Source organism: Chelonia mydas, chromosome 6 (assembly GCF_015237465.2).
Source record: "Chelonia mydas isolate rCheMyd1 chromosome 6, rCheMyd1.pri.v2, whole genome shotgun sequence".
Classification (NCBI taxonomy): Eukaryota; Metazoa; Chordata; order Testudines; family Cheloniidae; genus Chelonia; species Chelonia mydas.
In genome coordinates, this window is record NC_051246.2 from 90,760,131 (window position 1) to 90,903,700 (window position 143,570).

The 143,570-nt window shown below is 44.7% G+C and overlaps 3 protein-coding genes across 8 annotated transcripts; 2 read left to right on the forward strand and 1 right to left on the reverse strand.

The window, feature by feature from the left end:
• Positions 1-2,510: 2,510 nt before the first annotated feature.
• YLPM1 (YLP motif containing 1) lies at positions 2,511-62,308 on the forward strand. 3 transcript variants are annotated; one of them, XM_037900694.2, is made up of 21 exons: positions 2,519-3,672; positions 9,893-10,141; positions 11,751-11,945; positions 16,175-16,932; positions 21,174-23,825; positions 29,635-29,755; positions 36,894-37,335; positions 42,242-42,334; positions 42,565-42,748; positions 42,927-43,072; positions 44,259-44,413; positions 45,211-45,273; positions 45,699-45,818; positions 46,141-46,317; positions 46,572-46,655; positions 46,928-47,011; positions 48,581-48,667; positions 52,100-52,151; positions 57,909-58,039; positions 61,336-61,516; positions 61,905-62,308. In XM_037900694.2, exons 1-20 carry the CDS (start codon positions 2,659-2,661, stop codon positions 61,480-61,482), a joined length of 6,954 nt encoding a protein of 2,317 aa, XP_037756622.1. In that variant the 5' UTR covers positions 2,519-2,658; the 3' UTR covers positions 61,483-61,516; positions 61,905-62,308. The 3 variants fall into 3 exon arrangements, 2 of the variants coding, with proteins under 2 accessions (XP_043404086.1, XP_037756622.1); XR_006291428.1 differs by lacking the exon at positions 52,100-52,151 and having other exon boundaries at positions 2,512-3,672; XM_043548151.1 differs by lacking the exons at positions 61,336-61,516; positions 61,905-62,308 and having other exon boundaries at positions 2,511-3,672; positions 56,044-58,038.
• Positions 62,309-101,057: 38,749 nt separating this feature from the next.
• PROX2 (prospero homeobox 2) lies at positions 101,058-115,813 on the reverse strand. Of its 4 annotated transcripts, none has more exons than XM_027827567.3 (6): positions 115,681-115,813; positions 109,323-109,506; positions 107,505-109,138; positions 104,574-104,681; positions 102,775-102,969; positions 101,058-101,455 (listed from the first exon to the last, which is right to left on the reverse strand). In XM_027827567.3, exons 3-6 carry the CDS (start codon positions 108,996-108,998, stop codon positions 101,270-101,272), a joined length of 1,983 nt encoding a protein of 660 aa, XP_027683368.2. In that variant the 5' UTR covers positions 108,999-109,138; positions 109,323-109,506; positions 115,681-115,813; the 3' UTR covers positions 101,058-101,269. The 4 variants fall into 4 exon arrangements, with proteins under 4 accessions (XP_027683368.2, XP_043404092.1, XP_043404091.1 ...); XM_043548157.1 differs by having other exon boundaries at positions 109,323-109,474; positions 115,681-115,789; XM_043548156.1 differs by having other exon boundaries at positions 109,323-109,668; positions 115,681-115,772.
• Positions 115,814-121,219: 5,406 nt separating this feature from the next.
• Positions 121,220-141,399, forward strand: DLST (dihydrolipoamide S-succinyltransferase). Its single transcript, XM_037900697.2, has 15 exons — positions 121,220-121,618; positions 126,726-126,759; positions 128,249-128,297; positions 129,450-129,505; positions 129,947-130,021; positions 131,060-131,115; positions 131,899-132,010; positions 132,809-132,964; positions 133,286-133,371; positions 134,214-134,311; positions 136,287-136,417; positions 137,076-137,149; positions 137,894-137,977; positions 139,017-139,184; positions 139,833-141,399. The coding sequence occupies exons 1-15, from the start codon at positions 121,550-121,552 to the stop codon at positions 139,965-139,967; spliced, it is 1,383 nt and encodes a 460-aa protein (XP_037756625.1). The 5' UTR covers positions 121,220-121,549; the 3' UTR covers positions 139,968-141,399.
• Positions 141,400-143,570: the final 2,171 nt, after the last annotated feature.

Consider the following 143,570-nt stretch of genomic DNA (forward strand, 5'->3'; position numbering starts at 1 on the left):
GCAGAGAGGTCAGGAAGGATGAAGAAAAAAAGAGAATGAGGGTCAGCTGAGAGGTGATTGCTTAACCCCCCCAGGGAAGGCAGGTTCTGCCCCAGGCTGGGTTGTAGAATAATGCCTGCTGTGCAATTTTACATTTTAACTGAAAACCATTTTATTTTGTCATTTTTTGTTCTGAGTTTGAAAAAAGGAAGGAATGAGAAAGTGTTGTACGAGTATCAAATGTGTTTCTCCCTCAAATTCTTAGGGCATGGCTACACTGGAAATTTCAAAGCGCTCACGCGGCAGCACGTTGAAGTGCGAGCGTGGTTGCGCGTGAGTGCTGGGAGAGAGCTCTCCCAGTGCTCCTGGTAATCCACCTACACTAGCGCTTTAAAGCGCTCAGACTTGCTGCGCTCAGGGGGGTGAGCCAGCAAGTTAGAGCGCCATAAAATGTAAGTGTAGCCAAGCCCTTAGGGTTTTAGCTGTACCCAAGCCAATTCCAGAACAAAGAACAAAACTGAATCTACAGAGTCCATAAAGTAAACAATTATTGTCATGATTTGTATTATTCACTGGGCACCACTGTATGCTCAGAACTGTTCAGAATATGCCAGAAAATGTAGTCTCTGAGCCAATTCATATAAAATGAGTAGCCTTGGAAAAGATGGCTCAGATGTTTAAGTATGAAGTGTATAGTTATTGAGCACATTAGTATCTATGAGTGGAGGTGCTGATGGCAATAGAAGTTTTACATGATTAAGGACTAGAAAATCTGACCCTACAACTTTCTTTCAAGAGGAAGAGCTGCCCAGAGCACCTGTGCCTATTTATTTTCCTTTCCTGCCTGCAGTGGTACCGATATACCTCGCAAGTCTCAACGTTTTTCTCAACTTTAAAATGTGGAATTTTCTTGGGGTTTGGTTTTAAATATTCTCCTGTCAGAACTGCAACTACATCACTGCAGCGCTGTGTTTAAGAGCTTTCTGGAAAGTAACTCACCTTTAATAGAAGTGAAAGCACCGTTGCCAATTCCCATTATTTTGTTATGAGTCTCATGATAATTATTTCCCTTAAAGCCCCAGCTCCTGGAGTCAAGTGGGGCGATTTTAGGCATCATTCTTAAAGAAAAATGAAGTTTCTAACCCTTGTGGCTGTGGAGAAAGCTTCAAAATGTGACCCAGGTGCACCCAAAAGGCTCAAAAAGCAGAAGGCAAATAAAAAGAACACCAAATCTATTATTTTTACATAATCTCATGATTTTTGGTCAGTCTGAGTCATGATTTGTGAACATTTGTGGTTGGCAATATTGTGAAAGGACTTGAAAGTGTCAGTTTCACTCCTGTCTAAGGTCAGTTTCAAGTTTATTATTTGTAGTGGGGTAACACCACTACTACTGCTAGAGCCCAGGCAGGTATAAACTCACAGGGCCTTGCCCTAGTAGGATGTTTTAAAAAATTAAATGATCTTTTCCAAGCGTGATGAACTGCAAAAGAGTGATAGAAAGTAACCTGGATTTTTCTATAATTGTTTCAGTTGTTGTATTCAAGAGTTAGTAACGAAGTAAGAATATACATTAAAATTTTAAACCTAACCAGTGTCCCTTAAGTGACTTGACACAAGATGTCAGAACATATTAGTATTAGAGTTGAGTAGGTCTAATATTTATTTTTCTTTCTTTCTATAGGAATTAGATACAATGCTCCTGCCAGATAATAATTTGTAACTTATTATCTGCAAAAAACTAGTTTTCATATGCCCAAGTAGCCCCGGGAATCATGGGTAAAGTTGCCTCCTCCCACCAAAAAATCTGAAATGGTGCCCCTGCAACACTTGAGCTATAATTCAGGTTAATTTTCAGTGAAGCCAAGCCCGCAGGCAGTGGAGTTGTGATTGCTAAACAGTTGTGAAACTCAAGCTAACAGTTCGTGGCTGCTAAGAAACCACAAGCACTGTAATCTGAATGCTGTCCCCATAGTGATGGAATTAAGGGTTCAAGGCTTTGTCTATGGTTCTCAGCTCGCCTCCCAGGCTGACCTCCCGGACACTGAGCTTCACCAGACTGGAGACCCGTCTCCCAGGGAAGGTGTAGTTAGGGCGCCCCGAGGGCAGCGATAAACGCAGAGACGGCCGGGCACGTTGCGGGGAAGCAACCCCCGCATGGGAGAGAGCAGCTGAGAGGAAGGGTGGAAACCTTGCCCGCGACAGGACCCAGAAGGCGCCAAGGCGGTGGCTTCCAGGCTGTTGTTCCTCCCCCGCCCGCTCGCCTGCCCCCCCCGCCCAACAAGATGGAGGCCGATAGCCTTCCTCTGAGCGGTGCTCTAGCTCCTCTTTGCCCCTCTCTTTTGTCCAAGCAGACATGAGGGAAGAAGAGATCAGGGTTTCAGCGACGCTCTAGTCCCAGTTAGTTCACCTTTCTATTGTCCGTGTTGTTCCGCCGGTGCCCGGCCATCTTATAGCCCAGGCTGATCGGTGGGTGGCGCTCTAACTTCAGCGAGCCCCTCTCTATGGTCTAGGCTGGGGGCACTCTAACTTCCTGCACGGCACTCTTCTGTCCCGGAGGTCCAACGAGCCTCGCTACGCAGGCACTGTGCGTCGCACGCGCTGCTGCTGTCGCCACTCGCCGCGGCCTGTGGAAGCTCCGATCTCCGCTTCGGCCGCCGCCTCAGACCCGGCCCCGCCATGTATCCGGCCTGGGGCCTGTACGGGGCGGCGGGGCACTACCCGCCGCCCCCCACCTCGATACCGCCCCCGCCGCTGCCCGTCCCCCCGCCCGTGATGCCCCCCTCCGTCCCGCCGCCGAACTACCCGCCCCCGGGCCCCGGTGTGGCCCCCGCGCCCGGGGCCTCGGGCTTCCTGAGCCTGCAGGAGCAGCACCTGGCCCAGCTGCAACAGCTGCAGCAAATGCACCAGAAGCAGATGCAGTCGGTGCTTCTGGGGGGTCCCCCGCCCGGGCCGCCGCCCCCGGGCCTGCCCCCTCCGCCTCTCCCCGGCTCCTTCACCGACTGGCCGCCGCCGCCAGTGCCTCCCCCCGTCCGCAGCTACCAGAAGCAGTTCAAGCACCGCGAGCCGCCCCCGCCGCCCCCACCCCGGGACCCCCAGGTCTGCAAGCCCCCGGCTCCCCCCCTGCCCCGAGAGCATGAGACCCTCCAGCCGTCTCAGCCCCACAGCGACTGGGAGCACCTGCCTTCTTCCCCAGTGCCCATGGACATGGAGCTGTCCTCTCCGCCACAGTCGCCCCTGCCGCCTGAGCAGGCCTATCCACCCCCTTCGCAGGCCTATATCCCCCCAGCCCAGTCTGAACCCTATATTCCCCCAGCCCAGCCACCCCCTTCCCAGTCCCCTCCGCCCCAGTCTTATTTGTCCCATTCTCAGCTCTCCCAGCCACCACCACCGTCCTATTTAGAGCCCCCTCCACCAACTGCCCCTCAATCCTATTTACCCTCCTCCCAATCCTATCAGACACATTCTCAGTCTTACTTGTCCCCTTCCCAACCATCCCTTTCCCAACCAGCACAGTCTAGTTTGACACCATCCCTTTCTCAGTCTAAATCTCACTTTACTGCATCCCAGTCATCCTTGCCCCCTTCCACTCCTGCTCAGCAAGAGGCAGTGCAGAGTGCTGCTAAGGACACCAGTGACAGTTCTGACCAGCACAGCACCCCACAGCCAGACCCTTCCACTATGACCCCCCAGGTAAGAACAAACTGTCCAGCCTGTGCTTTGGTGCCAAGCGTGGCTCCAGTTTGGAAAAGGTAGTGATGGGAACTGATCATTTACAGATGTAGTGTGGGTTGTAAAGATGCTCAACTAAAGACAGATAAAATAGAGAAACAATAAACGAATTTGTTTAAATAAAACAAAATTTTTGGCTTCAGCTCACAAAAGCCAGGAATGGTACAGATGAGACTAAAATTCCATAAACTCCAGTTGAATGTACATTTTGTATCCTCAAAAAGAAAAGGAGTACTTGTGGCACCTTAGAGACTAAAAGTACTCCTTTTCTTTTTGTGAATACGGACTAACAGGGCTGCTACTCTGAAACCTGTCATTTTGTATCCTGTAGTAGTTGGTTTTCAAGAGCCAGCAGTTCCCAAGCACAATGGGATGTTTCAGCCTTGACTGAACTTTATCCCCTTACTGGATTTTTCAGACTTTTAGGGCCCCGATCGTGCAAAGTACATTGTGCAGATGAACTGCACGGATCCCTATTGACTTCATTGGGCCCTCCATACCAATGCAGCAGTCCACTGGTATTTTGTAGGATTGCCACCTGGTTTTGTTTTGTATAGTTTCTTGTTTTGATTTTTCTCTTACAGTAATATTTTTTCAGTTGTTTATGAACACAAATGCTATAACAGTGCAAATTGGCCATACCTTCAATAGTTAAGGTTACAAAAGTATTTCCATTATAGACCGTAGATGCCTGTTTGTTCAGTTTTCAGAAATAGTCAGACTTTGGCCTAAATGTGTTCATGCTTGATCTCTTCCTAAAGGTGAACTTTTATGAAGCACTTGAGGAAAGTCTTTTCAAAAGTTTTTGAATTTGGTGGGAGTGAAAAATATACTTTTTACTGTTAAAAACACTTATGTCGTAGGTGGGCACTTCTATAACGTTATTGATAGGCACTAGCTGGTTTTTTACTTCTATAGAAATGGGGACTCCTCTTGTATTAATTTTTTCTTTAATCTCCCTCCCCTCAAAACAAAATAGTAAATTAGATGTAGATTCAGTATTCTCGTTCAATAACTGAGCACTCAAAGTGCTGGATTTTAGGAGGTTGAATATTAAATGTTAACATGCTCCCCCTCGCTTTGTTGCTATCCATTATGATAGTGTCTGTAATTTCATTAAGCTATACTATTTTTAAAATAATACAATACAATAATTATTTTGACAACCATACATACATCTGAAAGAACATAGTCATAATTAATGAATTATTGCAATGCATACTTAGGGGAGCAGAGTTGTGACTGAATAAACACTGCTACCTTTTGCATTTTCTGATTTTTTGCCCTAACTTTGCATTGTAGTTTACTGAATTTGATACAATACAAAATTAAATGTTAATTTAAAAAGAAAGTGGTACCTAAAGGGTCGTAAAGATTGAACATTGAAATAGTATAACTTCTATTGATCTGCGGAAGAAGAGTTATGGAATCTTTCTCTTTTTTAATTAATGACAATCTAGTCTAGGCAGAAGATAATTTTCTGATTATCTCCTGTAGTAACAGTGTCCATAGCCAAACAGAATGCTGCTTTCCCCCCTCCCCCCACATATTCAGTAGATTATGCAAGAAATTGCAATTTGTCATTTGTAATTCTTTGTTATATTATTTGTCTTCCACTGTGTAACATTGACAGATCTCTGTGTGTGATTTTGGTTTAGAGTCCCATGCCATGTGACACATTTTGCAGCACAGTCTAACACAATGAAAATAAGGTTCCTGTGTCTCCTTATGGCAAGGTATATCTTTTCAGAAACACTTAAGCCAGTGGTTCTCAAACTTTTGTACTGGTGATCCCTTTCACATAACAAGCCTCTGAGTGTGACCCCCCATCCCTCTTATAAATTAAAAAAACTTTTTTATATATTTAAAACCATTATAAATGCTGGAGGCAAAGCAGGATTTGGGGTGGAGGCTGACAGCTCGCAACCCCTCCCCCCCTTGTAATAACCTCGTGACCCCCTGAGGGGTCCCAACTGCCAATTTGACAACCCCTGACTTAGGCAATGTCTACACTACCATTTATGTTAGTATAATTTATGTCTTTCAGGGATGTGAAAGAACCACTCCCCTGAGTGACATAAGTTACACTCACATAAGTCGCCGGGAGAGCTTCTGCCACTGACATAGCTACCGCTGCTCATTGGGGGTGGTTTCATAATGACGACAGGCAAGCTCTCTCCTATCAGCATAGAGAGGCTACACGAGAGAGCTTACAGCGGCGCAACTGCATCGGTACAGCTGTGCCACTGTAAGCTCTCTAGTGTAGACATAGCTTTAATAAGTGAAGTATCTACCAAAATTTATTTATAGCATGCCGTTCACTTTGGTATCTGGGTGCATATTCTGTTGAAAATTAAACAAAGATTATGTACATTTTCCCATGAAGAATACCTAAGCTTCACAGCCCTGTGTTCTGGGCTGCTGTATTGTTTTCCTTATCCTTGCTTATCATCTCTGTTATTTTCTTCCATGAGCATCACCAGGCTTTTTTTTTTTTTTTTTTTTTATTACCATCCTGGGGAAGAACTTGCTGCATAAATAGATGGGTCTTGCATTATGCAGTAAAGGCTCTCAGATTCATCCTGATATTTTGTAGTGACCAAGACCCCCAAGTTTTTCACCCTGGACTCTGGCAGTCACACTGCTTGCATAGAGTCTTGCTGTCCTGGTGGGCCATTAAAGGACAGAAAACTGAGGACTAGGTCCTTGAAATGGATACAGAACTAAATGGAGAGTCAGTGGAACAAATGGTATGTTGACATGATGCACTTCTTTAGTTTTCTTTGTTTGAGTTAGGCTGAGGCTGCTGTATGTTATACCAGGTGGAGCTTCTGTGTGACCTTCACAATTGGGCATTTGGTAGAAGTTGTGTTGTGGTAATTTAATCTAACCAGAAGGTGATGATATCTATTTCACTGTGGTGAGATCCTCCCTGAGAGGAACAGGTATAAACCAATGATACTCAGACTGCAGCTCTCTAATGTGTCTCCTGGGACTCTTTGCAGCATGTGATATTAAAACACTGTGTGAGTTGTTAATTAACCAATCAGGGATACTTTTACTATGTTATTAACCAAATTAAGTTATCAACTTGCACTGTGAACTCCGCTGTGAAAATAATATATATTTATGTATAATTTAATATTTTCTTTGTCATACTCTTTAAATATGAATAGCACTATAGTAAATGAAACAATTAATTCACACTACTGTAGCTCTTTTGGGTACTGTTGGTAGCTAATTTGGCTCCTGAACGACTTGAGGTCTCAGTATCACTGGTATAAACCATTGGTTAGTGAAGGATGGAAGAAGAAGCTCCTTGTTATTGTTGCATTCCTTGTGTATAGGAGTAACAGTGATTGCAGTAGGACTCCGAGAATAGTTAACACCTTGACACTGGGAGAGTAGAAGCCCTCAGTCAAAGATGAGGACTTAAGTTCCCACCATCTCTTTGAAATGTATCCTTCACCAGTATTTCCTCTGTTTTGCTCAGTCTGAGCTTTAGACATCTGTTTTTCACCCATTCACTTTTTTCAGGGCTTGTCTATGCTACCCGCCGGATTGGCGGGCAGTAATCGATCCAGCAGGGGTCAATTTATTGCATCTAGTATAGACACAATAAATCGACCGCTGAGCGCTCTCCCATCGACTCCGGTATTCCACCAGAACAGAAGTGCAAGCGGAGTCGATGGGAGAGTGTCAGCTGTCGACTTACTGCAGTAAGTAGATCTAAGTATGTAGCTGAAGTTGTATATCTTACATCGACCCCACGCGGTAGTGTAGACAAGCCCTCAGTCAGATGCTGGGACATAAAGTGGTTCTCGCTTCATGTGCTGTGAAGGAGATTTACAGCTGAGTGTCATCATATTGGTGGTATTGGAGCCTATGTGGTATGACCTCTCCTAGAGATTAATCTATATATTGAGAAGGAGAGGAGATAGGATGAGTTCACAAGTGACTAGGTTTTCAGGGCAGAAGAGCAGTTGTCTATCATGACTGTCATCTTTTATTTATCTATGTCACAGCCATCACTATTTTATAAAATCATGTTATGTGACATCTCTTTGAAAGGAATGTTTAAATCCAGCTTAGTGCTGTTCTGCATGCCTCTGCTAAGTCTTGAATGCAAAAGCAACTCCTAATGCAACATGGAGTTGAAGGCTGCTGAGAGATCCCATGCTGTAAGTATGGATGTTTGTCCTCCACCCATAGCCATGAGAGCTTCTCTATGTCGTATCCTGATCTGAATCCTGATTTTCAGGATATTGGCAGAGGTCAATGGCTGGATCTAGAATGATACCATCTCCTATCATAGACATATAGTCCCCAAAATGTCATTTTAGAGAAGTGATTTTCTGCATAGATCTGCTCTTTAAATTCGTCCATTTCACAGCTCACTGCTAGAAATAGGCTCTTCTAATTCAGGCATAAGATATATGGGTGGAGGAAGTTTGCACTGCACATGCTTATTTTATACCTATTTTGAAGATGAATTGGAAACTTTAGTCTTAAGGAATCTCATCGGGCACCATTCACCAATGCTGAATTCATACCTGCATTTAAAAATAAACTCTTGTTCCTGGTAGCTTCTCTGCTGTTCCCATGCTGGATTTTCAGAAGTGGCTCTTCTTGCCAGTGTGTGGGTAGCAAAGATGAACAGGAAGAGTATGAAAGATGTGGCACAGTCACAGATTCTCAAAAGAGGGGAAATTGCTAATTGAGCTTGTGTTTTCATAGGCCGCACCATTCCATGAGCTTTAGGATAAGCTTTTCCATATCCTCACTTTATGGCTATAAAATACCAATCTCTGTCCCCTGTATTTTGCTAGTGTTCTTATAAAAGCTATATAAATTCTCTTGATGAATGGGATTTCGGTATACATTTTTAGTAAACATTCAGTATTCTGAATTTATAAAGTTAGAATTTAGTTCCTTTTGTATCTTATTTTAAATCTGAGCTCATGGCATTTCATTGAGTTTTTAGTGTGTGCGCAGATTATAGAACCATAATCACTAGGAAGTTTCTTCCAACTTTATCCTTGATATTTGGGCTCGGCAATGAAAATCCTGATGAAGTATAATTTATTGAGCTACCTACTATTTTGAAAATGTATAAAAACATTTGAGAGCTGAGCTATTCCTTGTCATTATTTCAACCTGGAGGAGATGAATGCTACTTGGTTACAAAACCTAGAAAAGGGGATTTATAATGGATAATATATATCCATTTGTCTATGTGTGACACACATGGAGAAAGTGAAGATCTTGGGAAACTCTCCAGCAGAGGAAATTCTTCAGAGAAAGTCTAAATGTCAGAATATGCCATCAGACCTTGTGGAACCATGTTCCAAAGAACAGGCCTTTCAGCTATAAAGCACCTGTACTTTGAACATATTTAAAGATGAGGACTTAATGCTAGGAGTTTGACTATCTCCGTAGCTGGTCTTGTCTTATTTCTGGCGTCCCCATCTGGTTACCTTGCAGCTCCCAGATGCCCGTGAGGTTAGAAGACAGCTTTTTATAATCTGAACTCAAGATATTGTTTTCTGTCTGATTGGTTGTTTGTCCCAGTCTCCTTCCACATCTCTCCCTCACAGTTTCTCTGCTGCCATCCTCACTCTTCCTGCTCTCCATAGTCGTCTCCATTTATCCCTTCCCTTTCTTTCCTCTGTGCATTTCTTCCTTCAGTGTCCTTCTGCCCCCTTTCCTTTTCCCTGTTCCATGGCTCCTACCAATTCTCCTCATCCAACTTTTCCATTATCCTACCCCATCTGAGCTCCATAATAAATACATATACCAAGTTGTTAATAAAATAATGAAATGGAATTAACAAGTCCATTCACTCCAATCCCTTAGCTCATATGTTGAACACCTTCCTCTCCTTTCTGTTTTTTGCCTTCTTCGGTTTTAAGTTCTTTGGGATAGGAACTGCATCTTCCTTCATGTCTGTATAGCACCTAGGACAGTCGTGCCTGAAACCTGATAAGGGGTTTTGACCTATTGCTTCTCTGTAATGATGGTAGAGAAGTGAGTTATCACTATGAAACAGGCATAAACACTTCTCTGGAGACTGTTTTCTCTGCCAGATTTCAGTGATTATCTTGGTGGGTTATCTTTATCTGTTTTTGTCTATTAAACCTGGTTGCTACTGTAATTCTCACAAACTTTTTGTATATTATAGGAACAGCAACAGTACTGGTACCAGCAACACTTGCTAAGTCTGCAGCAGAGGGCAAAAGCACATGCACAGGGACAGCAGCAACCGAAGGGTCCAGGAATAATAGTGAAGGATGCACCTGAGCAGAGAATACAGCAAGAAGAAGGGAAAGTGATTGCTCCTAATCAGCAGTCTGACCCGCCTTCACTTAACGAGCCCCTCATACCAGCTTCCAAGAAAGAGGAGCCTCCTGTCTCATCTACTGAACCTAAGGTATGCTATGCAAAGATGCTACTCCTTATGGGACATTCATTCATTCAAAAAAAAAAAAAGTTTTCCTCCTGCCTGGGTCTGAATAATAATACCTAGACTTTAGATAGTGCTTTTCATCAGTAGATCTCAAAGCATTTTGCAAAGAAGGTCAGTATCATTATCCCCATTTTACATGTGGGGAAACTGAAGTACAGAAGGCAAGTAAGGTAAGTGGGATCATCCAGCAGGCCAGACACACATCTCTTGAGTCCAATAGACCCCAAACCTCTTGAGTCCAAGTCTAGTGATCTATTCACTAGGCCATATTGCCTCCCAATTAATAGACTTTACAGTTGGGAAAGACAGGTCTGGGTACACATCTCCCTGGTCTGGCAGGTTTGGAACTAGTAAAATCTTTTTCAGGGACAAGCTGCTTCCTCAGTTTTGTTAGGTGATGAGTAGGGTCTCTTTGCATTTACAGAGTCCTTCTCCTACAGATTTGAAAGACTTCTGCATTTGGGACCCATGCTCCCTGCCATGGTGAAGTGAATAGTGTTCAGAGATTATGAACCATATTTGTCTCTAATGCCAGTAGGTCAGATGACATATCTCAGAAAAAGTGAATTATTTTAAAGAAAAGAGGATAAGGGAAATGAATGAATTACTGTAGTCCCAATTGGCTAATCTCGTGCTCCCTAGTTCCTTAACCTGAAATCCCTGAATGACTTTTCCTTGTTAGCGTTCAAGATTTTTACCTCTGTCCCTCTGTATGATTTGCTCATCCTACTTGCTGAATTGGAAGGTATTAGTACCTTTCCCCTTTGCAGCTGCATGTATACATCTTGCAGTCAGGATTAGAGATGTGCCTGAGCTAGTACCCCACATTCAATCTAATGCCTCTATCACCAAGACATGCATCTGAACTTAATAGCTCAGGCCTGAACCAGAATACTAAATCCAAACACACCAGAATTTTGGCATAGTTTGGATTTTGATTTAATTAATCATTCCAATTTTTAGCTGAGATGCATATTACTTTCCTGTTAAGTGCTGGAAAGGAGAGTGGTGATTTTGCCTTCCACTCCAGACCTTGAAAGATAATGATTCCTTTGTTAAAGAGTGGGGTCATAGTCTGTGCCAAATAGCCAAGAAGTTTTGCCCAAAAACGTTTCTGCCCATTTGCATAGTGATGGTTTTTACTTAGAATATGCAGGCAAATTCTCTCAAATCTGATTTTTGGCTTGAACTATTCCCCTTATTGAAGAAGATAAACAAAATCATCTATTCTGATAGTGTCACAGAAAGTCAGAACACCAAAATTCAGGATCACAGAATTATTAACTGCCATGAAACTTCTGTGAATTTGGTTATGCTTAAGAACATAAGAGTGGCCATACTGGGTCAGACAAAGGTCCATCCAGCCCAATATCCTGTCTATCAACAGTGGCCAATGCCAGGTGCCCCAGAGGGAGTGAACCTAACAGGTAATGACCTAGTCTCTCCTGCCATCCATCTCCACCCTCTGACAAACAGAGGCTAGGGACACCATTCCTTACCCAAAAGTAAGCTTGTTTAGGTGTTGTGCTTGAATGAGCTTTCCCTTAGTTATAATAATTTTATTTATCTTTAGCTGAATATTGAACCTCCTGAGGACTCTGAGGAAGATTTGAGGTTGCAGCAGTTGCAGGTGGCAGCAGCTCAGTGGCAGCAGCATCCACACCATCGAGTTGGCTTTCAGTATCAGAGAATAATGCAGAAGCATGCCCAACTGCAACAGATCCTACAGAAGTACCAGCAGATTATACAACAGCCACCACCCCCACAGGTTAGTCATTGAGAAACTGGCATTTGGTATACCTCTTGGATGATGTAACACTCATGGTCTGATAAGAAGTATGTAGTACAATAATTTCTTCTGGCTGACTTGTTTGCCTTGCTCTCTCATTAATCGTTGTTCATGGGCAAAGACTTAGCTTCCCCCTTCCCTGAGAAGTTACTTTCCAGTCTCAGTTGAAGAGTAACAAGAATATTTAGAGATGTTGATGGGAGCAGTTTCATATGAGGCATAATTAAAAAGACTATTTATTGACATGGGATACAATTCTCAAAATCGTCTAAGGAGCACTGTAGGCTCCTAAGAGCCTGTTACTTTTGAAAATGGGACCTAGGTGTCTTTGAAAATTTTACAGTAGGACAGCTTAGTTTAGAAAAGAAAAGGTTACTTAAAATGGCAGGAACAGAAAGAGCTGGTTGGGTGCCCTTATTTACTGTGTCCTCCAATACAAGAAAAAGAGGATATTCAAAAAGACAATGTAAAAGCCAAAATAAATGAAATATTTAGGTAAAGTATAACTAATAATGGAACTCACTGCCAAAGGATATTATTGATATTAATAGATTAGTAAGATTAAAAATAGATTAGACATCTATCAGAATAGCCAATTCAGATAAAACTAATTGTTGTAAATCTTCATGCTTCAGAGTATAAGAGTATTGCTAGCTGGGGTCACTAGGATGGTGTTGGGTAATTAAGTAGATCATGGGATTGTTGGGAGTTAGGGGAGAGCCTGTGCCTTCCCAGTTTCTTTGCAAGAGGGGCAGTATTCGCCCTTAAAAAACTCCAAATTATTATAGTAGCACTTAGAGACTCCAACTAAGATTGAACCCCCATTGTGCTAGGAGTGTTATGTACACCTGGTGAGAGATACTCTTTGCTTGAAAGAATTTACATTCTAAATAGACAAGACAGACCAGACAAAGAGTAAGAAGTGAAACAGGCACTGAGAGGGAAAGTAACTCACTCAAGGTCACATAGCAGGTTTGTGAGAGAGCTGGGAACAGAATCCTGATCTCCTAATTCCCAGTCCAGTGCACTGTCCAGTGAACCACACTGTTTCTTTGTGTGAGTGAGTGAGATTTTTTGTTTGTTTTTTACAGCAGCTACAATCATGGAGTCCCAATCCTGATTGGATTCTCTGGTCATTACCACAATGCTGCTAATACGTCATTGCTCATTCTCAGAGACAAAATACAGGGCTAGAGTGGCAACTGGTTTGACCCAAACTGATTCAGACCTGGCTACATTGAACTGGATGGACCACTGATATAGCATTCCTATACTCCTTGACTGGTTATGACAATATTGAAAGGGGAGAGAGAAAAGATGATAATTAGGCCGTCACATTTTTTCTGGCACAGCTCTTAGTGAACCCTTATTGATTCATATTTTATACAAAATATACTGTTTTAATACTTTTTCATTTTATGTTGCAACAGTGTGACTCTCAATGAATAATATGTATTGTGTGGGTATTTGCCACTCCTAGCACTCAAGGATCTGAAAGTCATTAGATAAAGGAAAAGTATATTGGAGACAGTAGTCCCAAGGAAATCTTGGTGAAGGAGACAGGTAAAATAATCTGCACATGGTTCCTAGTGTAGTACATTTTCATGATTTTACAAGGCAGGGTAAAGGAGACTTGCAGTTTGGCCACAGCAATTCAGATACAGATGTGGGTACAGATAAAATATATTGAATAATTAGTGACTGTTGTAGATTTATTCATAGATTCATAGATAGTAAGGTCAGAAGGGACCATTATGATCATCTAGTCTGGCCTCCTGCACAATGCAGGCCACAGAATTTCACCCACCCACTCCTGCGAAAAACCTCTCACCTATGTCTGAGCTATTGAAGTCCTCAAATCATGTTGTAAAGACTTCAAGGAGCAGAGAATCCTCCAGCAAGTGACCCGTGTCCCATGCTACAGAGGAAGGCAAAAAGCCTTCAGGGCCTCTTCCAATCTGCCCTGGAGGAAAATTCCTTCCCGACCCCAAATATGGCGATCAGCTAAACCCTGAGCATATGGGCAAGATTCACCAGCCAGATACTACAGAAAATTCTTTCCTGGGTAACTCAGATCCCACCCCATCTAACATCCCATCACAGGCCATTAGGCCTATTTACGATGAATATTTAATTACCAAAACCATGTTATCCCATCATACCATCTCCTCCATAAACTTATCGAGTTTAATCTTAAAGCCAGATAGATCTTTTGCCCCCACTGCTTCCCTTGGAATGCTATTCCAAAACTTCACTCCTCTGATGGTTAGAAACCTTTGTCTAATTTCAAGTCTAAACTTCCTGGTGGCCAGTTTATATCCATTTGTTCTTGTGTCCACATTGGTACTGAGCTTAAATAATTCCTCTCCCTCTCCGGTATTTATCCCTCTGATATATTTATAAAGAGCAATCATATCTCCCCTCAACCTTCTTTTAGTTAGGCTAAACAAGCCAAGCTCCTTGAGTCTCCTTTCATAAGACAAGTTTTCCATTCATTGGATCATCCTAGTAGCCCTTCTCTGTACCTGTTCCAGTTTGAATTCATCCTTCTTAAACATGGGAGACCAGAATTGCACACAGTATTCCAGGTGAGGTCTCACCAGTGCCTTGTATAACGGTACTAAAACCTCCTTATCCCTACTGGAAATACTTCTCCTGATGCATCCCAAGACCTCATTAGCTTTTTTCACGGCCACATCACATGGGCAGCTCATAGTCATCCTATGATCAACCAATACTCCAAGGTCCTTCTCCGTTACTTCTAATTGATGCATCCCCAGCTTATAACTAAAATTCTTGTTATTAATCCCTAAATGCATGACCTTACACTTCTCACTATTAAATTTCATCCTATTACTATTACTCCGTTTACAAGGTCATCCGGATCCTCCTGTATGATATCCCGGTCCTTCTCTAAATTGGCAATACCTCCCAGCTTTGTATCATCCGCAAACTTTATTAGCACACTCCCACTTTTTGTGCCAAGGTCAGTAATAAAAAGATTAAATAAGATTGGTCCCAAAACCGATCCTTGAGGAACTCCACTGGTAACCTCCCTCCAGCCTGACAGTTCACCTTTCAGTAGGACCCGTTGTAGTCTCCCCTGTAACCAATTCCTTATCCACCTTTCAATTTTCATATTGATCCCCATCTTTTCCAATTTAACTAATAATTCCCCATGTGGCACCGTATCAAGCGCCGTATTGAAATCTAGGTAAATTAGATCCACTGCATTTCCTTTGTCTAAAAAATCTGTTACCTTCTCAAAGAAGGAGATCAGGTTGGTTTGGCACGATCTACGTTTTGTAAAACCATGTTGTATTTTGTCCCATTTACCATTGACCTCAATGTCCTTAACTACCTTCTCCTTCAAAATTTTTTCCAAGACCTTGCATACTACAGATGTCAAACTAACAGGCCTATAGTTACTCGGATCACTTTTTTTCACTTTCTTAAAAATAGCAATTCTCCAATCATACGGTACAACCCCTGAGTTTACAGATTCATTAAAAATTCTTGCTAATGGGCTTGCAATTTCGGGTGCCAATTCCTTTAATGTTCTTGGATGAAGATTATTTGGGCCCCCCAATTTAGTCCCATTAAGCTGTAGGTTAACTAGCTGTAGGTTATTACAAGCGTAATGAGAGATTGTTCTCTTTGTTTGTTTTGTTAGATAAACAAGTTTGATAAGTCCAAACTTGGAGGACTACTACAGTTTACTCAGCGTATACCTGGTTTAGTGTTCCAGGTGGTGCTCTCGAATGTGAAGGAAAGTGCATTTAAATTGAATTGCTTTGTGCTTGGAGAAACAAATTGAAGAGCTTGGGAAACAAGGCTGCTTGCTACATATATTAGAATATTTGTGGATTGATTTGTGATTCAGTAGGGATGGAGGATATTCTAGTAATAGCCCCAAATAGTTTGGTTGTATGCAGAAGTAATCTGTTGCTAATTATACTCTCCCCACTCCCGGTCCTCCCACCTAGAGTGATGTGGGCTTTTTGTATGGAAGTTTTTGCCCTTATCTATCACTAAAATGTATAGGTTGGAGATATACCAGACAGGATATGTTTGCTTCTGTTTCTGTGTAACTCTTCTCTCAAGCTTCTGTTTAACCTGAAGATTGGGCAGAGGGTGATATTCAAGCATGTGGCTTCAGAAGGAACTAAAAATGTATTCTGCAGCATTTGTATCTCTCTTTCTTGCAGACAATGTCAGTGGATATGCAGCTGCAGCATTATGAGACGCAGCAGAAACAGTTTCAACAACTTCACAAAGAGTGGGAGCGTGAATTCCAAGGATGGCAGGATCAACTTCAGACCTATCCTCACAAAGATCAGCTTCAGGAGTATGAGAAACAGTGGAAAACATGGCAGGGACAGATGAAAGCTACTCAGTCCCATCTGCAGGAGAAAGTGAACTCACTTCGAAACATGAAGAATCAATACACTGGGAATGTTGCATTGCCACCTCCTTTTGTTCCATGCTCTCAAACCTCTCAAGGAGGCATGCCTGTTATGCCTCCATCTTTGCCTTCAGCCACCCCTCCGCAGGTTCCCCCACCTCTGTCTTCTGATCCTCAGTTGTCTAACTCATCTGAACCCCCAACGTCCAGTCTTCAGGTTTTCCAGTCCGCTAAGACAACCAGGCCAGCTCTTCTTCCTATTCCTGATTCTTTTGTATTTAAACTACTTGGCTCATCTGCAACTTTACCTTGTCATTCTGAAATAACTACATCTGCTGACTCTTCAGACCAAGGAAACTGTCAAGTTCATCTGGGTAAGCAAGCTGTACCATTTGTTTCTGTCTCATCTGAACCAGCATCTGGAGAACTGAAAACCTCTACTCCAGTATCTTCAACCTATGTACCCCCCACCTCCAACGTTCAAGATAAACCAGTGAGATCAGGTGGATTGCTTCCAGACCCACCCAGAGGCACATACTTCGAAGGACCAAGAGGTCCTAGGTAGGTCTTTTTCCTTTAGTTTACACACATCCTCATCTATACAGATTCTTTTACTGCTGTCATCACCAAAGTACTTATAGTGCCAGTTGTGCATTAAACAGTGTGAGGAAAATCTGTCACATGTGCTTCATTCTTTGTCTTCTCTCCCCAGGGGAAATTGTGGGTGCAGCATAGTGGGTTTTGTTTTGTGGGTTTTTGAAAATAAATTATGTGCACTGTTCACTGTGTTTATCTTATGCCTGGATGGTCTACACTTAAAATTTAGATTGACACTGAGGGGTGTGAAAAATTCAACCCCCCTGATCACTGTAGTTAAGTGGACCTAGCCCCCAGTGTAGATGTGGCTATGCTGATATAAATTTTTTTCTGTAGACCTAGCTACTGCTTACTGGGGAAGTGGATTATCTATGTGGATGAGAAAACCCCTTCTATTGGTATAGCAAGTGTCTATGTGGTGACTGTGCTGCTATAGTGCCCATAGTGTAGGGCATACCCTTAGTGAAAGCAAAGTCAGAGATGTGCTTTGCACTTGCGCATTATCTAGCCCAATTATCTAGGGTCACATCTTTCTAGCGAGATTGTCCTGTGTACCCTTGGGCATTATCTAGCCCATTATCTAGGGTCACATCTTTCTAGCGAGATTGTCCTGTGTACCCACACATCTCCATTCTGAAGCACATAGCGTCCCTTTTACAACTACAACAATTGCTCATATGGAAAAGAGGCAGAAAAATATTTCCTGTATTTTTAGTTTCTTTTAATGCAAGTTATCTGGAAACCTAGAGAAAAGCCAGTGCGATATGACAAGCTATCTCACCATAACCCCCTAGCAAGTGCTACGCTGATCCTCTGTCTTGGAGGACAGTTTGGAAACATCTATTTCAAAAATGTTTAAAGTTATCTGTAGGCGCAATCACAATACGTGCTCTTTTCCCTAGGTAGTACTTTAACTTAGGCATTGTGAAAGGAATTCAGGCAAGTATCCAACTATTATAGACTTGGAGCATCTAATACCTAACTACCAACAAATTAGATGCTGTTGTAAAATCAAGAAATAAAGTAGCTTGAATCCTAAACCCCAGCTACATTTTCTGATGAAGGGTGTGCCAAAGAGATGCCAGGGAAACTCAGAGCTGCTACTTTGCCTCACTATATTGGTAGGAAAAGGCTCTTTCATTCTTTGCTCTTTTCACCTCAGGGTTCCAGCACACTTACTGACTTTAGGTTTCGTAAGGCTAGTCTGCAACAAGAATCGCTACAGTGATGCAGCTATACCAATGTAGCTGCACCTATATAGCACTGCTAGTGCAGATGCTCTATGCTGACGGGGGAGAGCTCTCCCTCCAACACAATTACTCCACCTCCCCCAAGCGGCCGTAGTTATGTTGGAGGAGAGAAGTGCCTGTCTGCACTGGCGCTTAGGTCGGTGTAACTAATGTCACTTAGAGGTGTGGCTTTTTCACACCCATGGGTGACTTAAGTTATACCAAAGTGAGCGCTAGTGTGTACAAGCCCTTAAAAGAGTGGTGCTAGCTTTTCAGCTTGGAAAAGAGACGACCAAGGGGCGGTATGATAGTGGTCTATAAAATCATGACTGGTGTGGAGAAAGTAAATAAGGAAATGTTATTTACTCCTCATAACACAAGAACTAGTGGTCACCAAATGAAATTAATAGGCAGTAGGTTTAAAACGAGTAAAAGGAAGTATTTCTTTACACAGCGCATGATTAACCTGTGGAACTCTTTGACCAAGACTATAACAGCGTTCAAAAAAGAACTAGGTAAATTAATGGAGGATAGGTCCATCAATGGCTGTTGGCCAGGATGGACAGGGATGGTGTCCCAAGCCTCTGTGGCAGAGGCTAGGAATGGACAACAGGATGGATCACTTGATGATTATCTGTTCTGTTCATTCCCTCTGGGGCACATGGCATTGGCCACTGTTGGAAGACAGGATACGTGGCTAGATCGGGGCGGGCAAACTTTTTGGGCCGAGGGCCACATCTGGGTGGGGAAATTGTATGCAGGGCTGGGGCAGGGGGTTGGGGTGCGGGAGGGAGCGTGGGTGGGGGTGCGGTGTGCAGGAATGGGCTCAGGGCAAGGGATTGGGGTAGAGGAGGGGTGCGGAGTGCATGAGGGGGCTCAGGGAAGGAGGTTGGGGTGCAGGGGAGGTGCAGAATGCAGGAGGGAGCTCAGGGCAGGGGATTGGAGTACAGGGTGTGACGGGGCTCAGGGCAGGGAGTTGGGGTGCACGGTGCAGTAGGGGGCTCAGGGCAGGGAGTTGGGGTGTAGGAGGGGTGTGAGGTGCAGGCAGGGGGCTTAGGACAGGGATCCGGCCCACGGGCCATAGTTTGCCCACCCCTGGGCTAGATGGACCTTTGGTCTGACCCAGTATGGCCGTTCTTATGTTTGGTGTTACTTAGCTCCAATGGTTTAAAAAGGATGTGAGAGCACTGAGTGTTGGCCTTAGCTTTGAATTTCTTGATTATTGTTGGTTTGTATTATACCACAATGTTCATACATTTATATTTTGTTTCCTGTGTCTTTTGGGAAGGGAAAAAATTAATTTTTCAGGGTTTTTTTTTTGGACAGATGACCTCTTGAGTCAATGAACAATTAGACTTGTTTAAAAAATAAGATTTATTTTTAAAGGTACATTATGTAGCTGATCTGTGTAGTTTGGCCTAAGAGCTCATTTTAGGAATGGCTTATTCACACTTTAAGAGGTATCAAATCTGCAGCAATTGAAATCTGTTCTTTCTGATCGGTGGTCATGAATCTATATTTGGAAGGTTTACAATTCTGAAAATGTTGTTGCTTCTTCCACCAAACCATTTCTAGTCCTTGCAGGATATGTAGACTTCACAGTAATATCATTCTGTGTGCAATCATTTCCCATCACCTCCCATTTCACATCCAAAGTGATTGTTAGCAGCTGATATTTCAAACTTCTAGAGTTATAGATCAATCATTCATAATACTGAAAAGTTGCATTTCCCACAGTGTGTGTTTCCTCAATGCTAACAAGTAATTGTTTCCAACCCTGGTATTTTTTGAGAAACAAGATCCAGTAATTGATTGTTCTTGTAGTCTTCAACTGCCTTGTTTCTTTTTGCTTTTTTGCACTGGTTCAAGATTCAACATTGTAAGTTACAAACATCTGAGTAATGTGACTTTCATTTCCTTTTAAGGTTTCCTATGTAAAATGCTTTGATTTTATCTGCTCTGTTATGTGAATCAGTATTTGGGCATTTAATTAAAAAGTGGATTTTTGACCAGATATGCCTCTTTAGCTCCTATTGCATGAATCCTTTCACTTCATGCAGTATTTGTTATCCAGTTCCCCACATTTTGGGCCATGGTAGTTGTAGGTGAACTAAATGTGAATAAAATACAGTTGTACAAATAGAAAATACATAAAGCTGTCCAGACCAGGGCAACATCATAAGCTTGCTCCTCTTGCTGTTTAATAATATTTTAAATTCTATATCTAGATTTTATTTATCTATTTATATTTTATTTATAGGCTTTTCTGTGTAGTACGCAACACCATAGTATCTGATCATTACACATACATTATTTATCTTTGCTCACACCCTTGTGTGGTAGGGAAATACCACTATTTTGCTGTTGGAGTAGCAAGAGACAGAGAAATTGTGACTTTCCCAAGGTCACACAGTGACTCTGGACAGAGCTGGAAACAGAATCTAGATCTTCTGAGCACCAGTCTGGAGCTTTAAACACCAGACATGTTAAAATAACATACTTGATTTCCAGTTAAGATTTTAAGTCAATGTTTCTCCCGGAACTAGTCTTCATGGCTGAAATTTACACTTTCAGCCACTACTATCTGTATAGAGTGGTTCAAATGCTGCTGCTGCTCTCACATTAGCAGGACGTTTTTTTCCATTATGTGTCTGTGAATGATGCCCTAGATGTGAGCCAGCACAGAGACATAATGTCACATATTGATGCAACAGTGGGGCATGACACTGATTATTTTGTGGCTCATCTGACATTATTTCCTAGAGGTTGCTGAGTTTGCAAGTGGCTTATGTCACTCTCAGTTGTGCAGTGTGAAATTGAAGTGCATTTTTCCATGTCTCTGTACTGATTTAATGGGGTTTGCATATGAGGCACACAGAGATGTTTGCATGAAAGTGGTTTTATAAAGTGAAAATATCTTCTAGAGAATTCTCACTTAATTTGTTCATTTGAATATGTCTCTTGTTTTACATGTAGGTTTGATGGACTTCGGGGAAGAGGCTTTGACAGATTTGAAGGGCCAAGACAGAGAGGACCTCGTTTTGAAGGCCAGCACTTGGAAGGGCCGAGGCCAAGATTTGAAGGTCAGAATTCAGATGGACAGTCTTCAAGCAAATGGGGGACTGTCCCCCGGGGGCCAGCAGCACAGTTTTATACTTCCCCAAGTACATCACAGATGCACAGTTCCCGACCAAGCGGGTCACAGTGGAGGGGGCCCAAACCTCAACAGCAATCTCAAGCAGAGTCCCGAACAGAAAACAGAGACGCTTTTGCTGATGTGGCTGTCAACCAGGAGTTGGCAAATAGAACTCAGTCTACGCCAATTGCCTTTGATACAGATGCAAAGAATTCTGGTCCAGTTCAGCCAGCTGAGGACCTGACAAAAGCTCAACAGGAGCCACCCAAAGCTAAAGTCAAAAAAATTATTCCTCGGCCTAAAAAGTGGACTTGGAGTTCTCAGGATCCTGCGCAGCAATTAGAAGAGACAAAACCAACTACTCAACCTCCATCCATTCAGAATCAAAAACCAACACCACTTCCCAGTACACCTGTAACTGTGCAGTCTACTATTCCTCCGAGAACAGGAGGAACAGCAGCCTTACCTCCATCCCCTGTAACAGGAAATAAAGACTTGAAATCTACAGATAGTAAATTGCCCCTTTCAGAAAATAGCCAGGGTAAAGTACTACCTGGATCAGAAAATAACCAGGGTATAGGTCTGGTTCAGCCAGAAGATAATAGAGGCAATGGACTAGTAAGCAGAGGCAGGGGTCAGGGCAGGCTGGACGACGGCCGAGGCAGGGGTCAGGGCAGGCTGGACGACAGCCGAGGCAGGGGTCAGGGCAGGCTGGACGACGGCCGAGGCAGGGGTCAGGGCAGGCTGGACGACGGCCGAGGCAGGGGTCAGGGCCGGCTGGACGACGGCCGAGGCAGGGGTCAGGGCCGGCTGGACGACGGCCGAGGCAGGGGTCAGGGCCGGCTGGACGACGGCCGAGGCAGGGGTCAGGGCCGGCTGGACGACGGCCGAGGCAGGGGTCAGGGCCGGCTGGACGACGGCCGAGGCAGGGGTCAGGGCCGGCTGGACGACGGCCGAGGCAGAGGGCAGGGCCGGCTGGACGACGGCCGAGGCAGGGGTCAGGGCCGGCTGGACGACGGCCGAGGCAGGGGTCAGGGCCGGCTGGACGACGGCCGAGGCAGGGGGCAGGGCAGGCTGGACGACGGCCGAGGCAGGGGGCAGGGCAGGCTGGACGACGGCCTCGACAGGGGGCAGGGCAGGCTGGATGACTGCCGAGGCAGGGGGCTAACAAACAGAGGCAGAGGATTGCCCAGACAGGCAGCCACCCGAGGCCGGGGGATGATCCAGAGAGTGAGCAACCGGGAGGAGCAGCTGGATAGGCGGTCAGGTAGCAGGGAGAAGTTGCCAGATGGGCAGTCAGGCAGCTGGGAGATGGGGCCAGTTGGGCGGTCAGGCAGCCGGGAGAGGGTGTTGTCTGGCCGAGACAAGGAACCAGCTGGCCGGGCAGACAGCAGGGATAGGGGGCAGTCAGGAAGCTGGGAGAGGGGCCCTATCATGCGGGCTGGAAGCCGGGAGAGGGGTCCTGTCATACGGGCTGAAAGCTGGGAGAGGGGTCCTGGCAGGCGGGCAGGAAGTCGGGAGAGGGGTTCTGTCAGGCGATCAGGTAGCCGGGAGAGGGAAATGGGCAGGCCTGAAACAGGCAGTATTGATAAACCAATCCGCCTAGGAGACAACTCTGAGAAATTATCTCTGTATCATCGAGAGGAACAAACCAGGGCTCCCTGGAGTCACGAAGAGGAGAGAATGCAAGAGGAACCTTCGTTAGATAGACGAGATTCCCATCCTTTAGAGCGCGAACAATTGGATGATTGGGAAAGAGATCGATATTGGAGAGAGCATGACACAGATATTCAGGATGATCATGTGGATCCATATGATAGAGATGACAGGTTACCACTCCGTCTTTCATTGCCTCCACTATCACCTCTTCCTCCTCTCCCTCCTTTGTCTTCTGATCTTGACAGACGAGACACTTGGTGGGATGATTGGGAAAGGCCAAGGGAGAGGGAGCTGGATAGAGATCTGGACAGGATTGGAAGACGCTTGGATGTTTATGATCGAGAATTAGATAGAGAATGGGACAGAGATTACTTGAGACCTCTGGATGACAGAGATACACCGAGTCATGACCTGGACATTCCTCCTCTTCCACCTTTGCCACCACTTCCACCTCTGGACAGGTACCATGAGGACCGGTGGAGGGAGGAAAGAGACAGGGATCTCTATGACAGAGACCTCCGAGACAGGGGAGAGTTGAGGATCCGAGAGTATCCAGAGAGGCATGATGCATCAAGGGAGAAGCGAGATTACCTTCCTGAAAGGACTGACTGGGAGAGGGAACGGTTGTCAGATAGATGGTATCCTGATGAAGCAGACAGACTACGACCTTTGGGGGATCAGCTTGATCCACCCCTTCCACCACCACGTTCATCTGACATGCTGGGAGCAGAGCCAAACCTGGACCCTGAACAGTCACTTGGAGGGGTAATGGTCCTTAGTCAAAGGCAGCATGAAATAATCCTGAAGGCTGCCCAGGAGCTGAAAATGCTTCGGTGAGTTGGCTAGTTTTGTAATTTCTTTTGGGAAAAAAGTTGCTAATTTATCTGAAGTAATCCATGGAATTGTATTAAATACTGTCAGGTAGGGTCACAGGTTTTGCTTTATCAGTTAGACAATTATTGCATCTGTTCTGTCATTATGCCTCTTGCAGTTGCCAATACATGATGCTTCAAGGGGCTGCCCCGGGCCAGCTGATCTTTTAAACTCATTCAATTGTACAGTACTGTGTGGAGGGCAATAATTTCCTTCCTCACCCCCAGATGTGATGAATGTTTGGCTTGAAGCATTTGGATTTCTTATTCTGTGCAAATCCCAAGATATTACTATCTTAATTTTCCTTTAGTCCATTTCAATCATCACTGTATTTTAACTGAACCCATATGAGAGGATGAGAACATTGCAAATACCTAGGGTGTAGGCAGAAGCAGGGTTGTGAGGATCTGTAAAGATGAGGACAAAAAATTTTGACTTGATATAAAAGTTAAGAGGAAGCCAATGAGTGCCTGAAGATGACTTTAGCTGTTGCATTCTGAATACGCTGGAGGTAAGTGATACGGAAATTAGCAAGGGCAGAGAGGAGGAGGTTAGAGTAGTCAAAATGAAAAAGAACCAGTGCATGTATAAGGACTGTTCATAAGAACAGAGGAAAGATCATATTATTTTAGATAACATACAGGAAATTGCAGCAGAAATTTACCAATATGTGAGGAGGGAAGATGCGTGGAAAATCACACAACTAATAAGGCTGAGTGACTGGGAAGCTATGGTTTTTACAACATCAGTGGAAAAGGAAGAGGAAGGTGTTTGGGGAAAGATGAGGAACTTCTTTTGCCATATTCAGTTTGTGTTGAGGAGCAAGCATACTGGATAATATTAAGTAATCAGATCTGCAAGAATGTACAGGTGACCCCCAAAATTAAATCTGTCAAATGGGTCATTTAATCTGAGAGTGAGCAAGGCAATACTACTGGTTTGTAGACTGCCTCACGACCTTGGCTTCTTATTGCACCTAACAGGTTTATTAACCAGCCTTGTAGCGGAGTCTCCATGACTCTTTGACTGAGGAGATTTAAGTATCCATGTGAATAATATCTCCAGCACCTAGGACCAAGATTTTGTATTCAGTTTATTATGAGTTTCTGTCCCCACACACACACTAGACCTGATCTTTAGTCTAGGTTGTAGTGTAGACATAGGTAACATAATCCTGGTCAGCAACTTCCTGGTCAGATAATCTCCTTCTCCAGAGAGGAGTTGCGGTTCTGTCTCTCACCAGGCAGACAAATTGACTGTGCTGGTCTGCCCTTGGAGATTCATGACCTCAGCAAGCTTCCAAAACATTCTATTGGAGAATTTTATCCAACCATGGAATCAGAGTGCTGATGATCTCTGTAACCACCTGTTGTCCAGTAGCTTTAACGTGACTGCTGAGCAAGGAATTCCTGTAGTCCTATGCTGCAGACAGAGAAACCAATAAATCCTTCTACACAATAGCAGATGCAAAATTTTATCCAAAGGAACTGTTCTGCATAATGACCTGAATAGATTTTGTCTAGTCATAGCTGTGTAATGCAGAGCATAGAACTTCATCCAGTAATTCCTGCAGTTGAGGGAATTTTTCACTACTGTCAAGACCAATAACTTGTTGAGTTAGATCCTATTAGAAAGACATCCATGTTGAGATTTTCAAAAGTGCCTGAGTGAGTTAGGCACCTAAGTCCCTTTAACTTTCAGCCAGTCTTGATTTAAAGACTCCAGATAATGATGAACTAACCATTTTCCTTGATAATCTGTTCTAGTGTTTCACTATTTAAAAGTTGTCTTGTTTCCAGTTTGAAGTTATCTAACTTCAACTTCCAATTATTGCATCTTGTTATGTCAGTGCTAGGTTAAAGAGTTCCATAAAGTCTAATGTTTCCTTCCAGTGTAGGTACTTAAAGACTTTGATCTAGTAGCTCTTAAGTTTCTCTTTGATCACCAAAATAGATTGTGCTCGTAAGTCTCTCAATGTAAAGTATGTTTTCCAGACCTAAAATTAATTTTTTGTAGTACTTCTCTGAACCCTCTCCAATTTTTCACAATCATTTTTAAAGTTTAGACATCAGAATTAGACACAGTTTTCCAGTAGTGATCTCACCTGTGCTGTATGTGAAGTTGATATCACCTCTCTATGTATTTAACATTTCCCTGTTTATGCATCCAAGGATTGGGTTAGCCTTTTTTGCCACTGCTTCACAGTGGAAGCTCATGTTCAGTGGATTATCTAGTGACCCTTAAGTCCTTTTCAGAGTTACTGCTTTCCTGAGGTTCCCACCTCTCACTACCACGCACACATGTCCAGTAAATATGGCTGCCCACATTCTATGTTCCTAAATGTAGTTCTGTTCTCCTGGTTATTTGCCACCCCACCAATATTTGTCATCTGCAAATTGTATCAGCTGTGATTTTATATTTTCTTCCAATTTATTGGTAAAAATACTGAACGGAGTTGAGCTGACAACTGATCCCTGTGGGACTCTTGTAGAGTCGTCCTAATTATTGATGATTCCCTGTTAACAATTATGTTTTGAGATCTATCAGTTAGCCAGATCTTAATCCATTTAATATGGATTATTTTGGTTTTGTACAGTGCTTATTTTTTTTATCATGGTTCCTGACTGCCTTCCCTCATTTGAAATCTAGCGTCACCCAGTGTGAAAAACTTTGTAAAGTATACTGAGAAAAGATTGACTGGATCAAAGATGGCATCTCCAGTTCTTAGAAATCCTGTATGTACCCCTCTTGGTTGGTGGCAGCCAGTCAGGAGCAGTTGAGTCTACTGTTGACATAGAACATTAACACCTTCAGAGATAGCAGCCTATCAACCTTCCTGAAACATGCAGTCGTCCAGCGTGTGTTCAGGAAACCATCACTCAATGTCAATGACTTTGCTGATAACCTTCCCTTCCCAGGCAAAGTGATTGACGCATTGGTGAAAAGCCATCTCCAGCAGCACTTGACCTCTGCTAATATCTTAGAATCTTCCCTGACAGATTTTAGACCAGCGTATGTAACAGAAACAGCACTGGTCACGCTGATGGAATATCTCCTCTTTTTCAAAGACAGTTGGCACACATACATGCTGATGTTAGATCTGTCTGCACCCTTGACCAGCACCCTTTAATTATGAAGTGTTGATGACTCATCTGAGTGACCTGGTGAGATGAGCAGAATTGCATTAAGTTGGCTTCCCTCATTCCTGTCATGTCATGTGGGCTATTGCACTTCCTAGAGAGATTTCACATGAGGAGTCTCTCAGGGTTTAATGTTGTTTATCCTTCTATTCAACTTTACCATCCTTTATTAAATTGTTACAATTGTAGGGAAGATTTGAGATACTACGGACCCAATGCCGACAACATGCAGATGTCAGTTAGCTGCAAATCTTCTGTAGATGATGCTATCATCCAGATATCTCAGTACCTGAGAGAGCACTGCTACTGAATGAAAAACAGTTGACTAAAACAAAACCTGGGAAAGGCAGAGGTGATACTGGTGGGAAGAAGAAAATGCTTTGAAGAACTTGCCAAAGTGAAGCATGGTCCTCAAGTTTTTAAGATGCTTGTGAGAGAAAGCATCTTTTTTTCTGTTTCTTGTACAGTGTTCAGTACATCACTGGCGCTTAGTAAATAACTGAAGATGTCTACTTTTTCAGTTACAGTGATATGCTGTCTTGGGATGCTACTAGACTCCTCAGTGTCCGTAGATTACTGGATGATGACAGTAGCAAAATATGCTTTTTATTACATCCTTGGCTAGTCAGGAGCATGGCTTCTTAGGTGTGGATCTGTCCATGGTGATCCAACTAGCTATCACTGCAAAACTCAATTATTCTAATGTGCTGTACCTGGGGTTGAATGTGTGAAGGCAAACCCCCCCCCCCCCCCCCACCTGCTGGTTCAAAATGTCATGGTCCACTCGTTAGGCAACAGAGCCTGACGAGAGTTTGCCACTTCAGTTCTCTGCTTGCTGCAGTGGCTCTCTGTCCACGTCCAAATCCAAATGTAATAAACCAGGGCCCAGCCAACTGATGATCTCAGAGATTGCCCCTTTCCAGGCATCCCATAGCAAAAGCTATGTTCATCATGTAGTCAACCCACAGCTCCAAAATTAGGTTGATGCAGGATTTTACTATCTGCATAATGAAATGTAAAACAATTTCTGCTGCATCATTATCACAAGAATCCTGAAGAGTGGGCGAGCAATAATAAACAGCAAAATATTCCTCCAAACCGTTTTCCAAAATCCCTTACCACTGGAAACATTCAGAGGTACCATATAATATATAATATAAAGATATAAATATAATATAAAGAGAGAGAAAGCTTGGATGGTGCACTGATATCCTGGGTGTGGGTGCGTCATGCACATTTGTAGGAAGGAACATCAAAAAAGGAAGAGGTGAACTTATGAATTGGAATGTAAATGAATGAGGTCTTTCAGGGAAGAGTGTAGAAAGAAGAGGAATAGACCTAAGAACAGAGCGTCATGGTTCATCCTCCAGAGGGAACAGGAAGATCAATGAGGGAGCAATATTTGGTAAAGACAAAGTCAAGGGGGTGGGGTGCCCCCGCTTTCCTGCATCTGCCATTGCACCCCTTAGGGTGATAATCGCACAAGCTGGATTTTATGCTAAAATGATGAACAGTTAAACAGTTACTGTTGACATTTGTCGTCCTTAGGTTTCAGTTAAAAACACATTGACATGAATGGGGGCATTTTCTCCCTCTCTCAAAGCTGTTTTGTTTTCACACTCATAAAGATGATATACCTTTTATTCCCACATGGAAGGTTTTAGTTGCAACCAGAAGTGCTGGAAATGTAATTTTCAAAAAGTGAATGGAAGTTATGATTCTGAAGAATTTAATCTGTCATGGGAACTGGTTTAATACACCAGGTTGGCAGGGACTTTGTCTTTTGTGCTTTAGAGAATGGTGTTTAAGGCCTAATAAATTGATACACTGAAACAAGAAGGCTTCATATGTGAAAGCAGGTTCTCTCTACAGCGCCAAAGAAAGGGTTCAATTAAAGAAGATTCTGTTGACTGTTTTCCTCAGTTTTCAAGTTAATGCTGGGGAAGTCACCCTTTTGTATCAAACCATATTGAGAGTTGTGTTTTCTACGTTATGCTGACTCTTCTCATTGCGTACTTAAGAAAGAGCAGATCCTAAGCAGAACAATGCAGTGTAAGTGGCTTGAAATTGATAAGACTCCTTCTGATGATGCTTTGAGACAGAAGCAGTAGTAGAAATGTAGAGAATAGCTTCTCTCAACTTCAGGTGTCTTCAACTAGATCTGTTCTCTGTGCATCTGACAAGTCTGGTATCAGTTGTGTGTTGATCTGGATTTGCCAACCAATGCATTTTTCCAAAGCCAGGTGTTAGGAATATTGGATGTTAGGGGAGCTCTGAGTTGTTGCAGCTGTTATTATTTATTGTTTGTATTGAGGTGGCACTTAGGAGTCCCAGTCGTGGACCAGGACCCCATTGTGCTAGGCACCCTACAATCACACAACAAAAGGATGGTCCCTACATCAAAGAGCTTACAATCTAAGTCAAGTCTCTCCCAGTATGCTGGCTTTTGGGGTGCTACCAGCTGCTTGTGTCCTAGCTTATCCCAGTCGTAAACTCTGTAGTGGCTGTTGATTCTTACTACTACTACAATATATTTTGTTGATGTAAGTATCTGTTCCCCCCCGCCTTTTTTTTTTAACTGTGCATTTATGCCACAGAATGGTAACACACTTTTGTGATTGATGTGCAGGGAACAAAAAGAACAGCTGCAGAAGTTGAAAGAGTTTGTGCCTGATCCCCACATGCCCCAACTGTCATCACAGGAAACTTCTAGATCACAAACCACAACTACAAGGCCACGTGCCTTTCAGGTAAATGAAATCTGTGCTAAAGGAATGAAATGCTGTTGATAATTCACCTGGGTATGAACATTAGTTCAAATCTAGAATGTAGCTAAAATAGATATTTCCTGGCTTCTGATGGTGAGGCGAAGCAAACTGAGGTAGGTAACTCATAAAATAATACTTTACACTTAGTCAAATCTCGCAAAACTGTACTTTGGTAACCTACAAACCCAAATGGAAAAAGAACTTTTGAGCTTGTAGTTGATTGAAACGCAAGCCAGTGAGATTCTGCTGCTGTGTTGGGGGCAAGAGTAATGTGTCTAATGACATGCTTCTCATAGACCGGGGGGAACATGACATGCTTTTTCCAGTGTGGGAGCAACATATCAATTCTTAGCATGCCCCAGGCATTCAGGTAATCCCCTGAAGAAGGAGTAGGACATTTATAATTGTCTGATGGTGCTGGTGTTCTTCCCCAGCACTCATTGGACTACAAACTTCACTTACCTGCGCTGGGCTCTCCCTTCCAGTAGTTCAGATTAGTGAAGTTCTACTGTACATTTGTTTGATACAATATTCTTGTATATTTGTATGTGTGTGTTTCACATACTTGTTAATCTGAAGTATTGATATGGATCAAAGTAGTTCAGTTATTTGTAGGGAGGATAGGAGAAGATATCTTAATTTTATACTTTTAAAAAGTTAAATTAAGAAGTTTTGCCCCGTCACCCAGATCACTCTGCTTGAACACTGTATACCTTTCCCCTGTCCTTCGTCTCTTTATCTTTTTAGATCAGAGGTTCTCAAACTCTGGTCCGTGGACCACCAGTGGTCTGCGAGCTCCGTTAAGGTGGTCTGCAGATAGTTCCCTCTAAGGTGCACGCCTGGGTGGCCGCACATGAAAGAATGAAGGGCCACCCACCTAATTAGTGGAGTGGCTCAGGCATGGCTCCACTAATTAGGTACCTAGACCCTAGAGAAGGCAGACATGTAAGGTGAGGTGGTGGCACTGGGGGGAATAGGGGTAGATGGGAGCGGACAGTGGGGTGAGAAGAGGGGGTAGGGGAATTTGGGACATGCAGGGCTGCGGAAGCCAGAGAAACAGGCGACTTTCCCCAGCTCCAGGGCTGCGGCTGCCGGAGAGAGATGGCCCTCCTTCCCAGCCTCAGCTGGGGAGCTGCCGTGGTAGACCCTCCTTCTTCCCAGCCCTAGCTCAGGGGCTGCTGTGGTGGGGGAGAGAGGGAGAGACCCCCCTCCCCTTCCCAGCCCCATCTTGGTGGCTGCTGGGGCAGTGGAGAGAGGACACATCCATCACATTAGAAAGGTGAGACTACTGATATTAAAATATGAGTTGTGTGCTTTTATTTGTAGAACAAAAAAACGTTAATTATTATAAGTTTTTTTTATGTAGCACTTTTGTCCAAAGCACTTTACAATAGTTAGTTAACGGTACAAACAACATTTGGAAAGATCATTAAGTGGTCCGTCGAGACCCTCAGCAATTTTCAAGTTGTCCGCGGGGAAAAAAGGGTTTGAGAACCACTGTTTTAGACTATAAACTCTTTGGAACAGGGACTGTCCCCTCCTTTGTGTTTGGAAAGCACCCACTGAATAATGGGTATAATAATATACTACTTAAATCACCATACTGCTTATACTGTTTAAATCATTTTACAAACATGACCGAATCCTATCAACACATCCATGAAGTAGGTAAATAAATATTAGACACTGATTGGCAGAAGAGCATGAAATCTGCTCACCCATTTTCTTCTAGATTGTCTGTTTTCCAGATGTTGAAGCAACTCAACTTCTGTGTTTCTCAGTAACCTGTGGCACAGGCTCTGTGTAGGAAGCTAGAAGAGTAATTTTTTCTTCATTGTACACAAACTGTGCTTTCCATGTGTAGGCCTGACTTGACATGAGTAATTGGACATGGGTGAGGCCTCATTTCGTGGGAAACAGGATTAGGGAGGTAAATAGATCAACAGGCTGGAAACAGAATGTCTGTACTAGCTAAGGTAAGGGGGAACTATTTACAATGGAAAAAATAATGGAATAAGATAAGTTGGGAGCAAAGACTAGGTAAAGAGTAAGTCATATATGAACAGTGCATGGACAGAGCATGCTGTACAGAGATTGCTTCCTACAGAGTAACCAAGCCAATCCCAAAACGTGTAATGCAATGTATTGTGTAAATGTACATAAAGGAAGAGGCTTGCTGCCTAACTTTGGATGTGTGGTATGCTTTATACCAGGGATGACCAACCTGAGTCGGAGAAGGAGCCAGAATTTACCAATGTACATTGCCAAAGAGCCACAATAATATGTCAGCAGCCCCCCATCAGTTCCCCGCTCCCAGTGCCTCCCGCCCACCAGCAGCCCAGCCGATCAGTGCCTCCCCCTCCCTCTTTGCACCTCCCAATCAGCTGTTTTGTGGCGTGCAGGAGGCTCTGGGGGTAGGGGGGAGGAGTGAGGGCACGGCAGGCTCAGGGGAGGGTGCGGGAAGGGGTGGAGTAGGGGCAGGGCCTGTGGCAGAGCCAGGGGTTGAGCAGTGAGCACCACCCAGCACATTGGAAAGTTGGTGCCTGTAGCTCCAGCCCCGCAGTTGGTGCCTATACAAGGAGCCGCATATTAACATCTGAAGAGCCGCATGTGGCTCCGGAGCCACAGGTCGAGCGCCCTTGCCTTATACCCATCTCCTACAATTGAGTCCAATCAACTCAGCAGAGCTTTACCATTCATTTGTATTTATCATAGAATCATAGGACTGGAAGGGACCTCAAGAGGTCATCTAGTTCAGTCCCCTGCACTCATGGCAGGACTAAGTATTATCTAGACCATTCCTGACAGGCATTTGTCTAACCTGCTCTTAAAAATCTCCAGTGATGGAGATTCCGTGACCTCCCTCAGCAATTTATTTCAGTGTTTAACCACCCTGACAGTTAAGAAGTTTTTTCCTAATGTTCAACCTCCCTTGCTGCAATTTAAGCCCATTGCTACTTGTCCTATCCTCAGAGGTTAAGAAAAACAATTTTTCTCTCTCCTTGTAACAACCTTTTATGTACTTGAAAACCGTTATCATGTCCCCCCTCAGTCTTCTCTTTTCCAGACTAAACAAACCCAATTTTTTCAATCTTTCCTCATAGGTCATGTTTTCTAGACGTTTAATCATTTTTGTCACTCTTCTCTGGACTCTCTGCAGTTTGTCCTCATCCTTCCTAAAATGTGGTACCAAGAACTGGACACAATACTCCAGTTGAGGCCTAATCAGCACAGAGTAGAGTGGAAGAATTATTTCTCGTGTCTTGCTTACAACACTCCTGCTAATACATCCCAGAATGATATTTGCTTTTTTTTGCAACAGCGTTACACTGTTGACTCATATTTAGCTTTTGGTCCTTTCTGCAGTACTCCTTCCTATGCAGCCATTTCCCATTTTGTATGTGTGCAACTGATTGTTCCTTCCTAAATGGAGTACTTTGCATTTGTCCTTATTGAATTTCATCCTGTTTACTTCAGACCATTTGTCCAGATCATTTTGAATTTTAATCCTATCCTCCAGAGCACTTGCAACCCTTCCCAGCTTGGTATCGTCTGCAAACTTTATAAGTGTACTCTCTATGCCATTATCTAAATCATTGATGAAGATATTGAACAGAACCCGGAACAAGAACTGATCCCTGCGGGACCCCACTCGTTATGCCCTTCCAGCATGACTGTGAACCACTGATAACTATTCTGTGGGAACTGTTTTCCAACCAGTTTTGCACCCACCTTATATCTAGGTTGCATTTCCCTAGTTTGTTTATGAGAAGGTCATGTGAAACCGTATCAAAAGCTTTAGTAAAGTCAAGATATACCACATCTACCTCTTCCCCCTATCTACAAGGCTTGTTACCCTATCAAAGAAAGCTGTCAGGTTGGTTTGACACGATTTGTTCTTGACAGACCCATGCTGACTGTTACTTATCACCTTATTATCATCTAGATGTTTGAAAATTGATTGCTTAATTATTTGCTCCATTATCTTTCCAAGTACAGAAGTTAAGATGACTGGTCTGTAATTCCATAGGTTGTCCTTATTTCCCTTTTTATAGATTGGCACTATATTTGCCCTTTTCCAGTGTTCTGGAATCTATCCCATCTTCCATGACTTTTCAAAGATAGGTTTCAGAGTGGTAGCCATGTTAGTCTGTATCAGCAAAAACAATGAGGAGTCTTTGCGGTACCTTAGAGACTAACAAATTTATTTGGGCATAAGCTTTCGTGGGCTAGAACCTACTTCATCAGATGCATGGAGTGGAAAATACAGGAGCAGGTATAAATAAATGAAAAGATGTGAGTTGCCTTACCAAGTGTGAGGTCAGTCTAACGAGACAATTCAACTGACAGCAGGCTACCAAGGGAGGGAAAAATAAGAGACTGGGAGTGGTTGGATCATTACAAAACCTAAACCTAATTTCCCCAATACTAATTTCCCCCAACTGTTACTCACTCCTTCTTGTCAACTTTCTGAAATGGGCCACTCTCATTACCACACCAAAAGTTATTTTTCCTTCCTTGGTATCCTGCTGTCAATTGAATTGTCTCGTTAGACTGACCTCACACTTGGTAAGTCAACTCACATCTTTTCATGTAGTTTTATACCTGCTCCTGTATTTTCCACTCCATGCATCTGACGAAGTGGGTTCTAGCCCACGAAAGCTTATGCCCAGATAAATTTGTTAGTCTCTAAGGTGCCACAAGGACTCCTTGTTGTTTTTTAAAAGATAATCACTAATGGCTCAGATATCTCCTCAGTCAGCTCCTTGAGTATTCTAAGATGCATTTCATCAGGCCCTGGTGACTTGAAGACATCTCACTTGTCTAAGTAATTTTTTACTTGTTCTTTCCCTATTTTAGCCTTTTCTGATCCTACCTCATTTTCACTGGTATTCATTATGTTAGACATCCAATCACCACCAACCTTCCCGATGAAAACCAAAATAAAGAAGTCATTAAGCACCTCTGCCATTTCCACATTTTCTGTGTTATCCTCCCCCCCCCCACTCCATTGAGTAACGGGCCTACGTTGTTCTTCCTCTTGCTTCAAATGTATTTGTAGAATGTTTTCTTGTTACCCTTTATGTCCCTAGCTAGTTTGATCTTGTTTTGTGCCTTGACCTTTCTAATTTTGTCCCTACATACTTGTGTTATTTGTTTATATTCATCCTTTGTAATTTGACCTAGTTTCCACTTTTTGTAGGACTCACTTTTGATTTTTAGATCATTGAAGATTTCTTGGTTAAGCCATTGTGGTCTCTTGCCATACTTCCTATCTTTCCTACACAGTGGAATAGTTTGCTCTTGTGCCCTTAATAATGCCTCGTTGAAAAACTGCCAACTGTCTTCAGTTGTTTTTCCCCTTAGACTTGCTTCCCATGGGATCTTACCTACCAACTCGCTGAGTTTGCTAAAGTCTGCCTTCTTGAAATCCATTGTCTTTATTTTGCTGTTCTCCCTCCTACCATTCCTTAGAATCATGAATTCTATCATTTCATGATTACTTTCACCCAAGCTGCCTTCCACTTTCAAATACTCAACCAGTTCCTCCCTATTTGTCAAAATCAAATCTAGAACAGCCTGTCCCCTAGTAGCTTTCTCCACCTTTGTTACAAAGTTTTAAATAAAGTTACAGTGCTTCTTTTAATTTGTCATGTTTAGTATTGTATCTGTTATGGGAGCGGGGTGGTCAGACTATGGACCTTGTGGTGAATAAAGGAGCACATTTTCCATGTAACCTAGGAGAGCCAGGAGGTTGATGTTAGCTGAACAGAAAGCAAGTTTTCTCTAGGATGAGCCAAGGAGCTGGCATTAACTCTGGAGAGGGTGGATTTTTGCTGGGAGTTGTCAAGAAGCTGGCATTAGCTGTAGATAGGGTGTACGTACACAAGAGCAAGAGAGGTAACTGTAGTGTCGGAAGCTCTGTTTATACTAGGAAGTTTACTAATTGTGGGCAGTGGGTGTTGCTGAAAACAGTTTAACTGCAAGATTAGAATGGCCAAACCATGATCACAGCTTTTTCTGAGCAGTCCTCTATTAGGGTTTGTGAAATAGTGCAGAATATGGTTTACTCTTGTGTACAGTTGCACTTAAATCATTTTCAGCACTGGTTCAGCTGCACCTGGTGTCCGCAATGGATACATTTTTAGTATAGATGCCATCTTAGACCTGCTGCTGTTTAGAGGCAATTCTTCTTCACATATCTATAAAGTGAAATTTAGCTGAGAGAAACAGCCTGGAAGGTGCTTTGGCTAAAGAGAGAGCTTAATTTGGTAAGGTCATTTTGGATGAGAGAACAGTTACATTAAGACTTTATTCATATTTGACTTAATGGATTTAGAGGTTTCAAGTAGTGAGCACACACCAACCAATCCAGAATGGCTGTTCTTCTTGGGATATCAGTGTGTAGTTGTGCCCTCCTATGAGGGAACCTGAAAATGCTAATGGTTAGGAATGTGTGAATTACAGACTGTTATGAAAGCACCCTTCTCAGCTGGGACTAGAGGTCTGCTCAGGCCCAATTTTAAAGACCAACTTGGGCCCGAATCTGACCCTGGCACAGCCGACCTGAACCTGACCTGAGAGTGTCAAGTCCTTTTCTGGCCCACCCGGACCTGACACTTTCCCCTGAAACTGTATTGCCACCACCACTGCTTTGTCTTGGGGGTTGTCCTGTGGGGGGACTTCCTACTCCCCATGCCTGGTGAACGTGATCAATCACCGGCCACCTTCTGCTCATGGGGGCTGGTGTGGCAGCAGCTGTGTACTCCACTCCTGCCAGCTACCACTGCTTTGCTGCACTGTGTGTGCTGTGGAGTGAGAGGCACTGTGACTTGTAAGAGTGATAACTCCCTGGCAGACACAGTGCAGCCAAGTGGCAGGGCCCGGCAGGAGCAGGGCATGCATCCGTCTCCATGGTGCCAATCCCACAGGTAGGAGGAGGTGATCAGAGCCGACCTGACCCGAACCCTACACTTGTAGCTGGGTCCTGTTGTGTTTGGGTCAGGTTGCAAGGCTCTAGCTGGGACACAAGTTGGTCAGAGGGCTTTGTTTACTGTTTTCACATAGGGTGAGGGAAGCTGTTTACAGAGCCTTATTAAAAAATGTTTCCCATGTTTAGGCATCTTCTCAACTGCCACCTGAGACACCAATAGAATCTCAGCCTATCAAACCTTCTCCTGCTGTTATTATAAAGCCACCAGTGTTGTTCAGGCAGCCCACCCTGGTGACGAGGCCAGGTGCCCCGGTGACAAGGCCAGGTGCTCCGATTCCGGCTTCAGCTACAACCTCAAGTCAGGCTCCTGCAATAAAGCCAACATCTGGTGCTGTGAAACAGGAACGTTGGGATGAGGATTCTTTTCATGGACTCTGGGATACCAGTGAAGATAAAGGAGCAAATTTGGAGTATGCATTATGTAAACCAGAATCAGTGCTGCCACACACAGTATCATCTTCTGGGAAAATACCTCCTCCAGGTCATACTCCCATTCCATCATCTGTACCATCATCAATTCCTAAACCACCTCTAATTCAACAGACTGTGGACTATGGCCATGGGCGGGGTGAGTAATGGAAAAAATAATTCTGCCTCTAGTACAGGACCACTTAAACAAAACTTTTTGTTTCTAAAGGGACATGTTCTCAGTGTTATTTACCACACATAGTATGCCCAGAATCTTAACACAATCCCTGTGTAAGTTCTGTACATCATTATGTAGTGCCAAATACCTCAGCTGCAGTGAGGTTGAAAGTTGTTGCTATATGATTGATCTCCTCACTTAAATAATTGGACTGCACTCATGAGTAGGGCCCTACCAAATTCACGGTCCCATTTTGGTAAATTTCACAGTCATAGGATTTTTAAAACCTTAAATTTCACAATTTCAGATATTTAAATCAGAAATTTCACAGTGTTGTAACCAGGTGTGTGTGTGGGTGGAGGTCCCGATCCAAAACAGGGTAGTGGGGGGATCGCAAGGCTATTGTAGGGAGCGTCACGGTATTGCCATCCTTACTTCTGTGCTGCTGCTGGTGGTGGTGCTGCCTTCAGAACTGGGCAGCCAAAGAGGAGTGGCTGCTGGCTGGGCGCCCAGCAGTGCAGAGGTAAGGGTAGCATGGTATGGTATTGCCACCCTTACTTCTGTGCTGCTGCTGGTAGCAACACTGCCTTCAGAGCTGGGTGGCCGGAGAGTGGCGGCTGCTGGTTGGCAGCCCAGCTCTGAAGGCAGTGCCGTTGCCAGCAGCAGCACAGAAGTAAGGGTGGCAATACCATATCATGCCATCCTCACTTCTGTGCTGCTGCTGGAGACAGTGCAGCCTTCAGAACTGGGCTGCCAGCCAGCAGTAGCAGAGCTTCCTGCAGCTGGGGGAGGTTCCCAGAGGTGAGTCTGACCTGACCGTGGGATCAGCCTGTTCAGGGGAAGTGGAAGTCCCATCCCTCCCCAGCCTGGCCAGAACTAGCAGCTGGACCCTAGTGCACCATAGGAGCCCCCAGCTTGGGCACCCCAGCCTTTCCCCTCCTCAGCTCCAGGCCCAGCACTTGGGAGCTAAAGGGACCTTGGGCTGACTGTGTGTGGGGGCAGGGTGTGTAACCATAGCACCCTGAGCTTTCGCCCGCCCATAAGGCCAATCCTTCCGCCCCATTCCTCTCCCACCCCCCACCCCCCCCCCCAAAAAAACGTGATGGTTCTCTCCCCTCTGCTTATGAGTTTACTTTTTCCTTCCATGGTGTGATGTTGAGGTGCTTCACATGAATTAAATTGATTATTGCCACCTCTGGTTCTAATCAATACTATCCCATGTGATAGAATCACAAAACAGTATATCATAACCAATACAATATTGATACTCTACATTAAAACAGGTCTTTTTATCTGTTAGATCACCTGTAATAAAATGGACCACTTTTTGAAAGCCTACAAGTAGAACATCTAATGCTATTGTTCTTTTATTATTTGTCTGTGTATTGCCCAAAGTAGATGAGGAGCTCTGCAGGCAAGAATGAAGATAAATGCCTTCCCCTCAAGAGTTTACAACTTATATAATGAAGAATGATGGATGGGATTCAGATTTAATACTGAATTTCCCACAGCTAAAATTTAATATGAAGCTTTTAGTTGAGAGTTAATTTCCCATGGTTTTACACTACTTTAAAAAGAGAGAGATTCTGCTCGAATGCAGTTACTTTTAAAATGAGTGTTGTGGTATAGCTAGCTTTATTGTCTCTGCAACTTGCCAGTAGTTATTTGGAGCAGAAATGATCCCATGATTTGAATATTTTATTAAAAATTGTTAGAAAACTGACAGGAATCTAAACTAGCTACTTCAGTTACTGTTGTCTACATACTGGTATCTCTCTGACAACTATAGGGTATGGCTACACTGCAGTTAAAAACCTGCAGCTGGCCAGGCTAAGGCGCTGTTTAATTGCAGTGTAGATGTTCAGGCTCGGGCTGGCGCATGGGATCTAAGACCCTGCAAGGTGGGAGGATCCCACAGCTAAACTCCTTAAGGAAGGAAATATATTGCCTTGGGAAAATGACCCACCAGTTCAGTTTTAAAACTGAGCTGCTTTTCAGCTACTTTTTTTAAAGTTTGTACTTTTATGGGGCTTTTTGTTAGGCTATAAAACAACCAGAAACAGACTGTTAGCTACTACAGTAGATAAAACTGGGCTATTTTTAAAAAAAAAAAACAACAACCCATAAGCTCCCCTTATTGTCTGTGCCCTGACCAACTACTTCCTGCGGTCCAGTTCTGTGCCTTCCTGCTTGTGTTTTAGGCTTTTCCGCAGCTGTAACCTTCCAGTTTGTGCTGCTGTCCCTAGTCTCTTCAGCCACAGACCGTTTCTGGGAAAGGAAGAGAGGGTGTATGTGTGGCATTAATCCCCCAGCAGCTGTCCTGTTTGAATCACTCCCTCCTTTCTTTCCATTGGCTTGTAGGGTGTACAACACATTTTAACTTTCGACAGTTAAACTCCCCTTTCCTTTAATTTCAACAGTAGTAAAAGATGTTTCAATTATTTTCAGTAGAATATTTGGTTATTTACTTCTATTACGCAAATGCTATAAAAGCTCCTCCTATTTAAATGTTTTACATCCATGAAATTTCAACAGGGAAAGTCAAAATATTTTTAATTAAAAATTTGAAAATATACAGTTCTGAGATGATTTTGTGTTGAATTTGAGCCATGAACATTTTAACTCTCCTAGGAACCCAGGGTTTTGTTGCACTGTATTTTTCTGTGGAAGAGTCAAATTCCATTCCAGTAATACAATAATAAAAGGACTTCACTGCAGTACTGTTTGTTTCACCACTGGCCTTCAGTGGTATACACCAGAAACAAAAATGTAGACATTGGCTTAACTGTAGCATTGCTAGGGCGTTCCTTTCTGTTGGAACCACTCTCCTGGGAAGTTTAGCTAGCTCTTTTCTATATCTTTAATGGAATTAAGGAAAAAAGTATATATATGGGGAAAAATACATTGGAACATAAGAACGGCCATACTGGGTCAGAACAAAGGTCCATCTAGCCCAGTATCCTGTCTTCCAACAGTGGCCAGTGCCAGGTGCCCCAAAGGGAATGGACAGAACAGGTAATCATTAAGTGATCCATCCTCTGTCACCCATTTCCAGCTTCTGGCAAACAGAGGGTAGGGACACCATCCCTGCCCATCCTGGCTAATAGCCATTTATGGACCTATCCTTCATGGATTTATCTAGTTTTTTTTTTTAATCTTGTTATAGTCTTGGCCTTCACAACATCCTCTGGCAAAGAGTTCCACAGGTTGACTGTGTGTTGTGTGAAGATATACTTCCTTTTGTTTGTTTTAAACCTGCCTATTAATTTCATTGAGTGACCCCTAGTTCTTGTCTTATGAGAAGGAGTAAATAACACTTCCTTATTTACTTTCTCCACACCAGTCATGATTTTATAGACCTCTATCATATCCCCCCTTAGTCATCTCTTTTCCAAGCTGAAAAGTCTCAATCTTATTAATCTCTCCTCATACAGAAGTTGTTCCATACCCCTAATCATTTTTGTTGCCCTTTTCTGAACCTTTTCCAATTCCAGTGTATCTTTTTTGAGATGCGGCAACCACAACTGCATGCAGTATTCAAGATGTGGGCCTACCATCAATTTATATAACAGTAATGTGATATTTTCTGTCTTATTATCTATCCCTTTCCTAATGATTCCCAACATTCTGTTAGCCTTTTTGACTGTCGCTGCACATTGAGTGGATGTTTTCAGAGAACTATCCACAATGTTGCCAAGATCTCTTTCTTAAGTGGTAACAGCTAATTTAGACCCCATCATTTTATATGTATAGTTGGGATTATGTTTTCCATTGTGCATTATTTTGCATTTATCAACATTGAATTTCATCTGCCATTTTGTTGCCCAGTCACCCCGTTTTGTGAGATCTCTTTGTGACTCTTCACAGTCTGCTTTAGACTTAACTACCTTGAGTAGTTTTGTATCATCTTTAAATTTTGCCACCTCATTGTTTACCCTTTTTTCCAGATCATTTATGAATATGTTTAATAGTACTGGTCCCAGTACAGAACCCTAGGGGACACGACTATTTACTTCTCTCTATTCTGAAAACTGACCATTTATTCCTACCCTTTGTTTCCTATCTTTTAACCAGTTACTGGTCCATGAGAGGACCTTCTCTCTTATCCCATGACAGCTTACTTAAGAGCCTTTGGTGAGGGACCTTGTGAAAGGCTTTCTGAAAATCTAAGTACACTATATCCACTGGACCACCCTTGTCCATATGTCTGTTGACCCCCTCAAAGAATTCTAGTAGATTGGTGAGGCATGATTTCCCTTTACAAAAATCATGTTGACTATTCCACAACAGATTATCTTAATCTATGTGTCTGACAATTCTGTTCTTTACTATAGTTTCAACCAGTTTGCTGGTACTGAAGTGAGGCTTACTGGCCTGTGTAATTGCTGGGATCACCTCTGGAATGCTTTTTAAAAATTGGCATCACATTATTTATCCTCCAGTCATTTGGTACAGAAGCTGATTTAAATGATAGGTTACAAACCATAGTTAGTAATTCTACAATTTTTCATTTGAATTCCTTCAAAGCTCTTGGGTGAATACCATCTGGTCCTGGTGACTTATTACTGTTTAATTTATCAATCTGTTCCAAAACCCCCTCTAATGACACCTCGGTCTGGGACAGTTCCTCAGATTTGTCACCTAAAAATTAAATTAAATTAGTTTTTTCTTATGTGAGTTGTTTGTTGCTCTAAGTGGTATTCAGTTAACATTAATGTAGCACAAACGTTCTTTATACAGCAGGTCACTAATATATACTTAGGCCTAGTTACCCTCTGATCACTTTGAATGCCACTATGTCATTGCTTTTAGAGAGGGGAGGAGATAGATGAGGGATGCAATTTGGGACAATATCCTTACTTATTTTCTTGTCAAATTTCTTTACCAGATATAACTACCAGTAAAGTTGAACAAATTCCCTATGGGGAGAGAATAACTCTGCGTCCAGAACCTTTGCCTGAGAGACAACCATTTCCAAAAGGTAGGCTCTGCTTGGCTAATTCTGATATCCTTTGAGAAAGGTAGGCAAGCATCATGTGGACAGCTGAGAACACTAAACTTTTGTTCCATGCTAGAGATTGTGTGCGGCTTTCTTCTTTTAGAAGCCCATAACTATAACATTATTCCTATGCTTTTCCTGTTCCCTTGGAGTTTTTTTAAGGATTGGCTTATATTTTTACAGTTCAAATTTTGGGGGTTTCTTTTTTTCAGAACATCCAGGCCAGCGGGATCGTTACAACAGAGAGAGGGATCGTGAGTCTTACTTTGAGCGTCAAGGCAATGCAAACACAGATTACCGAGATTTTAAAAGGGAGCGGGAACTGCACAGAGACCGAGGCTCAGGAGACTATGATCGAGAGAGGTTTGAGAAAGAACGCCATCTTCGAGAGGACAGGTATGCAGCACAGGACAAGCTGGATCATGGTTGTATCCACATGATTGATGCTGTATTAGGTGCTGTCAGACTGTCAGTTTCTTTTGAAGGACATATGTTTGTATACTGATTGGGAATTCAGAGCTGCGCTCTGTAGTCGAAATCTTAGAGCTATACAAAATGCTTTCTCTTCTGGCAGGGCACCTCCAACTGGACCGTCAAGGACTCAGTCTTACCGTGACAAGAAAGACCATCCTTCCTCAAGGCGAGGGGGCTTTGAAAGACCATCATACGAACGAAAGCCTGATCGCCCGACCTATGATCATGGACCTTCCATATTTGGAGGTATAGTTCCTTAGCCCCAAAGTAATACTACAGTGTTGGGAAAATGAAACCAGGAAGGCAGGATCACAAGAAGATGTATTGTATTACTTCATTATGAATATAAATGTTAGTGGCATTTATCAGGGCAGTGTCTGTCTTGTTCTTGTGATCTTCTGTCTCTCACTGGTTATGACATCTAGAAAGTAGCAGTGAGATATTTTGCCCACCAGTTATACAAATGTCTGTGATCAGAACTGCTTAGGACTGCAGTTGTGGCTCACTTGGTATTGACATCTATAAAGTGACATCTGACACTAAAAGTGCAACACTATTTCAAGACCCTGTGTGATCATATGCAGTAATCGTGACTCCATGGGCTGAGTTGATTTGATTTCAGTTTTCAGAAGTCAGAGGGAGGGAGTTATGAGAGTCCACACCTCTCAAAAGCAAGAATCCCACAGATCAATATCATGTAATAAGAATGATAAACTGTCCATCTTGGACTTATAATAAACTCAGCACAGTGGTCTCTGAGCACCTGAGTGGAAGTGAGTCAGAACAAAACTATCAGAACCACCTGGGAGGTTTTAGAACTTCATCACACCCTTATGTAGTATGGATTCCAATAAAAGAATTTCCCATGGTATTCCGAGTTGGATCTGACTTCTTTTTCCTGCTTTGCAGAATTGTGAATTAATCACGGACATTACAAAGACCAGTCCATTTTCCTTGTATATATGGACTGAATAAAGATGCTTAGCATTTATATAGGGGATTTACATATTCAAAGCTATTTATAAACATTCATTCAGCCTCAGAACTCCCTGGGAATGTAGTTCATTATTATCCCCATTTTAGTTTACAAAGAGGTTAAGCGACTTTCCAAAGGCCACAGAGGAAGTCACTGGTAAAGCTGAGACTTGAACTAAAATCTTGTATTCCAGTCTTGTTGTTCTTTGACTAGACCATTCTGCCTTTTGGAAATATGGTCATATTTCTGTCAGTACAGATTTTCTGTTTTTATGGCATTGGCTAAATGGGACTGACTGTCTTCTCCTCTACCAATCAGATCTTAAATTGTGGCTAAAGCACACAGTCTCAGAAATCACTGGGGTTTGTTAGAATCCTGTGAACTGAGATTTCTGATTTAGATTTCTGATTTTAGTGAGCTGAGAAAATACTTGTGTGCAATTACTGAAATTTGTAGGTGATCGGAGAAATTACTCTGAGGAGAGGATGCCTATTTCTGCTCCATCAGTACCCCGCCAGCCACCCCCTGCTCCCCGGGTAGAGAGGAAACCAGAGTCTAAGAATGTGGATGATATTTTGAAGCCACCAGGACGGGACAGCAGGCCAGAAAGGGTGAGTAGCATGGAGCTGCTATCCATTCTGAAGGCAACAAACAATGTTAAGGGGCCTGTATTCTGATACATTTCCCATTTGCAGTATGCATGTTTCTGAAGCAAATCCCTGCCCCATCTAACGCCACTGAATAATTTGTGAACCCCAAAACTGGGAGCAGATTGAACATCTAAAATGTAACTTTTTAATTTTGGTGTTCTCATAGACCAAGTAAAGACTGCAGGAAATGGTTTGGGAAAAAAGCTATGAAGGTTCACTTTGGGGGAGCTCCAAGAAGGCTTTGCTGATGATACAAATAGAATAACACAACATAATCAGGTGGAATACATCTGAGATTTAAACCTCTTGGATTTGGGAGTGCAAGAATAGGATTCCTATTAATTGACAATATTTATGAGTTTCAGAATTCTTTCTGAGATCAGTGTTCGACTGTGGTACGTGGGAGGGATGGGTCGGCCATATGCTGTAGGGAGGGGTGTACATACATTGGCAAAGGATTGTATAGCTAAGGTAGGCTCATACTACTAACTTTATTTTAACAAATTCTATTCAATCTTACATTATAGGGCCAGATCTTCAGCAGGTGTCTGCTGAGGTTATGGTTCTTACTGGGCACAATAAAAACAGTTAAGGAACATGCCATAGTGCTGGCTCTCTTTTTTGATTCTGTATCCAATGGGTATGCAAGATTGTGAGCCGGAGCATGTTGGTTGGTAGATAGGTCACATCCGATACTCAGGGATTCTGTTGAATGCAGCCCAAAAAGTCGTCATTCTCTTATGCTGTCTTTATATCAGATTGTCATCATAATGAGAGGATTGCCTGGCAGTGGAAAGACACATGTAGCAAAACTCATCCGGGTAAGCAGATAAATAGCTACTTTCCTATATGTTGCCAGACTCTTAACTGTAAAACATCAGCATATCTCTAGGAATGTGCCTCTACGTGCACACTTCTTCTCTCCTTTCCTTCTATTTGTTCAGTTAACACGGGGAGATCATATTAGGTCAGTCCCTTGGAAGAAGCAATCTTGGATCTGGAAACTCAGACTCTAATTGCTTTAGATTCTAGTTCTTCAAATGATTGGGTATCCCCTCCCAGAACTAGAGGGAAAGGCAGCTGGGATGACTGAAATAAAAAGAAAGGTGTTCAGTTGCAACAGATAGTAAAATGTTCTTTTCTTTCTCTTACTGAATGTGGATCAGGTTGCTGGGGTGTGCTCTGGGCATACTGAGGGCCCACATTATAGAATGAAAATTGTGTTCCTTGGTTATTTCCTTCCCAGGACAAAGAGGTGGAGTGTGGAGGACCGGCACCCAGAGTTCTCAGCCTGGATGACTATTTCATCACCGAAGTGGAGAAAGAGGAGAGAGACCCAGATACAGGAAAAAAAGTGAAAAAGAAGGTATACTCCATTTGTGGCTCTGTTGATTTATATCTCTGCTTGAGAAAGGAAGGAAAGTGTATTTTTAAAGGAGGCACATAACAATGTAATTACAATTAGGGCTGGAACCTGCTGTTTCGATGCAGTGGTGTTCTTTTGAACAAGGCATTTCTATGTGTGGCCAAATTAGAGATAATCTGTGGGCAAGTTCTTTAGAAAGGTACTTACAGAGGGAAGTTTGGTTCTGCTGCCCTTATGCTCAGTGGTTGTGATATCAGGATTCGAACTCCAGCTGTTTTAGAACTCCTGCTTTCTCTTGACCTGCCTTTTGTCCTGGACCCAGGTGATGGAGTATGAGTATGAAGCTGATATGGAAGAGACCTACCGCACCAGTATGTTTAAAACTTTCAAAAAGACCTTGGATGATGGCTTCTTCCCTTTCATTATCCTGGATGCCATCAATGACAGGGTGCGCCATTTTGAGCAGTTCTGGAGTGCAGCGAAAACCAAGGGCTTTGAGGTAATGTCAGGAGTCATTCACACTCACTAGTACCTCTAAAACAATGAGCCCTCTTTCAGGAAAAGGAAACCAAATGGAACCCCCAGTCAGTCCTGCTGGTGTTTAGTATTAAATGCTCACTCATGTATCAGTGTATACATCTTCTGCACGTGCAGCTCAGACGTACATTCACTGTATGGGAAAACTGCTTTAGATAGTAACATATTAGTTTCCTGATGAGTTTATGGTGTCTAATACTAATTTTCTCTTTCTAGGTGTATTTAGCTGAGATGAGTGCAGATAACCAGACTTGTTCCAAGAGGAATATCCATGGACGCAAGCTAAAGGAGATCAATAGGGTAACTGTATATAGAAGTGGAGTCACAGGGGTTATTCAAGTTAGATTTCTTTGGGCTTTCAGGTCCATTGATGTTGGTGAAATCTCGTATTGTTTTAGAACAAATATATCCCTCACTGTGTTGAAGATGGGCCCATATCCCCTGTGATTATTTCAGTAGGATAGCTGCAATGTAACTGTACTCAAGAAAGATCTGATCACTCCTGATCAAAGACCCACTTTTTCAATGTGGTGTGTTGTAGGAAGTGCTTTATTTTGTATATCTCTTGTTAGATGTCTGATCACTGGGAGACTGCACCACGTCACATGATGCGCTTGGACATTCGTTCTTTGTTGCAGGATGCTGCTATTGAAGAGGTGAGTGTCACTTTATTTGAATGAAGTGGACAATGTATGCATTTATGTTAACATTGAAAATGTAAATTGCGGAAGAGAAGTTTGGTTATTAATTAAATACCAATAGTCTATTTAGCACTGTACAAACCAAATATGGTTAAGACTCACCCAGGCACAGGAACAACTTGAGGGATTTTACTGCTGCATTTGTGGAGACCGTGCTCACACTTCTTAAGCGAAGAGTGGAAGCTATTTTGTCCTCCACTGACTGTTGACTATCAGTTAAAGAGTATCTTTACCTTCTCTGAAGAAACTCAGCATTCCTGCAGGATTGTTGCAGCTGTGTAACTTATTTAATGAGTGGGGTCATAAGTTTGAAAAATGTTGGGGGCTTCGCAAAATTCCAGTGATTCCTCCAAGTCCTTGTTTTGGGAAGTCCAGAGACTCTGTCACAGAAAACAAATATCTGGATCCATACTATGTGTCTGAAGAGGAGTGCTTTGAGAAAAGCATGTTGCTCTCTGTGTACCAAGGGGAATTTACTTTGACATGCATTCTTGGCATTTTAGCTTTCTGTATTTCTGTAATCTTGTTAGTCAGATATTTTAGTAAGTCAAGAGATCTGGGACTACATTGGTGCACAAATCACGTACATTTTGAGTGCAGCACAGCTGTATGCTGATGTCAGAGCAGCTTTCATAGCGGGCTTAGAAACGCCTGAGCTGAGAAAGTAGGAAAACAGAATTTATTCTTTTCAAGTTGACAACTCAAGGTTCCTTACAAACCATGAGATCAACAATTCATTTTCCAGTCTACAAATACTAATGCTCTTGAAACTAGTAATCTCAAAAAGAGGAACAAAAGCCTGAGCTCTCAGGAAGAGAGAGTATGAGCATAGATTTGGGATTTATTCTACTCTATTGTGGGCATCCAACTTCCATTAATGGCATGAGGAGCTGCAGACCCATTGAGAAGGTTTTGTATTCCTTGATGCATATGTGAACGTCAGCAAAGAGATGGGTCCCAAAAAGTAATCAGTTATATGGGCAAAGTTGAATATGTGCATAAATTATTCCTGTATGTGATAATATTCCTCTGTTTTTTTCAAGGTATCTGTCACTCTGGTATCTAAAGTACTCCAAAGTAAAGACTGAGTAGAGACATGTTGTCAGGTAGAGGGGGCATTTCCCTGTGGTATATAAGTAGCAAGTTTGGGATCCTTTTAGAGACTTCAGGTTTTTGACATGAATTTGTGTACAGTTTGTGTGTGTGTAAAATGAGAGAATATCTTACTATTACAGGCTCCAGTAACACAAAAGGATATCTGTGGTGGAGAAGGTCGTGACTTCCCCTCACCAAATTCCCCATTCTTTTCTGTGGCAAGAATAGAACCTGAAATGAAACTGTTTATGTAGGGAAGAAAATGGAGTCTGTCTCAATATGTTGCACCAATATATTTGTCTGAATAAATCCTCTCATTCTGTTCTCTCTTTGTTGGAGTTTGGGGTCTACTCTGCACCCTTTGGATAAGCAAGTAATACTCAGAAGTCAAGCAATGCAGCATAATTCTCTGTGTGTGTTTTGGACTAGGTGGAGATGGAGGATTTTGATGCTAATATTGAAGATCAGAAAGAAGAATCCAAGAAAGATACAGCAGAGGAAGAAGAAAGCGAACTGGTAGGAGATACCTCACCCATCTCAAACAAAGTGTATTTTATTAAAATAACTAAAATGGAGTCTAACTGTTATAAATCCCAAATCTCTGCAACTCCCAGGAGTGTAATGCTAATACATACATTGTTTGTGATTGGTTTCTTATGCATGTCTGAGAGGATTTTAGTACTAAATCTTGGTCTGTTTTTCTTAATTGATTTTAAAAAATCTATAACTATATTTACTATGAATAGGAATAGTATTCTCAACCGAGCATGGTACCATGCTCCAGGCACACATCTACAAGCTACAACCTCTGGAGCCTGCTTTTTGTAGACTATTCAAGTTTGAAACTTCTCAGGTGGAGAAGGGGAAAGCACATGTACTGTTACATATGGAATACCCTGTGTAAGTACAAAGACATGCAGAAACCCTGTGGTGGGAACAGAGTTTATTTAAGCTTAGCTTACTTAAACTTGCACTTATCTTACAAACTCTTCTTGACTAAAGTAGCGTCTGACACCACTTAATGCTGTACTTATCTCTTAGAAAGGTTTGGGAAGAAGCATGTCGTCTTTCCCAAAGTGCACTCTGTTTGGTTGCTAATAATAGCTGATTACTCAGTCTTGAGGTGGGATATCATTCAGATAACTGAAACCTGGAGAGTGGGCTTTATGCTTCGTTTTATTTGCTAAATATTTAAAAGGCCATGATGGCTTATTAAATAAATGTAACTTCTTGGAGTTGTATCAACTCAGTGCTTGATGAATTGTTCATGCCAAATCCTGGCTCCTACAACCAAAGAGCTAAATTGCAATTAAAAAAAAGGTAACAATGATTCTGAGAGACACTGAGACCTTTTTCCTGATGAAAGTTCACCATTCCTTAGGAATGGGGTCAGCGCTGATAGATTCTAGAAGAGAAAGGAAATATAAAAGTTTAAAAAAAACTCTCCGCAGGCAGAGTAGAGATTAATAAACATTTTTTCTATTGATATGACTCATTTATTCTCTTTATTAAGTTATCCTTTGACAGAGAATAAGTCTGAATAAAGTGTGATCAGGAGTTCCAACTAAAGACACTTCACTGTTTATAGGAACGTGGCTATTAACTTCCGACTGCCTGGAAATGGGCCATACCTAAAACAGATAGTAGTGTCTTTAGTTTTCTAGCGCACCCTGTATAAAAATGTATATATCTATATAGATATGTGTGTGTGTGTGTGTGTGTTTCTATTATGCAATACATATAACCACAGATTTGAGTAGCATAAATCAAGGAGAAAGCGGGGGGCTGAAAATTGAGTAAATTATTAATTAAAAACAGTCCACATATAAATATGGTTTCCATTCAGAAACGCAAGAGAAAAACCAGCAAAGAGTTATCTACTACAGTTCATCTCTGCTACTCTCTGATGTGGCCAATGTCAGAGAGAGGCATGCCAGACTGATACAGAAAGGTGGAACAGTGCACTGTCTTTGACATCTGTTGTCTTTTTGAGAGCAGTTGGTGGGAGTTCTTGCATTCATTTTGTTACACTTCCATTTTGCCCTCGGAGAAGGAGGGGTCAGAAGCACCTACCAGCTGGCAAATGTCCCTGAGAGACTGTCTTGCACCAAAAGGTGACATCTGAATCTTGTCTTATACTAACTGAAGAAGGAGGATACAGTACAGATTCAGCACACAGTACACAGGGCATTTAATTCACATCATCATATAGGGTGACCAGCTGTCCCGATTTTATTGGGACAGTCCTGATATTTGGGGCTTTGTCTTATATAGGTGCCTATTACCCCCCACCCCCGTCCCGATTTTTCACACTTGCTACCTGGTCACCCTACCATCATAGTCACTCATATGTTGATATATCAACTCTACTGGATTCTTTGTATTGTTAAAAAAACCTTTCTTTTCTGTGCTTGATGGTATGAAGTATTGACATTTTAAATTCAGTGTTGTTGTCAGCATATTGGTAAAACTAGTGCAAATAGCACAGTGTTCCATAAAATGCAGTGTTCTAGTAGTAGATGAGCTTTTGAACAGGTTTTAATGCACAACTTACTAAAAATTTTGATGTAAATATACAAGTTCATTATAGTTAATAGTACAACACAGATGACTTAGTTCCTACTAAATACATACTTGATTTAAAAAACTACTTGCAAATTAAAATACATAATCTATAGTAAACTAAAAATCATTCTTAAAATGCTGAAACTACAACTGAATAAAAGTTAGAATTGTATAAGAACTTCGAAAGAGTCATGCTGTGGTGTATGTAAATACAATGTATGCAACAGCAGCATCTCTCTCTAGAATAATATACTCTAATCTAGTAGTTAGCCTGTATGGTGCCAGTATACCCTAGTATCTATAGAGAGACCCTATAAAGAGAGTAGAAATGGAGTTAGTGTAATAAAATTGATCTAAGGATTGGGGCTAATCTCTTGCTGAAACCTGTTTATAGGGATGTTTACCCCTCTCTAGAGAGAATAATACTTATAACAAGTTTCTCATACAATATGTTTCAATATGTTATTTTTTTAATATGACTACATAGAATCATTAAATAGTATAACAATTTAAGCAGCTGAAACTGGAGTATATGAGAGATCATGGACAAATAGTATAACTAAATCCTCACTGAGCAAGCACTGTAAAATGGAAATATCATAAAAGAATAATCAAGTGGATCTTGCAGAATTTAAAATTTTGATTCACATGGAATAAAGTAGCTGAATACTTTATTACATATAAAATGCATTCTTTCTGTTGTTGATACAGTAGTTGTATTTGTATGACAAGCAATGTTTGAACTATGATACATTTGCAGTTTTTCAATAAGCAACTTTTTAATGTTTATATCTCATGATTCAACAAAATCTAACTCTAATTTAAACTAGTAAAACCTTTTTTATAAAAAAGGATTTACCATTTAATGTTAGAGTCCATACTAAGTTGACTTTGCATACTAAATTTTGTTTGTTCCTTTAATAGGAATATTCAGTGAAGTCTGGCTGTAGTGAATTGTTCTGGAAATACATTCTTAAGAGCATATGGCTAATGTCATTTTTTTTGCAGTTGTATTTGTAGTGCATTGAATATTCTCAACACCTGATAATTTATGTTACAAAACCTATGCCACTTTGGGCAATATAATGTTGTAACTTTGCACGCAGTTTCAGTACTATTACTATCTGTTAAATTTGTTCTGTGTTTGCAGAAGCAGCACTCTTGTAACAATACAAAAGAGCCACTAAAAGCACTGAATATAAAGTGGATATAGAAGTTCTGAAGTGTCTAGTAACCTGGTTTCCCTTAGTTGCTAACTGTGAATTGCACTTTACCAAAAAAAAAATGTTTTAAACTCCCATTATAATGCTTTTTCCAGTTCAAAAGTGATATGCGTGTGTGTGTGTCTCTAATCCTTCGAGCTTCTCTCTGTGTATGATTTAGGGTTACATTCCGAAAAGCAAATGGGAGATGGACACTTCTGAGGCAAAGCTAGGTGGGTATTTTTTTTCCCTGTTTTCTATAGTTGGTATCTGATGGTATGTGCAGAACTTTAATTTGCTTATTTGTGCAGTTTTTCTTGCCAAAGACCAAATGGCTTGTATTGATCTCATAGATGTGTGTGTGAATCTACAAGACATTTCTCTTCCATGTAAAATGTAGGTTCTCTCTTCTGCGATAGTAAAGGTAGAGATAGTCTAATGTTCCTAGCCAGAGCTGTTTTATACACTTTGACATAGAGTACACATTTCCATACTGATGCTCATCCACCTGTTCAAGGGAAGTAGTTTGTTTAAAAAGAAAAAAAATGCAACATTTCATTCTTCCTCTGTATTGTAAATAGGCAACTGAATCCGTTCACAATACACCACGTTCGTATTTGTGCTGCATACATTTTTTTTTTAAGTCTAAATTTTCAATTGAAAAAGTGTCCGTCTTGCAACATAGGTGTTGTGCTGGCTGAAGGAAAGGCTGGTGTACCCTACTGCTTGCATTTTCATTCGGTTTTACTAAGTCATCACAAAGGGGTTACAAACATAAATACTATACCATATCCTGCTTCTGTTTTACGTGTACTTTTTTTGAGCCAACAGGAGAACATGGTTAATTTAATAATCAAGGAGAGACTGTTTTTCCTTAAGAGAAATATTTCGTAGGGAATAGTACTGGAGAGCCTTCCAAAACTGTCATGTGACCAGATAGCACAAGCTCCATACTCTGAACCTGGTTCTGAATGATCTAGTCATAATCACTTCCTTTCAAAGACCTAGATATAAAAATTACTGTCAGCTGTTCAAATGAAATTCCTTGAGAATTGTGGGACACTTTTCAGGGGATTCAGAATGGACCTTTCTGGAAAAGAAGGAGATGATTTTAACTCCACTGCCAATCTCATTAACATTGCTGTGCTGCTAGATGTTATCTGTTATAACTGATATTTCCATCAAAATCAGCAAGAGAAATGCAGGCACAAGGCCAAGTGGTGGAGCATGTGTGCATGCAAAGGAATTTCCATTAATATGCAACTTTTGAGCAACAATGTTTATTTCAGGAATGGTACTAAAACAGGATCTTTGAACCAACCTGGGTAAAAGGATCACTTTCAGTCACCTTTATGATAAAATAATAGATATCTGAATGGGGATGTGTAGTGTAAATTTCAAAAAGCAAGTTCACTACATATAACTGCCTAACCCTCAGGACAGTGAGTCTGAGTATGTGATACATGCCTCTGTATTCTTGTTTTCAAATCCTAACGGCATCATAGAAATGGCACCAGAAGACCCTGTTTACATAAATGGCCTTTTATCGCCTGCTGTTTGACTGCTTTGCTGCAGCATCTTTTCTGCTGCCACGTTCTCTTGATGAGCCATTGAAATCCTGATGGAACATCTAGACTTCTTGATACCTTCAGCACGGCTTTTCTCGGTATCTGAGGTCTATCAAACAGCTAAGCAATTAAAGAAGAAACTCATTCCAAGGGCTGTGTGCATTCTTGCTGTAGAGTTCACAACCCTGGTCTGTTGTTAAGCTTATTTCTTAGGGCTTGCCATGATAATTTTTAAGAAATGTTGTTTTGGAAATCATAGCATAAAATACTCTGTGTGGTTAAAAAATTCAAAGCTGTTGGTTATTGTGTTATATTCCAAATAACTGTTGTTTTTCATTAAATGTGCATAAGAGGAATGGAAGTGTCCCATTACACACAACTAATATTTTTAAACACTTCCCAAAAAAATCCCTCAATTACACACATTTTACAAATATCAAATACTGAAGCCCAAAATATGTATGATACATAGAACAATTGAACTGTTTTAAATATATATCATTCTTTGTGTGTAGCATCCCCAGCAAAACTGAGTATGGAGCAGAAACTAATAGAGTTTTTAAAGTCTCCCCCTCCCCACATTGTTAAATCTCACTAATAAAAAATAGACGCAAAATAATTGTTTTTATAATACGCTTTCCAGGTAATAAATCCAAATTATAAAAGTAATATAGGATCATCTCCACTTAACCCAAATATGTACAAATAAATGTAAAATAAACTGCAGGGTTAAACTCCTAACAAAATGACTCTGTTAGCCACTGATCTTGACATCAGCTGCACACATTTCTTGTAACTAGCTCTCATTAGGAACTCAGCTAACAGGACAACTGTATTCCACAGTCACCATGTCCTGTTGCTAAAGAGGTCTCACCCTGGAAACAGACTGAATCTATCCCTGTTGAGATATAAATAGCCCCTTCCCCAATAAGTCTAAATTCTACAAAAAGCTATAGAAAAAACAAAATTTACTAAAAACAAGTATCATATTGCTACAAAGAGCCCTAAATCCCATTGTTATGGATGCTGTTTCATAGAAGGTTGCTCTATAAATTCAGGCGTTGTCAGCCAAAACTGTGGTTAAGAAACCTTGCGTTTTGGGACTTAAAAGTGGTGATATCTGGTGCATCCTAGGATTTCCAGGGTAATGCTTAGTGAGCCATAGTTATTCCTAATAGTCTATTTCAGCAGTCACTGATTAGAACTGTATACTAGATGGTGTGTAAAGCTGTAATATAGATTTGTTATTCCAGATTTGGATTGTTTCCTGCGAGATACTGGCCTCTTCAGCATGTTTACATACAGTAGACAGACTTTTACAGAGGTGAAAGGGCTGAAAGGCAGAATCTTAAGCCAAATACATTTGTTTGATGGATTGGTTCACCCAAATCACTTGGCAGCTACAAATTCTGTTGTGTTTTCTATTTTTATTTATAAATATTGTTACAGGTAAAGTACAACAGAATTTTACTGGCTACAGTGTGTCATGGAGAATGTCTGAAATGTTGAGCTTTTGGCTGAACATGCTTGTGACAGTCACCAAGCACATGAAAATCTCCTTGCCTCAGAGTTCTTGCTTTGGTTAATATTTATTCTGGCAGGGATGGTACATTCCTCTTCTGAATACTGTGCCCCTGCATACTGCTGCCCATTTTCCATACATGTTCTGGATACAACCACAGCCACATTTCTGTTTAAAATGTAACTACTGCTATATCAATGTGCCCTTCTGTATTTGTGCAGCAAGTTCTTCCATTTACAGCTTACAGAAATCGGCTAATGCTTGTTGTCTTGATTGAGGTATAATTGCCTCTTTGAGTATATTATTTAAAAGTATGGTTTAATAGTGCAATGTTCAGACCTCACAGATGGGAAAACTACCTTCACAATATCTGAAGTATTATCTGCACTGTAAAACTTTATTCTAGGATGCAAATAACATTTCACTCAGGCCACTATGAGTTGTTGCATAAAAAATATGAAAATTATAACTTTTTTTGGAGGGGTGGCTAGTATTGAGAAACAAAAAGTTATTGGCTAATTTCATGTGCTTTTATAATTAGAATAATTAAGGTGAGTTTTTAAGAAGTTTCACAGATTTTAAGGATCCTGCCATTTTGCTATTTGTAAAACTTTAAATGGTAGAATGATTAAAGTTTGAAAATTGGGTGCTAAATAACCATTTCTTTCCATAACTACCATCGCGGGATCTATATTACAAAGTGAAACCTTGTCTCATACAACAAGCCCTTCTGAGTTGATCTGCCAAGGATCAGTGCAATAGGACTTTGAGAATGCTTCAAGGAGTGTCTGCTCTGGGGGCACCTCTGGACATACCTTGAAGTACCATGGCATAGATGGAAGCGGATCTCCCTGGAAGGGCAGCCAACTTCAGACACAAAAGGAGATTAAATTTAAAAACATACTCTATACTGAGATAAACGGAGTCCTTAAAAGGAGGATTATTCAAACTGACGGTGCAGTCCTTAACTCACCTTTTTACATTTGAGTGTTGCAAAACTTTCAGGTACTGATTTGCGACTTTTGTTATACACAGGTGAAGTGGGAGAATTAACTCTTTCATGCTGGTGATCAGATGTGCTTGCTACTTGCACTTAGCATCAGAAACTTCTGATTCGCAGTGGGAAAGTGTTGATATGACTGCCTTGTCACAGAGTTCCTCGACTTCTCCATTTGTCGCAGTTTAAATGTGTGTGCTGCTCTCCTTTTCAATGCTGTTTATTCTGGAGACCCTTATAATAGCAGTGGTCTGTGTTGAGTAATTTGTGAATAATACTAGATGGGCTTGGAAGTACCTTTACTGCTGGAGCAATACAAAGGAATTTCCCATGCCTAGAGTTTCTCTCGTGAAAGGAGATGGCATCTCTCTATGGAGCCGTAGTCACAAATTTGCATATTTGACTTTGCATTGTTTCTTCTTTTATTCTATGTAACTATTAGCACTTCAGGAAAGCAGATACAGCTATTCTGTGTTGATTTTTAACTGTAGTGTCTTTGGGGAGGGAATTCAAAAATGCTTTGCTTGAACAGATGAAAGATTTGAATCTGTCCCAATTAAATGGGGCATAATGGATTCTTGAAAATTCTAGCATTGAATGAGGGAGGGATTACTTTATTGGTTTGTCGTGTGAAGTTTTACTGAAGTATGCACAAGTCACCATTTGTTTTTTTTTTGTCTCGCATGACCTCCAGTACTACTCTGCTCTTCGCTATTTTAAATAAAACAAAATTCATCTATGTACTGAAATTCTTTGGATGCACATTTTTAGACTGTCCTTTTCTGCTGCCCAGCAAATAGGTTGCTTTGTATTTGATTAGTTTCAGAGATCTCCTGTTGGCTAATTTAATAACATCAGTGACTTCTGAGCTAGTGTGTCTGTCATCACTGGCAATGGTTTAAAGAGAACACCAAATAACTGTAAAAAGTCACTCTACATATACTTTAATGTGGCAGTGATTATAGAAATTGTTTAAAATATAGGGGCAACGAACTTACTACATGACATTATGAACCAGTGAGTAAACACCAATGGGAAAAAAAGGTAGTGGAATTATTTTTAGCTCTGTAAAGCCAGTTTCATATCTTCACACCTATTAGTCCTTAACCTTATGTACTTGGTCTCTTTTATGTACTTGGTCTCATTACCACTAGCAATCTGCCTTGAATAAGTGGCCAAAAACAGGAAGTTCATATAACTCGATAAATGTCATCTTGTTTCACCTCATCTCTCAGGCTGGTCACTCTGGTTCAGTAAGCAACAGAAGAAAAAAATGACCTTTGGACAAACTTACTTTTTGAGCATTCATGTGTGTGAGACCTCTCACACCATGAATAATAGATTCTGAGTCTTTCTGCAGTCCCAGGATTTTGTGTTTAGTAGAAGCAGTTCTTCAAAAACTGCTTACTATACAGTCCTTAGTAGGTTTAACAGTTTGATGGACCCCAAGTTCCTGATATTGCATGTTATACCATGTTTGACACAGTATTAAACCCAACACTTGGAAGAAAATGTGTGGCATTAATATTGTGTTAAACTGCAGAATAGATGGGACTGCCATTCCACCAACAGCTTCCAGCAGCAGTGTTATGCCTGCTGAGCATGGACTCTGAATGATGTGAACTTCCAGGAAGATACGTTTTCCTCCCTCATACAAACGGCTATACTGAGTGTTACTGACAAAATTAATATGAAAGATAAATAAAAATTGGAAATGGGGGTGAGTCTTTAGAGTTGAAACAAACTAGAGATCATTCCACTCATCAACACAATCTGGATGTGCAAGTTCTGCTGCTGTGAAATACAGACTCATTCTTTTGAAAGTGTTCCCTCTCTCATCTTGTTTGTGTGCCTTTTACACAAATTTTCTCCTTTAACGCTGAGGCTCTGTGTTTGTTCTCAGACAAGCTGGATGGCTTGCGGACAGGCACAAAGAGGAAACGTGATTGGGAAGCAATTGCCAGTAGGATGGAGGATTATCTTCAGCTTCCAGATGACTATGATACACGTGCTTCTGAACCTGGCAAGAAGAGGGTAATAAACTTCATTAGTGCTTAATATCTCTAAAGGACTCATTCAGCATTCTCTCTGTAGAACATAGTCTGCACCATTCATTCAGTTTGCCTGCATATAGGACCAGTGTGAAATCATTGTTTCATTTCATTGTCCCATTAGATAGCCATGGCAGACTGTTCTTAAGAACATGGTCTTCCAAACACATACAGATTTGATATGATAAAGTGAGCCATTGAAGATAGTAAAGATTAACAGCATATGTCTCAGATTTTGAGAATTAGGAAAAAGATACACCATTCTTAAGGAAACGTTCTAAATAAAGAAGCAGACTTTCTAGAGAAGCCATGGAGATGGGTATTCTGTGTATGGTATATGTTTTGTGGGGGGCACAAAAGGTATAGTATATAATGCAGAAAAGAGGCTAGGAAGTTTGTACTGTGTGTTGTATATGAGAGAAGAGGAAAATAAAATGGGTTTTATGTATGTGACTTATGTTCTGTTACAGTTAATCGATTTTTATGGTAGGCTTTGTAACAAGGGTAGTGAAGGAAACAGCATGTGTTCTTAAATTCAGGGCAGGTTCAGTTTGAGTGATTTTCTTTGGAAAAATAGCTTCTGTATAAATAAAAATTGATCCTTTATCATCCCTGAATGTGTGCTGCTGCTTGAAATACTTCTATGAATAGAAAGTAAAAATGCATGTAGACACAAGAATGTATAAATTTGCATGAGCATCACTTAAAATAATAATCTACCATAAAATTAGGTCTCTTAGAGTTAAGGTTGCTTAATTACATTTCCTGTGAAGATAGTCATTAAAATCAAGGAAACTGACAGTGAAGTCATTTACAGCTATAGTCAACCAACTTGTGTCTTACTCCCCTAAGCATCAATAGAATATAGTCTGAGTTCTCAGCTCCACAACGAACTCCCTTTTAATTCCAACATACATTCAATAACCCAAACTCTAATCTCAGCAGGATTAAGCTATATTATTCCCTATAGATGTGTGTAATCATAGTGTCTATACTAATTGTGCATGGAAAAATTTGAGGTTGAAGTGCAGGTTGTGCATTTCAGAGGGAATGGGAGGAATTGGTTGTGTAAATAGTGGTTAGTTGTATGTTAAAACTGAAAGTTTGTCATGGAGCTGAAGAGTTTGTAATTGTGTTTGGGTGATAAGATGTAAATTGAGGTTATATGGATGTTAACACTGACCTTTCTAGTGATATCCTTAATTTTTAATGATCATGGTCATAGAAAATGCAATTGAGCAACCTTTAGTCTAAGCTAATTTTTGTGGAGAGCGTCTTTGATTTTTTTAAAAGTGTAGGTAGATGGATGAGGTGGTTAGGTTTGGCCAGTGGATCTGGGAGGAGTGGGGGTATTATGGAGTTTTGGGCAGGAGGCTATGAAGGTGATTGGGGAGGACAACAGTGGGGTAGTTACTTGGAGGTTGTAGACCAGGAAGGGGTTTAGCAGGAGAGTGATACTCAGTGTGAGTTTGTGCGGGGTGGCTAGAGGGAAAAATAAGTCTGGAGAAGAGGACCCGAGGTTTCTTCTGATGAATGTCTTATGGTTTAACAGACAGCTTTGTTCCAGTGGACCACTTGCTTACAAACAGTAAGAGATTTTCAGAGGTGAATTGGAGTTGAGGGGTGGAGCAAGGTTGGGTAGCAGCTCTCCCTGGTTCCATCCCCACCAGGGCTCCTACATCACTAAGCAGGGAAATACTCTTTACATTTATTAACCTTTTATTTTTATAAGTATAAACATTTATACAAAATTAGTGGTAATAGAAATAAATGTAAAAGTTATTTCGTTGTACATTGGGTTAGCAGAATGAGGACATTGAACTAAGTAGTTTGGGGAACTGGGCTAGTAAGTGAGGGGTGGGCATTGGGGGCCAAGGAGTCAGCAGAAATCAGGAGTGGAGGGCAGGATGGGGAAGAGATTTGTTCTTGAGGGTATGTCTGCACAGCAAAGAAAAACCCAAGGCTGGCCTGTGCCAGCTGACATGGGCTTGTGGGGCTCAGGCTACGGTGCTATTTCATTGCTGTGTAGACTTCTGGGCTCAGGAGCTCTGGGACCCTCTCATCTTGCAGGGTTCTAGAACCTGGGATCCAGCCCAAGCCTGGAAGTCTACACAGCAGTGAAACAGCCCCGCAGCCTGAGCCCTGCAAGCTTAAGTCAGCTGGCATGGGCTAGCTACAGGTGTCTAGTTTCTGTGTAGACACTCCATGAGTTGCCTGCAGATACTGCTTCTCTAGCCTTGTCATCACTCTTCCTACCTTGTGTTCTGGTTACAACCTTCCCATTAGTTGCTTTTATGCCCTCTTTCCCCACACCCCAACCCCTCATTCCATATATGCACTTATGTGTGGGTGAGAAGGTGACTGCAGCGGTCTGAACAGATCCGAGATGAAGATTGTGAGTGACTTTAAGAAGCCATAGAGGAGAAAGTGGCAGTTCTCAAGGTGGGATGGGACATAAATGCATGAATGAGCAACTTAGCACAGTGGCTGAGGTAGTGAAAAGGTTCATCCAGAAATGTGTCATAGAAGGCAAAGATAGAAAAGAACTATTGATTGTGACTCTCCTTCAGTCAGTGCAGGATTGTTCCCTATAGTATATCTTCCTGTACTTTGTCCAGTCTAGTTTTAAATGACTCCAGTATGTAATTAAGCTTACAAGGTAGATGCAGAGAAAGATTATAGTTATGAAAAAATTGTAGCTCAACATTGTGGTATCGTGTTCTCTGTACCATTTCATTTGGGACCAGGAGAATACTGATTCGTGCACACTACGGTGGTGAACACTAAGAAGTAAGCCTATGTAATCCTTCCTTACAGAAGCACTGTTCTGTTCTGTGGCTTTCCTCCGGTTGCCATCAATCCTTCCACGCAGAAGAATACTTTCCAGTGGTCTTCCTCTTGGTTCCTGTGAGCAGTAGTCATCCAGCCATACTCTTCTTCTAAGCCTTAGAATAAATGCAGCCACTATTCGTATGCTCTGAGTCACCGAATTATTAGTGTTAAAATGGAAAAGACTTAATCATCTAGTCCATTCCCCAGCCAGTGCAAGATTTTTCTCTACCCTGTGATATATTCAGGACATTCCCTTTTAAATGATGTAATTGGTGGAACATCCATTGCTTCCTTTGAGAGAATGATTTGGGTCTTCAATTTCAGAACCAAAATGGTTGAGTGCAGGTTAAGAATTTTCTTTGTACACTAGCCTGTGTGGGAAAGGCCTACTAGTGTTCCAGTGTTTATTCTTGAAGGGCTGTCCTACTGACATTGTGTTCTTCATAGGTGAGGTGGGCAGACCTAGAAGAAAAGAAGGATGCAGACAGGAAGAGGGCCATTGGTTTTGTGGTTGGACAAACGGATTGGGAGAAGATCACAGATGAAAGTGGTCATCTTGCTGAGAGAGCCCTCAACCGCACCAAATATATCTGAGACAATTATTATATGGAATTTTTGTATCTTTAAGGTAAGTGTTCCACCATTATACAAATTTAGTCTCACTGTTTTTTAAGAGTTGAGGATGAGATTAAAGCACACACATTGCTAGGGTTCTCCCTCCAGATATTCTTGTCTGGGGCCTTGAATGGTAGGTGGATTTGTCAGTTTTACACGTTCATTGGTCTGTAATCTCCTGTGTGTAGCATCTCAAGATTGAAGGAAAAGGGGTATCAGCCTTCAAAATCTCTAAGCATTGTCAGTAATAAGAGTGTAAGTGTTCATTATAAGGACAACCGGAATATATGTCAGCTGGATACCTAGTTATTCCAATTCCAGATTCTACATTATTGTATTTGAATTCTGACCATTTTTAGTGATACATTTCTCAGTGTAACAGACTTTTCTTTTCTTTACAGGCCATTTACTTTGAGGAGAACTGAACCCAGCGTGGCATGAGCATCCTGCATGGATCATGTCACTACCATCTTCACAGATTATTTTTGTTTCTTTTTGTTTTAGTTTCTGAAAGTTCCTTGAAATATTGGCACGTGATAACCAGTGTCCCCAAAAGACATACAATTCCGCTGCACCTAAGCGAGAGTTTTCATTTTAATATTTTTTGGAGGGGAGGGAGGGTCAGTAGTTTTAGCTGCTATGCGTGGGGTAGGGTGGAAAAATTAGGCAGAGAATGTTTCCTCCACTGTATTGTAACAGAATGTCTGTATCACCTTTGCTTTGTGGCCATTCTCGTTTTATACTGTACGTACCTTGTAGCTTATTGTACTAGGAAGCAGAACAATAAACTTTCACTATAAACCCAGTGAGTTTGGTGGGCCATACAGCATGGGCCTTTCTCTTGGTGTTTGTTTTACCTTTTAAATGTGGTCTGTCTTCACGTGTTGACAGAATGTTCAAAATCGCCGTCATCTGGAAGAGGCATCATGCCTCTGTTTGAGTGCATGTCTTACCTGGGGACTCCAGGAGCCACCTGCTCTCCTCTTTGTAGCCAGCTTATTTTTTTAGGTCTTGGCTCTTGTTGGCCTACAGTAATTTTACATCTTCTCTGTCATCTTGGAGGGCAGCTGTTCTTTGAAGTGTTTTCTGGATTGTTAGTTTCTCAGCTGTTTTAAATTTCAGTTGCTACCTGTGGGTTTGAATTTAATTCTGGAGTACTGAAATACTCCAGGTAGTAATGTGGAGTGTGAAAAAAGTTCCTTTATTGCTGAGTTTGAAATTAAACCAAGTAATGGAAAATTGTGAATGTGGGAAGCCCTCTCAATGGGAGCCCAGAAAGTCACTGTGGTCACAATAGGTCAGGTTGTCTATTTGACTCCACATCAATGCATGTTCATTCCCCTCACAAAATTTAATTTCACTTAAAAGAAGTAATGAAGACTTTCAGATCTAGAGCTAAAGGATTCCTCAGTCTGGCCAAGAAATGGGCTTCACCTGATGTAAAAGATAGATTAAATAATTGTCCACTTTGAGAACAATAGGGTAGGGGCTTTATGTACAATATCATTTGTCTCACCACTGATGGACAGTGTTACAGATTTGCTAATGAGCAAGTTGAATAGATCATTTTTGTTCTTTCAGGGTTTCCAAACCAAAGGCTTATGTTAAGACTTGTATGGAAAGAGAAGGTGCTAGATTATCTGAAAAATGTCTTAGTTGATGGTGAATTATTTGAAATTGCTGTTCTGCACACTTTGAAGAAAGTGAAATTCTAAAAGCGTCTTCTGTGCTCCCTGTTGCTCTGCTGAGTGATTACATTGCAAATTGCTTCTACGTTTATTAACCAGTCAAGACTGGTGAGGGCATTGTTTGGTACATTAAATTAGAGCCATTGTTTATAATATTGAATGGTTTTTGTTTGCCATTCTAATACATTTCTGTTTACTTGACATTTCTCAGCCTGATTCATTGTGTGTGATTGAAAGCTTTTCTCGGGGTGAACAACAGACTATCTGAATTTATAACCTGAATGAATGTTTACATATAGAAAAATTAAGCTCCTTGAATGTAATGCTTTTACACCAGAAGGTAACAAATGTAGATTTGTGTGTACACATCCCATAATACAGCAGTATTTACTTTCTGTTTTTAAATGTTGCAAAGTACTGTCTTTGAATTCTCACAAAGTTGGCATTGCACAAAGCAGTAATTGCCAAGAACTCTGGGAAATCAGAGGGCTTTTGTGTCCTTATGGAGATCAGTCAAGGCTTGTCTCAAAGGAGTTGCTTTCTCATTCCTCAGCATAGTGGCTACCAGAAAGATTCTGAGGCTACCAACTGGAGTCTGTTGTCCATAACAAATCTGGACCGCTGATGGTATTTCCTGAACCCATTTTCACTTCCTGTGCCATTTTGATGGGTTAGTTTTATATCCAGATGCTAAGAGCTGATGTTTTCACTATAACCTTCAGAATCAGTCTGAATCAAGTTCTAACACTTTTCCTTCCAGGAGAAATAATTCTTCTGGAGCGTGCAAGAGTCATAGAAACAGAGAGTGGCAGAGGGGATCACAGTGTCTCCTCTGTTCTCATGCAGTTTGTAGCAGAACTGAGCAGCCAGCGCTCAAGGAGGCCATGCTGTTTTTGTTCCCTTGGTCTGCATGCAAGGAAGGAGAAACAGACACAGAACACGTGAGGGGTTACACTTGTTACCAGTCAGATGTGACAAGAGATACGGCAAATGACAATTAACTGGAAGGGCAGTGCAAATTGAGTATCATGTTTACATTATGAAAAAGTTCTGTTGCAAGTGTTTGCCAATATCCTCAAAATACGTTGAATTTTTTTCTGTCACGTTGATGTTTGTTCTTTACAGGTACTATAATGCTTCCACGTCTACAGTAATTTTGTGATCTTTGCCATCTGTGTTGCAGCACGGTGGTGAGTATGAGCACCCAGCAGATCAGCCTGGGGCAGATTGTTGGGAAGTGGCTCAGGAAGAAAGTATTATATCTGCGTAATATCAGAGCATCAATCTCCACCATGTTCCATGCACTCCAGTCCTTCAAAGAATGAAGTAATCCAGCACTTTGAACTGCTCATCAGCACTGCTGGCAGAATTACAAATAGCTGGATTGTCACATCCTTGGTCCATGCCCAGAGAATGGTGATGGTGATTGATTCAGAGCCCTCAGCCGTGGAATATGACAAAGTTGGATCCTCTTTGCTGTCCTATCCAGTATCCACAGGCAGCTTCTGGGACTTAGACCCCACGCTGACACTGCGCTCATACAGCATTGGGAATAAAAAATGCCTCCTACAATCTGTGGTTAACTAGGAGAATGCACCCCATTCTCTCAGATTATGACCTGGCTATGATCATAAATGGCTTTGTTAACTCCAGATTGTACTGTGCAATGCAAAGTACCAGTGGTTTTCAACCTTTTTTCATTTGCAGACCCCTAAAAAATTTCAAATGGAGGCGCAGAGCCCTTTGGAAATCTTAAACATAGTCTGCAGACCCCCATGGATCCATGGACCACAGGTTGATAAACACTGTTCTATAGTAATGACAACCTTTTGCGGACTCCTTAGACATAGTCTGTGGACTCCCAGGGGCCCACAGACCACAGGTTGAAAACCACTGCAATATACCATGGTTTGAAAACATTATTTTTAAAAATGAAGCAACTGGTGCAGAATGCAGCACCCACCTCTTCAGCAAGATTGGCTGCTTAAGAGCATTTCATCCCTGTTTTTCACTTGCTCCACTGCTTCACTAAAGATTGTCCCACCTTCTTGGCCTTCAGTCAGTCTTAACATCTCTGCTCTTCAAGAACAATGAAACTGTCTATCCTGAGGATAAGACTCATGCTTTTCCACAGAGCAGTTCACAATCAATTAGCATTTACAAAGGGCTAAAAAATGTTTTACTTAATCTGCGCCTCACAGATAAGATGGATGCTGAGGAAACAGTTTGTCGTAAGTCATCTTGTATGCTTTTATTCTAGAAATCTTCAGTAAACCATGGGGTTATGGCTACGGTGTAAAAAACCTGAATAGAAAAGAATCCTGTACCAACTTTGGTGCTGTGGTTGTTTGTTTTTTCACTTAGGTTTTGAGACTAGCTAATCGGTGTTAGTGGTATCTCATATTAGTTCCCTGCAATTACAAGAGAAAAATTGCATCTTAGTTCTTCATATCTCTTCCTCTGTGATTTGGTTTGGCATTCATTGGATTTGCTTCAATCAGCTATCTGAATCCTATCCATCAATGAATAATTTGCTCCTTGCCTGTCAGTTGCTGCACTACACGTTGCTGTTTTTACATGTTTGTAAAGGTGTTGTGTTAAATATTTTCTGAGGCCTTTTGAAATCTCTGTGCAGACATTTGGAATCACTGGAGAAGGTTTCAGATTCTGTTGGAGGACTGATCTAAAAGATGATTATCTCTGTTATAATGACACAGTGAAAGGGTCCATCTATTCCACTACATCCTGTCTTCAACTGTGACCAATACCAGATGTCTCAGAAGAAGGTGCAAGAAGCCTCAAAGTGGGAATTTATGGACCATAACAGTTTTTTCCAACCCCTGCTCCTCTCAGTTTAGTGATTGCCATCTGCTGAGAAGCATGAGGGTTTATATCTTTTCCAAACTTCATTTTTGTTAATCATCTTTAATTGTAACTGTAGATGTTTTCATTATTCATATAAATGTCCCGTCCTCTTTTGAATCTGGCAGAACTCTCAATTTCAATGATGTCTTGTGGCAAAGAGTTCAATGGGCTACTTGTCTGTTATGTAAAGCCATATTGCATTATTCAAGAAGCTCAGTGTAGTTCTTTCTTACTCCAGTTTGTGGACGTATCAATATGATGGGCAGCAAATTTGAGCAGAGAAGTAACAGATTGTTCCTTGTTCCCATTTTGATACATGTTGTGTGTTGTGCACTGAAAGTGCTCAGTGCTGTACAGAATCCAGATGAAAATGCCGTTTCTGCCCTATGATGCTTGAAGTCTAAAAATATAATTGAAATGCAGCCTCTTGCAGGGTGGTTCTTTGCAGTGAAGATCATCACTACATACAAGTTCCAGTCAGGCAAAGAAAAGTCGTCTTGAACTGAAACTGCAAAATGTACTTCTTAATTTTTTTGGCAAAAATTGCTAATAGATATATAAGGACTAGAGCAGAGCAGATCTTCACATGTCCCTTTCTAAAGATACTTCTGCAGCACAGGAGCCCATAGCATCATACTATGGCATTGATGCTCTGTTAAGATGGAATCACCAATATCACTTCCTCTGACATTGGGGTTTTCCTTGTATTTTTCCCATCCATGTACTCGCCAAGCCTGTGACCCTAACCAGATGAAATCTCTGCTAATAGGGGTGCAGACCTATACTTGCTATTCACTGCTTGAACACTTTTTGGACTTCAACACCACTGGAACACTCATTCCAAGTCTTCAATAAGGAATGAAATAATCTAGCCCTTTGAACAACTCGTTGCCACTAATATGAGTTTGTAATTTCTGGCAGAAATACAAAAAATAATTCTCTTAATGCAGCTGCCCCGGTGGTAACAGCATTTTATCTCCTCAAAGAGCGATTCCCAGTTAACAGAAGACACCATTTTAATAATAATGCTACTGTCCAGAGAACTACAGAAGCAGTCATGCTTCTGGGCAGATCACAGAGCTTGGAAAAACCACTGTTGACTTGGAATAGGAACTGATTCTACTTTCTGCTCAAAATTGACAGCTGTCAAGTTCCTGACAAGACAGCCCAACATATGTAGGTGGCATGGGGGGTCTAAACTAAAATTTGCAAGCTCCAGTGAGGATTGTGTCATTCACTATACCTGGGATTCAAAGTGGAAGCAACACCCAGAAGGGTCATCTTGTGCAGAATGTGATGGCCCACATCCTCAGCAAGTCAGACACCAAAGAATACATCATTCTTATGCTCTCCTTCCTCCATTGGCTCCCCAGTTTGCCTCTGATGTTAATTCAAGACATGATTGGTCCTCAATTTGAGAGCCATCAGTAGTCGTCCTGGGACCAACACGGCTACAGTATCACCGCATATCTCCTTTCATCATCATTCAAGACAATTTTCAATAGTCTGGGACAATGCAATTGACAAAACCCAAGACAAGTGTGAGGGCCAGAGATAAAGTGTACTCAGTTGAGGGAGCTCATCTGTGGAGTGGAGCTATTAGTGGAGATTAGATTAAGCCAATTTTTGACCATGTTTGGTTCATTGCACAAAACCCACCTGTTGCTAAAGCTTTCCCACCAGAAATAGAGAAAAAAGTAGAGCTTGCTAGAACTGGAAAGTGTGAAGAGCAGAATTCTTTATGAATTCCATTCAGGACACCACTATGCAGTTCCAGTTTTTAGCACTCCTCACTAATTTTGTCAGGAGACTAGAGTAAGAATAATTTTCTGTTCTTCAAGTGCTTGCTCATGTCAATACCATTCTAGGTGTGTGCGTTCCCACGTGCACAGTTGTCGGAGATTTCTGCCTTAGCGGTATCCATAGGGTCAGCTGTGGCGCCCCCTTGAGTGCCACGCTCATGCGTCAGTATATTAGGTGCCACTGACCCTACACCTTCTCAGTTCCTTCTTACTGCCCGTGACAGTTGGTTAGAGCCCCTCTTCTTGCAGATCGCAAGAGCATTAGCAGTTCTTTATAGCCTTTTGTTCTCTTATCTGTACATAGTTGTAAAGTAGTTTGTAAGTAGTTAGTTAGCTTTTAATATAGTTTGGTTAGTGTACTTAGAGTCCCAGAGCAGGGCATGCCCTGCTAAACATGCACAAGGCCATGCCTATCAGTGATCCCCATGATACTTGCCTGAAGTGCCTGGGGGAATCCCACAGAAAAGACGAGTGTCGGATTTGTAAAAACTTCTGACTTCGAACGCACAAGTGCCTCAGAGCCCTCCACTGTGGACCCCATGCCAAGTATTTGTGCTTCGGTGCGGAGCGCACAGCTGGCACCATTCCCCTTCGCCGGTGCCGAAGAAGTGGCAAAAGAAGAGGAGCCCCTCGGCACCAGACAAGAGGACTTCGGGCAAAGGACCTATGTTAGGCCTTGCACCCACTTTGGGGCTACACAGGGATCCACCCACAGCCCCAGGAAGCGACAGGGGTCCCCGGCCTCTTCCAGGGCCATTAGTGCCCAAGGCGGTCCTGGTGGCCAAAGACCAAATGAGCCTACAGGCAACGCACCAGGTGGCGGACTTGGTTAAGACCCTGGCACCTAAGGGCAAGCCATTCATGGTGCAGCCTCAGAGGATGGCGGAGCACCCCTGCTCACCGGACCATAGGTGCAGATCCCCATCTCCACGACCTCGGATCCCGGCACCGTATCCTGGGTCTCCAGACAGAAGACCCAGGTCCTCCACACATTTCCCGCCTACTAGGCATGGGACTCCGAAGTCGAGGCATCTGTCTCTGTATCACCAGTACCGGTGAGCTTCTGGCTGCAGGTCCCCTAGGCTTTGGTGACCCTCCCTCAGGCAGTCTCCTGGACGTCAGTCCCCGCCCAGGAGGGGCTGTTCACCATCACAGCAGTGGTCCCCCCGGTACCGTTTCTACAGCAGGCATCATTACTCGCCCTCGCCTAGCTGGTTGCTCACCAGAGTCAGCAGGTGGACTCAGGCCTCGATGGCTCCACCGTGGTCGCCAGAAGGACAGTGGTCCAAGTTGGACCAAGAGTTCAGTCCTTCACATTGAAGGCGGATTCACCACTGATGTAGAAGACCGGTGCAGCACCCGCCACGGTTACATCACAGCAAGGGCAGTGGCCCTCCCAGTGGCCATACTGGAATCCGTGGGGTGTGCCTGTGAATGCCAGTCCCCTACCACCCTTATCTGGCAGTCTCCGATAAACTGGCCATGGCACCACAGTCAGAGTACGGTGCTGAATCCGTTGCAGGGGCAGCACATTGGACCCAGGTGACTAGGGGCCCCTCCCTGGACAAGGAAGGGGAACAAGTTCCTCCACAGGCGGTGCAATCATAGTCGTCATCCCTGGACGAGGTGGTGGCCGGGCCATTGCATACAAACAGTCCCCATGATGACATTAAGGAACACCAGGCCCTCCTTACAAGGGTGGCTGAGAACCTGAATTTACCAATAGAAGAGGTCATGGAAAAGGCCAATGACCTCTTCAGTGTTATTTCGGCTGCCACCCCATCCAGGTCACGTTGCCCGTTCATCCATGGGTTCTCAAGATTGCCAAGTCACTGTGGCAAACGCCCTCTTCTATTCCACCGACTTCCAAGAAAGCAGAAAAGAGAGATGTCCCTGCGAAAGGTTTTGAATACCTGTACACAGTCTCCCGCACCGGCATCCCTGGCTGTGTCGAAAGGGACAGACAGGACCACGTTAGTGACACCCCTAAAGGTAAGGATGCCAAAAGACTTGATTTATTGGACAGAAAGGTTTATTCGACAGCCGGTGTTCAGCTTAGGGTGTTAGATCACCAGGCATCATTAGGCAGATATTCGATGAGTCCCACAGGTTGAAATTATAAATTCAAGGAGGTCCTCCCACCGAATCGTGCCCAGGAATTTGCTGCGCTGGTGGACGAAGGCATGGCTGTGGCCAGGAGAGTCCTTCAGATGGCCTGGGACAATACTGACTTGGCGGCCAGGGTGGTCACATCTGCGGTGGAAATGAGACGCAGCTCATGGTTTCAGACCTCTCAGTTGTCCCAAGAGATGCAGGCCACTATTCAGGACCTCCCGTTTGAGGGGACGGTGCCCTTCTCCGAGCTCACAGAAATGAGGCTACAAAGCCTTAAAGACTCTCGAGCCACCCTCCAGTCCTTGTGTCTTCACACCCCTCAGCAGACCAGGAAGCTGTTCTGCCTTCCACCTCCTCCTCCTCCGCACTCTAGGTCCTGGGGAACTACAGGAGGAAAGACAAGGACAAGAGGCCTAAACAGAAATATCCTTCGTCTTCCCATTCAGCTGCACAACCTGACCCTCCCAGAAACCAGGGAGGCCAGAAATAGTCGTTTTTAAGGGTGTGCCCTGGGACAATGCCTCAGTCAATATGCTGGATCCATCTCTCTCTTTCCTCCTCTGCTCTTTCCAGTCGGCCTGGTCCTGTATCACCTCGAACCGTTGGGTGATCGACATGATTTCATCGGGCTATACCCTGCAGTTTGTAGCTGGCCCTCCCTTCCACCCCCCTTTCCCTGTCCCTCTTCAGGGACCCTTCTCACGAGCAATTGCTGATCCAGGAGGTTGAAAACCTCCTGTGCCTGGGGGCAGTGGAGAAGGTCCCTTGGGACATTGCGGGAAAAGGATTCTACTCCGGTTATTTCCTGATCCCAAAAGCAAAAGGAGGCCTCAGACCCATCTTGGACCTGTGTCATCTCAACAAGTCTCTCAAGAAGTTGAAGTTTTGCATGATCTCCCTGGCCTCCATCATCCCCTCCCTGGATCTGGGCGACTGGTATGCTCCCCTCAATTTAAAGGACACATACTTTCACATTTCCATTTTCCTGGGGCACCTGCGCTTCCTCCATTTCATGTTGGGCCAGCACTATTTCTAGTTCACGGTGATGCCCTTTGGTCTCTCGTTGGACCTGAGAATGTTCACAAAGTATATAGAGCCAGTGGCCGCTTACCTGCGACGTTGAGGAGTCCGAATTTACCTGTCCTTTGACAGCTGGTTCATAAAGGGCCAGTCCTGAGATCAGGTGCGGAGGCATCTTGATCTGGCCTGTGCCACGTGTTGCTATCTGGGGCTGGTAATAAACGAGAAAGTCAAACTTCACCCCAGTGCAAGGTATAGAATTTATCAGGGCGGTCGTCAACTCCACTTAGGCCAGGTTCTTCCTCCCCGAGACTCAGTTCCAAGCCATAGTGGACCTCATTTCGTGTGTGCGAACCCAACCTTTCACCACCACCCACACATGCCTGGAAATTGTTGGGTCACATGGCAGCATGCACTTACATGGTCCAGCACATGCAGCTCCGCCTCAAGCCCCTGCAGGCATGGCTGGCGTCAGTCTATGCCCCGAACCAGCATATCATGGACCGGGTGGTCAGGATTCCTGACAGTGTTCTGTCATCATTCACGTGGTGGCAGGATCCCACATCGGTGCTGGAAGGGTCCCCTTTGTGGCTCCATCCCTGTTGACAACTCTCTTCTCAGATGCCTCGGACCTAGGGTGGGGAGCCCATCTGGACGCACTCAGCATTCGAGGTTGTTGATCCAGTCACAATCGCTCCCTGCGTATCAACATCAGGGAGCTCAGAGTGGTTTGCTTGGCCTGCCAAGCCTTCCTGCCTCCATTGCATGGCATGGTGGTGCAGGTCTAACGGACAATATGATGACTGTCTTCTATATCAACAGACAGGGAAGAGCCAGGTCATCTGTCCTCTGCCAGGAAGCTCTCCAGCTCTGGAACTTCTGTCTGCAGTATGATATCCATCTCGTAGCCACTTACCTCCCTGGGGCCAAGAATGCCTGGGAAGATTGCTTCAGTAGGTCCTTCTTGTCTTGCCACATGTGGTCCCTCCATCCAGACGTGCTCAGCTTATCTTCTGCAAGTGGGGGACTCCACAAGTGGACCTGTTCATGTCCAGGGAGAACAGGAAATGCCACATTTTCTGCTCCCTGTCGGATGCCTTTCTGCTTAAGTGGTCGGGAGCTCTGATGTAAGCCTTCCCTCTGGTGCCATTATGTCCAGGGTCCTTGTGAAGATCAAGCGGGACAGGGTGATTCTCATAGTGCCGGCTTGGTCGTGCCAGCCCTGATTCAGCACATTGCTGGACCTGTCGTTGGCCGCTCCATTACAGCTACCGCTCTGGCTGGACCTGCTATCCCAGAACCACGCCAGTCTTCTGCATCCGAACCTGCAGGCACTGCACCTGATGGCTTGGCTGCTACATGGTTAAATGAACAAGAGCAGCAGTTCTTGGCTGATGTCCAACAGGTCCTGTTGGGCAATAGAAAACACTTCACCAGAGCAACCCACCTAGCAGTGATCCTGGACTACCTCGAGGCAGTTGATCCTGGACTACCTTCTGCATCTCAAACTCCAAGGCCTGTGTCTTTCATCTATCCAGGTCCCCTTGGCAGCCATCTTGGCCTTCCATCTGCCATTCGTGGGCTGGTCAGTTTTCACCGAGGACATGACGGCCAGGTTCCTCAAGCACCTCTACCCGCACATCAGGAACCCCGTCCCACGGTGGGACCTGAATCTGGTGCTGTCGCGGCGCACGGGTCCCCCCTTCGAACCTGTGGCTTCTTGCTCTCTCCTTCTCCTGTCCTGGAAGGTGTCTTAGAGTGTAGGGTGCTCACCTTAGAACTGTCCTATATGGTCTTCTACAAGGACAAGGTCCAGCTAAGACCACACCCAGCCTTCCTGCCCGAGATGGTCTCCCAATTTCATACAAGCCAGGACATTTTCGTACCTGTGTTTTTTTTCCCAAAGCTGCATAAGTCAGAGGAGGAGCATAGGCTACATTCCCTAGACGTCAGGAGGGCATTAGCCTTCTACATTGAGAGGACCAAGCCATTCCGCAAGTCGACGCAATTGTTTATTGCAGTGGCTGACAGGATGAAAGGCCGCCCGGTGTCTGCGCAGAGAATTTCTTCGTGGATCTCCGCCTGCATTTGCTACTGCTATGATCAGGGGACGGTTCCAGCCTTGGTGATTGTGACTGCCCACTCAACCAGGGGTGCAGGCCTCTTCGGCAGCCTTTATGGCCCAAGTGCCTATTCATAACATCTGCAGGGCAGCCACCTGGTCGTCTGTCCATACGTTCACGTTCCACTACGCTGACGATGCCAGCTTCGGTAGGGCAGTACTACAAGCCACCAGACTGAACTCCAAGCCAGCCTCCAAGGATACTGCTTGAGTCACCTAGAATGGAATCAACATGAGCAAGCACTCGAAGAAGAAAAAACGGTTACTTACCTTTTGTAACTGTTCTTTGAGATGTGTTGCTCGTGTCCATTCCGTTACCCACCCTCCTACCCCTCTGTCGGAGTTACAGGCAAGAAGGAACTGAGAGGGTGTAGGGTCAGTGGTGCCTAATATACAGATGGATGAGCATGGTAGTAAGACGGTGCCGCAGCCAACCCTAAGGATACCACTAAGGCAGAACTCCAACAACGGTGCATATGGGCGCGCACACACCTAGAATGGAATGGACATGAGCAACACATCTCGAAGAACAATAGTTACAAAAGTTACAAAAAACTGTTTTCCCCCCCATTTGCCAGTTCTTACAGATACTGAATTGGAGCGTTTGAGGCTTTTGTTGAACACATTGATGAATTCTGAAGATTTCTGATCTAGATGAGTCACTTTCACTTCATAGTGGGATGATTTGTCTTTCATTCTTACCAGTGAAGTGTTCCTATAAAAGGCATGCACCCTTCAGGGCTTCTAAATCTGGTGAAATGTCCTGGATCTACAGCCTGGAGGCTGCAGTACTCTATATACAGAGTGGATATATATTTTGAGAAGTGGCAATGCTGTTCCACCAAATAGATATACAGGTGTCTCACATTCTCCTTTTCTTCGATATTCCTGGGACCAAAATTCAGTCTGAGATGTTTTTTCCAGTCAGAGTGGTTGGTGCTAAATCTAGTGCAGTCATATTTCACTGAGGTAGATCATCACTTTATAGCTGACTTGCATTGTTTGGAAAAGGAATATGTTCTCCAGTTTGTGGTTGTGCTCAAACCTGCACAAACCAGGTAAGCATATGTACTGTTTCCAAACAAAAAAGTCAGTACTGTATGCTCAACTAAAAATGGAAGAGCAACCAAGTGTATTGAAATGACCCATATTCTCCTCATGAGTACTAGCTTTCCAGGCAGAAGGGCTTATTGGACCTTTAAATCATTCTGACTGAGAATTGCATAAGGGTAAGCTAGAAGCTGACTGGAAAGAAGTGACACACAGATAATTTTTCATCATTTTGTATATTTTTCTGATTTGTGGAAACGTGAAATGGTGGAAGAGCGTCTTTTTTGAAGCAGACCTTTCTGTAGGGAGTTGCTTATAGAAGACCATTCAAACTGTTTATCCATATTGCTTCTCTACATTTGTCTAAAAGGAGGGCAAAGACTGTTTCATAATACCCTTGGAGTGACCTGGATAAGGGAGTGTGTGAACAGATATCTGTCCAACTTGAACAATATTTTAAGATCATCTTGGGGTGTTTTTCCACATCTAACCACAACATAGCATCTAGTTATATTTGTTGTAGAGGTAATACCCGTAGAATGCAATATTGTCACTCTGTCATTTCTCCCACCATTGAAATACCCGTCTCTGGAGTGGAAATACAACAGCAGCACTCCTTGACAGAGTTTTAGGAGGGGAAGTGAAGAACTGCTTATCCAAATGAAAAAACAGGAAGCCAGTTAGGGTGACCATAATTACCTAAGCTGGAATTTGTCTGGTTTGGCTCTGATTTACAGGCATCTTCAATGAGTGAGGCACCAATTGCAGTGACTGGCTGCATATTTTTCCTTTGGAAACTCCAAACCATTCCCATTCTAGCCGTTGTGTTAGACCCAATCAGTTTCACCTACAGGTTAGGGTGCAGTTGGGCCACATTTACATCAAAAACAATCCATGAAATCAGATGTTAAAGGTGATCTGAAAGTGTTTTTTAAAAATTAAAAACTGTTTAAGAGCCATTGTCATTAACAGAACTTCGCAAAGGAAAAAAAATGTAAACAATGAACTGAGAAGCTCTTTTCAGCCTAGACCTGGAGACAGTATTCTGTTTCTTCTCCCAAGAGTTGACAACATTAATGTACAAATGGGACACAAAGCTGCATTTCTTACCCTGCTTTGGGATGTTAATGACTTCATCACTTGTAGAATGTGAAGTGCAGAACTCTGAGTGTAAGTCTTAACAGGTAGGTAAAGCAGGAGATAACTTTCAAATGTTTTGCTTTTAAATCTATACATTGTGATAGTGACTTGGGATCCTAAACATAATATTTTAAACAATATTTTAAAGAAATATTTTAATTCCATTTTGCCAAACCAAGTACATACAATAATATTGGAGGTTGTTTGACCAGTATACCTCACCAAAGGGTTAGTCTTTGCAAATATAGCAACTTGTGCTGATATTCTTCTCGGTGTTTGTTGCTCTGTTGCCTTTGGACTGGGATTTGCCAGCTCGGTCAACTTGCTGCTTTGAAGAAAAACATGAACACAGCAAACCTATGTTAGCAGAGCTCCTTTTAGGCTATAATTAGCATTATACAGAAATCAAGACTTTTCAGACAATGGCAACCAGATGACTCTGAAGCTTAAATTTCAAGTTAAAAATAAGTTGAAAAAAACTCCTAAGAGCTTGAAATTGTTTCCACTGGAATCAAATGTTTGTGTCTTTTTATTGCTGAATAAAGAATATGTAACTTTAAACCATTACTTTTTACCTCATGAAAACAAAAGCCATCACTTTCCTATGGAAATTATTTCAGTGGATTCATATTGTAGTGTCGTTTCAAGTAGCACTCAGAGTCCCCAGTCAAGATTTGGGTTCTCATTGATCTGGGTGCTGCACAAACATACAAGAAGTCATAATGTTTTCCCCAAAGAGCTTACCCATCTAAATTAAGTGGTCTTTACATTCTGCTAGTATAAGCTCTGCTATTATTGACATGTAGTGGAGAGTTTAATTTAACTTTAGTGGCAGGTGCTGATTTTGGATTTCTAGGGTTCTCAGTTAAATCCTAGCAAGAAACAATTTCTTCTGATGAATTCTTCGCTGGCTCTTTGACTCTGCCTCCTTTTGGAATGCATGATTTTCAGGTGTAATGTGTAAATATTCTAATAAAAGACATTGAAAATCCTCTAGTTGGAGGTAAGAATGATATTCTGTTAGGCAATTGGATGTAGGAATTGATTTTTCCTATCGTGTATTTGATAAGACAGAAAGGTAACATCTTGCCCTGCTAACCTTCTGAGATGAAACTGGACAGGAACAGTGGGTGATTTAGCAATTGCCATTGTGTGAAGAATATACAAGATTCAGCTGGAGAGATTTTCTTTACTTTTTCATTTTTGCTGCTTCTAGTGTCAGAGGATAACATCTGGAGCTTTCCTCCTTTGCCCACCAGGGTAAGGAAAATGCTCAACCATTGACTTTTTTGCCTAAGGCAGAAGAAAGCCTGTCTGGCCTCCTGCTCTAGTGGCCAGCTCCATGCAAGTGCTGCTGGGAGAAGGATGACAAGATGGACACAATGAAAGTAGTAATTGGCTGTTAGTGAGATGGATGCTATAAAACAGTCAGAACATAGAGCATTTTATCCAGGAAGTTTTTGCTGATGCCATTATTAGAGGAAGCATGACTCTGTGACAGGAAAAGCGAATTCTCCAGAGTTTGTGGAGAAGAGAGGTTCCATCCCAATTAGGGAATCTTGTGACGTATACCTAACTGGGGCCTGATCCTTGAGGGTGTTGTGTCCTCAACTTCCATTGAACTCACTAGAAAATGGAGTGTTCAGTGTCTTCCAGGATCAGACCTGAGATCTCCCACAAAGAAACAACTTCTCAGAGTTGAGGCAAAGGCATGGACTATCAGAATAGGTATAGTGCAAATACATACAAGCCTTTTTATTCACTGTTTGTATAGTGCGAACAGTATGGCATTCATTATATAGACACACATGAATGCAAAGACCTTGCCCCCAAAGAGTTTACAATCTAAATATTCCTTTTCTAGGAATATAAAGTGTTTGTAAGTCTCTTCCCCTGGGAGCTGGCTGGTGTGGGGAATGGGGAAGTCTTCAAGTGAACATAGAATAGAGGCTTTCTTGTTCTCACTTGCAGATCTATATACTGTACTAAGTCAGATTTGGACTCATTGCAGCAGCCATTCTTCGATAGAGCTACAGAGAAACATCCAGTCACCTCTTATTTAGCAACTTTGTGAGGCTGTCAAGGGAGATACTGAGAGCGATATAATGACAACACCCAGTTCCGCATTTCCTGCTTGTTGATGATATGCCTCTGTACATAACAAGGATATGAATGAAAAGAAGCTAGCTCCATATGGCCAAAATAGAGGTGATGGAGGTTGGCAAAGGGAAAACTTGGAGAAACTGGCAGAATATGACCACTTTCAGCCGAGAATATCAGCCCCCTCCATCTCCCAGTTGTCGATGGTGTGCAGCCTTGGGTTCTGCTAGATTCATGTCTGCTCTTGGAATACCAGACAGCAGTGGTCAAAATAATCTTTTACCCTCAAATGCTGGTCAGAAGATTGGACCCATTTTTTACTGGATGAGGACCATAGCCATGGAGATCCATGCTTTTGTTGCCTCCTGGCTAGACCTGTTATACAAAGCTATACATGGGGTTGATCATGAAGGCCACCCAAAAACGAAGGCTGGTGCAACACACAGTGGGCACCTTGCTAAGCAAGAAAGTGTTGAGCATATCACACCACTGCTTTGCACTCTACTTTGGTTGCTTATTGAACTCTGAATCCAGTTCAAGGTCCTGATATCATTTACAAAGTCATAATTGTACTGGGATCTGTCTATCTCAGGAACTTGCCTCTCACTGCATGAGAAAGAAGGGCAGCTGTATTCAGCTAGGACACTTCTGTTGTTAGCCCCAGTTATGATTACGGAGTTTGGGATAGAACATCCTTGATGGAGGGCCCAAGGTGGTTGAGTAATCTTTTGTTAGAGATTGTCTGTCTCCTTCAGGCCACAATGAGTCTTGCCTCCTTTAGGGTATTTTCCAAGACCCACCTCTTCACCCAGGCACTTCCCCATGGAGTCTGACCCTTTTGGTGATAAGTTATGCAAGAGGAGAAGATGGCAAGTGGTGGTTTTATTGCAGACAACCTATGTCCTCAGCTGTCACAGAGAAAGGAGACTTCGTACATTTATTAATAAATCAGCACAACTAATGTGGAGCCAGCAAGTGTTGCGGAGCTGATGGGATTACACTTGCACGAGAGCTAAAGTAAAATGCTTGCACAAGTTGGGTTCTTGCCCTATAGAGGACTTGATGCTGAATGTTATTTGTACAGAGAAAATTCCTTCTGCATCAGTTCTGCCAACAGTCTATTTGAAACCTCATATGTATGGTGTTGAGTCTTTTCTGCCTGAGACTTGGCTTTGTTATTTACTCTGGGTGCCACGTCCTCTGCACTAACAGAGGTTGAAGTCAGCCTTTATCCTGAGAGCTAAGCCTAAGGAAAAGAACTTTATGTGCAGTTTCCTATCTTTTTGCAATGTGTGTGACTTCTCCTTTTCAGGTATACCGCAGTGTTTCCTTTACCCTCATTTTTCTATCTCACTGTGCACCAGGATCAGGGCTCTGAGGAAACCTCCTAGCAAGGTTGGGACCTACTCATCAGCTTGGACTTACAAGAGAGAGATAGAAAGTACCTTTTTCTTTACAAAAATTAGAATCTGTCTTGACATTCCTTCTGTCGCCTAGTGTAGCACGAGACCTAAACACACTGTTGTGGTATATGAGTTGATGCTTCCCTTGTCATGTTCATCAGTTATGTATGTTATGTAAAATTCAACAAATGAAAGTGTGGTGTTGAAATCAGTTGTCTTTACGCTCAGTTCTCCAGCTGGATCCAGTATGGCTAGGGTCCTTCATCTGGCATCCAAATCTTTCAGCTATGTTTTTCCTGTTTCATTCCATGCTTTGATTTTCCTCAGTCATTACAATATTAAATTGTATGGACATGCAGAGTATTGGGTTCAATATGGCAGAGTATAGGTGGACTGCCTGCAGGCGAGTCAAAGTATTAGAGGAACATTGTGCACTAAATTAGATGACCTTCTGTAATGTGTAAGTAGCACTTTTCAGTATTATTGGATTTGTTGTTCCCTAAACTTGATGTAGTAATTCTGATCAGAAAACAAAAAGCCTCCTGAATATACTTGATGGGCTAGAACTGCATTAAATTTAGTTAAAGTAGTTACAGTCACAAAAGGCATACTATATTTACAAATATGTACCTGGTCTCCACCTTCCACAGCACAGGTAATTTCAGTAAGACATCCACTGAAGCAGCAAAATGAAGAATGGGAAATGTTAAAATGGACATGAAAAATGGCAGCACCATGAATGGCTCTCTCTCAAAGAGTAAGAATTGGATTTTACTGTGCTGGGTCTGGTTACATTTCTGCTAATCATACTGTTACTTAATTGAGATAAGGATGTGCGTTTTGAAAATGGGTGAATATTTAAAATGCCATTTGTCATTGGTCTCATATGAAGGAAAAATGCACAGCTGCAGTTAGCCTATGCTGAGAGAAACCCAGCTTTCTCTTTCGATCCGTAGCTGCACACTCTTTTTACTACTGTCTGTGCTTATTGACATGCTGCCTTTGAGCCTGGTTTATTTAGAGAATTGCCTTCCCCTTCTCCAGCAGCAATCACTTTTTGATTTATCAGGCCTTGAATCACACAAAGGGACTTGTTCCTGCATTGTCCCTCATAGTATATTAACAGAAAGCAGACATGCCCTGCACTCATGGAGGAGAGGTCACAAGGATAAGTGTCTTCAGTGATGCTTCCCACAGACCAATCTTAAGTTGCATCTGTATTGTGTTGTACCTAAAAGTTCTGATCTTCATTAAAGCTGTTGTTCCCTTCCACATGGGATAGAGGATGCTGTGTCTTAAAGCCACAAGTGTCAGTATGCTTTTAAGGTTAATGCTCACTGTGGTGTGTTTGTCTAGTTTGGGCCATTTATCGTCCAAAGCCACATTGTGATTGGGCATCTGGGTTGATAACATACCTGTTCTCTAAATCCCAGTAGTACTGAACTGGGACCTTATCACAAGATAGGGGATCCTCCGTACACCTAGGTTTGTTAAACCTATGGTGGGGAGATGACAGAGAGTCTGAGAATTCCACCATAAAGTTTTCTGCACATGACCTCTGTACAGATCCTCACTAAAGCTGGGTGAAGTTTTTTTGACCAATAGATTTTTTTATCAAAAAATGTATTTTTCAATGCTCTAAAACTTAGTGAATTTGGGTAGAATTGGACAAAAGATTTGGCTATGAGGAAGTCAGAATGTTTTGACTTTTTAATTTTGAAACGTTTCATTTTGACTTTTCATTTTGGAACACCATTTTGAATTCAAATTTGGGCCATTTTGTTTAAAAAAAACGCAAAGGATGAAAAACATTCAAATAGCTGAATCAAAACAAAAAAAATAAAAGTTTGTTTAGAATCAACCCAGAACATTTTAGTTGATTGAAAAAGATTTTTTTAGTTTTTTGATTTGACAGATTTTGAAAAAAATTGATTTTGGTTCAAATCAAACTGGATTTTTTCCTGATTTTTTGGGTTGTCTTCAAACTGAAGAATCCATTAGTTGCTCAGTTCTTGTCTTCACTGCTACTGTGTCTTCCAGTTGCATAGGGCAGTTGCATGCAATTCTTTTAAATGTGGGGCCTCATTCTGCTTTCACATCATTCTTACCCTGGTGTAACTCCATTTACTTAACGTGGATTTCTGTGTGAAAAGCAAAATCAGGCTGTAATACTTGCATTTGTTCCCGCCCTTTAATACTTGTTTAATTCTATTGTGACTCATAGAAAATTCCTTAATACCTTCACCTCTCCACCCGCATGTGTTCAGGGCTCTGACTTCTTAGCCCAGAGGTTGATTTGGGGTGGCAAGCCTGGTGAAAACACACTGCAAACAAGATCATTAAACAGTACACTGAGTATAAAGGCAGGGTTGAATTGACACCAAATATCCCAGAAAGGCTATAAACAAAACCCACTTCAGTGTGCTGAGCTGAGCTGCCACACTGCTAGCCAAGTGATCCTTGGAGCATTGGTCCACCTAGTGGGGACTGCTTCAAGGGTAGTGGTTTTACAGTGGCTCTTCAGTGACATTAGACAGCCGGTGGGTGGCAGTGTTTTGCACCTAATGGAATGCTTAACACCTGAGCCCCAGCACCATTAGCTGGCAAAGGCAATTGCTCCAGGACCAGGAGGGGCATCCAGCGCAGCTAGCCACCAGATTCAACTGCTTCCATGGGTCTTCAAAGTCACTGACTGCCTCATAGTTACTGTTCCGTAGCTGATGGTTGGCTGTGATTATCTGACGCACAAGCTGTGCTGGTTTCAGAGGTAAAGTCTTATGATGAGGAATATCCTTCTGTCTCACTTCACAGAGCCCTCAGGTCCTTTGAGATGTCTGTATTCTCCATTATTCATAGTGAAACAGATCTTGGCAGGTGCATTTCAGATTCACACCACAGTAAAACCAAACTTGTCTTTGCCTAACGACTGTCTTTGTAATGAGAGGGTGGAGAAATGTGTTGTTGAGCTCTGCAGCTCCATGGACTACCATGTTTATAAATCCCCTTACCTGCTGTAAGTATGAAAGAATTGGTGCAGAAAGACCATTTAAACTATGTTTGGGACATTCCTGAGTTCCTGCTTTTTGGCTGTGGAAGGGAGTGAGATGCTGTCCTTCTGGCCAAATTGTACCGCCCTGTTTATGGGAAGGAGCTGGCAAGATGTCATGGAAAACTCAGAAAAGAGAATCCTGCGGTTTGCTTCAATTGTGTATTACCAGGGTACACTTGCATAAAAACAGGTTTCTTCAGAGCTTGGCTTCTGCTGCTTCTACTCATTCTAATTCTCACCTGTGACATCACAATCTTCTCCAGTAGCTGCTTGTGATATGCCATTCAGAGGATTATTCTTACTTGTGGGGAATGGACTCTTACTAAAGAATGAGGCACAAGCACCTTGCTCATCAGTACAGTAACTACAAGGACCTTGTATTGTTTCCTGATCCACTTACCCATTCAGAATGGGAAGCATTGGCAGCCAACATCCCGACAGCTTAGCTGATACAGAAAATATTAACACAAACAATTCTGATAGGAATCCCGGAGCCAAGTGTTAACAGAGGCTCTTCCAGTTAAGTGCTGGCATATAGGTAAGAATAGTAATAGTAAGAACTTTATCTTCCATTAATAATTAGAGCTCCATAAAGTTTCTGAAATAGAATATTTTTCACCAGATCAGCACTCCTGCTTTGGCTGGGCTTTTGCAGAAGTAGGATCCAATGTCATCAACACACAGGCCCTCAGTGAAAGGACTGTTCATTGAGATAGTGTTTCCTATTTCCAGATGCTGCCTGTGTGCTGCTGGTCTTTTAGTTCCTGTTCACACTGGAAATGTAATTGTTCTCAATTTCAACAGCTGTTGATAAAACAGATTCAGGTAACATGACTGCTTGTCCATTGTGGAGAACAGGGCATACAAATCATGCAACTAGGTCACTTTCAGTCCTTCTAAAACTATTACATTTTGAAAGTTATGCACTGTCCACTGTGGCCAGCAGTAGCTGGTACAATTATGACTGGAAGCTCATTTGAAGTTCAGTAGTTGGAAATACATGGTCAGTTTGATATGGACTCAACAAAAAATAAATTGAAACAGGGAATACCTGATCTCGAAAAGCAGGTCATGGTAACTACCCTCTTGCTCTTACCACAGCAATAGTGTCCAAGGGCTTGCAGGGCACACAAGGGTTATTTAGGGAACTGTTAAAATTTATATTTTAGTATAAACAGTACACCTAAAATTCTTTGTTAACTTTTGAAATGTTGCTGTAATTCCCTTGAGGTGCAACCTCTGCCAGAACCACAAAGGAGTAAATAAATTCAGCAAACTTCTTTGGTCACTTACTGCCAAAGCTGACAAGATGCAGATTCCATGCTGCTGGGCCTAAATCAGAGCAGCAGTCAATGACATTTGTAAAAATTAATTGGTTGAGACTCGTAGCATTCACCCAAGGCAAGAGAGTACTATATTTTTAAGACTATTGATTCATAAGCATTAATTTTTTGTACCTCTAATTGATTTGCTTAATATGTTTATTTAATAAACAATTACAGTTGCTCTATTTAAAGTGTCGTTTCACAGCACAAGTTGTGGGAACATGATAAATATGCACACCTCTTGGACTTAACCCTCTGGTGCCGCGCTTTTATGCACCGGTGTAAAGGGCGCCACCGGCCACGCACTGGCTCAGTTCCTTCTTACCACCTGTGACGGTTGCTGGAACAACCCTTCTTGCTTCAGCAAGGCTTCTTCCTAGTGGTTTTTGGGGGTTTTTCTACGTTTGTAGTTATTTTAGTGTATATAGTTTTCAAGTAGTTTGTGTATATAGTTAGTGTATATAGATAGTTCCTATCATAGAGGGACTTCTGCACCCCAGGGGCCAGGCATGCCACAGTCTCCAGGCTTCAAGCTTTGTGCCTCCTGTGGCAAGCCTATGCCCGTGAGTGACCCGCACTCCAGCTGCTTAAAGTGCATGGGTGAAATTCACATGAGGGACAAGTGTCAGATCTTTCGGGACTTCAGGCCCCGCACTAAGAAAGACACGGACATCAGGCTGAAGGCTATCCTCATGAGAGCCACCTTCAGACCAGTCTCAGAGCTGAGCCACTCCAATTCGCACCAAGTACTTCGCTGTCAGTACCAAACGCTCCCTCGGCACCATTCACCATCTCCAGTGTCAAGGAAGAAGTAGAAGAAGCAGCAGTGCACTGAGAGAGGGCGCTCACCGGTGCCAAAGAGAGCCAAGCGGGGAGAAGGCAGTATAGTGAGACTCGTGCCGGGCTACTTATCTGCTCTTGGACCCATGTTGGCACCGTTGACTCCTCCCAGAGCATTTAGTCTGGTGCGGGATCCTCCATCAACTCCGGGAAGCCACTGCAGTTACAGCAGTCTGATAGTACCATCGACCCCAGAGACTTTCCAGGCAGCTGGGGACCGTCTCTCTCTACTGGGCCTGCCAACGCCAATGGGGCACCCACCAGCTCTGGCATCTGGAAGCAGGGAGCATCGTGCGCCTTCCTGGCACCGGGTACCTCTTGGGGCAAACCTCACCTGATCTCCGATACATCACTGGTCCTCAGAACCCTGGCACTGTATGGATGCGGAAGCGGGTACCTCTCCACTGTGGTCGCTGAAAGAAGACTTCTCTTTGGAATCTGAAGGGGAACCTTATGTGCCACCAAAGGCCCACCACTGATACCCAGTTGATGTACCACAGAGGTTTGGTACTGGTCCCACAGCTGGCTCCTGGGCAGCAGGTCACTGGCTGATGCAGTGGCCTTATTGGAATCCTTGGTGGTTTCCCCCAGTATCGGGTCCTTCCTTCCACTGCTCCTACTCCCTGGTCTCTGAGAGATGGGCCACCGCTCCTTCCTGCTCAGCACTGGACCCTGACCCCAGTAGTGACATCCAGGGAAGTTGGCTCCAGTGGATGTAATTGAGAAAGAGAAAGTGCAAGCTTCCCCACTCCCCTCCCCTCCCCCCACCCCAATGAGGCTGTCACAAGTGGAAAATTTTAGGTCCCAGCAGGACCTTCTGAAGAGGGTTGCGGCGAACCTGGGCCTGGAAATTGAGGAGCTCAAAGAGACATTGCACAGCCTTATTGATATCCTGGCTGTAGCAGCTCCATCCAAAATAGCCCTGCCCATCAATGACATGGTGATGGCACCAGTTAAGGCCCTGTGGCAAACTCCTTCGTCTCTGCCCCCTACCTCAAAGAGGGCAGCGAAGAAGTATTATGTGCCAGCAAGCAGGTTTGAATACCTGTATTCGCACCCTCCCCTGGGGTTCCTGGTAGTATCTTCAGTGAACAAAAGGGACAGACAAGGCCAGACAAGCTCTACCCCAAAACAAAAGATCACTAAGAGACTTGACAAAAGGTATATTGAATGGGTAGCCTTCAACTACGTATCTCCAACCCCCAGCAGACTTTGTTGGGGAGATATGATTTTAATTTGTGGGACTCCCTGTCTAAATTCAAAGGCTCCTTGCCCCAAGATTCAAGGCAGGAGTTCACTGCCCTCTTGGAGGAAGGTAAGAATGTGTCCAGGACCTCTCTCCAGGTGGCTCTGGATGTTGCCAACTCAGCAGCCAGAACAATGGCCTCAGCGGTTGCCATGAGGTGTTTCTCTTGGCTACAGTCGTCCGACCTTCCCCATGAGAGTCAGCAGTTCATCCAGGACCTCCCCTTTGGAGGCTTCTCTTTTCTCAGAGTAGACTGACTCGAGACTTCATGGCCTGAAGGATTCCAGGGCCATTCTACAGTCTTTGGGCCTTTACACTCCATCAGTGTCCAGGAAGGACTTCAGGCCCCAGCAGCCGTCCACCTCAACCTCCCAGTTGGAATCTCAGAGATACTCTGGCGGGCCCAAGCAGGCCTTTTGAACGTGTGCCCAAAGGTGCTAAACCAGTCATCGTTTTGGCCCCCCCCCTTATTTTTGGACTGTCTGTTGCTCTTCACCCTGGCATGGTCGTTCATAACATAAGCTACACACTTATGAGCACAATGAAAACAAGATATACTCTTCAGTTTCTATCCACCCCTCCCTCCCCCGTCCCCATCCCTGTCCTCCTTCTGGGACCATTCTCACAAGTATTTCCTCATCCAAGAGGTGCAATCCCTCCTACATATGGGGGCCGTGGAGAAAGTTCCTCAAGACTTGGAAGGGGTTCTATTCCTGGTATTTCCTAATCCCAAAGGGGGCCTCCGGCTTACCTTGGACCTGCATTGCCTCAACAGATGTCTCAAGAAACTGTGGTTCCTCATGGTCTCCCTGCCTCCATCATTCCCTTCCTGGATCCAGGAGACTAGGTATGCCAAACCTCAACTTAAATGATGCATGTTTTCACATTTTTCTCAGGCTTATAGTGAGTCAACACCACAACCAATTCACTGCCCTCCCCTTTGGCCTAGCAGCGGTCTTATGGGTTTTCACAACGTGTATGGTAATCGTAGCAGCCTTCCTCAGGCGGCAAGGCATACAAGTCTACCCATACCTCGACGACTGGCTGATTAAAGGTCGGTTGCAGGCTCAAGTACAAAACAGCATCAGCATGGTTCGAGCCACCTTCAGAGTGCTGGTCCTGGTGATAAATGAGCAGAAATCAACTCTTGTTCTAGTTCAGAGAATAGAGTGCTTGACTCGACCCAAGCCCCAATATAATAGTCGGGTTTTTTAAGGGGTTGGAAAGACTCTATCCTCAGGTTCACGAGCCTATCCCCCCATGGGACTTGAGCCTGGTTCTTTCAATGCTCACGGGGCCCCCTTCGAGCTGTTAGCATTATGCTCCCTGCTACTTCTCTCCTGGAACGTCACCTTCCTGGTGGTGCTCACCTCAGCCAGGAGGGTGTCTGAAATCAAGGCCCTTATGTCAGAACCACCCCACACAGTATTCTTCAAGGACAAGGTTCAGTTGTGCAGGGCCATCCCTGCAGGTGAGCAATACGGGCAGCAGCCCACCAAAGGGGGCGCCATGCGTAGGGTTTGCCTGATTCCTACCTGACCTGCTGAGAGCTAGCTGGACTGGTGGAGGCAGACAGGTGGAGCAGTAGCATCTGGAAGATGGGGGAGGGACCTGAACTGCCTGGGAGCAATTGGATGAGAAGCCGAGCCGGGGACTTCTCCGGAGCAGGGGTGGCCCTCCTGCCCCGCCGCTGGTGTGCAGCTACTGCTGCTCCTGTTTCCTCTCCTCTCCCCTCCCTCCCCCAAGCCCCTGGCCACTGTGGCCTGGGAGCCTCCTGTCTGCTGTGTGGGTGGGGTGCTGATGTCGGGGTGCCCGCCTCCCCCCACCCGTGTACCCGGTCTCCACTGAGCTGGGGTGACAGGACAGGGGGAATTTGTGTGTGCTGCTGCCTCTCTGGGTCCAGCAGCAGCTGCTTGTGCCTGAACAAGCCTTTCAGGCATCTGACCCTGAGTGGTTTCTTAAAGAGACAGTGCACTCATACACTTACTCAGGCACACACACACACATACACACACTGTCACACACTCCCCTCAACACACACACACACTGTCACACACCTCCTCCCAACACACACACACACTGTCACACACCTCCTCCCAACACACACACCAGGGCTCCATGCATCCAGGTCACTTTCCTAACCTGTGCTGTGAGGTGAGCATCAGCAGCTGCTGCTCTTTGCTCTCCCCTTATGCAGCCCAGGCAGTGAAAGTGACCTGGATGCAGGGAGCCCTGATCTCGCTCCTCCCCTCACAGCCCCCTAGGGGGTGCATGGGGCAGAGGAGCAGCCATCTAGTGGGGGAGCAAGCAGCAGTGCCAGCTGCTCCATCACTGCATCCAGGTTAGTTTTCCCATGTGGGTGCAGGAGGGGGCTGCAGAGGTTAGGGGCATAGGAGGGGGGCAGGGTTGGGGTGAAGAGGGCACAGTGCAGGGGATAGGGGTGTAGAAGGGAGGGGTTGGGGTGAAAAGGGTACCGTGCAGGGGTTGGCGCAGTAGGGGAGAGGTAAAGGGGGTACAGGGATTAGGAGCACAGGAGGGGGGAATACAGGGGTTGGGGTGAAGAGGGCACAGTGCAGGGGCTGGGGCACAGTGCAGGGGTAGGAATGAAGGGGGTGCAAGGGTAAGAGGCACAGAAGGGGAGTGCAGGGATTAGGGGAAAAAGGAGCACAGTGAAGGGGTTAGGGGTTAAGGGAGGGTGGGAGCCCATGGGGGCCGGGGCAATGGCGGGGCACCAAAAATGCAAGTTCACCCAGGGTGCCATTTTCCCTAAGGCCAGCCCTACAATTGCGCCCCCATCCAGCCTTCCTGCCAAAGGTGGTGTGTCAATCCCATAACAACCAAGTAATTTTCCTACCAGTCTTCTTCCGGAAACCTCACAAGAATTTTGAGGAACGACAGCTTCATTCGTTGGACGTTAGATGGGCCCTCACCTTGTATATTGGGAGGACTAAACCCTTCTGCAAATCCACGCAACTCTTCGTAACAATAATGGAAGGGATGAGAGGGCTACCTGTGTCATCTCAAAGGATATTGTCCCGGATAACAGCCTGTATTCAAACTTGCTACGACGAGGCAAACATTCCACCTCGGGCCATTTTAACCACTTATTCAACAAGAGCCCGAGCTTCGTCAGCCGCGTTCCTAGCGCAGGTCGCAATCCAGGACATCTGTAGAGCCGTGACCTGGTGGCTGGTACATTTCTTCATGTCCCACTACACCGTCACCCAAAGGGCCTGAGCCCAACGCTAGTTTCAAAGGGTTGTGTTGCAGTCTGTATGCCCGTGAACTCTGAGCCCACCTCCTTGGGGTACTGCTCGCAAGTCACCTAAGGTGGAATGGACATGAGCAAGCACTTGAAGAAGAAAAAATGATTACTAACCTCTGTAACTGTTGATCTTTGAGATGTGTTGCTCATGTCCATTCCATGTTAGGTATGTGTGTGCCAAGTGCACCATTGCTGGAGATTTTTCCCTTAGTGGTATCCATTGGGTTGGCTCTAGCGCCCTCCAGAGCCATGCATTTATGCGCCAGTATAAAGGGTGCTGCCAGCCACACACCCTCTCAGTTCCTTCTTACTGGCCAACTCCGACAGAGGGGTAGGAAGGTGGGTCATGGAATGGACATGAGCAACACATCTCAAAGAACAACAGTTACAGAGGTTAGTAACCGTTTTGTATCTAGTCTTATTCTCCTTCTGCTGTCTGGAGACCGATGCAGGACTGTTCCGTACAATATCTTTTCCAGTGTTTTGCCCAATCTAGTTTTAAAAGTAATATGTAAGTATTCATTTTTGTAATGAAATGTATGTTTTGTGCATAAAGATAATTAAATAAAATTTCTTTCTAAAACAATGCTTGGTTTTGTCCTCTTTTGAACTGCAGTTTCTTTCTGGTTCAGGCTTTTCACTTAAACATGTATGGGTCATCTTTTCTTTTATGGCAGAGGTCCCCAAACTGTTAGCGGTCCCCTGGCAGCTGTCCCGCTCCCAGCCCCACCCCCAGCTGTGGCCTCAGCCTCCTTACCCCTGTCCATATGGTCCCCCCACTGGAGCCACGGCCCTGCTCTTGGCCCCAAAGCCAAGGGAGGGGCCGGGGGGGAGGGAGGGTGTGACTCTCAAAAGTTTGTTTTATGGGTTGTAACCTTGTGCCTTCTGTGATTGCCACAGGAAAAAAAGAGTGAGCCTGGCAATTACTATCTGACTTCACTCCCTAGTAAACTAATGGAACAACTGTTAAGATAAACAATTCTCTTAGCACCTAGAGAATATACAGAAGCATGAGCAATAAACAGCAGTGAGGGAGTCATTTTAAATAACAAATCATGCCACATAAACTTGACTGTTCTGTTTGATAGAATTACAAAATTCGTGGAGAAAGGGAGAGCCATAGATGTAATTTAGACTGGTAAAGTGTTTGATACACAGTCTCCATTTTACTAGAAAAACAACGTCAAGTTGATGTGGATTATACCCTGAAAGAGGGATTGAAAATCAGTTGAAAATTTACCAGATATTATTGGTAAATAGTGAAGTATTGAACTCAGGAGAGATGCGTATATTAGTGTTGCAGGGATCGATGTTAGGTCTGATTGCCTGTTATGAATCTATTGAAGATGGCCTTGCATGGGGAAAAAATTGTGCTTGTGTTTTCCACCCTTTTTCTTGTGCTCCTTTATAACTTATAAAGGCCTTGAAAGAGGTGGTGTTTTTCTTTTCTTACAAATATCAGGAATGTCAAGTCCAGTTTTCCCAGACTTTGATAGAGAATTCATTGTGGGGTTTCAGGGAGGCCGGGATAGTGAGGTTCCTCAGCCCTTAATAAGAAGATGGGAATGTTGAATCTTTAACAAAGAGAGCTTTTCTCCCAACTGTTTTTAGAACATTGGAGTTAAATAGTCATTAATTAGGGCTGTTGATTAATCTCAGTTAATGCGTGCGATTAACTGAAAAGAAAATTAACGTGTTAATTTTTTTAATGCATTAATTGCATACCTCTGGGAGAGGAGGGAGGCATCTGCAATGTGGGGGCTGAAGCCCTAGCCTGGAGCTCCGGAGGTAGAAGAGGCGCTGAAGACCCAGCTCGGCGGCTGGGGTCAGGTGTCCTGAAACCCTGAGCCAAGAGAGGGGCTGGCGCCCTGAGTGGGGGCTGAGGCCCAGAGCGCCGAGCCTTGCGCCCTGAGGGGGCTGAAGCCCAGAGCCCCCAGCGCCAACCCTATATTTGAAAGTATAGAAAACCTCCACAATATTTAAATAAATGGTATTCTTTTATTGTTTAACAGTGTGATTAAAACTGTGATTAATCATGATTAATTTTTTTAATTGCTTGACAGCCCTACTGTTAACATATACAAAGTTTTAAAGAATCTGTATAAAAATAACTTACTTATTCAGTCATGTTTTTCTCCCTTGGTAATGGTAATGTCACAATTCTACCACCTATACAGGTTTCTGAATTGTTAGTATTAGCCAAGATCTGAATTGTTAGTATTAACAACAATAGAGACAACCCTTTCAGAAATGCTTTCAGATCTTCTGTGACTCATAAAGAAGAAAAAAACTTTTTTTTTTCTCCCCTTTGAGTCACCTTTATTGTTGTAGAAGAGGTGCCAAATAGCCCCTTGGGCACTGTGGCCATGGGCATACTAAAAATACTTGAATCAGATTAAAGTTACAGATCATATTATATTGTAGATAGACACACATAAACACCACTGAGAGGAGTGAAATGATACACAGGTTAGAAATAAGATCTGGAAGTAGTAAAATGGGATTTGACCTGCTCACATTCAAACTAACACAGCTAGGGGAAGAGGAGTTTAAAATGTGAACATGGGACTATCAGAAGTGTTGAGCCTTGTCTTTACTCTGCTCCCATTTGAAATCAATAGTAAAACTCCCACTGATTTCACTTAGAGCAGAGTTAGGCCAACACTGAGTGCTTTTGAAAATCCTACCATAGATATTCAATAGGAGGGAAATAATTGAAAACAAATTAGATGTGTCTGATATGCACTGGTAAAAAAACGGGACACTAAAGTTTGATGCTTCATGTGCAGAGAGATCGTATTGAGGCAGAACCTAGATAAATGTTTCTAGGCAATTTACCCATACAGCTTTACTGTGTCATGGAAGATATTGGCAAAATCGTGAACTTTAGCACCTTCTGAACAAAGTGTAAAAGCCACTTCTTTAAACAACCTTCCCACAACCACTCCCAAACACAAGCCAAAGTCCAGACCCCGCTGCTTGGAGTGGAGAGAGAAATGTATCTGAATGACTACACTTTCTATTGTAAGGTGCTCAGGTATCCTAGCAAGGGAACATTATGAATTTAGAAAGATTGTGTAACTGATGCAATGGCATCTGGAATATTGTGTTCATTTCCAATTTCTTGTTACCAAAAAGAGAAATCAGAGAAGAACAAAAAATGGTTAAGGAGGGGGAGGGAATTGCCTTACAAGAAAACATTAAGTGAACTTGGTGATACACTGACAGCTAATAACAAGTGGGTGGGGAGGAATATATAACATTTGTGTATAGGTGTTTGAAGAGTGATCAACTGGAGGGGAAGGAATTGTTTAGGATGGTTCTAGCGGGTGTAGCAAGTAAAAATGGGATGAAATTGAGAGAGGAAATATAGACAGGCTTCGCCCAATCAGAAATAATCCTAATGTAAATGGAATTATAATCGGGAATACACATTACTGTCATGCAGACAATATTGTAGTATTTGTTATGAAGCCAGCTCACACACTACTAGAATTGCAAGAGGGAATCCTAAAATTTGGCAAAGCGTCAGGACTTAAAATAAAGTCAGAACTCCTGGATATAAGTGAGGGCTCTGATCTACAAAAAAGGATATAAAAGATAAATAAAGATACAAATGGAAAATACTTTAATAAAACACCTGGGAATAAACATTTCTAAAACATGGCAAGACATATGAATTATACTCCTTTGATTAAGAAAATTGAAACAGATCTGGAAAATTAGCCAAAATATGAAATTTCATGGTTAGGCAAAACTGTGGCAGTTAAAACAAGTATCTTACCCCTGAATTAACTTCCTTTTCCAAGCACTCCCAGTTTTAGTCACAGGAAATCTCTTAAATCAATGGCAATCCATGATAAATTCATTTGTGGAAATAAACTTATGCAATCTTCTTTACAAAAGCCATGGCAAAATGGAGGATTGGCTTTACCAACCATAAGTACTGTTATGTAGCTAGTCAGATCAGAAACCTGAGGCACAGTACTGGATAACACCAAACTGTTGTTAGCACTAGGTAGAGATAGAACACAATCATGGTACTGTAATCAAACTCTACATGATCCCCTGGATAAAGAAATCCTATAGTCCAAAATCAATACAAACCTTCCTTTTATGAAAGCATCAATAGAAACTTGCGATAATTTATTTAGAAAGCTAAGCCCATACCTATTACCAGTATTGCCAATATAAGACAGTAGAGAATATAACCTCTAGGGTTCTCACAACAGATTTTTTTGGTAGCCTCAGAGTGCAGCCACCAACTCTTGCTGGTGGCTGCTCCGACAATTTTCCCTAAAATAATTAACTTTAGGAAAAACAAATAGATATGCCCATACACATGTCCAAATCATTGTAATTTATATAGGGTTTTGGTTTTTTGCTGACTCAGTAATAAAAAATGGTCTCTATTCTTTACTGGACCTAAACAGAATAGAAACACAAATAAGGTGCTTTGCATGGTCTTGTCTTTTTTGTTGTTGTTTCTCCCCCCTCCTCCCCCCTTTTTTTTGTTAAGATATGCTAGGTAGTCAGTCTGCTGCTGTGAAAAGTGATATTCGTATGTTAATATCACTTGTCACAGCCTCCCAGCTAGCTACTAGTCTGCTTTGAAAAGTGATATTAAGAAATGTACAAATATCACTTTTCACAGTAGATTTATTCAGCCCCAGCAATCCTGAGGACAAAGTAAGCCCTGGACGGGGAGGTGGGTAGGGAGGCAGCAGGGGGTAGGGAGCTGGGGGGACGGAGCCCTATGCCCCGTGCCAGGGGACGGAGCCCCGCAGCTGGAGCCTGCTGCCCGCCATCCCAGGGTGGAAGTCTGATCCCACTGCCTCCGGAAAGGTGGGGAATTCAGTGGATGGCTGCCTGCTCCTCCATATCATACACATTGTGAAGAGAGTGGTCACTTTGGATGGGCTATTACCAGCAAGAGAGTGAGTTTGTCTGTGGGGGGGGCGGAGGGTGAGAAAACCTGGATTTGTGCTGGAAATGGCCCAACTTGATGATCACTTTAGATAAGCTATTACCAGCAGGAGAGTGGGGTGGGAGGAGGTATTGTTTCATGGTGTCTGTGTATATAATAATGTCTTCTGCAATTTCCACAGTATGCATCCGATGAAGTGAGCTGTAGCTCACGAAAGCTCATGCTCAAATAAATTGGTTAGTCTCTAAGGTGCCACAAGTACTCCTTTTCTTTTTGCTCCTCCAGTGTTTGTGTTTCAAGAGGGGGGCAGGGCCCAACCCCCTCCAATCACTGTCCGGAAGGCTGTGGCTGCAGGAAAAGCCCCTGGTGGCCACATGAAGCCACGGTGGCTGCATTTGAGAAATGCTGCTCTAGGAAGTTTTGACATTTGGGAAATTATAGGTATATTAATATTCAGCCAGCTGTTTAGAGGAAAATACATTTAGATCAGTGGCTCTCAACGTTTCCAGACTACTGTAGCCCTTGCAGGAGTCTGATTTGTCTTGCGTACCCCCAAGTTTCACCTCACTTAAAAACTACTTGCTTATGAAATCAGACATAAAAATACGAAAGTGTCACAGCACGCTAGTACTGAAAAATTGCTGACTTTCTAATTTTTACCATATAATTATTAATCAATTGGAATATGAATATTATATTGACATTTTGGTGTATAGTACATAGAGCAGTATAAACAAGTAATTGAATGAAATTTTAGTTTGTACTGACTATGCCAGTGCTTTTTATGTAGCCTATTGTAAAACTGAGCAAATATCTAGATGACTTGATGTACCCCCTGGAAGACCTCTGCGTACCCCTGGTTGAGAGCCACTGACAGATTATGATGGTCTTACATTTCCTCTAGTGTCTTCCATCCTGAAGGACTCTGAAGTGTTTTACAAATTTCAGTTGATCTACAGACTTTACATGTGGCTCACGTCATTCTTCATTGACATGCAGGCATCCTGCAATGGAATGTGGCAGCTCTGCACACTAGGAGCAGAAAGCTAAATCTAATTGAGCTGGGAATCTTTTGGAGTGGCTTATTCAGTGCAGATACATCTTGTTCATTTTCTGGAATAAAGCAAAAACAGAAAAGTTTTCCTATTTGTGAAACTTCCCTTCCAAGCTATTGCATTGCTCCAAACTGGATGGATGGATTGTCTTGTCCAAGAGGAACCTCATCACAGGATCTATCTGTAACACTGGCTTGGTGCATGCAGTCTCATCTCCCTGTTTTGGCTGCCACCAAAAAAAGTAATAGCGTGGAGTTACTCATTGGGCATTTGTCTGTTGGGTTCTCACTGTTTGGCTGTGGTGTCCGTGAAGGTAACCCATTTACCATAAATACAATTAAGGTGTAAAGAGTCATACTGAAGAATTGTTCTCTTTGTGCTGTGTTTGTTTAATGTAAGAGCTATAGCTGGAATAAATGCAAAAATAAAATAACTTGAATGATTCTTATGGCAGGTGTCTGGATTTAATCTGTGTACAAGTGGGGATGTGGAGGGGGGAGTGGTTGTCTGTTTGGAAGCGAGATATGTGGGGAATGTCTAATCTTCTAATTTTGACCTTAAATTCTGGTTTTGAAGGACACAAGACAAGACAACACTGGACTCATCACAAGTGATGGTTCTCTCTTTCGGATTATAATTTTTTTGCAAATGCCACAGACATTTTTGTATTCAGTGTAAAATTGATCTTTAATAAAGAAAATTTACAATTAGCATGTCTAGTTGAGTGTACTTCCCAGAATATTTTCCTGCTGGATTAATTACAAAGCAATAAAATAACTAATGTAACTAATAAGATGTGTCAGTTATCACCCTGTTCACTTTATTTGTATTTCAGACCCCTTTCCTAAACACTTTGACTGTTTGACTTTTTAGTTAGAAAGCTCTTTGGGACAAGCTCTTTCTTGTTCTGTGTTTGGAAAAGGTCTAGCACATAGTGGGCACTACTAGAACGTAAATAATAATACAAGTGGGGAACAAGTTTAAGCTATAAAGAGTTGTGTGCTTTGTGGGCCTTGGTGTCACACAGGACAGCCCCAGAGGGTACAAATGGTGTCACCAATAGCACCTGATTAGGGGTTGGTATCCTAACCCTGCTGCTTTCCTTCTCTCATTCAAAAGACATCTCTTGCACGGAAGGTCTGCTTCAGTGGCTCTCAACCTACCAGCCCTGAGGTCCCATCACCAGAGACAGGAGAGATTGATAGGAGGTATTTTCTCTGCGGAGGTAATGCTGTACTAGCTACATTTAATAGAAGAAAGCTTGAAATAGAGTTGTATTGCTAACATTGTAGCAGAAAATGGCAGCACTGGCTTGCTCTGCCTTCTGCACCTGCAGTGCAGCTTTACTGACATTCAGTAACCTATAAAGGAAGAAACAAGCAAATCACCGAAGGAATACATCTCTCCATCAGGGACCATAAATAGGAGTGCCTTGTGCAAGTGGAACCTGAGAGTGGGAAGTGCTCTGTAATCCTGTATCAAATATCTCCGAATGATTTAGCTGCATCCAGAGGAATTCACAAATATGGTTCTTCTGCCAAGAGAAGAATGAAACACTTTCCCGTTTCATTTCTAAGTGGTGTCAGTTTCCTTCTCTAGTGGGGAGCCTGCTGCATTAGTGAGGCTGCCAAAATGGTCATTGTATTCCCTCTGCTTGCAGACATAACTTTATGAATAGGCAGCTCTGTCCCTGAAGGTACATGTTTTAATACTTGGTCCATAACTTTCATGGTCCTCATCCCTATGCTTCTAAGTGCCCTTTCCACGACCTTCCCCGGGGCGGGACATAGGCACAGAGTTTTTAATCTGCCAGAGGGTGCTTTGCCCAGGCCCTGCCTCTACTCCACCCCTTCCCCCAAGACCACCCCCGCCCTGTCTGTTTCCGGCCCCACCCCCGCCTCTTCCCCACCCAGTTCCGCCCCCTCCCCGGAGCACGCTTTGCCCCCTGCCCAGCGCCTCCTGACACCACGAAACATCTGATCCACAGCAGGCAGTAGGTGCTGAGAGGGAGGGGAGGCATTGATCGGCGGCGCTCGCCGATGGGCAGGAGGCACTGGGTGGAGGTTCTGGTAGGGGGGCTCCTCGCCCCAGCTTGCCACCTGCCTCCCCATTTGCCTCCTCACCCCGCTCGCCTGCCCGCCTCCTGCCTCACCTCCCAGCTTGCCTTCTCACAATTTTATTGAAGCTTGGGGTCCCCCAAAGCGCAGGGCCTGGGGCAGTTGCCCTGATTCGCCATACCCAAGGGACAGCTCTGGCCCTTTCTGATTGGCTATTTGTTTTCCTTTTACCTGGATTTAGATGGCTTAGGGTAGCGGCTTAGGTGAAAGGGCCTGTTCACAGTTTCTCCAAAGTGAATGGAGGGAAAAAGGATGCCTGAGGACTGATGGGGGGGTGTTAAATGAGTGAGTTTTGGTTAGCCACAGCTGGGCTGTACTTTAAAATGGTGTTCAGAGGCACACACTTTGAACATTTTGGTATTCTTTAAAGACAGATAAAAAGAAGTTCAGAGACCAAAGCTTTAGAGTTCACATTGTCAAGAGATACTGAGTGATATAAAGCAATTATTAGAATTACATATTTATTTTATAAATTGAGTAAGTAAATTTGGGATTAAGGTTGTAAAATGTTTGAAAGACCTGTAATTTAAAACTTTAAACAAAATCAGAAAATCCTGGAAATACTCATTGAAGGTTCGAAGATCACCTTTAACTCTGCCGCTTGTCTCCAGCCCCAAACCCCGCTAACTTCCAGCTATATTCCCCAGTAACTTAGAAAACCAAAACAGTTCACCTGGACACTCATCCCCACTCTCACTGACCAGAAGCCGAAGCCTAGTTCCCTTTCCTGTTCTATTCTGTAGAGATTCTTATACTGCACTCATCACCATAGTATCTGAAGCTCCTCAAATGTACTTAGGTACATAAATACCTTTGAGGATCTGGGCCTGAGTGTCTTCCATTAGTACATTCAACAATGTGACTATGCGTCTGTCACATGAGGTTTGTTCTTTCATCCTCCTCCCAGGCAGAGAAGTGTGTGCAGTGGGGTGTTTTGTTTTGGAATGTATTCATTGACACACCTGTTGCTATATGTTCCCTGCCCTCACAGTTCAGGCCAGAAAGCTCTTCACATATGATCTGCACAAGCTCCTGCCCACATCCACCACCTGTGTATACCGCAGAGCCTGTTCAGTCTCTCCATACTGATCAGAGAGCCCACACTCCAAATACAAGAACCCAGCCTAAACTGCTACAGACTACAAGTCTCAAATGCCCTACAGGCACTGGCAAGATGCCCCTTAACTCCCATGTCTGATACAGGCCGAAGGGTAAGTGTAGGGTAGATTATTTACACAAAAACACCAGACTGAGGCAGTTCCTGACACAAAAGGAACCACTTAACGTTTTTTTACTTTACAATTTAGGTCCCAGTCCTACAATGAGCTGCTTGTGTTCAGATCTCTGTGCCCAAATGAAGCCCCATTGATGTTGGGCTTTGCAGAGGAGTCATTGCAGGAATGGGAGTCTCAGCCAGGGGCAAAGAAATGAGGGTAAAGGGCAGAGTGAAGAGTGGTTTTTGAAATCTTAACCATTTCCAGACTCTCTCATGCGTAGGGGTTTTTTTAACCACATCCTAATACTTGGTAGATTTCTGTTGTTTCCTTAAGTCAGACTGCTTCACATTCAGTTTTTTTTAATCAATAATATTTTTGAAAAATGTATTGATTTAAACTGATCAAGAACAAGTTTCAGAGGAGGCAGTCTGTGGAAGGCATTTGCCTTCTTCCGGCAGCTTCTCTATGCCTCTGTACTCCATGAAAGCCAATTAGCTGATTGGAGGAGAATTTCCCCTGGTGCAGGCACTATGCAGGATTTCACAAGCCCCAGCATAGGCGGTGTTTTATGGATGGGTAGGAGGTGAGTCCCCTTAGCATACACAGCTATTGGGATTCTCAGCTGCTTCAGGCTGCAGTGCGACCTATAGGCAGCACAGGAAGGAAGGAGAGAAAAATTAGAGCAGTTTCTTGTGCTCTATGCTGGTGGCTCCATTGAATTTTGAACAATCTATTAAAAAAAGAAAAGGAGTACTTGTGGCACCTTAGAGACTAACCAATTTAGGCAAGTAAAAGATCCATCACATAAGATGTTAGCACCTGAGGCATGGCAGGCTGGAAGCATTGCACAGCCTCTGAGAGCTGGTGGACTTCTCAGCTTTGGCTGGCAGTTACCAACATGGTTTTATGAAGTGGCTGCAGGAAGATGCACTTAGGAGAGGCGAAGTCATCAATGGGGAGTTGTAAAATGATTGGTGTGGGGAGGAGGCTTTGGAGGAGCATCCTGAGTGGCAACAAAGGGCAGCATAGGCTGATGAGGATGAACTCACGATACTGGGCTGGATTCAGAGAGGTACTTAAGCCTTTGCCCAACTTTAAGCATGTGCATAGTCCCAATGACTTCAGATTAGGTACGTGCTAAATTCCTTCCAGACTGGGGGCTACTATCACTCAGAATGTGAGACATGGGTGTTTTTCTACAAAAAGTCTCCCTCTGGCATCCCAGCCAGGCAGATATTGATCAAGATTATGTGAATGTTTGTTGACTTCATGTATGTCTATTGTAGCAAAGGGGGGAGAGTGAGCTGGGATTTTTAATGGTTTTTAATACTTTTAATTGCAAAATAAAGGATACATTCTCAAAATGACCTTTTGACATTTCCCTTCATTGGTTTGTTGCATCTTTTACCATGACAAACCACCAGCCTTAACTCTCTTTCAGCTCTAAAGACAGCTCTGGAAAGGGGAACACATAACTCATGTTTGGCATCCCATTTCGTCTGGCACGGTCATTTTGTGAAGTCCTCAGAGAGCGAGATGTGCCAGAGCTTTGGGGGACCCTCTAGGGCTGCACCTTGCTCTGTCTCTTCTGGAAGAGAGACTCCATAGCTCTTGGATTGCACATGACGCTGCTGGAAATGAGAGTGGTGGATAGGGAAGTGACCCAGATCCCAGGGTGTGCAATGACTTCTTCATACATTCCATACAAAAAGCTCTACAAGATCATCAGCTACGCCTGTACATTGAATGAACCGGCTCACAGAGCTTTTCAGTATTATCCGGAATGCATATCTGCACTTCAGACTGTTGGGAGATACAACCAATAACCCTTGTTACTATCTACAAAACTACTTTTTAGGTGTGGTGATGGAACAGGCTTTCCACTTGGCTTAGTAATAGATGCAAACATCCCAGCCTAGCTCATCACAGAAAAGAGGAGTTATAGTTTGATTTGGAAAAAGCCAGGATACAGGACTGACAGACCCTAAATCATAGTCCTCTCAACAGTGCTGGCACAAGAGGGAACCAGGTGGCTTCTCCTCTTTTATCAGTTAGGAAGGTTAAATGTGGCACCAGGATGTTAAGGAATTTATGTCAACAGAAATACAAGTCAGTGCAAAGAGAACTTGGAGCTTAATTTCATGAGTTCAGTGAGTTTCCATCCCTAGGCAAGTGGCTGATCAAGGATGGCACTACAGAACAATATCAGTTGGATTCATGGCAACTAATCATGGGACTCTGCTCAGGTCAGCTGCTCAAACCTCCCTCCCTCCCCAACCCTCCCCAAGTCTGCTGCGACAGCAAAGGAGAGAGTAGTTGGCTAGCGATTTGTTCTGCTATACTATTTCACAAATGCACACTAAAAAGTAGACTCAAATGTTTGGATCCAGCCTGCAAAGGCTAAGAGGCACTCTTACAGGAAGCAGCTGGGGAGCTAGGAAAGGGACCCGCATTCTCTCATGTCACCCACTTCCTCCATCTGTTCCGTTACGAGCTCTATTGTAGGAATTATTGTTTTGCATCTATCACATGGGCGTGTTGATAGTCCTGTTGATATCTGATGCGAGTCCTGGGGCCTGGAATTTTGGAACTGATCATTGCAGTATTTAAAAGTTATCATATTAACTCCAAACAGATGGTAAAACAGAAATGCTGTTGAGTGTAGGACCTCGCTTCACTTGGCCAAGAATTCTTTGCCCTTTATTAAGACCCTCCATCAGGGACCTCTGTGATTTATAAACAGGAATGATATTAGCCCTGTTTTACAGATGGGGACACCAAAGCACAGAGAGGGAAGGTGACTTGCCCAAGGTCACACAGCATGCTAGGGCAGCACTAGGAATAGAACTTAGATCTTCCAGCCAGATGACATAACCACCATCCTTCTTCCCTATAGGTCTAAGGCATGAGGCCTCACTTGCTTTGAGCTACAAAGTATAACACAGAGGTCCCCAAACTGTGGGGCGTACTCCCATAGGGGGCGTGGCTGGGGCCTGGGCCAGCCCCCGTGGGGGGCAGAGAGGGAGCGCCACCCAGCTCCGCTCCCAGCCCCAGCTGCTGGCCCTGTGCCAGTGGCTCCAGTCCCAGTCCCGAGCCCAGGGCCGCAGAAGACAGTCCCATTCCCGGGGCTCTGCTCCTAGTGCCTGGCTCTTGGCCCCGTGAGGTAAAAAGTTTGGGGATCACTGGTATTACGAGTGACATAAAATACTGGCAGTTCACGTATGTAATAGATAGACCTCACCAGAAGGGAGGGCACGCTTCAGACCAGATTAGATATAGTCATAATAAATGGTGCTATTGCTGTTTGTACTAGTAACATAACCCACAATGTAGGCCGGGCCCACAGCTGCTTAGCTCAGGCCAGCCTCGCTCCGATCAAGCTGCAGCATGACATAGTCTTAGGCCACTTCCCATGCAGATTTAACTCTGGAGTAGTTCTTGGAGGCAGCTGGAAGATTTAAACACATCTGGGATGTCACTGTCCAGTTTTGAAATTATTTTGTAAATGGGTTTCTTCCAGGAGGGGTCAGAGTCCTTCCCTGTCCTGACAGCACTGAAGAACTCCCGCAGGGTCCTGCTAGCAACCTCCAGGAAGCGATCAGGGACCTGCAAACAAAGAGAGAAGGAGACTTAGGAGGCAAGTGTGCTATTCTGGAAGTCCCAGGAGGATGGGAAGGGCTGCTGCACACCCTGCCAAACATACACAAGGAGAGGGGGTTCTTCTGGCCTCCCCCCTTGCAGAGACAGATACTGGCAGCCTTCCTGATCCCCGCAGGGGTGGATACCCAGCTCCCCTGCAGCTGAACCTCTCTCCAATCTCCCCTCCCAGACAAGTAGCCCAGCTGCTCATTCAGGTTAGCAGGGTGGTTGATTCCCCCAAATAACCTCCACTACTTTCCCATATGGTGCTTCCCAACCAGGACACAGTTTCATCCTCAGGGACAGCAAGGGCAGAAATCTGCTGTAGTTCCTCCATTTAGGGGAGAAGATCTGGTTAGTCCTGCCCTACAGGACGATGGGTGAGCACTCATAATGTTCCCACATAAGGAACCCGTGATTCCGCACTAAGCGGACATACAGCTCAGACTGCCCTCTCCAAGTCCATGGTGATTCCCATGAGGGCCATAAGATGGCAGGTTGTCCCAGAGTACATAAGGCACCATCCAGAGCCCCGCCCTTCACATCTCAGGACAGTTAAAGCCTTTGCGAAGAAAGTCAGAGTTTCATCTGGGCACATGGGGGTGACACGTCCCTCCTGAGACTTGGACACTTGGTGACCATGGAGACAGGCACTGGATAAGAATACAGATAATCAGATGGAGAGGTCTGATCAAGCAGAGTAAGCACAGGACTGGGAACCAGGAAGTCCCAATCCCAGCTGTGACACGACTCCCAGTGTGTGAGCTGGGACAAGTCACTTACCCGCGCTGTATTTTGGATTCCCCATCTTTACAATGGGACTAATGCCTCACACACATTCTTGGAAGCTGTGAGAAGAAATCCATCAATATTCATAAAATGCTTTGAAGATGACAAGTGTGAAGTATGCATGGGCTGATTTCCCAGCAGCCTTTGCAACCAATGGGATCTGCAGGTTTCCAGTGCCTGAGAAAATCAGCCCATAAATGACTTGCCTGCAGTTGTCTTTTTACCATCAAACCCCTAAGTCAAACCATTACAAGCAGAGCTGAGCACAGACTCAATTGACTCTTGTTACATGTACTAGTGATGCCAGAATTAAGGCTGCAGGTCCTTAGGCCTGGTTTTTCTATCCTTTGTAATTATGGTCAGAACTTGTTTTCCCCTCTCTCCCTTTGCTCTGTGATGGGAGCTAAGGGATGGCACTGATCCCAGGTTGCAGACCCATTGGTTAGATGCACTCTGGGGCACCCCGAAGTTTCCATCCTGGCTGAGCACAGTCTTACCTCAAAATCATTCCCCTTGTTATAGTGCATGTTGAGGGCTCTGAAGAGCTCAGAGTCCCGAGAAACCATCAGGTGTTTGGAATCCGTGACTTCCTCCAAGATGGCTTGCCGGGCAAACTTCTCCATCTGGATGTAGTAAAACTCACGGAAGTTGCTGAACCACTTGATGAGCTGGGAAGTGATGCAGCGGTTGAACTGTGAAAGGACATGCACCAGAGGAGCAAGGAAGAGTTAAACCCCTGTTCCCATTGGGCTCCATGAGAAGGAACCAGATTTCAGCAAAGAAAATAAATGTAGAAATCTTAGACACCAAAAATATGAAAGAACCCATTCCAGCTTTCTCAAAAACACGAACCCCCAGCCCCCGACAGTCACATGGGGAATGACTGTGTGAAATTCAATGATCATCTGCCAACAGAGAAGGAAAGATTCTCCTTGTATTTTGCCTGGGAGGAGAGTACAGTCCAGGTACATATGTCACAGATGGTGCCCAGGAATCTTAGCTTAAACTTTCCTTTGATCCATCAGCCCTGGCAAAAGCATCCCATCTAGCCATGCCCCATGTCCTTTGCACAGGGATGAGTATGTGCAGCAGGGGTAGCTGGTGTGGCTGCAGAGGACCATCTGGATGCTCATTCCTACCCCGAGATTTTGACCATCCTTTCCTCTGTTCTATCCCCTGCGTACACACACACTTTTTGAAGCAGCTGCTATCCCTGCACCCAAACTATCGCTGGCAAGGTGGGGAGAGCCCAATGAGAAGACAGTGCTGCTCCATAATCAGCCATAGGGGCCGCTAAAGCACATAGAGAACCTACAGCATTGTGAGCTCGTGCCCTCTAGCATGAGATAGTGTAACCCAGGGTATTAGGCCAGTAAGCAGTGTTGCCACCCTAGGCAAGGTTTCATCATCTGGGCTACTTTTGAAAGGCCTCGACGACAAACAATCTTGAATCTGCAACAGGCAGCTTTTTATGCGATAGTGCGACCCTGCAGTGCAGACTACAGAGGGGTGAATTGCAGCATGCACACAAGTTTGAAGAGGGTTATGTTCATGCAAACTGGGCATCTGTTAGTTCATATCTGCAGCGTCCAGGGGGGAAGGGGGGAGCAGGGGATTACATGCAGCGTTTTTCTGCGAACTGCAGTTCACATCCTCATACTTGGCACTGCAGGGCTCATGTAGACAAACTCTTAGAGCCCTGCTGCTCCCCAGTCGCCGTCTCTCTGCTGTCATCTGTTGGCCGTTTGAATGAGCAGATACTGAGGTGTATGTGCAGCTGGACTAAGTCGACCTCTCCCGGACAGCAGAAGCCACGTGGCACATGAAACTTTGGGAACAGAACTCTGCTGGCTGTGGTAAAGCAGGGCTTCCGTTTGGCCAGGGTGACCAGATAGCAAGTGTGAAAAATGGGGACACTTTTTTTTGGGGGGGGGTATAGTTGCCTATATAAGACAAAGCCCCTCAGATCAGGACGGTCCCAATAATTTCAGGACATCTGGTCACCCTACTTTTGGCTGTGGGATGTCTCCAGTCGGGCGGGCTGGTAGCCAATGGGGCGGGCAGCAATGGGGTATAAACCCAGAAGTGGCCCGTGTGCAAGTGAGCAGCCACTGCCAGTGTTGCCAACCATGGTGATTTCTTTGAAATGGCAAAAATTGGGGCTTTTGGAAGCAAACTGTCATTTGGTGACTTTTGGGTTACTTTTCACATGCGATCGGCAAAAACGGGAGCTTTGAGGTTGGCAGCACTGCCAGTCAGGCTTGGTTGGCAGCAGAGCTGGGTTAAGCAGCTGTACCTGGACATCAGGGAAGTAGGTTTTCAACAGAGTGGAGCTGGGGTAGCGAGTGAAGAAGAACATCAGCTTGGCCTTCTTCAGGTGGCCAGGGGTCAGAGCCTCCTGGATTTACTCCAGAGTCAAGGAAAAGCTGTTTCCTGTTTTCCTGCACATACAAATCATTGAATTTGCACAAGGCGAGACACTCCTAAGGATGCCTCCAGCATGCCTGTCTTTACCTATGATGTCTCTTCTGCACAGACAGCCCACTCTCTGCTGTATGGTAATGGGGGTGATGGAAGAAGGGTGCTTCCTGAGGAATCCACATCTGAGGGAGTCCTCTAATTATCTGACCCCAATAAAGACTCCACTAGTGACCACTTCTCCCCTTGACAGTCCCAGGAGAGTTGCAGCCAGCAGGAGCCTCCACCCTGGCTGACAGTAATGTGAACATTTGTGGAAAATCGGTTTTCAGTGCCAGGATCATGTGGCCACCAAGATTTAAGAAATGGCCTGAGAATGGGATTGTGAGTCAGGAGCGCTTGGGTTCTATTCCCAGCTCTGTCACTGACATCCTCTGGGCCTGGGGAAAGTCACTCCACCTGTGTGTCTCAGTAGCCTCACATGTAAAATAAAGACATTGATACCCATTTACTCTACCTCAGAAGGGAGAGGGATAATATGTTAGTGTGTGTAAAGTGCTTTGGAATGTGATGTATATAGGGATGCCAACTTTCTAATTGGACAAAATTGAACACCCCTGCCCCGCCCCTTCCCTGAAGCCCCACCTCTGCCCCCCCCCCTTCTTTGAGGCCCTGCCTATGCTCACTCCATCCCCCTCCCCTCTGTTGCTCACTCTCCCCTACCTTCACTCAGTTTCACCAGGATGGGGTAGGGGGTTGTGGTGCACGGGCAGGTATGGGCTCTGTGCTGGGGGTGCAGGCTCTGGGATGAGGCTGGGGATGAGGGGTTTGGGGTGCAGGAGGGGGCTCAGGGCTGGGGCAGGAGGTTGTGGGGGTGCAGGCTCTGGAAGGGAGTTTGGGTGCGGGAGGGGGTTCATGGGGCGGAGGTCCCGGCAGCACTTACCACGGTTCCCAGGAAGCAGACGCCAGGTCCCTGCAGCCCCTAGGCGCATAGGCAGCCAGAGAGGCTCCACACGCTGCCGTCACACCTGCAGGAGCAACCCCCACAGCTCCCACTGGTCGCAGTCCCCAGCCAGACCTGCGGAGCCAGCACTTAGGGCGGGGTCAGCACACGGAGCGTCCCTTGCCTCCCATGCACTTAGGGGCTGCAAGGACCTGGCAGCCACTTCTGGGAGTCACACAGAACTAGGGCAGGCAGGCAGCCTGCTTTAGCCCCAGGCCCCCCCTGCGCTGCTGATGGGACTTTTAACGGCCCGGTCAGCAGTGCCAATCAAAGCCGCCAGGGTCCCTTTTCAACCAGGCATTCCAGTCAAAAAACGGACACCTGGCAACCCTAACATTGGATGTGTTGAGCATTAGCACCAAAATGGGCCTTTTGCTAGTCCACTGAACAGTTTTGCTGAAAATCAAATGTGTTCACTCCGGGTGGGCAGAAAGCTTCAGTCCATGGGCCTATCTTGGGGAGCATTGGTCACTAATGGGGTCTCTGCTGGGATCTGATGGGAGAGGGAGCTCCTGCAAGCTGAGAACTCAAAGAGTCTTCCACAATGAGATTTCTCTGAGTCTTTCGCATGAGCAGTGTTAGCTAATAGTGCCACCTTCTGGTAAACCAGGAGTAACAAAAGTGAACAGAAAGAAAAGGAGTACTTGTGGCACCTTAGAGACTAACCAATTTATTTGAACATAAGCTTTTGTGAGCTACAGCTCACTTCATCGGATGCATTCAGTGGAAAATACAGGGAGGAGATTTATATACACACAGAACATGAAAAAATGGGTGTTTATCATGCACACTGTAAGGAGAGTGAACACTTAAGATGAGCTGTTACCAGCAGGAGGGGGCGGGGGGGGAGAAAACCCTTTGTAGTGATAAGGTGGGCCATTTCCAGCAGTTAACAAGAACGTCTGAGGAACAGTGGGGGGGGAAGGGAGGAGGGAATAAACAAGGGGAAATAGTTTTACTTTGTGTAGGTTTCAGAGTAACAGCCGTGTTAGTCTGTATTCACAAAAAGAAAAGGAGTACTTGTGGCACCTTAGAGACTAACCAGTTTATTTAAGCATAAGCATCCGATGAAGTGAGCTGTAGCTCACGAAAGCTTATGCTCAAATAAATTGGTTAGTCTCTAAGGTGCCACAAGTACTCCTTTTCTTTTTACTTTGTGTAATGACTCAACCACTCCCAGTCTCTATTCAAGCCTAAGACGTTCTTGTTAACTGCTGGAAATGGCCCACCTTGATTATCACTACAAAGGGTTTTCTTCCCCCTCCCCCCCCACTCTCCTGCTGGTAATAGCTTATCTTAAGTGATCACTCTCCTTACAGTGTGCATGATAAACACCCATTTTTTCATGTTCTGTGTGTATATAAATCTCCTCACTGTATTTTCCACTGAATGCATCTGATGAAGTGAGATGTAGCTCACGAAAGCTTATGCTCAAATAAATTGGTTAGTCTCTAAGGTGCCATAAGTACTCCTTTTTGCGAATACAGACTAACACGGCTGCTACTCTGAAAAATGAACAGAGCTCAGTACAGCCCTCCTGAATGGAGGAGAGGGAGCTTATGTGTTAGGCCTTCAGGAGGGTTCAGATCTGAGTCAGCTGGTCTCTTCTGCCCAGGCCCCTCTGCCAGCACCATGTGAAAGGGGAGCCTGATGCCCTGCTTTCTCACAGTAGTACATGAAACCCTGTTAGTTAACCAGCCCCTGTACTGTCTCAGGTTCATGCATGTAGGTGAGGGGGCAACCTTAAGAGCAGCAACTCATGTTTGAGGCTCTAACTGCTGATCTTTAATGGTCACTAAAGGATATATGGACTGAGGAGAAGGGCATCCCATCCATCACAGTCTGCAGCTCTCCACATTCTGCCTTCCTGGCTGGAAGAAGAGTCAAATTTTCCATTTCAGTGGTGTTAAGGGACATTGGATATTGCTGGTGTCTCATGACTGATGACTTCAATTTGACTGCTCTCCAAGGTAGATCTAGGGACTCTTGAGAAGACCAGTCTGGGGAAGAGGCAATTCTGTGAGGACTGCTGTTCCAATGGCTATTTTGACTGTACTCTAGTAGCTGGCTAAGAATCTGTTTTTCTTGAACTTGAGAAGTCATGACCAAGGGATGATTCATGTTAGGCACATGGCAGGGTTTTCTAGCTATTCTTGAACTGATTGGGTGAGCATGAAAGTCTGGAGACTTCTCCATGACTAGCGACAAGGCCTCTGTGTGGGCTTCAGTCAGTGAGTTTACCAAATTTTGGGAGGAAGCCCCAGGAAGCCATTTTCTGCTGGAGTATTCCTCGGTGGCAAAATCCTCTCTTCTGCTGTCTGACACTGAGATTGGGAGGCTGTTATACAGCTGAGCCAGATGGCCTGATGGCTTGGACAATATTTGTTTTAAAACCGTGTCCACCGTCTGAGATACCACTGTGGCTAGCTCATGCTTTAATGTCTCAGAAAAGGTTCTTTCTTCAGAGGACAGTTCACCCAGATCCCCCATTCTCCTTTCTTCTTCTGACACTTTGTGTTCTTCCATCTCTGAGATGCTCCTCCGAAGAAGAGTTCTGTGTTGGTCACTGGTAGCAGCCTGACAGCTTTCATTTAGACTGTCTCCACACTTCCCCTTCAATAAGTGCATAGTCTTCTCCATCCGTTCATAGCTTTGATCTGAATCACTGAACTCATAAACCTTCAAGAATTTCTCTTGAAGCTGCCTCAGCTGTTGCTGCAAAACTTGAAGCTGTTCCTTCAGTTGGTGGCACTCCTCTGCCTTGGCACTGCTCTTGCCTCTTCCTGCAAGCTGTGCTACATGTGGGCTTTGCTGCTGGGGAAGCTTCTGCTTTCTCTTGTTCTCCCTGTAGTTCTCACTTCTTTTCTCCACAGGGCGTTCTCTGTCTCTTTCCCCACTGGTACCAAGTGTGATAGGGTTTGGTGAGAGGCTCATACCTCGGATAATGCTTTCCACTCTGGCCCTCTTAGCTCGTAAGTGTTCATTATAGAACTGGTCTGTGTCACCAAAACGGGAGATTGCAGTATAGCACAGAGGGGAGGCCAGGGTTGGTGTCCCTTCCTTAAAAGATGGGCAGTCCCTGGCTTCCTGGGGTGATTCCGTTGACTGCAAGGAAGGGAAAAGGAAGTTTGGATCCAGGCTCCTGTTAGCGATTGTCTGGCTGAGGAGTTGTGATATGATGGACACACTGGGGGAAGAGAACAACGAGTCTCTTTGGAGACAGGGCTCTTCTTTCTGCCCACCTGAGTGTCCTGAACTCGAGCTACCTCCATCCTGCTCAGAGACACAGCTCCCATTCATAGTTTTTTCCACTCTTGAAGATGAAGACCTGACACTCAACAGTTGCCACTCAGCAGTTGTTTTGATGATGGTACTTGTTATACAGGAACACCCTAGGACTTGAGGACTGCTGATGTGCCAGCTGTTTCTGAGAGCTGGAGCTGAGAAAAGAGCAAGAAATGTTACGCAGTGAACTCTACTATGTCAGCTCTCCATTTGTGTGGGAACATTTCCTCCTCACTGATTCCCTCTGATTGATTCTCTGTGACCTCCCTACTCAGTGGTAACCCACTTCACCCACCAGTGCTGAAAAGCCTCCAGCCAGTTAAAAACATGTGAGCTTACCTGTTATACAATGCAGGACAGCACGAGCACACCTTCCTGGTGCTCGGGACAGTACAAGGGCTCCCCATTCAATATATGATCATTCATGGTTCGGGCCCAGGTTCTCTCTGCAGCCACGGTATTTGCATCCCCAGGAACAGTGGAACTGTCAGCTACAGGAGGCAGAACTTTCTAAGCAGCCAGCCTGTAATTTTGGATTATCCTTCCATGAGAGGTTAAAATGATCACAAATCTCATTGCTGCCTTCCTTGCCAGAGCTTCCCAATAAATAATATTAAATGTCTTATACACCCTTTCGCACAATCCAGAGCAAGAGAATCCTAGACAATGTGTGCAACGTAAATGCCTAAAGAGAGACAGAAGATAGGTAGACAGAACCACAAAACTGCATTGATTAGACTACACGGTGGACCCATGGAATTCCGTAAGGCACTCAGATACAGTGGTGATGAGCATAGTATAAATACCCAGAGAGATTTCAGATCCAAACTCTGTTTCAACCAAGCCTTGGTAGAGGTTCTCTGAGGTGCCCCTTAGCTCAGGAAAGGGAGCTTAGGGCTGTATCCTCGAAGTTCCTCAGCTTGAGGTGGGTGTTGTAAGAAGGTGGCACTTATGGGTACACTTCAGCTCAGACTGTCCTGGCTTTCCTCACATTGCAGAAAACCCTTTCTGAATCATTCTGAAAGGAGAAATCTGACTGCTCTTCATGAGCCCCACATCTTTGTGTTCCAGTGCTCACTTGTGCTGTTGAATACATCTAGCATTCTGTGCATCCCTACATCTCACAAGGCTTTCCCACATCTGGGGCTGTGGCAACTGGAGAATAGACAAGTGCCTAATCTCTCTGTGGTGGCCTCACTACTCCATCCTTCCCAGGGTCTGGATACATGAATACTAATGTTCAGAAAGTGACTCTATGTGGATGATAATGCAAACACATGTAAAATCCTCAGAGTGTAGGCTACGGGACTTTGCCTCTGCCTGAAACATACAGGTATCAGACATTACACACAACTCAGTTTGAATAGCCAGCTCCTCAGTACACTCATTAGTATCATACAAATATATCTGAGGCTGGGCACTGATGGTGCCTGGTTCTGCCAGCATTGAGCATCTGAATGCACCCACAGCGGGGCACAGGTTGTTCCTGAGTAAGATGACTGTCAGCACTGGGCACCTAGGCATACACACATTGAAGCAGGACTAGTGCTTGGGTAAGAAGGGTCTGACACACACTGACCCAGGTACCATTCAGCATCAGGCTCAGAAGAGCTGCAGAGCTGGCAGTGCTATCCAAAAGTTTCACTGATCCAGAAGCAGTGACACTCTTTAATGTTGCCTCCAGTTATCAATGTACATTAGAACTAAGGAGTTAAAACAATGCTTTGCATTTTATTTCTAGGAGCTTTTTTTAAAAAGGAAAATGAAAGGAGTGGGGCTGGGGGGATTAGATGAGCAGAGCATGAGGCATTGACCTGGCAGTTAGGAGTATAAGAACTAACATACCAGATCAGAGCAGTGCTCCAACCAGCCAAAAACCGGTCTCTGACCGTGACCAGTACCAGATGGGGCAGAGGAAGATGCAAGAAACCTTGTAATGGACAATTACAGAATAACCCACCCACAGGGCTTTTTCCTTTTAACCCTCTTCAGTTCATGGCTGGGGATTACATCCTGAAGCAGGAGGGTTTATATTACTTCTAACCATTTTAAAATAATATCTAATATGTCAGTAGCTGTTCTTATTATCCTTGAAACATCTGATCCTTATAGGAAAATACTAAGCTCTTCTACTCAATGCTATCTTGTGGCAGTGAATCCCACAGGTTAATTATGCATTGTGTAAAATATATGTCCAGTTTCCAGCTGGTTGCCTTTCAGTTTCTCTGAACATTCCTTTGCTCTTATATTACAAGAAAGGGTAAATAGGAGTGCTGGATTTACCTTCTCTAAATCATGCATTATCTTGTACACCTCTAGCATATCGCCTCTCTAAATTGAACAGTCCTGTCTTTTCAATGTCTCTTTACTCTTTGCCACTCATCATTTTGCTCACCCATCTCTGAATCCATTCTACTTCTGCTATATCCCTTTGAGACAGGGTGACCAAAATTGAGCAGCACTCCAGGTAAGGTCATACTACTGATTTATGTGCCATTCCTTTTGCAGCCTAACATTTAGTTTGCTTTTTTAACTGCCACTGCACATTGAACAGACGCTTTATTACGCTGCCTACAATAACACCTTGGGCTTTTTCCTGAGTGTTTACAGTTCGTGTAGACCAGTGGTTCCCAAACTTTAACAACCTGTGAACCTCTTTCACTAAAATGTCAAGTCTTGCAAACCCCCTCCTAAAAATGAACATTTCCAGGGATTTTCTCCTTTACTTGAGAATAAATTATAAAAGCAGTGATCTTGGAAATATAAAATTTGTTTTTATGCCATGCTTATTACTCACTATTTATTATTAATTATTATTTATCATTACAGTATTTTTATTACATTATGAAAATAGCAACATTCTTCCAAGATCTCACTTTCGTAGCTTGTATCGCTTTGAATAAGCCTGTTATAAGTCAAGGCTCCATACATTTCATCAAGGAGTATCAGATGTGAAACAGCATGAAGGTATTTAAGAAGCCAACTCAAAGAGTTCCTCCTACACAAGCATTCAGGTTTTGAGCAGTCCAGGCAAACAACGCATGTTACAATAAAGCTTAAACTTGTTCTTCGTAATAATTTAAAAAACAATACTAGCTGCCTATTTAATTTTAAAAACAGCAACAAATATCCACCTCCCTTTCCATTTCTTATAAGGAGTCTTGAAGTTTAAATCTCCTCGGTGTGATAGCTGTGCTTGCTTTGATCTGCTTAGCACTTGGAAGTCCAGGGGCTCTGGGCTGCTGGCCCTGTGCTGTCTGGGGTCCCTAGGGACAGCTCTGTCCACCATTAGGGAATTTTTTCCCAAGAACCCCCTGTAACATTTCAAAAACCCTCAGGGGTTCACAAACCCCAGTTGGGGAACCACGGCTGTAGACCCTACCACTGTGTGAGAGTAATTCAGATCATTATTTCTTATGTGTCAAAAGCAAGTTTCATTTGCCGTCATGCTACTCATTCACTCGGCTGTGTTAGGTTGCTCTGAAGTTTCTCGCTGTGTTCTCTAGACTTGACTAACCTAAATATCTTAGGGGATGTCTACACTGGAGCTGGGAGCGAGCCTGCCAGCCCAGAGAGACATGCTCGTGTTAGCTGGGCTCCAGCTAGCACGCTAAGAATTGCTGCAGAGGCTCAGGCAGCCACCCAAGCTCAGACCCAGGGTAGCTGGAGCCCCGCTAGGGCGGGTCTGTCTACTCAAGCAGGGAGACTCGCTCCCCACTGCAGTGGAGACACACCCTTTGTGTTATCAGTAAATGTTGCCAATCTAGTGTTCTCCCTCTTTTCCATAGCATTAATAAATATGTTCACCAACCCTGGGAAACTTTTTGCCCTGCTGGAAATTGACCATTTAGTCCTACTCTATGGGCTTGTCTACACTACCCTTTGGATCGGCGGGTAGCGATCGATCCAGCTGGGGTTGATTTATTGCGTCTAGTATAGTTATTCACGTAGCTGGAGTTGCATAGCGTAGGTCGATTTACCGCAGTAGTGTACTTTGCCTGTCACCCAATGACTGTTTAGTTTTCTTAACAACCTCTTGTGAGCAGCTTGGTCAAAGTTTTTTTTTAAAAGTTTTTGTAAGTTATAGCAACCATTTCTCTTGTATCCCTCTGCTGTTTGTTGACACGCACAGAAATCTGTGTGGCCTTACAGACACCCTGCTATTTTATCCCCATCATATGCTCATCTAGGCATTTTATCATTCTGTCTTTCATAAGAACGTAAGAACGACCAGAGTGGGTCAGACCAAAGGTACATCTCGCCCAGTATCCTGTCTACTGACAGTGGCCAGTGCCGGCTGCTTCAGACGGAAAGAACAGAACAGGTAATCATCAAGTGATCCATCCCATCGCCCATTCCCATCATAATTTCTGTCTATTACCTGGGGCTGAAGTAAGGGTCACTGGTCTGTAATTCCCAGGATCATCCCTACTAACCTTTTTAAAGATAGACTTAACATTTTCTACCCCTCCAGTCCTCTGGTATAGGAGCTAATTTTAATAAAGTCATATATAATTCCTATATTTGCATAGTTCAGCCACTTCTTTCTTGAGTTTTTTCAGACCACTTGGATGTATGGCATATGTACTGGAGACTTGTTCTTTAATGTACCAGTTTGTTGCAGAACCTCCTTCTTTTGGCACTTCACCCCCCTCACAGTGCCTCATCTTTTTTACCTGAAAAGGTAAAGTCAAGGATCTTACAAACTCCTTAAACTGAAGCTTTCTTGCTCTAGATACCAAAGTGATAGGCTCCTTGTAAATACAATAGATAGCTATTGAGCTGGCCATAAACTTTCAGCTTGTCCAGAAATACTAGAATCAGCTTTTCCCATTAACCTGAGCTGCTCCTGCCTCACAAAGAGTTACACAGTGGGACACAAGCCCTCAGTTTCAACCTATTTCTCTCCCTCCTGAAAAGCTCCCTACACCTCCTCATCTTCCTTTGGAATGAGGGGTTTTGTAAATGTGCGTGGTCACCTTTTAAACCTTGTATCAGAGAATTGATGGAGCAGGGCTGCATGCACTCTGTGAGTTCCCTGTGCATCCCAGGAGTGCTAAATAGGGGAACCGAGCATTTGCTGATTGTCTTGAAGGGATCCTTTTGGCTGAATTTTTGCAGGGATACTGGAACAATTTTTATAGTGGGGGTGCTGATGATGGAAACCATGTATTTGGTGTTTGTTATTACTATTTCAAGTCAGGAGGTGCAGCAGCACCTCGAGTTCCAGCACCACTGAATTTTCGTGGTTTTCTTCAATCTTTCTGTAGCCCATGAGGGATCTGGCACACACAGGGAGTGCCCTGTGCACCAGCAGCCATTCCCCAATATGCTATGCAGAACCAAAAAATAGCCTCAGAAAGAGCAGTATTGGAGGGATGAGGCCAGAGGCTGCATCTCTGGGGCCTGGCAGAATCCCTCCAGTCACCCACATCAAGGGGCCCAGGGGACAAGTTGAGGAAAATGTTCATATCCCTCCCTCCAAAGCATCTGCTCTTAGAAGCAGAACGTACTCTGCACCCTGCCTTCCATGGCACATGGAGATGCCCTGCTCACTCCCTTCTCATTCAGATACACTGGATTCTTCAGCAAGGAATGCTGCTTCTCCCGGACCCAGGGCAATTCTGCACACAGGGGTCTCCTCCACTGCTGCTGGGGATGGCTCCAGCTCACCTACCTTCATTGAACACACCAGCTTTTCTCAGCCTCTAGGACCGAGGCAACCCCGGGCACCAGGGGACAACCAAAATGCTTTGGGAGGGGTGGGAAAGGGAAGGAGTCTCAAGTCAGTGCCCCCACCTCTTGCAATGTACATGTTAATGCCCTGGAGTTCAGGTTTGGTCCCGGTCAGTGTTTATGGCAATGGAGGTCTTGCCCCTACTTGTACATTAGCTCTTGGGTGAATTGTTCCTGCCATTTCACTGTCAGAGCCCTCAGGTCCTTCATCACATTAATTAGTGGATGTTTGTAAAGCACTCTATACATGCTGAAAGAAAAGGAGTACTTGTGGCGCCTTAGAGACTAACAAATTTGTTTGAGCATAAGCTTTCGTGAGCTACAGCTCACTTCATCGGATGCTGTAGCTCACGAAAGCTTATGCTCAAATAAATTTGTTAGTCTCTAAGGTGCCACAAGTCCTCCTTTTCTTTTTGCGAATACAGACTAACACGGCTGCTACTCTGAAACCTGTCATTATTCATGCTGAGTGTTACTATTAGCTACCCAGGCTTCTTTACAAGAAAGGGAGAAAAATCCCAAATGAGGCTACTCAGAATGCAGCAGGCCACCACCCCAAGAGCAGACAACCTAAATGGCCAGACACCCCCCCAAACATCCCCAGGAACAGACACCCCAAACAGCCAGACACCCCCCAAACCTCCCCGAGAAAAGACCCACCCCCCCAAACATCCCCAGGAACAGACACCCCAAACAGCCAGACACCCCCCAAACCTCCCCGAGAAAAGACCCTCCCAACAGCCAGACTACCCTCAACATCTCCTGAAAATACTGTCCCTTAACCAGATTATACCCCAAACTTCCCCAACAAGCATCTGCAAACCTCCTCAGAAGAGCCATATTCTGCAAACCCTCCCCATGGAGAGACTCCCCAAAACTGCCAGATTTCCCAGTTTTCAATGTAAACCCTGAATAGGAACCAGCTTAGTCTCTCTCCTCCCCAGGGAGATGGTTCACTCACCTGGTCCCCCTTTGTGTGTGGGGGGTGGGATGGTAGGCGCCTGCAGGGTACCCTGTGTTCCCAGAGTGTCTGGAGAGTGTGGCAAACAAGAGGCACTGAAGCACTAGCACTGGCATTGAAGAGTCCTCTGAGCTTGGTCCCTGTTAAAGAGGGGGATGGGGAGGCCAACAGCAGCCAACCAGCTTCAAGGTGCTTCTGAATATGCAGATGAAAGAAGAAGAGGTCAGGTTCAGAGCCAGGGAGCAGGGAGGGAGACCTTCCGTCTGCAGCTGGGCCACTCAGATACACAGGAAGTCAGCTGTCTCAGAGGCTGGGTCTTAACATGTGAAATCTTTTTTTCCGATAGGGCCATTCCCAGTGGTAGAAGAGTTCTGTGCATTAACCTCTGGGTTCTAACTTGTTGCAGGTCAGGATATCTATGCATTGGCAGAGCTGTGTGTGGGACGGCCAGGACAGGAGGAGCAGGAGCTGCCATAGATCAGGATGGAACTGTAGGAGCAGATCATTGGGGCAGGGATGAGCAGTGGGAGCAGGACTGGAACGGTTGGTTCCTAGAGGAACCCCAGAGCTGTGGTGTTGAGTGATCACCCAGTGCTTAAGGAACTTGCAAGAGCTCTGCTTTATTCTGTATCCGGTTCCAGCTGGCTGTGCATAATAACAAGGGCTTCAAAACATCTTGCCCAGACTCTATCTGGGAAGCTTAGCCCTGAACGGCACAGTCCCCTATACCACAAGGGCAGTTGTCACCCAGAATCCTACCTCTGCCATACCAGATCACACCATCAATTCCTCTAGACTAATATAATGCATGCTGTGTTTCAGGGGAAGGTGAAATCTCCCATATTGCACCTGGCAAGGGATGCACTGCTGCACATGGGGGAAATGCCTTTCTGACCCCTGTGATAATTCTCTGACAAGCCATGCTCCTAGAGAGAGCTCATGAGGATTCAGGAGCTTTGTGACAATACTGAGGCTGGCTGACAGCATATCTCTCGGGCTTTGTGAGGAAGGGAAAACAGAGGGTGCCTCTGCACCGGAGGAGTCCTAATGATAAAGACTCTCTTCTCCTGCAAAGCTGAACACAGCAGAGGCTTGCACTGTCCTAGGAAAACCATAGTAATAATGCAGGTGGGAAGACAGCAACATCTTAGAGGATTTTGGAGCTTGAACCTGGTCTGGGAACATGCTGTTCCTCAGTTGCTATTGTCCTCACATCCATGCTGGAGACAGGGCTTATGAGATAACAATGCATCTCACTCAGAATGAGGCTCCCCCAGCATAAGCAGGGCCTACAACAGCTAATAAAGGGTGCTGGAAGAGAACACTGGCCATCTATGGACACTGGGGGAAGCTGAAATTCCAGATATCCTCAGCAATACATTGTAGTGACCAACAGTTTTCTAATGTGAGATTCCAGCTCTGAATACAATGTGGGATTTTGCTCTTTGCTGCAGCTGGAGAGAGCTCTGAGGCGTACGTGACACATAGGAAAGGAATAACATATAAAGAATAGGGCTGTCAATTAATCGCAGTTAACTCACATGATGTAACAAAAAAATTAATCATAATTAATTTTTTTAATCACGATTAATCACAGTTTTAATCACACTGTTAAGCAATAGAATACCAATAGAAATTTATTCAATATTTTTGGATGTTTTTCTACATTTTCAAATATATTGATTTCAATTACAACACAGAATACAAAGTGTACAGTACTCACTTTATATTATTTTTATTACAAATATTTGCACTGTAAAAAAAATGAACAAAATAGTATTTTTCAATTCACCTCATACAAGTACTGTAGTGCAATCTCTTTATCATGAAAGTGCAACTTAAAAATGTAGATTTTTTTTGTTACATAACTGCACTCAAAAACAAAACAATGTAAAACTTTAGCACCTACAAATCCACTCTGTCCTGTTTCAGCCAATTGCCAAGACAAACAATTTGTTTACATTTATGGGAAATAATGCTGCCCGCTTCTTATTTGCAATGTCACCTGAAAGTGAGAACAGGTGTTCGCATGGCACTTTTGTAGCCAGCTTGGCAAGGTATTTACGTGCCAGATATGCTAAACATTTGTATGCCCCCTCATGCTTTGGCCACCATTCCAGAGGATGTTTCTATGCCGATGATGCTCGTTAAAAAAATAATGCGTTAATTAAATGCATTAAACTGAACTCCTTGGGAGAGAATTGTATGTCTCCTGCTCTGTTTTACCTGCATTCTGCCATATATTTCATGTTATAGCAATCTTGGATGATGACCCAGCACATGTTGTTCATTTTAAGAACACTTTCACTGCAGATTTGACAAAACAGAAGGAAGGTAACAATGTGAAATTTCTAAAGATAGCTACAGCACTCAACCCAAGGTTTAACAATCTGAAGTGCCTTCCAAAACCTGAGAGGGACGAGGTGTGGAGCATGCTTTCAGAAGTCTTAAAAGAGCAACACTGTGATGCAGAAACTACAGAACCCGAACCACCAAAAAAGAATATCAACCTTCTGCTGGTGGCATCTGACTAAGATGATGAAAATGAACATGCATCGGTCCGCACTGCTTTGGATCGTTATTGAGCAGAACCCGTCATCAGCATGAATGCATGTCCTCTGGAACATAACGGGACATATGAATCTTTAGCGCATCTGGCACATAAATACCTTGCGACTCCAGCTACAACAGTGCCATGCAAACACCTGTTCTCACTTTCAGGTGATATAAACAAGAAGCGGGCAGCATTATCTTCTGCAAATGTAAACAAACTTGTTTGTCTGAGTGATTGGCTGAACAAGAAGTAGGACTGAGTGGACTGGCAGGCACTAAAACTTTACATTGTTTTATTTTTGAATGCAGTTTATTTTGTACATAATTCTACATTTGTAAGTTCAACTTTGATAAAGAGATTGCACTACAGTACTTGTATTAGATGAACTGAAAAATACTATTGCTCTTGTTTGTATATAGTGCAAACACTTGTAATCAAAAATAAATATTAAGTGAGCACGGTACACTTTGTATTCTGTGTTGTAATTGAAATCAATGTATTTGAAAATGTAGAAAACATCCACAATATTTAAATAAATGGGTATTCTATTATTAACAATGCGATTAATCGCAATAAATTTTTTTAGTCGTACAATTAATCACGATTAATTTTTTAATCACTTGACAGCCCTAGTAAAGAACAAAGATACTTAGTATTTTACATCTTCAAAGCACTTTGCTAACAGTAACTCTAGTAACTTGAACCATTAGTTCACAGTAGCTGGTAAATAAGTGTCCTCCTGCCCTCAGAACTGGATGTAAATATACTGTGGGAAATAATCTACCTGGCTTCAGGAATGGACACCAAAGAGTGACTAAAGAATCTTTCACCTCTCACTAATGGGGAAGCATAATTGACTAGTGAAAGCTTGTTCAGATGATGTCATGTTTGTAACTAGCTCCCTGGCTGGAGGACTCTAGTGAGGATGGATTTCCCCTGGGACAAGACTGAATGAATCCATCTGCTCAGCTGAATTAATCTATTACTCTTACTAAAACTCTTACTCTTCTAATTTCCCCCCAGCTACTTAAATTAGAGAGCTGGTTAATAAAAGCCTAGCATGCATATTTTTTCCTGGTAGGCAGGAATCTTTTGATAAGGGCAGCTGTTTTCTGGTGGTCTTGCTCAAGGACTGCAGCATTTCAGTGAAGAATAACTGAAAACGTTCTAGGTTTGGAGCTTTACGGGCTCTGTTTCCTTTTTTTTTTTTACAAGCCAGCAGAGTTTCAAAGCCTTGGACAGTGTCTCCTATTGATTTTTTTCTCATCTTTTTCCTTTTAAAAATCCCTAGGAAATTGCTTGCCAAATTCTATGGAGAGTATTAAGGTTACATAGTTAGATGCTCAAAATATAGGAAAAGCCTACATTATAGATGTACAAGCAATCTTTACTATACCCTTTGGAGCAGATGCCTCATTACAATACAGTCTTTTATTACATGATCACAGACTATTGCATGATTTAGTGCAGGGGTTCTCAAACCTTGCAGGAGTATTCACTACACATTAAGAGGAAGACCTTTTCATGTACCTTTCTTCCCATTTGCAATTGTGCAGATGACCTCCCTTCCCATTTCTAACCAGGTAACATGCTTGTGGCAAATACAGCAATTGTTTATATCAAATGTAATGTCCAGAAAGTAATTTATTCTAGTTGTCTCTAGTGTGATTTTAGCAAGTGAAAACAAGGAGGTTTATAGCAACTTTAACCAGCCTGCTTTTTGTGGCCCGCAAGCAAGAACTCCATGGACCTCTATGAGAACCTCTGATCTCTGATTTAGTGGCTAGAGCAGAGGATCTGGCAATCAGAATTCTTGGGTCCTGTTCCTACCTAAAAGAGAGCACGTGGTGTGTTAGTCAGAAATAATGGACTAGGAGTCAAGGCTCCTGAGAGGCATTCCTTTTCAGTCACTGACTCTCTGTGATGTTAGGAAAGTCTTCACTTCTCTGAGTTTCAGTTTCCCCATTTGTAAATTGCGGATAATGTTTTTATAGGCCTTTGGGATCCTCCTAATGAAAGGAAAGTGCGTGTGGTTATAAATCATAAATATTTGCCTCTTCTTCCATAATTAAAATTTTAGTCCAGACCCTATTCAGGTTCTTATATCACCCTCATCCCTATAGCATCTGAGCACCTTTCAGAAGTACAGTGAGCAAAATGAATAGCATCTGTCCTGTGTGATTCTTTCTTTCTCTCCTCTTCTCTCCAGAAATAATTTGTGTGTGGAGATATGGGGGCAGGGTATTTCTGTGTATATAATAATGTAAGAGAGGTACACTGCACTATGTGTTTATATTAGCAAAAACAAAGTTGCAGAAGTGCTCATTGAACTTGGAATGGAAAATGTGAGGTTTGTGATGGGTCTCAATTGTTGTGGGAGTTTGTTTTATTCCCTTGGATTGGCCCCTGGGAACTCGCGGTCTCCTGAACAGATAAGTTTTACCCTTACTTTGTTCAGTTCCATTACCCCCTTATATCCCATCTTCCTAACTATGACCTCTTCCTCCTCTCTGACAGCCATATTGCACCTTCTGGTCCATTCAAATAACAACTGCTAAGATCACCTTCCTGGCTGGTCACTGACCACAGCATTCCCATCTCTGCATCCCTGTAAGGGCTCCCCTGGTGTCACCTCATCAGGTTCCAATTTCTTGTCCCCATTTGAATGGCTCCTCTGCCCTTCCCCTATTCATCTCTCCCTTGACTTTGATTATGATCCCAGCCCCCTCTGCTCCACCAACCATGCCTGCCTTGTCCACCCCTCTGTCAGCTTCTCACACAACCAGCTCATTACATACAGGCCACCCTCCCTGAGTTGATCCATCAGGCCCCTGCACTCCCCTCTATCAAACCCTCCTCCCATCCCACTGCTGACACCAGCCTTGTGAGAACTCAGCTGGATAGGGATGATTGGGGTGGGGGAGGGTCGGGCACATCACTGACATGAAACCAATAACAAGGCGGTCCAGCAGCACCTCATGGGACCCCTCGGGGTGGTTCAGTCCCCACGCTCCCCACATCGCCTCGGGGTGGTTCAGCCCCCACATCCCCCATGTCCCCTCGGGGTGGTTCACGCGTCCCGTCATCTTCTGCTCCCACCAGCTTAGCCCCTCTGGTTCAGTCGTGCTCCTCATTGAGGGTAATTCAGTTTCTCCCCCCTCCGGCCCTGTGGTTGGTACGGTCCCCTTGTAACGCTCCCCTCCCCCCCCCCAGCTGCACCCGCGGTTGGTCCGCCCCGGCCCGCTTCCGGCCTGCGCCGGGCCTGGTTCCGGTGTCCGCCCTCCGGCTCCTCCTGCCGTCGCTGCTGCCGCCGCGATGTTGCTATTGTCCCGGTCTCGCTGTCTGAGCGGGGCGCTCGGCCGCTCGCTCTGCGCCCTCCGGCAGGTACCGCCCGTGGGGGCGCCCAGGGGGGAAGAGGGGTGGACGGGCAGCAGCCGCCGCCGCCGCAGCCCCAAGGGCACCGGGACGCGGTGTCACGCCCCCGTGCTGGGTCGTCTCCCGGAGAACCCCTGTGCCCGCTCCCCCGCCGGCATCCCGGCCCGCCCCCATCGGCCGCTCCCCCGTGGGGCCCCCACGGGCTTCCTGCCATGCGCCCCGCCAGCCTCCGGGGAAGGTGACCCACAACCCCTCCCCGGCGGGGGCCCCTGCCAGGGTCACTCCGGACAAGGAGCTGGCGGGGGGACAAGTCCCTCTTGGGGTCTGTCGGTGGACCGGCCTGGCGTGGGGAGTGGTAACTGGGGGAAGCCCTACACCCCGGGGCCGTGTTCACTTGCCAGTCGAAAGCAGGAGTCCTGAATGGCCCGGGGTATCTGAGTGCGGACCCATCAGGGTTGGGCTGGTGGAGTAAGTCCTGAGCATAGCCACAGTCTGCACCGTTTGGGCGAGCAGGGCCACGTCAACCCCAACCTGACAGGGAGTTGAGAGGGCAAATGCAGGGCAGGCTGACGCTATCGCTGGGACTCATATCGGGAGCAGGCAGCTGTGACAAGCTGGAGGAGCCCTCCTGAGATGGAGTTACAGGGACAGCGTCTTGTTCACAGGGGCAGTGCTGCTGTCAGGCGGTCATCCTCCATGAAATAAATAGAAAGGCACAGCCCATGCAACCATAAATATTTTTGTAGTTGTCTGATATCAGGATTGTTTTTACCCACTTATATGCTGCTCTCCTAATACATATTCCTTTTAGTACACAGGTACCTGCCCTCCTTGTATCTGTTCTCTGTCCAGCCGGTTTCTGTGTCTTGCCTCAGTATTGTTACTCTAGAGATGCTAGTAATTTCTACAGCACCTTAGGTGTTCATAAAACTTTACAGGCACACAAGGACTGATCTCTGCTCCAAAAGCAGTGTTGTGGGAAGATATGTTATGGTAGGAGAAGTTGGCAAAATATAAGTGGAAGTGTAGCAGAAGACAAGGAGTGGCAATTGTATACCACAGTAATGGGTGAGTAGTTAGGGCAGAGAGATGATAGCAAGGGCAAGACATTTGTACTTGATGTAGAATGAGCCAGGAAGACAGTAGATGGGAGATGTGTTTGGGGTGGGAGATGATCAGAGCATTGGGCAAGGAACATAATTTTGGTTAGTGTGTTGAATATAGTGGAGAGGAGAGAAAGCCAGGGTGGTGGTGGTCATTCAGGCAAGAGAGAATAGGGACATAGACAAAGAGTTTTGACGTTGGGAGTAAGGAGGAAGAAGCATTTTTTGGAAATGCAGAGGGAGATGCACCAGGATTTGATGGAAGTCAGTCTAATGGGAGGAGTGGAGGACAGAAGCCAAGGATGACCCTCAGGGCTGTGGGCTTGAGTGACTGGAGGATAGGGGAGTGGTCAGCAGGAATAGAGGAAGGGGGAAGGAAGAGAAGTTTGGGTTTTGACATGAGGAAGAAAGGATGTGCAGGAAGAGAACTTGAAGAGACAAGAAACACTGTTGGTTTGGAGAAAAGAGAGATGAGTTGTCAGCATAGGAACCATGGGAACATGTAAGTGGTGAGAGAGAGGAAGAAAAGAAAGGCATTGATCACTGCCACTTGGGCACAACAGTGAGGAGAACCACCACTTATCGAGTGGTTGAGCAGGTAGGGCCCCAGAAGCCCACAGAGGAGAGGGTCTTAAGAGAGATAGCATAGTCTACAGCACTGAAGGCAGCAGAATTCAAGGTGAATGAGACCTTTGGATTCATGCAGAAAAAGGTCATAAATAAGTTAGTGGAGAGGTTGGCAATTGCATGGACTGGGAATTAGAGAACAGGTCAAGCTGCCAGTTTGGTAACAGTATCTTCCATCTGCTCAGCATTACTGTCTGCATCTCATCTTAGCATCTGTCTTTTACTCTAACTAACTGATGCTATGTGTAATTACTGACTGTTGAAACCAGTGAGTAAAGTGGAAGACCTGGGTGCATCTTTTGTTTGCAGCAATGAGTTGTGCTGGCCCTGCCTGTTAGTGCAGCAGCCATCTCTGCTGTAAGCAGCTTTTCCACCAGTTCCTATGTATGGGCTGCAGCCTTTTCCACAGGGCTGATTGCTGCGTCACTGGTTCCTCTCTTCTATGATCTCCCTGTCATGCCACTTCCAAAGCTGTCCAGCCCTTAGATTCAGTTTAATGCAAGTTCCACTTGGGGCCATGAAACTGGCTTTGCCTGACGTGGTTCTGTTCTCTCAATGCTCTTATCTGAACTGGCTCTTGTTTCCAGGGTAGGAATAAGGAGACTGTAGAGGTAATTCGCAGACACACAGCATGCCCACGTCCATCTTGGGGTTTATGTATTCCATAGAGTGGGGGTTCAAATGTGATGTGTCTGTAAAGTTTTATGAACACCTAAGGTGCTGTAGAAATTACTAGCATCTCTAGTGTAACAATACCGAGGCAAGACACAGAAACCGGCTGTGATGGATGGCAGTTTCCTAAAGGGTAGGATGCAGGAGGTTGTAATATAGGTGGGCCTCTGATGTCAGACTGGTTCCATCGTGTTGAACGGTCCTGAGAAGTTATGTGGAGGTAGGGAAAGATTAAATAAATTGGTAGGTTGGTCTGGGGAGGTATTAGTGGTTCACGCGTCCATATTAAGGCTGGCTCTCTTAAGAGACCCATTGTGCTAAGGTCAGCGTGCTAGACCTAAACCTCTTGTTTCCTGTTCAGGCCCCTACTTTCCTGTGAAGGGTGTGCCAGCGTTAGTTGTTCGGTCAGACATTAATGCCAAGTGTCCCTGAGAGTAGATGCGGTCCCAGCAGATTTATTCTGGAAATGGGATGTTGCCTGTTAATGACTCCCCTGCCAAACACCCGCTATAGGCTGGGTGCTCTGGAACACCACCCCTAAGGGGTAGACGCAAGAAAGCCCTAAGGAACACAGTGCAGTGTATACAGACCCTCAACATCTTGAATCAGAATGTCTTCCCACCTATCTCCACACAATGCATGGTCAACCTGTAGAACTTGTTGCCAGGGGATATTGTGAAGGCCAAAACTATAATGGGGATGAAAAAAGAATTAGATAAGTTCATGGAGGATAGGTCCATCAGTGGCTATTGGCTAAGATGGTCAGGGATGCAACCCCATGCTCTGGTGTCCCTAGCCTCTGACTGACAGAAGCTGGGACTGAATGACAGGGGATGGATCACTGGAGGATTGCCTGTTGTGTTCAATCCCTCTGAAACACCTGGCATTGGCCACTGTCAGAAGACAAGATGGACCATTGGTCTGACCCAGAATGGCCGTTCTTATGTTCTCCCCTCACTATAAGGTGCTCTGCCTCTTCTCTTACATACGACTTCAGTTCTTTAGAGTAGGGTGGTCCAGCTACGCTAGAGCATTTTAGAATTTCCCTGGGCATAACAGCAGCTCTTAGAACACACACAGACTCAGCTCCCGTGGAAAGTACCATCTGTGGATTTTGTTTTTCACAACCACCCATTGTAGCATGAGCTTCCCAAAATCTATGCTTGTAGTGAGCTGGATCCTAGCAGTGCAGGGTCTCTGCAGGCACACATAGGAGTCTGGTGCTCCTACAGAATCTGAGACAACACAACCTGTTCCTTCACAAAAATGCTGATGGGGATGCTAGGATTATCCCTGCCACGAAGTATCCCAAGAGTGGCATCAGTGGGCAGAAGGGAGCTCGCTTTGCTCAGTATATTAGATATGTATATAAATGTTTAGGGAGCCATGTAACATGAGGCTGTAAATCCATAAGGGAGTACTCATGACTAAACTGTGAAAGCTGCAGAGCTCCAGTCACCAAAGCCCCAGACTGAGTTTCCTTGTATTTCATTCTGCCAGTTTTTCACAGTATAAAATGTTCCATTTATATTCCATCTTCTATAAAGTGTCAATTCCTGTGGACTCTGATGCATCTGTAACGTCTTATCAATCCTGGCAGTTTGTGTTATCTGATCTGTAAATATTTTCAGAAATATGTCTATGTGAGACATAATGCCCACGCGTCAGTGTCCAGTTATAGCTGATATCATGTGTCTTGCTGAGGTTGAAGGCAGGTTTCATCTACAAACTCTCCTTTCCCTCAGAAGTTGAGATATAACTGAAATAGAATTCTTTCATTTCCTGCCTTGACTAATGAGAAGTGATGCTTTGTCATGTCCCATCCCAGAGCTGGCTCCATTTCAGTGGTGGTTGAAGTGATCCTTATGTATAGGTTCTAGGAGTTCTGGGGTGCTCCAGGTTGGAAGGTGCTATCTGAATATGAGTGTAGTTCACAAAAGCTTATGCTCAAATAAATTTGTTAGTCTCTAAGGTGCCACGAGTACTCCTTTTCTTTTTGCGAATACAGACTAACACGGCTGCTACTCTGAATACTTAGTAGGGCAGGGATCTTGTATAACATCACCTTGAAATTTGTTTTTGTTTTAAAAATAAGGTTGACCTGAGTTAGGAAAATTTCTAATGAGTTCCTGGGGATTAAATGGAATGTTACAAAGTGGGAGATCCTGGCACCATTGAAGTCATTGGGAGTTTTGCCTTTGACTTCAGTGGGGCCAGGATTTCACCCAAAGGCTCTTTAACTAAAAATTTAAAAAAAAGGGACACCAAAAGTTGGAGCTGTTGAGGCTGTGGGAGCCAACAGTTTGGAGCTGCCACTTCCTGCAATTCTAACATCGCTACAAGTTGCCTTATTGTGCAATGGCAAATCTGAGGTGCATGGGGCTTTCAGGAACCTGTTCCTTACCCACAGGCAGTGAATATCCCTTTTCAAGGACATAAGAGCAGGAGATGCAGGTGGAAGCCAAGGAATCTGAGTTTAATTTCTTGCTTCCCAGACCCTTTTCTATGGAAATAGATGTCAGAGTATTTGAAAGATTCTCATAGACTAGAGTGTGCTGCAATGCAATAACATGCTCACATACTGGGACATGTGAACTGTCTCCCGCCTATTGGTTCAGGTTATAGCCCGGAATCCTGGGGAAAACATAGTAACCTTGGGAGCTGGTTCTTCCTGTTGTTTGCAAGTCTGATAGTGTCCCTCTTCTCTCTGACAGGGGAACTGTAATCTGGGGAGACGCTCTCTGTCCGGTGAGTCGTACACTTGGGATTAACAACTTGTATTTTATTTCATTTCATAACTGCACAGGCAAAGGGAAGAGAAACTAACCAGAGCCGCTGATAGAAATAAACTGGAGCTATCAGAGCCAAATATATCCTCAAAAATCATCATAAAGTTACAAATTAAATTAAATTAAATCAGAAGTGAAACAAGTTGTGTGTTTCCACAGGTGACTGATGAGCTAGTATAAATGATAATCAGTCCATTCAACTAAATTGAAGATTCCCAAAGGCAACAGAGAGATTGAGTGTAACTCCTAAATAAGCTCATTGGAGATAATGGTGCTTGATTTTAAAGTTTACAGTACATTTTTTTCAGAATCTAGTGTGAATGAGTCCCTCAGAGCTCTTCCTGAAGGCCTGAACTGGATCCCAAAGTGCTCTTGCTCTGGACTGCACAGTCCATGTTCACCCTTCCATTTTTCCAGTTCTGCTTTGACCAACAGTTAAACCAGCTCAGCGTCTATAGTCATAAACCCCAAGCTTTTGATCTTTAAAGGGAATATGTATTTTAGCAGGAAACAGAATGCCAGAGTTGCAACTTACCTCTTCAGAATCATTTTCCAGTGAAATGATCTCTCCCTTCTGCACTTGCATAGCTCTGAGGAAATCAGTATGTTCTCAGATTGCTATGCCAAGTCTCCTTAATCTGAGATCAGGCCAGAATCTTAATTACCCAGTATCTCAGGAGAGGCAAAGGTCAGGATTAGAAGTATATGATAAAGGTTGCTTAGTCTCCATCCTGAAACCAGAGAGTGTATGAATATGGTGGAGCCTACAAGGTTTAAGAAATGCTGAGAAATAATTCAGGAGGGAACAACCTTCCTCTCCAGTGCTTTTTCAGAAAGCAATTTTCTTTATGGGAGATTCTCCCCGTCTGTGCTTCTCACAGGGCCACAGGCTTTCCTGTGGGTGCCTCTTAGGGATCAAGGGGCTCTTGTCCTATCCTTATTTGGAGCCCCCTGCTTTAGCATTGCCCAGGCAAGGTCCTTGCCAGGGGGTATTTGGTTTGGTTTCTCTGTCTAGTTGGCCATTTCCTAAATTCTTTGGCTTTGGGACATCTGCTGGTTTATATCCTGCCCTTCAAAAATGATCCAGCGGAGCTTAGATCCCAGAGCAGGAGTGTTTTTTCTTTTGTTAGAAGTCTAAATGAAAACAAAGCTTGCTGTTATGCTCTGACAGGCTCTGAGTGGGACAGCTGATATAGAGGGGCCTCTGTACAGCCTCCAACTGCACCCTGTCCCAGCTGCAGCCCGACATTCAATCAGGATGGGCGGCAATGGCATGGGGCCTTCTTTAGGCTCTGTTAACATCTGAATAGATTCCACTGAGCATGCTTGGAAGGGTCTCTTTGAGTTGTTTCTAACATTATAAACCCTCCTCTTTGTGGTGGGTGTATGGCTGGATAGCTGCCTATAGGATAATGAGGTTTTCAGTTGAAGTGGTTTCTACCTTGCAGGTGTATCTCGGAGCCAGGGGCTGGCTTACACCAACAGCAGCAAGCTTGTGTAAGTATCCATGGAAAAGCTAAGGCCTGCTGCAGCATGTCAAGGGGAGGGGCTGCTCTAGCCCTGGTATCTGGCGGTGTGTCTGATCTAATTGTCATCAGCCCCTCTGCACATCATAGGGGTTCAGGGCTAGTCTCAGGAAATGTGTGCTCTCTGGCTTTTATGGGCCAGGAATTGAGAATGTTACCTAAACACGGAAGGGACAAGAATGAAGAGGTCAATGGTGAGGGGGAGAGGATAATTCATGTATCCACCTGTTCATGTTCTCACTAATGCTGTGCCTATCACTGTGGTATTTAGTGGTGGCCTCCCAGCAGGGACCTACTGGAAGCACAGTGAGACAGATTCTCCTTGAGGAGAAGTGGGATGGTTCTGGAGCAAGTAATGTGAGGGCAAGGTCTGCACTGCTGTGGTGGTCTTGGTACTTCTCCCAGACACAGCATGCCTCCCTCCCCTGGGAGCCCATAGCATTACACACTGGGCCATGTGTGCTGAATTTGTGTGACCCGCTTTACAAGAATCTGTGGTAGTGCTAGAACATGTTCACTCTTGCTTCCCAAATGTATTAGCTCTTGATGAGATTGATACTTCTGCGGCATCTCTTTAGAGCACTTGGGATGTCTGGCTCCCCTTGAAGGGGGTATCAGAAGTGTCTGACTGTGGCTGTCAGGCTTTCTGTGGTAGTGTCACTCTTGAAGCACCCCTTGTAGTGCTGATGCTCCTAAATTAGAGACAAACAAATCACTATTGCACTAGCCAAGGGCATGGGATTGGACTATGGGTCAGCTCTTTGGCAGGTTCTGAAGCCCCAAGACTTCTGTCTGCTGATTTGTTTAACACAGCCATTACTGGGGTACATGCTTGGAATCGAATTCTGTACATGCCTGTTGTCCCTGGACTTCTTGGCCCCCCAAAGGTAGCAGGCTGCTCAGTTTCCTTTGGGTGCCTAGCAGGGTTACTACAGCGTAAACTAATACGTAAATGTCCCTTGGAGCAACTGAGTATGCATCATCAGGGCAGCTGAATGGCCTTCAGATCAATTGGAGCAAGCCAGTTTAACTCTGCCCCTCATTCAGCTGTCCTTTGAGGGCCTGGGCTGACCACACCATAGGCCTTTTCATTCTGTGTTCATCTCTCTCTCTGTTTTTCCAGGGTAAACACCTCCAGTGTCTTCTCCGTCCGTTATTTCAGAATCACAGCAGTGTGCAGTAAGTAGCTAAGAACCAGGAACCAGTGGGGCTAATTGGTCTGCTCCCCTCTGACTGGAGTTCACGTGGCCTTGTGCCACAACTGAGCCAACCTTTCCACTCTTGATCTATGCCTGCTTCACTCTATCCTCCATGGGTGAGTGGTGGGGGTTGGGTTTGCGCTTTCAGCCCTATTGTAGTGTGTTGATTTCTTGTGTTGGGTGTTTCTGGTACTGTGAGACTTCCTGTCCATGGGAGAAGCTCTTTTCTGTGTGACTAGCTGTCAAAAAGTGTGGTGTTGCCCTTCTTCCTCACTTAATCTGACAACCACTGGGTTGCCCCTTTCCAGGCAATTCCCAGTGTCCAAAATGGAGAGGTGTTTGAGTGTGTGCACTGAGCTCTGAATATGTGTGCCAGGCTGGCACTCTCTCTCTCTCTCTCTCTCTCCCCCCACCACCACAGGGGATGACGTGATTACAATTAACACACCGGCATTTGCAGAATCAGTCACAGAGGGAGATGTCAGGTGGGAGAAAGGTAAGAAGTTGTCCCATCCCCATTGACTTTGCATTGCTGTTGCATTTTTTCCATGCTTCCATGGGGCAGCCCTGGGCACAGTTTGTAGCTGGTTGGCTGAAGTTCTGCTTCTTAATGCCTTTCAGCCTGGGAAGGATGAGGCAGATAACTCATGTGTGATAACTACACTTTCCATGGGGCAAAGAACTCTTGGCACTATCACTGCCTGTCTAAGGGCCACCCTGTCCATGGTGTAGAACAGGGGTGGGCAAACTACCACCTGGGGGCCTCATCCAGCCCTTCAGATGTTTTAATCTGACCCTTGAGCTCCTGCTGGGAAGCGGGCTCTGCGCAGCTCCCCATAGCAGCAGCATGTCCCCCCTCCGGCTCCTACGTGTAGGGGCAGCCAGAGGGCTCTGGATGCTTCCACTGCTCCAAGCGCCACCCCCGCAGCTCCCATTGGCCGGCAACCGCAGCCAATGGGAGCTGCAGGGGCGGTGCCTGTGGACAGGGCCGCACGCAGACCCACCTGGCCGCGCTTCCACGTAGGATCCGGAGGGGGACATGCCGCTACTTCCAGGAGCTGATTGACGTAAGTGCCTGAGCCTGTCCTCCCAGAGCCTGTCCCCCGACCCTCTCCTGCTCCCCAACCTCCTGCTCCAGCCCTGATTCCCCCTCCTGCCCTTCAGACCCTTCTGTCCCACCCTCCAGCACCCCAGAGTCCACACCATCAGCTGGAGCCTTTTCCCCCCAAACCCTCTGCCCCAGTCTGGAGCCCCCTCCCACAGCCCAACTCCCAATTTCATGAGCGTTTATGGCCCTCCGTACAATTTCCATACCCAGATGTGGCCCTCGGGCTAAAAAGTTTGCCCACCTCTGGTGCAGAAGGATGAAACAGGAGAGAGATACCTGAATGTGCAGTAGATCTCTTCAGCTTCACCCAGGAAAGGTCGTGCAAGTCTAGTGTGAAAATTCTGGATTACTGGGAGACTGTGCTGTGGGTTGGAAGGGGAGGCCAGAGCACAGCTCCGTGCTCACAGTGGTTCTTATGTTGTTCAGCTGTTGGAGACACAGTGGCAGAGGACGAAGTGGTGTGTGAGATTGAAACAGACAAGGTAGGAGTGTTCTGTACTGGACCCCTTCTGCTCCCTTTCCTAGGTCTGTGTTCCACAAGACCACAGGCTCTGCCTGTGCCCCTGGTCCTTTAACAGTTTAAAACCTTCAGTTCCTTAGTATAAACGCTGACTGTATCTTAAATTAGTGAAATCCTTGCTAGTTTCTCTTCTCTCTGGTCATTTGATGGTGCTGGTGTCTGTCAGTGGGGGCTGCCATTTTACTGATACTTCCCATCAGGTACTCCAGTCTACATAGCAGGACTTAAGAAATCTGCTTTTATTTAAATACAGGAGAAATCAGAGACTGTGTAGGGTAAGTTCAGATCTTAGAAAAATGGCTAGTTTAAGTGTGTCACTTCGGCTCTTAAATTACCTAGAATAATTTTTAAAAGAATTTTCCTCCGACTATTTTATTTTAAAGTGCTTGCTTGCCCCTAAATCCCTGGGAGCTGTGTTTCCTGTGTCATTGCCAGGAAGGCAGCTTGCTGTACTTCAGCCCCATTTCATGCTGTTCCCTTTGTAATGAGGCAAGTGGATCAGGCTTTTATGCTGCTGGCTTCCTTTAAAGGTTCAAAATCGCAGCAGTTTTTTTTTTTTTTTTTAAAAGGTGAGATGGTGCCTGTGCAAAAGGGGCAATGCAAAGCTCTGGTTCCCCTCGTGGTGTGAAATCTGGGACACAGGACATCTCCCCTTCATGCCCCCTGTTAGAGACAAGGGTCTCCTACTTGGATATCTGTTCGCTTTCAATGGCCAGGGGGGATTTCACTCCTCTCCGTTTTGTAGACATCAGTGCAGGTTCCATCCCCGGCAGCTGGCGTGATTGAAGCCCTTCTAGTACCTGATGGGGGGAAAGTGGAAGGAGGGACCCCTCTGTTCAAACTCAGGAAAAGTGGAGGTAAGTCAGGAACATGTATTAAGTCCAGAGTTTTCTGTCTTTGTCAGCTCCCTGGGGATGGACGGGGCAGGAAGTGAGACATTAGAATCCCCTTAGCGCTCCCCTACCCAAGAACTCCAAACCAGCTCTCTTCGGTATTCCATCTCCTGTGCAGTGATAAGACCCATGCATTGGACAGGTAGTGTGTGAGAATGTGCAGTGACACTTTGAGATGCACGTTGCATTGTGAAGGGGATAGATAGTATCATGTCATTCTCTGAAGTGATGTCCCCTCCTGGGTTCTCCAGTGGAGAGTAGAAATGGAGAAGGGCAACGGGAGTCCTGTGTTGTTTGTGCGTAGGCTGGAGATTAGTAGACTCTAAGTGAAAAGGAGAATAAATGGAGAAGAGAATACATTTATATGGTAAAGATCAGTCTCCTGCAGACGAAGAAGTAGTTACTGTCTCCCCTGTCTTTTAATACAAAACTAAGAACACTCAGTTAGGTTAAAAGAAGCAAATTTAAATAGGTTGAAAACATAATTAGGTTGTGGAACTCTCTGCCCTGTGGTATAGGGAACCTCTGAGCATTACTGTACCATAAATATTTGAGGCCCCAGCTTCAGCCTGGGATCCCCTTAGTTGTTCCTGAGCTGAAAGGAGCATCCTCTAGTTTTTATAACGCTGAAATGCACTCCGAGAATCGGAAGGGTGAATGTTAATAACTGGCCAGATGCGGGCAGGTGAGAGCCTGGACATGGCTGTCTCACGTTCCAGACTGCAACTGCACTTACAATTATTATTCATTTCTGTCTTTCAGCTGCTCCCACCAAGGCCAAACCAGCAGTGGCCCCTCCTGCTGCAGCCCCTGCACCTGAGCCTGTGGCTGCTGCCGTTGCTCCCCCTGCAGAGCCAATCCCCACTATGATGCCTCCAGTGCCCCCTGTGTCAACACAGCCCATTGATACCAAACCTGGTGAGGCTGCAGCCTTGTTCAGTCCTCTTTTTGCAAACCCTGCCTTTCAGTGGGAGAGGAAATAAAGTTAAGGGCAGCAAAGCAATCTTGAAGTTTGAGATGAAAACTTCTCTACTTTGCTGCCCTGTACGCTCCAGGTCTGAGATCTCCAGTCAGCCTGGAGCCTGCCCACCTCATAATCACAGGCCATGGTTCACTGCTTACATATCCTGTTCCTTGAACACGGGGCTTGGAGGGACATATAATCAAGCTGTTATTGGCAGGGACCTGGCTAACCCTGTTTTAAGATCCCATCTTGACATATGTATTCTCTGCTCTCAGTGTCTGCGGTGAAGCCGACTGCAGCTCCAGTGGCAGCTCCTGGTGTGGAGCCAGGGGCCAGCAAAGGTGCCAGATCAGAACATAGGGTAAGGTTCAAGGGACCAGGGCTTCTCAAAGTGCCTTCCTTGCTGGGTAACAGAGGCGAGGACCTTTCTCTGGAGTAAACCTTGAGGAGCCTGTCTAAACTGTGTGGGTAAGATCATGCCCAGGTGCATTGGGAGGAGAATGTTCACACACAGATCAATTAAGGGTTTTAGTGGCTGGGGAAATGCTCTGGCCCAGTTGCTCTGTAGGGGCTAGGCAGTTTGGAGGGTGAGGTTAAGGAAGGGCCTGCTCTCAACTACCTTAGGGGCAAGGGCTTCTAGACAGGAAAAGGGAATATCAGGATATGATGTGTCGCTACTAGGTAATGGCTGGTTTTGTGCTGCCCACATGTCCTCAGCAGAGATCAGGCAATGCTGCTGCTGCCAGGGCCGTAGGTGTGAAACCTCAAGGGAATGTGGCCGAGCTGCCCAAACTGTAATGTCTCAGGACGGTCTGTGGTTTTCTCTGCAGGCTACTGTTATCACGCTAGCCCACCCACCAGGTCTGCCTCTGGAACTTTCCCTTCAGCAGAGCTTCGGGGGGGGCACAGATCTGTGCCACATTCTGCCTTTGTCATGATTCAGTTCTGTTTTTCAATCAAACCATTTCCTGAGCTGGGAAGCCTCTCTAGTGACCTTGTGGCAGCTCTCTGGGCCCACTGAACTGTAGGTAATGGGTCCACCTCATGCTGTCCAGAGTGATCAAGTAAACAGCTCAGCCCAAGGCACAGGCTGCTAATCATCAGGAGGGAAGACTGAGGGCCCTGTGGTTTTCCTCTGCCATCTCCCCTTTCTATTAACCCCATGGCTGCTCTGCTGCTCTTACTCTGTCTCTTCAATTTCAGGTGAAGATGAACAGGATGCGTCAGCGCATTGCTCAGCGCCTGAAAGAGGCTCAAAATACATGTGCCATGCTGACCACCTTCAATGAGATTGATATGAGGTGAGGACCGTGCTCTCCCCTCTGCCCAGCAAGGTGAGGCCCCTCCCTCATTGCATCCAAACCAGCAGCAAGGACCTCGCTGGTCACGCTTTTTGGGCAGGCTGGGGCAATGTTACTTTGGGGCTCCTGTGGTCAGGTTTCTCATTGCACTCATCTGGGCAGGTTTCTCCAGGCCATCCTGATGTCCCAGGATCAGGTGTGTAGTTCACTCAAGGTCCTTGGGACTTCATGGGGTCTCGTCTGTGAAGCTCTTGGTTGAGGACTGGGTAGTGCTGAGCTGGAAAAGCTGGAGCAGCTTGTGTTCTGGCTACTGGCGACATGAAGACTGTCTCCTGCTTCCTCTTAACCCTTAAGGTGACTGCTGGAGAGACTGGAATGTGAGTCACCTTAGGACAGGTGAGGTCCAAGTAGCTCACCCTACAGGTGTGGGCATCCCCCCAGCTGTGCACTTCGCAGAGAGCAGATCTGGCAGTCTTGTGGAGCAGCTTTCCAAGATGGTCAGCATCCCTTCCCTATCTCTTTCAGTCAGTGGGGATTCTCTTGACTTGCACCAAGTGCTCATGGGCCAACCACACTAATGGGCTTGGAGGGTGGGCAGCTTAGATTTCAGTGCATTAAGGGAAATTGTGCCCAAATTGAATTGCCCTGTGAAATCCTACTCTGCTTCTTAAGACAAAACATGTAAATATTTGGGGCTCAGAACGATAAGGTTGGCAAAATAGTCTTGATTGGAGGGGAAGTGCTGCAGCTTTATCTCCTCTCCGAGGCTAATCGAGGTGTCGCTTTACGCTAGCCTCGGGCTCTTGTTGCAGCCAGTAATCTGGTTTGGATTGATTGCCCTTCTAGCTGTATGCCCTGCTGCCGACTCACAAGGGCCTACACTGAGGCCTCCTGCTCCCCACTGGGGCTCAGCGTCTGAAAGGAGGAAGCCATAATGAGCCGGTTTTTCAGCAAACCTCCTCCTCACTTCTGCAGCCCTTGTGTCTTGGGAGGCGCTAATGACTTTGGGCAGTAATCCTAGCCCTAAACAAGGTTAGGTGCAGGAAAACAAACATTCTAATCCCATTGAGCCCCCACCCCCACCTCCTGCTAAAACTGCCTCTTCAAAGACACATGGTCCATAACGGGGGCAGGGCAGGGGGTACAATTCCAAAGTATCTGGTGTTAGCCCAGGATGGGCAGAGCTGAGGCTATGCTGCTTGGTGCAGTTTGTGTAACTGGTCTGTATTCCAGTTATGGGAGTGAGGGGACTAGCTACTTCCATGATGGGGAGAGCAGACACTGTGCTCAGTGCTCAGGCCATCTCTGTGGCATTTTGGGAAGGCCTCTTGCTGGGTGGGGATCAAAATCTCATATGCATACAGCCTGTCAGCACCGAGCAAGAGGGCCAGGTCTTGGAGCAGCAACATGTGGGCTAAGGCCCCAGAAACCAGCACTGAAGCTCCTTTTTTTTCTGCTTCACTGCTGAGTCTTCTCTGTCCCTTCATCCTTGGCACTCCCATCCCCACAGTGTTTGCTGGGCAGCCCTGGAGAATGAGCACACAGTTCACCTGTAGATGCTGCCCAAAGCACCAGGTGCTGGATAGAGGTTGTGATGCAAGAGACTTGGCTCTCTGTAACACCAGCCCTGGAGCTCTGACAGATCTGGGGCACAGCACATTCCTGCCAGGCAGTGCATCCTTGGAACTACAGCAGAGCTACGCTGATTCGTCTGGTTTTGTTGGATTTCTGGCTCTGGAGGGGTAAAGCAGCTTCTCTGACAGCAATCTTGAAACAAGCTAAAAGTTGCCCAGTCTGTTACTTGGGGCAGAATTTTTCAGCAGCTTTGGGATAGAACACTTGTTGTTGCAGGTTTGTTTACACAGGAAATCTCAGTTATGGAAGAAGTGAGTAATCTCTTTTTCCCCTCACCCCTCCATTCCTGGTGGTAATGGTTGTCTTTTCTTTTTTTTCTTTTTTTTTTTTTTTTTTGCAGTAACATCCAGGAGATGAGAGCCCGGCACAGAGATTCCTTCCAGAAGAAGCACAACCTGAAACTAGGCTTTATGTCAGCCTTTGTGAAAGCTGCAGCCTTTGCCTTACAGGAGCAGCCCATCGTGAATGCGGGTGAGTGTGCCAGCCTGTGTGGAGACAAGGGGCTTCCTGAAGCATGTGGCTAAGCCTATAGGGAGCTAAAGGCTCCAGAGGTCCACATCCCCCCATGTGAAAGATAGGGAAGAGGGAGAGGCTGTGAATACTTCTGGGCTGTAATTAGTCTAGGTGGTTTCACTTATGCAGGTAGGAGCCAGAATGCTGGGAAGGCCCCTTCACAGTGACTCAGGCAGGAGCTTTCAAGACTGACGAGGTGGGTGCCGTGTATATTAAGGTGCATCCCAACCCAGCGCTGCTCATTGGTAGAGGACATATCCTACTATATTTCACTGGAATGGCTATTGTGTGGGGAGGGCAGGCCCTTAAGAGGTGTCTCCTGGGGGATCAGTTGTGCCTGTGAAGGGAGAGGAACACATCGGGGAGGTTGGATGTCCCAGGGGAGTGAGCTGATCCTAGCCAGCTCCCCCTCTCTCCAGCCAGCTTTACCTCTGTGCTGGTGCTTCTCTGAAGAGGCAGTGGGGCTTAACCGTCCCCTGGCACTACATTTAAAAGCATCGAAGTGAGAGATGAGCAAGTTGCTGTTGGTGTGTGACTACTTCCGGCCCTTCATGACTGCAGAGCCCTGGCTCTTGGGCTTTCTCTGTGTAACTGTCTGTCTTCCTCTCTCTCCTAGTGATTGATGACACAACCAAAGAGATGGTGTACAGGGATTATGTGGATATCAGCGTTGCAGTGGCAACTCCCAGGGTATGCCCTGTGGGCTCTTTACCTGGCCTAGACTGCAGCCCTAGTTCTGCAGGGGTGATACAGTTAGCTAAGCAAACGGAGCCATGGCACTCTAGGATGGCAAAAGCTACTCACGTGAAACTCCGATGCCCAACACATCTGGTCCTGCAGCAAGAGAGCCTCGAGTCACTGGCCCAGCTGGCAGGGGACAAGGCCACCACAGCTCTTATGGGTTATTGGGAAAGTCCAAGTTGGTGGCCCTGTCGTGGGCTCACTGGTATGAGCACACCTGGGAGTGGGGGAAGTGGTGTGTCCCGGCTTCATGTTTAGAGACCAACCTTCAACCCACAGAGCAGTGCAGATAGTTGCCTGCCCTGCTATACTAAACCGCTGCCTCTGTAAACCCTGGACAACACCCAGGTGGACACTGCCACTTCAGACCTAGTTGGCCCTGAGAAGGGTGCTGCATGCATCCAAGGAGGGAGGAGAGGAGTCACTCCCCAGGGCGGATGGTGGATCTGCTGTCTCTAGTTTGGGAGGTAGAATGTTGCCTGACATTGAAGTTCTGGATTTGTGACGGGAGGAAGAGTAAATGACGTGCTCTGCTCTTCATGTTCCCATCTCTCCTGTTCAGAAGGGCAGGAAGTTGAGTGTACTCCAGTGGTAACTTCCTTTGCCTGAGACCAGGTTCCCCATGTCTTTGTGCTCAGATGCACCTGTTTGCTGCTACATTTGACTCTGACTGGGCTCTTTGCTCCCTCACAGGGTCTCGTGGTCCCTGTCATCAGGAATGTAGAAACTATGAACTTTGCTGACATTGAGCGAACCATCAACGAGCTAGGGGAGAAGGTAACAGGAGATGGGACTGTAGGGGGTGTGCTGGCCATGGCTTTCTGAGGCGGGCGCAGAAGGGAAGAAATGAGCAGCCAGCTCAATCCGTGGCAGAAGCAGCATTGATTTCTGACAGGGACTGCTGGCTGTGCACAAGTGGGCTCACTCTGTGTGAGGGTTCACCTTTGGCCCTTCTAATTTTCTGCTTATCTTTAGGCATCTTCTGTGCATTGTACTAGGTGCCAGCCCTACCTGTGACCTCTTCTTACGGGACACATCCCTCTAAGTCTTTCCCTTTCAACTGAGACTCCCAAGCATGCTTGGGCTCTTGCTATCCCCCTACTCCCATTACCTCTCCTTAAGATCAAAGCTTGTTTACCTCTTTGGAGGCAGGTAATTCCCCAGCTGAGAGGATTATTGGAAATCAAGGCAAGAAAATCTTATCACAAATCAAATGGTGGAACTCAGTGAAAGTAAGGGATAAACCTTGTAAGTGCTTCTACTAGAGGAAGAAGACAATAACCTGCTCCTAATTTTAGTGACTGTCAGTCCCTTGTGGTCTGTCAGTCGTGCCGTGGCTCTGATTCAGCTGATCGGCAGATGGACCCCTGATTAGCTGAGACATGGAGCTGTTCAAACTGTGGGACCATATTGAAAGTTCCAGTACAGTTCAGTGCCTCCCCTGCACATTGTGTACTACCACTGCCTCATGAACTTGTCACTGCCTCTCAATCTGCATTCTCCCCTCCTCTCTACCCCTGTGACTGTCTTTCCTGGCTGAAGTGGTGTCAGCATCTCGCTAAACCATAATGTTAAAGCGACAGAGCCCATATTTGAAAGTAACACCATCTAAACATTTACACTAGCAAATCTGAACTGGCAAGTGAAGTTCTTTCCATCACCTGTTGCTTGTGGGGAGTTTTCAGAAGAGGTCACACCCTAGGAATGTAGTGAGTGAGGAGCAAGTACCTCCAGTCTCTGTCTCTTTGCTCCTCTTTGGTGTCCTGGGTGCCTTCAGTTTGAGCTGCTTTCTAAGATCCTGTTCTTCTTGTTTCAGGCCCGAAAGAATGAGCTGGCTATTGAGGACATGGATGGGGGCACCTTCACAATCAGCAATGGAGGGGTCTTTGGGTCCCTCTTTGGGACGCCCATCATCAACCCTCCCCAGTCTGCCATACTGGGCATGCATGGCATCTTTGACAGGCCTGTTGCTGTTGGAGGCAAAGTAGGTGCAGCTGCATGGAAGGCTCCAAAGGGCTGTATTCAGTGTAGTTAAATGGGCAGAGGTGAGGGGTTCAGCAGCAGAGGGGACCCTGGTCGTAGCTGCACCAGATGGCGTGGAGGAAGCCCTCCTAGAAGGCTTTCCTCTTGCAAAGTTACTTACTGGGAAGGACACAGTGGGACCTGTAAAGGGTTCTAAGCAGTCTGTGTTGGTGATAGGGCCAATTCATGGTGTTGGGGCCCAGACAAGCCCTCAGCCCTCCATGCTGGGGCAGTGGGTAGCAATGCACAATGCAGTGGCTGGCAAAGGGATTTCCTGGATCCCCTTAATGTTGTTGGAGAGGGTGCCTTCAGTCTCCATGCTAGACATTAGCTCCCCTCCTGAATGGCATGTCCTGGTACCTGGCAAAACCCCATCCAGAGCTTGTGCTTAGTTAGTGTATGACTTAAGGAAGGTGCGGAGCTGAGCCCTGTCAGCCTGCTGTTGTCTCTTCTCTCCTGGAGAAGCAAAAACCTTGCTGAGCAGGTGATCTTGCTACACCCCCTCCCTATCATGCAGGGCAGGAACAGCTGGGTCTTTCTCAAGTGGGATGGAAGCCCATACAGGAGAGGCAGGGCTGAGCTCATGTGCTCCATTTCTCCTCCTCCTCAGGTCGAGGTGCGGCCCATGATGTATGTGGCGCTGACGTACGATCACCGGCTGATTGATGGCAGAGAGGCAGTGACTTTCCTGCGCAAGATCAAGGCTGTGGTGGAGGATCCCCGCGTGATGCTGCTGGACCTCTAGAGCACAGCCTTAACCCCATACAACCCAACCAGGGCAGGGACGCAGCACCAGCAGGGGTAATATAGGGCATTCAGGAACCAGCAGGAGTTCATTCCAGTCTCCTCCCCGCCCCTGTGTCAGGAGGGGTCTTGGAGGGAACCCTGGAGTAAGCTCCTACCTCCTTTCCTGTTCTTTTGAGAGATGGTTCAGTTTCTCCCTTGGGCTGTTATCCATTGGGCAAACTACCAAATGGCATGGGCTCTCCTGAACCACCTATGTAGCCTCTTTCTCGCCTTCCCCTCCTTCCCCGTGCACCTGAGCGCACCTCACCTCCAGCAGAAGCTGCCTGCTACTGCACTAGGGTGCCCTTCCCCAGCAGCTCCTGTGCCAGTTCAAGTTTACTTCCAGCACTGGGAGGGAGGGAAAGGCCCTTGTGTGTCCCTGCCACTTGAAAACCCCCCACTCTCATCCACCCCACAAAGCCAGCCTGGGATCCCCGGGGTGACTGTAGCAGTGTTTGATCGCACCCCTGCATTCCCCCTGTTCTGGTGATCTCAGGGGCATGGACACTGCCAGGGCTGTCTGCCTCCCCTGCTGTCTCCTGCTCCTCAAACTAGCAGCTGAGGCGCATCCATTAGAATTCAGGCACCTGTTTCCCTCCCTTCCCCAGCAGGAAGGCAGAAATAGCCCCTCCCACCCTCTTCTGTGTTGAGGTTTGGTTCATTTTCTCTGGCCTGGTCTACATGGTGTGAATGTCTGATGTCTGGCAGGGCAGGGTCAGCAACCTCCACCAGGGGAGGCAGCTCCATTCCCTGCTGCACCCTATGGGCCACTCCTGGGCTTAGGCCACTACCTGCCAGCAGTTAGAATAAGAAATACCCCCCTGCAGCTGCCTTTGAATTACAGCCCAGTGTTGATGGGTGAAACCATCAGCTTCCTGTCTGCAATGGCCTGGCCTGCCCCCTGCTGTGAGACAGCTAGGCAAAGGGCCCCTGCATCCTAGCCCCAGGCTGCTGGTATGTGGGGGCATATCCTTAGTACATAGCGTGCACATGTTGCGGTGAGCGAGGGGCTCTTGGAGTCCCTGCCGGGTCTATTACTCTCACCCCCTACACAACTTGTAATTAAAGTATTTAACGCAATGGGTTTTAAAGACATAAACCAGGGAAATGATCTAACGGTGGGGTGTAGCGGGGTGGGGAAGGGGAGCAGGAGTGTGTACGTGCTGGCGCCGGGTTTTGAATCTGTGTCCCTGACTTGGTGCAAGAAACTAGCTGGAAGCACCATGGGAAGAGGAGTCCCCACAGAGGGGAATCTGGTGCTGGGCCCTGCACCAGGGCATTTGCCACCACTGTGATGATGGAAGTTGAGGCAAGATTTTTCTGACTGCATTCTCTGCACCAGGTCCCTCTTATGGCCTTTTTTTGTCAAGGGAATAAATTCATTAACTCTGCAAGCCTGTTTTTGTCTGAGGGCTTAGATAGGTGTGGGGGAGGGGTATATAGCCTATAGTGGCCACCTCAGCTGACTCCCTCATTTGTCATGTAGTGGGGCTTCTCCGATCACCGGGTCAGATGTGCAGCTCTATTTGCCTGTCTGTAGCAGCATCAGCTCTTGTTTCTCATCATGCCATGGGCATTAGCTTGACTATCTCTGCTGCTGTGGCAGGTTCAGAGTTTTGCCTGTTTCTGCTATGGGAATGAGAAACACAGGTGCTTGTTTGGTTCCATGATTGACTGTTAGGGGTCCAAGACCCCTGTTCAGTCAAACCCCAACTAGACAGGAACTTGCAGGGGGTTATGGTTGCAGTGTCATTTTAGGCTGCAAATGCAGAGGTCTAATGTAACAAAGAGGGATTATCCCTTTCCTACTCTGTGGCACTGGGACCACTGCAGGTAGAAAACTGATCATTCTGACAGCCCAGTACTGGCAGGATATTGACAAATGATGGCCGTGCGGAGCAGCGTCTGCAAAGCAATGAGGGAGCTGGAGCTATTGGCTTTTGGGGAAAGTCCGAGAAGTGAAGCTCTAGCATGGCGGTGCCATTAATTTGCTCTTTTCAGGGTGCTCCCACTGAGCGGGTAGAGGAACATTTAGGTTCGCAGAGGAGGGTAGAATGAAGGTTAAAAGAATAAAATGAAGAAATTAAAACCAGAAGCTAAATCTCAGACATGACAGTCTTCCTTGGTGTGACATTATCACCCAAGGGAGAAGCCCTAGCCCTCAGAACATTCGCAAACAGCTCCTGGCCACGGATTGCGTCAGCCCTTGCTGGGAGGGTGCTGTATAGATCCCTAGCAGTTGCTTTTACTTGCCCGTTTCACAGCTATGAGCATAGAGCAGCCTCTTCTACTAAAGAATCCAGTGGTATCTACAGCAATGGCACTAAGGAGAGGCAACAAGCTCCTGGCTGTAGCTAAAAGCTCTCTGTGCTGCCGGGTCCTGTGAGTCAAGTCTACTTTCTTTGGTGATGGACTCTGGCTTGTGCAGACTCAGGAAAGCTCATGTTCATTTGGAAAAATAGCCATGAGGTACAAAATATTTCTCCTTGTACATAAAGAAAGAAGAAGCCATTGTGCTATTGAATGGCTGCAGGGAGAGCTGCTGTGGAACTGAACTGCCCACCTGGTTATGTTATAAAACATGTCCAATATCACAAGCCTACTGCAAGCACAGAGTTAAAAATACAAAAGGCAAACCCCACTTGTGTAGCTGAATCCTGGGAAAAGATAGGCCCTGGACTGGGCTGGAGGCTCAGTAAAGCCTTTGGACCAAGTGGAGAGTGAGTTCCAAAGGTACCCCTCCCTCCCCCAAGTCATAAAACCTCAGGGCTCTGAGCTTGCCTGTTAGCTAATCTCATCTACTTCTGTGATGGCTCAGAGGGTCAGAAATGTCTCCCAACTGCACACAAAAAAGTCTGCTATTTCCTTGCAGTGAGCAACCCACTTTGCAGCTGTTGGAGCTTTGCCAAGGTCTCAGAGCAAAGGCCCTTGCAGCATGTCCTGTACTAATCTTAAAATGCCACAGTGGTAAGACCTGCATCGGCGCAAAAGGGTCACAGATGTCTAACCAGTTGTGCTTAATAGCTGCAAGGAGGCACTTTTGCCAACACTGTGAGCAGATGTGGCCAGCACCACCTGCAAACTCTAAGGGTTGTGAGTGGAAGGAGGATGAATCTCACGGCTGGAGGTTAAAGTTTTCCTGTTTTATGCTTATGTTCCACTCCCCTCATTTATGGTGTCACCTGTCTCTTTGACAGATAAAGCCTGATCCCAGCATCAGCCAGGCACAGGGTAAGTGAAAACTGCAGCAGCTGTGGCTAATGCAAATACAACAGAGCAGTGTGGTATTAGCATTTCTGCCCACGTATAGTATACCTTTAACATGTATCAGACACTGGCACAGAAACCAGCTCCTCAGCTGAGGGGGAAAAGCTGTGAGGAAATGGCCTCATCAGACAAAACCGCTTCCAGAGACCATGTCTTGCCCCAACCCCCTGTTAGCTCTGATTCCCAAAGTGGGGCTTTTATAGTTACAGATGGTGCCCAACCAGCCCAGTTCCCTTGTGTTCAGAGGTGGCTGCTCTAGTAAAATATGGCCCATGTGATGAAAAAGTTGGAGGCC

Excerpts from the sequence above, each read along its gene's own strand:
- DLST (XM_037900697.2), top strand. The coding sequence starts at position 121,550 with ATGTTGCTATTGTCCCGGTCTCGCTGTCTGAGCGGGGCGCTCGGCCGC. Across the intron at positions 131,116-131,898 it reads GTGAGATTGAAACAGACAAG|ACATCAGTGCAGGTTCCATC; the intron begins GTAGGAGTGTTC and ends TCCGTTTTGTAG. Across the intron at positions 134,312-136,286 it reads TTCAATGAGATTGATATGAG|TAACATCCAGGAGATGAGAG; the intron begins GTGAGGACCGTG and ends TTTTTTTTGCAG.
- YLPM1 (XM_037900694.2), top strand. The coding sequence starts at position 2,659 with ATGTATCCGGCCTGGGGCCTGTACGGGGCGGCGGGGCACTACCCGCCG. Across the intron at positions 3,673-9,892 it reads CTTCCACTATGACCCCCCAG|GAACAGCAACAGTACTGGTA; the intron begins GTAAGAACAAAC and ends TGTATATTATAG. Across the intron at positions 43,073-44,258 it reads TGGACCTTCCATATTTGGAG|GTGATCGGAGAAATTACTCT; the intron begins GTATAGTTCCTT and ends TGAAATTTGTAG.
- PROX2 (XM_043548158.1), bottom strand. The coding sequence starts at position 108,998 with ATGAATGGGAGCTGTGTCTCTGAGCAGGATGGAGGTAGCTCGAGTTCA. Across the intron at positions 104,682-107,504 it reads TGCCCTTCTCCTCAGTCCAT|ATCCAGGAGGCTCTGACCCC; the intron begins ATATCCTTTAGT and ends ACTCTGGAGTAA. Across the intron at positions 101,456-102,774 it reads ACAAGGGGAATGATTTTGAG|GTCCCTGATCGCTTCCTGGA; the intron begins GTAAGACTGTGC and ends CTTTGTTTGCAG.